The sequence below is a fragment of the Glycine soja genome, chromosome 12, assembly GCF_004193775.1.
Source record: "Glycine soja cultivar W05 chromosome 12, ASM419377v2, whole genome shotgun sequence".
Lineage (NCBI taxonomy): Eukaryota > Viridiplantae > Streptophyta > Magnoliopsida > Fabales > Fabaceae > Glycine > Glycine soja.
In genome coordinates this window covers 7,637,106-7,781,284 of record NC_041013.1, presented here as the reverse complement: position 1 = coordinate 7,781,284, position 144,179 = coordinate 7,637,106, and the positions used below count along the sequence as shown (strand labels likewise).

The 144,179-nt window shown below is 31.4% G+C and overlaps 12 protein-coding genes across 17 annotated transcripts; 6 read left to right on the top strand and 6 right to left on the bottom strand.

Moving 5' to 3' along the window:
- Positions 1–26,830: 26,830 nt before the first annotated feature.
- LOC114378019 (apoptosis-inducing factor homolog A-like) lies at positions 26,831–30,148 on the bottom strand. Its single transcript, XM_028336525.1, has 4 exons — positions 29,986–30,148; positions 29,115–29,371; positions 28,103–28,554; positions 26,831–27,268 (listed from the first exon to the last, which is right to left on the bottom strand). Exons 1-4 carry the CDS (start codon positions 30,081–30,083, stop codon positions 26,993–26,995), a joined length of 1,083 nt encoding a protein of 360 aa, XP_028192326.1. The 5' UTR covers positions 30,084–30,148; the 3' UTR covers positions 26,831–26,992.
- Positions 30,149–33,137: 2,989 nt separating this feature from the next.
- LOC114380245 (apoptosis-inducing factor homolog A-like) lies at positions 33,138–39,818 on the bottom strand. 2 transcript variants are annotated; one of them, XM_028339251.1, is made up of 4 exons: positions 39,709–39,818; positions 38,929–39,185; positions 37,902–38,353; positions 33,138–33,681 (listed from the first exon to the last, which is right to left on the bottom strand). In XM_028339251.1, coding segments are annotated over exons 1-4 (984 nt in total). In that variant the 5' UTR covers positions 39,711–39,818; the 3' UTR covers positions 33,138–33,408. The 2 variants fall into 2 exon arrangements, with proteins under 2 accessions (XP_028195052.1, XP_028195051.1); XM_028339250.1 differs by lacking the exon at positions 39,709–39,818 and adding an exon at positions 39,475–39,630.
- A 6,585-nt stretch (positions 39,819–46,403) lies between these two features.
- LOC114379585 (apoptosis-inducing factor homolog A-like) lies at positions 46,404–49,227 on the bottom strand. Its single transcript, XM_028338270.1, has 4 exons — positions 49,059–49,227; positions 48,247–48,503; positions 47,457–47,908; positions 46,404–46,844 (listed from the first exon to the last, which is right to left on the bottom strand). The coding sequence occupies exons 1-4, from the start codon at positions 49,166–49,168 to the stop codon at positions 46,563–46,565; spliced, it is 1,101 nt and encodes a 366-aa protein (XP_028194071.1). The 5' UTR covers positions 49,169–49,227; the 3' UTR covers positions 46,404–46,562.
- An 11,105-nt stretch (positions 49,228–60,332) lies between these two features.
- Positions 60,333–66,935, top strand: LOC114379915 (serine/threonine-protein kinase Nek5-like). The gene is made up of 14 exons (XM_028338736.1): positions 60,333–61,042; positions 61,162–61,228; positions 61,369–61,434; positions 61,589–61,635; positions 61,761–61,806; positions 61,915–61,995; positions 62,093–62,135; positions 62,229–62,278; positions 62,887–62,968; positions 63,046–63,095; positions 63,735–63,808; positions 63,975–64,026; positions 64,119–64,748; positions 64,858–66,935. Exons 1-14 carry the CDS (start codon positions 60,945–60,947, stop codon positions 66,691–66,693), a joined length of 3,222 nt encoding a protein of 1,073 aa, XP_028194537.1. The 5' UTR covers positions 60,333–60,944; the 3' UTR covers positions 66,694–66,935.
- On the top strand, positions 66,573–68,756 carry LOC114379916. The gene is made up of 2 exons (XM_028338737.1): positions 66,573–66,697; positions 67,368–68,756. Exon 2 carries the CDS (start codon positions 67,462–67,464, stop codon positions 68,104–68,106), a length of 645 nt encoding a protein of 214 aa, XP_028194538.1. The 5' UTR covers positions 66,573–66,697; positions 67,368–67,461; the 3' UTR covers positions 68,107–68,756.
- Positions 68,757–89,378: 20,622 nt separating this feature from the next.
- On the top strand, positions 89,379–90,795 carry LOC114379411 (NDR1/HIN1-like protein 1). Of its 2 annotated transcripts, none has more exons than XR_003659480.1 (2): positions 89,379–90,115; positions 90,637–90,795. XR_003659480.1 is itself a non-coding variant. In XM_028338061.1 (2 exons), the coding sequence occupies exon 1, from the start codon at positions 89,421–89,423 to the stop codon at positions 90,060–90,062; it is 642 nt and encodes a 213-aa protein (XP_028193862.1). In that variant the 5' UTR covers positions 89,379–89,420; the 3' UTR covers positions 90,063–90,072; positions 90,637–90,794. The 2 variants fall into 2 exon arrangements, 1 of the variants encoding a protein (XP_028193862.1); XM_028338061.1 differs by having other exon boundaries at positions 89,379–90,072; positions 90,637–90,794.
- Positions 90,796–98,607: 7,812 nt separating this feature from the next.
- LOC114379404 (5'-3' exoribonuclease 3-like) lies at positions 98,608–106,410 on the top strand. 3 transcript variants are annotated; one of them, XM_028338052.1, is made up of 23 exons: positions 98,608–99,313; positions 99,429–99,534; positions 100,670–100,746; positions 100,874–101,065; positions 101,216–101,335; positions 101,432–101,494; positions 101,675–101,725; positions 101,803–101,973; positions 102,063–102,140; positions 102,267–102,416; positions 102,502–102,642; positions 102,788–102,883; positions 103,244–103,339; positions 103,483–103,553; positions 103,653–103,781; positions 103,899–103,975; positions 104,064–104,104; positions 104,198–104,272; positions 104,378–104,508; positions 104,823–104,915; positions 105,015–105,090; positions 105,198–105,271; positions 105,496–106,410. In XM_028338052.1, the coding sequence occupies exons 1-23, from the start codon at positions 99,143–99,145 to the stop codon at positions 106,082–106,084; spliced, it is 2,868 nt and encodes a 955-aa protein (XP_028193853.1). In that variant the 5' UTR covers positions 98,608–99,142; the 3' UTR covers positions 106,085–106,410. The 3 variants fall into 3 exon arrangements, with proteins under 3 accessions (XP_028193853.1, XP_028193852.1, XP_028193854.1); XM_028338051.1 differs by having other exon boundaries at positions 98,609–99,313; positions 104,820–104,915; XM_028338053.1 differs by lacking the exon at positions 103,244–103,339 and having other exon boundaries at positions 98,609–99,313; positions 104,820–104,915.
- Positions 106,411–109,055: 2,645 nt separating this feature from the next.
- On the top strand, positions 109,056–115,050 carry LOC114379847 (transcription factor E2FB-like). Of its 2 annotated transcripts, XM_028338629.1 has the most exons (14): positions 109,057–109,427; positions 110,538–110,727; positions 110,914–110,973; positions 112,176–112,261; positions 112,334–112,422; positions 112,517–112,571; positions 112,917–112,969; positions 113,065–113,115; positions 113,222–113,270; positions 113,354–113,419; positions 113,512–113,588; positions 113,711–113,930; positions 114,213–114,279; positions 114,450–115,050. In XM_028338629.1, exons 1-14 carry the CDS (start codon positions 109,269–109,271, stop codon positions 114,578–114,580), a joined length of 1,353 nt encoding a protein of 450 aa, XP_028194430.1. In that variant the 5' UTR covers positions 109,057–109,268; the 3' UTR covers positions 114,581–115,050. The 2 variants fall into 2 exon arrangements, with proteins under 2 accessions (XP_028194431.1, XP_028194430.1); XM_028338630.1 differs by lacking the exon at positions 114,213–114,279 and having other exon boundaries at positions 109,056–109,427.
- Positions 115,051–115,187: 137 nt separating this feature from the next.
- On the bottom strand, positions 115,188–116,777 carry LOC114379849. Its single transcript, XM_028338631.1, has 3 exons — positions 116,427–116,777; positions 115,593–115,781; positions 115,188–115,500 (listed from the first exon to the last, which is right to left on the bottom strand). Exons 1-3 carry the CDS (start codon positions 116,652–116,654, stop codon positions 115,342–115,344), a joined length of 576 nt encoding a protein of 191 aa, XP_028194432.1. The 5' UTR covers positions 116,655–116,777; the 3' UTR covers positions 115,188–115,341.
- A 4,906-nt stretch (positions 116,778–121,683) lies between these two features.
- On the top strand, positions 121,684–122,691 carry LOC114379464 (transcription repressor OFP6-like). The gene has a single exon (XM_028338132.1). The coding sequence runs from the start codon at positions 121,941–121,943 to the stop codon at positions 122,523–122,525; it is 585 nt and encodes a 194-aa protein (XP_028193933.1). The 5' UTR covers positions 121,684–121,940; the 3' UTR covers positions 122,526–122,691.
- Positions 122,692–132,186: 9,495 nt separating this feature from the next.
- Positions 132,187–133,202, bottom strand: LOC114378554 (probable CCR4-associated factor 1 homolog 11). The gene has a single exon (XM_028337172.1). The coding sequence runs from the start codon at positions 133,079–133,081 to the stop codon at positions 132,245–132,247; it is 837 nt and encodes a 278-aa protein (XP_028192973.1). The 5' UTR covers positions 133,082–133,202; the 3' UTR covers positions 132,187–132,244.
- Positions 133,203–138,779: 5,577 nt separating this feature from the next.
- On the bottom strand, positions 138,780–139,609 carry LOC114379647. Its single transcript, XM_028338333.1, has one exon. The coding sequence runs from the start codon at positions 139,335–139,337 to the stop codon at positions 139,008–139,010; it is 330 nt and encodes a 109-aa protein (XP_028194134.1). The 5' UTR covers positions 139,338–139,609; the 3' UTR covers positions 138,780–139,007.
- Between the last annotated feature and the right edge of the window lie 4,570 nt (positions 139,610–144,179).

Sequence of the window (144,179 nt, the reverse complement as noted above, 5' to 3'; positions counted from 1 at the left end):
TGATATTATTTTTTATTGAACGTTTAAATATTACATATTTCAGAGTTCATTTTGTAATGATATTCATTATATCATCATTTGTCCTTGTTAATTTAGTTAGTCTCTTTAATTAATTTTTTTAACTCTTGCAATAGGCTAAATCATAAACTTATATGCGAGATTTTTTTTTTAATGGATGCATCTTTTCAGCTGCCAATAAAGGCCCTATAATTTAATACAGTAATATGTATAATTAATATTATCCAAGTTTTCAGCGTTAAAAATAGTTACTTCATTATCTGTTGGTTTATATTATTATTATTATTAGTAATGATTACCATTTTAATAACGGTAATTATGTGATATAATATTTTATGATTTTGACCCCAAAAATATTTCAGGTTTTGAAATATTTTAACGAAATTAATTTATAAAAATAATAAATTATTCAAGATTTTATTTTACTTGGACAAATTTTATAAGGCGGCTAAATGTAAATATACCCGGATGAATATTTGTTTGGTGAGATGCTATCATATGTTTATACTCATTTTTTACATGTGTAATCATATAAATCTATTTGGATGATTATTTTTTTTATAATTATTAATTTTTTTATATTGAGACATTTTTAGATAATTATATTTAAATTTAATTTATACAATATTTGATATAAATGATGTTTATTTTTTATATCAAAACATCTTTCATTTTTTAATTTAGAAATATAAAAATAAAAATAATATTTTTTAACTATTATATATTCTATTTATATTGTGTTACCTATATTTATATTCACTATCGCACATATGTTCATAATAGGAAAATATAATTTGTGTTTTTTTTAAATAATCATTGTTCTTTTTATGTCAAAACACTAATTTATAATTAATTTTAATATATACAACTTTTATATGAAGAATATTTAAATTTCTTTATATATTAAAACATCCTTATTTTGTTAGTTTGAAAGTATAAAAATTATATATTTTATTTATGTTGTACATATATATATAAATTTTTTTTAATAATCATTATTTTTTTATGTCAAGAGACTTTTTAATTTTTTTAAATATCTTTCATTTAAATTTAATATATACAATTTTGATATGAATGATGTTTATATTTTTTTCTAACAAAATATCCTTCAGTATTTTAATTTAAAAGTATAAAAATTATATTTTTTAAATTATTATATATTTTACTTACGCTATGCCAATCAATATTTGTATTCCTCTGTCATACAATTAATCATATTAAAAAAAATTCATTGTGATAATTACTTTTTTTTAATAAATATGGATTGTTTTTTAATCTTACAAAACTTTTAGATATTTATATTTAAATTTAATGTATACAAAATTTATATGAATCATGTTTAAATTTCCTTTTATATTAAGATATCCTTCATTTTTCATTTGAAAGTATAAAAATTATATTTTTTTAAATTATTATATAATCTTTTTATGTTATGCTAATACATATTTATATTCAGCATGGATATTCATAATAGAGAAAATTAATTTCGGTGATTTTTTTTATAATAATTGGTTTTATGATGTTAAGAGACTTTTATATATTTATATATAATTTTAATGTATACATTTTTATATGAATAGTGTTTAAATTCTATTTTATATCTCACTCATTTTTAATTTAAATATAAAAATTATATTTTTTTAAAAAAATTATATAATTTATTTTTATAATAAAACAACCTTTGGGTTTTTTTTTAATTTGGACGTATAAAAATTATATTTTTTATGTAATTATATATTTTATTTATGTTGTGCTAATCAATATTTATATGCATCTGTCATATAAGTAATCATATTAGAGAATTTTATTTGGGTGATTAATTTTTTTATGATTATTTATTTTTTATGTCATGAGACTCTTAGTTATTTATATTTAAATTAATGTAAATAATCTTTATATGAGTGATGTTTATATGTTTTTTTATATCAAAACATCCTTTATTTTTTATTTGAAAGTTGAAAAATTATATTTCTTAAATTATTATATATTCTATTTATGTTGTATTAATTTATATTTATATCCATCCGTCGATAGGTATCCATGCTAAGAAAAATTTATTTGAGTAATTTTTTTATAATCATTGGATTTTTCATGCCAAGAAACTTTTAGATATTTATATTTAAATTTATTGTATATAACTTTATACTAATGGTGTTTAAATTTTTTCTATTATTTTTTTTATTTTGAAACTAAAAAATATATTATTTTAACTATTTTATATTTTATTTATATCACTCTAATTCATATTTTTAGTTGTCCGTTGCTTGGGGTAACCTTAGTAGAACTAATCGATTTTGATAATCATTGTTTTTTACAATCATAAATTTTTAGGGATAATGTACGCAGCCTTACCCTTGCATATGCAAAGAGGCTGTTTCTGGATTCGAAATCATGACCAACAAGTCACCAAGGCACAACTTTACCGCTGCATTCAAACAGCATTCAAACATATTTTGAGTAAACTTGCTCATTAGTTCATTTTCATTAAATAAAAGCTATTGCATTTAAAGATAAAATTATGACGTTAATTGGGAAAAATATATTTCTATTTTATAAATAAATTGCACTTAAACTTAAATATATTACCTTTTTTTTAGAAAATTAAAAAATATTTTATTATACACTTTGACTCATTACAATTTTTTTAAATGTTTTACAAAATTTCTTATACTTTATAAATACATTACAAATATCTTTATGATAATAAAAAATTAAAATTAATAGGACAATGCTTGCAAAAGAAGGTCTCGACAGCAATCCTGTTTTGTTGGGCCACCTCCCATAGCAAAACCTGTGAAGGCAATTGTTTCCTGCACCACCATATTTGCTTCTTGCACTTTATTTTGAAATGTAATTTATATTGTAGACTGCCCATTCTGTAATGTAAAAATTTTCATTCCAAATTACATTACGTAAAGGCTAATCCGTAATATAAAAATACATTCTAGATTAAGTTTTCCAAAAAGGTTAAAAAAGTGCAGGACACAATTGCCCAATTCTAATCTCCAACCTTTTTCGTGTATTATTAGTCTGACGAGCATATCCTTTGTTATTAATCCATATATCCAATCCACCTAAAATTTGCTTGAAACTCATGTTAACTTCAATTTTTAATACTCTCTCTAATCCTTTTCATAAGAAACAAATGAGTATATTGTTTATTAAAGTAACAATAGAGATGTTTAAATAGATGATTTAAATATTTTTATAATTTTGATTTTTATAAGAAAACAAATAAATGAATATAAAGAGAGGTTTTGAGTTATAATAAGAGTGATCATGGATTAGAATTCATTAGTACCAATTTCTCCTCAATCCTAGTCCTAAAGAAATTCCTTCCCCCATTAATTATGGATTCCCAAAATCAACTAAAGTCTATGGTCAAGGTCAAACGATGCTCTTTGCCTTAAAATAACACCTCAATGATCATGAATATATCAATTTAAATCAAAAGATAAAACCAATTCTAGGAATGATTAATTAAAGATTAACTAATCTATCAAAGATTACCCAAACAATTTGATCATGTAATTTGGTGTAAAACATTCTCTACCTAGATCTACCAATTACATGCAAATGATCACTACTATCAAATCTATTAAGTATTAGAATGACCAGATCCAAAAAAACATTAAAATAAGGAAGATAATTAATTAACATAAAACAATGAGAAATTCTATTAAGAACAAGGATGAGAATACATTTGAACAATTACATCATAATCTCAGGATTAGAGGGACTAGTCACTCATGATCAAAACAAAACCTACAATCTTATAAAAAGTAAACATACACATACTAATAGGCAAGAATGATCATCATGATTCATCCCAGCAGTGTTGTCCGTGCTCTTCAGCTCCAAACCACCCTCAAGGTTCTCTCAAGTTCGTACAAAGATAATAATAAAACTAAAAATTTTCTTCCTTTAAAAGAGATACCTCATTCCTTACTTGTAACATTTTGTGGAGGTTCTATTTCCATCTTTCCTTAATTTCCTAAATTTACTAATCACACCTTTATATAAAAAAGATTTTCTCAATGGTTACATGGTCTAAGTTTACTCGTTTTACTCTTATATAAAAATGTTCATCTAAAAAAAATATGATGGGTGTGAAAGATGAAAGTGTGAAAAAGAACAGATATCAATAATATAATTAAAATTATTGACTAATATTATGTCTAAAATGATCTTATTCATGCATGAATATATAACTCAATAGTCAATTTTTTTTCATCTCTAACTAGATATGTCCTTTATAAACGTATTAAAGAAAAATGTTGTTTTTCCACATATAAGTATTACATAATTTTTTTAATTACATGGTTATATAAAATAGTCAAATCTAATTTCAAATTAAAATTACTCTTGACCAATTTTAAGTTAAAGTAGTCAAAGAATTGTGCATGGTTGATTGGATTAATTTTAAAGGAATAATTATTATAACTCCATAGGGATAGATAAGTAACCTTCTTCCTTACTGACGTCCTTTGGATATTCTTTCACCTTTTTCAAATAGTATCCAACCAATCAGAGGGGGGATGAGGTACTTACAAAACGACACTCTAACACTCAAGTAGGGCCTCGATCGAGAAAAATAAATGAGGGTAATAAATGAAAATTAACAATCCTTACCTCAATATTCACACGACTATTTATGCATACCTTGGTGAGCCATGAACCTATGAGTATTTTCCTAGGGTTGCCTCTTTAGTTAATGTCCCTATAATTATCATTAAAGAACTAATCTCTCCCTTAATGATTCTTTATTAGTTAATCCAGATAATCTTTTTTAAACAAGTTGCCAAAGATTGGATGATGTTTACTAGGTATCCTGTTAGATCAAATACTTAACAAGGGTATCAGGTATTCGACTGGGTCAACTGTCTGATACTATAAGGGTGTCAAGCATTCAACCAAGTCAATTACCTGATACCATGGGTGATGATGGTGCTTGACTAGGCTAAGTACCTACCACCTTAGATGATGATGGTACCCGACTATACCAAGTACCTAACAATACAAGGGGTAACATGTGTTTTGCTAGACCAAACACCTGTTATATGGATGGTGCTAGGTAATCGGCCTTTAGTAGGTCTTCGATTACCTGATACTTCCTACGAGTAAACTTTACGGGATAATAGAACTATAGTCTTTGGATATTTAGTAGGTCCAAATGCCAAGCCCTATCGTGGGGTATATTTTGGTGCCCCAAAGGTTTTAGTGGGTATAATGATATGATCCAGTATAGTTATCTTTGTAAAAACTCTCAATAATGTTTGTTTTAAAACCTATTTGCTGCATCCAGTGTCATATTCATATTCATAACCGACAACTTGGCTTGCTACGTCAACAAGGTTGGAAATATTAATAGATGAATATGTTCTCCCTTCCAAAGTAGAAGTCGCTGATTGTATAATCTCCTTTGGAGCTCCAAACTTTTGTTTTTATTCCTCCTCTAATATGTTGTTTCCTGAAAAGCTTATCAGGAGAGTTTTATTTTTATTTTTTCTTCGAAAGCAATATTTTTCCTAAGTATTAATCTAATCAAACACGCCCTGAAGTATATCAATCTAGAAGAATGACATGAAAAATGTTCTTATGTGTAAGTACCACGAGGTTTGAGCCTAAATTAACACTTTTTTTTTATGATTGAAAAGACTAAATAAAATTTGATTCTATATAATCGAATGACTTATTATAATTTTTGTTATTGAGATACTAAAGTAATAGTTTTTAAAGGACCAAATCAATGACGTGTTTTTTTTTCATTTAACTATTTTTTTATGCATGAGATCGCAAATATTTCTATTAAAAGTAATCTTGGTCGATCACTATATAGATGACAAATTTTTTCTTTGACCACTATAGGTGAATGATGACAAATTCTTTGTCTGAGTATTTTTTTTTTCTTATCCAAAAATTGTAATTTTTTTTTATAACTGAGAGGTTGAAGTAATGTTACAATTAGTACTTGAAAGTAGTGTTTTTTATAGCAGTGCACAATATATCAAACCAAAGAATTGGAAGCTGCATAAGATATGACCAACCAGAGCCAAGAGTCCAACAAAGAAAAGGGAAAATTTATAGAAAATAAAATACAAATTAGAACCATAACCAGTCCCCAACCATGACCGATCAAAGGAACCAACAACAAGACACATGATATAGGCCCATAAACATACAAAGATGTTGGTTAATTTTGAAAATCGAGATAATCCTGGATAAATCTGAAGTCGTGTATAAACACTTTCAGATTGAATCAAATTTCGGGGTTCAACCAAAATTGTTCAATCGGATAAAATCAGAAGATTATAATTCAAGAATTTTGTTTTGGTCTTGTATGTTTTTCACATGTTATGCTTTCTGAACCAGAATGATTATTTATAATCAAAGAATAGGTGGTTTTTGGCGGTTGATGGAAGTTATTTATTTTTAAAAAATTGCCGTTAATGGAAGTTTTAGTAACTTCCATGTAACTTCCAACCGTTGATGGAAGTTAGTAACTTCCATGTAACTTCCAACCTTTTGCCTAAACCGAACATCTCGTTATTACATTAAAATAAGCGTGCACTCTTATTTTAATATAATAAAGAGATCAATTACACTAAAATGTCCAACAAACCTCCCCCATTTTAGTGTAATTACCGATCAAATCACCAAAGTCATAACATACCACAAACTACTGCATAGATGAAATATCGTGACGATTGAATTCCATCTTAGCAAATTACACGTTTCAAATATTCGAATATCAGGGTGTCACTAAGGATTGAACCCTTTCTATTCATAATGAATACATGAAGATAATCTGCACAATAGTTTATAACATTACTCTTGCTCGACACTAGTTTTACTAGCCTGTGTCCCTATCCTTCATAAGCATATCAAAGCCAAGTCCCAGCTTCTTGAAGCGGCTAAACTTCATGCTTATATAGGTAGTCCTTTTTTTTTTTTTTTTTTTTTTTTTTTTTTTTTTTTTGCACCTGCAAATGCAATTTTTCAAAAGAACCATTGAGAAGTTATACTTCAACCTCCTTAACTTGCAGAACCGAACACATTCCTTTTGGGATACTTTCGATGATGTGTTCCAATCTCTACATGTTAAGCTTTCCACATTGAATTCAGCACCTAATGTCATATTAGATGGGAATTGGGTATCTTAACATAAGAGATTTCAGATGGACTTTAATCCTAATCCCACAGCCGACCTTTTCACGAGATCTCTACTTAACCCTTTGGTTAAATGATCGGCCAAATTATGCTGAGTTCTCACAAACTCCACTGATATCACACCATGCATGATTAACTCCCGAACCATGTTGTGTCTAACACCCAAGTGTCTAGACTTCCCATTATACACTTGACTATATGCCTTAGCCAAAGTTGCCTGACTATCACACCTGATAGACATGGGAGGTATAGGTTTGGGCCACAATGGAATCTCATAGATCAGATTTCTTAGCCACTCAGCTTCTTTACCAGCTGCTGCTAAAGTTACAAATTCAGATTCCATTGTTGAATTTGTAATGCAGGTCTGTTTCTTGGATGCCCAAGAGATAGCACCTCCTCCAAGGAGGAATACCCAACCACTTGTGGATGAATAATCCTCCATATTGGTTATCCAGCTTGCATCAGAGTAACCTTCAATAACCGAAGGAAATCCAGTATATGTCAAACCATAGTCAATGGTTCCCTTTAAGTACTTGAATACTCTATTCATAGCTTGCCAATGATGAGAACTAGGATTACTTGTAAACCTACTGAGTTTAGCAACAGCATAAGCTATATCAGGCCTAGTACTAATCATTGCATACATGAGTGATCCTATCGCCCTTGAGTATTCAAGTTGAGACACTGCTACACCTTTATTAGGTAATAGCTTCAGGTTAGGATCAATGGGAGTACTTACCGGAGAACAATCTTTAAAATTAAATTTCTCCAATATCTTCTCAATATAATGTGATTGAGAGATGGAAATACCATTGTTTCCACGTTTGATCTTTATTCCTAAGATCACATCCGCCTCCCCCATATCTTTCATATCAAACTTAGAAGACAAAAATGCCTTAGTTTCATCAACTTGATCTTGGTCGGTACCAAAGATCAACATGTCGTCTACATACAGACAAATGATAACTCCTTTGCCATGAGTATCAAACTTGCTGTATAGACATTTATCTGCTTGGTTTATAACAAAACCACTAGACAACACAACCTCATCAAATTTTTGATGCCATTGCTTAGGCGCTTGTTTCAAGCCATAAAGAGATTTCATCAGTTTACACACCTTATTTTCATTTCCTGGCATAACAAACCCTTCAGGTTGTTTCATGTATATCTCTTCATCCAATTCACCATTTAAGAATGCAGTTTTCACATCCATTTGGTGAATCATCAGATTGTGGATAGCAGCAAGTGCTAACAACAGTCTAATAGTGGATATCCTAGCAACAGGAGCATATGTATCGAAAAAATCAATACCCTCCTTTTGCCTAAAGCCTTGGATAACCAATCTGGCTTTGTACTTGTCAACAGTACCATCCACTTTCATCTTTCTCCTAAAGATCATCTTACATCCTAATGGCTTACATCCAGGAGGTAAGTCAACCAATTTCCATGTATTATTTTGCATGATGGAATCCATCTCACTTTGGATTGCTTCTTTCCAGAATACAGCATCCCTTGAAGCCATTGCTTCACTAAAAGTCTTTGGGTCTTCCTCAACATTAAGGCAATATTGATATTGAAATTCAATATCATTCCTTGACCCTTCAACCAAATAGAGTTGAAAGTCATCACCAAATGACTTAGCCTTTCTTATTCTCGTACTCTTTCTAGTTTCAATACTAGTTGAAGGTATATCCTCAATATTAACTGAGACTTTCGACATGGAATTCATGTCCTTTGGCCTAGGTATAGATGTAAACCTTTGTTCATCAAAGATAGCATCCCGTGACTCTATAACCGAGTTCACAGCAACAGAATCATTAGATTCTAGCACATAGAATCTATATGCTTTAGAATGTTCAGCATATCCAATAAATATGCAATCTATACCTCTTTCACCTATGGTTTTCCTTTTAGGTTCTGTAAGCCTGACTACAGCCCTACATCCCCAAATTTTGAGATAACTCAAATTTGGTGTCTTTTTGTGCCAAAGTTCATATGGGGTAACCTTATTCCTTTTGTTAGGAATTCGGTTCAACAAGTAACAGGCTGTCAACATAGCCTCACCCCAAAATCCTTCACTTAAACCCGAATAGGATAACATGGAATTCACCATTTCTTTCAAGGTTCTATTCTTCCTTTCGGCTACACCATTCTGTTGTGGTGTATAGGGAGCTGTAGTTTGATGTATTATTCCAGTAGATTGAAAATAAACCGGATCATAATACTCACCTCCCCTATCCGTACGAAGAGTTTTGATTAGCCCATTTTGATGAAGTTCTACCTCTTTCTTATAAATTTTAAATTTATCAAGAGCTTCATCTTTTGTATTTAATAAATATACATAACAATACCTTGATGCATCATCAATAAAAGTAACAAGATATTTTTTATGACCTAATGATGGAGTAGCATGCAAATCACACAAATCACTATGAATAAGGTATAAGACTTTAGTCTCACTTTTAACATCCTTAAAAGGTTTCCTAGTGATCTTGGTCAACATGCAAGTTTTGCATTTTTCAATGTTCATATCAAAAGGAGGAATCATACTTGTTTTTGACATATCTTTTAATCTTTTGTAATGAACATGTCCTAATCTAGCATGCAAAATTTCTGATTTTGTCATATTAGTTATAGAACTACACGAGGTCATACAAACAGATTCATGAACAAAAGGAACATCAATGTTTAATTTAAACATTCCATTACAACGATAACCAAATCCAACAAACGAACCATGTCTTGACAAGATGTACTTGTCACTTTCAAGTACTTGCTTGAAACCACAATTATTTAAAACCATACCAGACAATAAGTTCTTAGGAATACCAGGTACAAATAAGACATTATCCAAATACAAACTTTTTCCGGAAGTAAAAACTAAATTCACACAACCTAATCCTAGGATTGGTTCAGTTGCAACATTGCCCATCTTCACAATAGAGCCATCATCGATTGGTCTAAATTCCTTGAACCAACGACGATCTTTGCACACATGACTTGTTGCTCCCGAATCAAACCACCAAGCAACGTCATCATCCTGCACATAGAATGCATCAGATATTAGTGATACATAATTTGAATTCGTATTCGAATTAAAATTATTCACTACAATCTGACCTTGTTGCTTTTCAGGATCATTAGACCCACTTGGACCAGCCTTGTTCTTTCCTTTGAACACCCGGCAATCCCTCTTTAAATGACCAGGTTTCCCACACTTCCAACATGACAATTTTGTCTGTTTGTTTGGACCTTTGTTCTTATTTCCTTGAAATTTTCGTTTGTTACCTTTAGCATTGTAATTTTGCTTAACTGTTCCACTTTCCTCTACCATATTAACGGAAGAGGAACCTGCTACGGTTTTATTATTGACTTTGTCAATTTCCTGAGCCCTCAGCGACTCCTCAATCATGAAATGACTGCCGAGTTGAACCAGAGTCAACTCTTCCTTCATATGTTTCAAGGTATGCTTGAAGTCTTTCCAAGAAGAAGGCAGTTTATCAATTATAGATGAAACTGCAATGGATTCATCCATTTTCAAATCATGTTGAGTAAACTGACCCAAAATCCGCAGCAGTTCATTATATTGCTCCATAACAGGCCTCGAATCAATCATTTTGTAATTAAAGAAATTACTAACTAAGAATTTGTTACTTGAGGCATCTTCTGCCATATACTTGGATTCAAGAGAGTCCCATAATTCCTTAGCAGACTCAACATTTTGATAAATATCAAAGAGAGAGTCAGACATACCGTTCAGAATGTGTCCACGACAAATGTAATCGTCGTTCTCCCATTTCGAACGCTTCCTTGTTTGATCCAGAGTTTCGCCTTCCATATACACCGGCATCGGTGTACTCAGCACATACACCACATTCAATGTTGTCAAGAGAAAGTGCATCTTCTTCTGCCATCTTCTGAAATCCTGCCCTTCAAACTTGTCCAACTTTGCAAACTTGCTTGTCATCTTCGAACTATCGTTCGTCATCTCGAAAAATTTGATTCAATCTTTTGTTGGTTAATTTTGAAAATCGAGATAATCCTGGATAAATCTGAAGTCGTGTATAAACACTTTCAGATTGAATCAAATTTCGGGGTTCAACCAAAATTGTTCAATCGGATAAAATCAGAAGATTATAATTCAAGAATTTTGTTTTGGTCTTGTATGTTTTTCACATGTTATGCTTTCTGAACCAGAATGATTATTTATAATCAAAGAACAGGTGGTTTTTGGCGGTTGATGGAAGTTATTTATTTTTAAAAAATTGCCGTTAATGGAAGTTTTAGTAACTTCCATGTAACTTCCAACCGTTGATGGAAGTTAGTAACTTCCATGTAACTTCCAACCTTTTGCCTAAACCGAACATCTCGTTATTACATTAAAATAAGCGTGCACTCTTATTTTAATATAATAAAGAGATCAATTACACTAAAATGTCCAACAAAAGATAGGCATGTCCCTCCAACTAAGCACACTAGACCATAGTCAAGATATTCCCTTCAGCCACACGCTACACCTTTGCCATTATCCGACCCAACAATGAAGACCCCAAATATACAACCAAACCAATAGAAGAATTAAGCACATCCTTAAAGGTATATTATGATGACAACAGAGGCAAGATTGCAGCACGACCTCAACTCCTTCACCTATACACGTTTGTCAGATTTAGATGCCCCTTGCACCCACAAATAGTCAAGGCAGCCACGAAAAACAGATAATGGCATCAAATACAACCACTCACAAACTAAATTTCCCATCCGCTAACCTGATACCAACGCGACCACCCCAGCCCGCGATAACATACAATATAAACTACCACTACAGAGCTTATCTAGACAGGTCCTCATCAATATTAATTCGTAATACATAGCAATGTGGAATTAATCCACTCAAAGAAGGAGCGTTAAAGCCAACTACTTTGCTACACATCCATAGCCATGACCTCAAGCGAATATTATCCAAGATGGCTTCAAAAGACAACAAACCTCCATTGAACAACATATTATATTATTTCTCATATTCCACATGCCCTAGAGAATTGCTACCCTCACCAAACTCCAAGATTATTTTTTTAATCTTTTTTTACCTATGATAAGCAAGCATGAAGCCAAAAACGAGTTTGTATATTGTCCGAGATAACAACACAACCTCCCAACCAACAATAGCATAATTTCCACAATTTATTTGCCACATAACACAGTAAATGTGATGTTGTTTCATTCATGTTTCCTCCATGTGATGTGATGTTGTTAAGTGCTAAATGTGATGTTGTTAAGATAGTGAAAAATTCATTTGGAGTGAGGGAACTATGCTAATGTGGTCAAGCGCTCTAGAATTAGAGGTATAGGCTAAGAAAATTATGGTTTAAGCTTAGAAAAACCTTGGTCAACCCAAAAATCAACACAGTCAAAGTAAGAGTAAAGGTTCAACTCATTAATGATATTTTTGTAAAGGCTTAATTAAGTTTTTCATATCTGTAATAAGAGCAATTACATTACAAGAGTGTTGGCTGATAGGCTTCCAACAGAGGGGGTATTAGTCTCTCATAGTCATGAAAGACTTTACACTTTAGGGGTTAATGTGAATGAAAGAAGGGGTTGGATGACTAGAAGAAAATAAGGGAGGAATGACTAGAGAAGGAGGGTTTCCCCTATGAGATAGGCTCAGACTTTGGATATCTTCAATAGAGAGTTTTCAGACTCATTGTGTCTTTCTCTTTTACTTCCTACTCCTTTTATAGGTTTAAGGTAGCTTACTTTTCATGCTGACTACGCGCTGAGTGCACACTCCTGGGCTTAGCGAGAATGACAGTTTAATCACGCGCTTAGCGCGACCACTGTGGTTTAGTCACACGCTTAGCGCGGCCTTAAGCTTTCTCGTGGGCCTTCCTTGCGTTAAGTGTAAGCTGGTTGCTAGCGAGCACGTGCGCTGGGCTAGTATCGCGCACTAAGCGAGCTGTTCAATTCTTCCAACTTTTCTTCAAGGCTTTTTCTTCTAGTTTTTGTTTCAATTTTCCTCTAAAACACTTAAAATCTTCTTCTTTTGAATTATGCTAATAAAAAACTGCAAAGATATTAATTTCTTTATTATTTCATTAAAAACAACAGTAAAGTAAAGAAATTGCAATCATTCTTAGCCAAAATTGACTATTAAATTAACTCAATTTTCACAGTTATCACTGTCTAACATTCATTTTTTCCCTAGATACCTGAAAATTTTTTGCATTTTATTTTAGTACCTGCCGTCAGACTGCATCTGTTAAGTGATGACATGGCAGACAGAGTGTCACGTCATGATGCCTAATCATTAACCACGTAAGCACAAGCTTCTCTATGTCATTGATTTTTGTTATTTTTAATTTTAAGAAAAAAATGATCTTTTGTTAGTGCCACCAACATCGCTGCCATCCATCGGGATCTACTGAACTCCCAAATCTCAACCACAATACCACAACTACAGACTAGCGCCCTTGACCTAGATCCAGATCTATCGTGTCGGGGACGTGATGTTGTGGCGTGCTCGACATGCATTGGAGTTTGTATTTTAAAAACGTGTTATGTTTCTACTTCTTTGGCATTGGTTCTATTTTTGGATGTTGCGACTCTAGTTCTGGTTCAAGCGTTTTGTTTATGTTTTTTATGACAATTATTGATTGCAATTTGTGTGGTTCTCTTAGTTGGTTTGGGATTGGCGATTATTGATTTCAAGAGATTTTGCTTCTATTGAGAATGTGTTGGTTAAACAATGCCTTGCAGGTGTTTGAAAAAATGTGTACGAGAGCTTTTTCATAAATTGTATCTATTTTCTATCATGCTAAACACATTTTATGTTTAGTTTGATTTTTACTGAATTTTAGTTTAGCTTCACATTCATTCACAGTTTCACACCAAAAAAGGTGAATGTGAACACTGAACAACAAAGTAACTACACACACACACGCACACACACACTTCGAGTTTTGAACAATGAAGATGGGTGGCATGACCTCTTCAATGGCGACAAAGCTGGCATTCTTCCCTTCTTCGTCGGCATCGTACAAGGTGGTGAAGGAGGAGGCCATGAGGTTGCTACTGATGGAGCCATTCCCGCACCGCGAGAATATGGAGGTCTTGAGGTTCCTGAACCGTCGTGGCATGAAGATCGTGGCCATTTATGTGTGGCACCCCATAGATAAATCAACCCTGCTCTACTAGAATGGTAACACCGCCGACATTGGCCAGATGTACATGCTCTTTGTCAAGCTCAAACATCCACCTCCGCGTCAATCTTTGCTTTTTGTAGAAGAGATTAAAGCTCATGAGGAGAGTCTTGTAGAAGAGCATGATTCAAGAGAAAGAGATGAAGAAAAAGAAGAAAAAGGTGAGGAGAGAACACAACAACAGTGGGAGAAGTTCTCACAAGTAGAAATTCAACAAGAAAACATTCTCCAAGTCAATACCCCTCCTCATCAACTGATTGGCAAGGAAGAAAGACATATAGAATATGATAAATCTTTAAGTGTCATTCTCTCCTTGAACACCAACACTTCTCTTGCAATGGTATGGAAGGCATTTCCAGGATACATGAGTTTCATGGAGTCTCTAGCTAAGAGGTGAAAGTGCAAGAAAGATGTGTTCTATGTGACCTTCATGCCACCTTGGAGGCAACCCAAGATTTTTTACTTTATCTTTTTTTTTTAGTTAATTGCATTGTGTGTTTCTTTGTTATTTCTTAGGATAGTGTTGGATCGAGTGGCCTCAGAATAATTAAGAAGGGGGGTTGAATTAATTATTCCTAAACCTTTACCAATTAAAAATTACTCTTTTAAGGCTTTACTTATGTTGTTAAGAGAATATGGAGTAGAAGAGAAACTTAACAGAAAGTAAAAGCGGAAATTAAATGCACAGCGGAAAGTAAAAGAGTAGGGAAGAAGGAAACAAACACACAAGAGTTATTATACTGGTTCGGCAACAACCCGTGCCTACATCCAGTCCCCAAGCAACCTGCGGTCCTTGAGATTTCTTTCAACCTTGTAAAAATCATTTTACAAGCAAAGATCCACAAGGGATGTACCCTCCCTTGTTCTCTTTGAACCTAGTGGATGTACCCTCCACTAGAACTGATCCACAAGAGATGTACCCTCTCTTGTTCTCAGTCAAACCCAAGTAGATGTACCCTCTACTTGTACCACAAAGGATGTATCCTCCAATGTGTTAAGACAAAGATCTCAGGCTGTTAAACCTTTGATACTTTGTGAATGAGGATACAAAAGAATTCTCAGGCGGTTAGTCCTTTGAACACTTTTGTATTAGGGAATGGGAAGAATCAAAAGAATTCTCAGACTGTGTCGTTTTGAATTCTTTGACAAGGGAGAAGGGAGAAGGGAGACACAAAAGAATTCAGGCGGTTAGTCCTTTGTTCTTTTGGAAAAGGGAGAAGAGAGACACAAAAAGAATTCAGGCGGTTAGTCCTTGATGAATTCTTTTTGGCAAAGGGAGAAGAGAATGAAAAGATGAATAGCACAAGTTTTCAAGGTTTGGAAAACCAGAAAACTTCAGAAAGCTTTTGGTACAAAGAAGAAGAAGAAAAAGTTCAAAGAGATTTCAAGGCTTGTAAAGGATTGATTGGAAAAGCAAAAGTCTCTTGAAAAGCAAATCAAAGCCTTGCTTTTATAGACTCTTCATATATGGTCAAGAAGACCATTTAGAAGAGTTATAACTTTTAGAAAAACTTAAAACCAATTTGAAAAAGTCAAAACCCTTTTGAAGAGTTACATCTTTTGATTTTTTCAGAAACAGTCACTGATAATCGATTACTAAATTAGTGTAATCGATTACACAAAGCTTTTAAGTGAAAGGATGTGACTCTTCACCTTTGAATTTGAATTTCAACGTTCAAGGACACTGGTAATCGATTACCAAAACATTGTAATCGATTACAGCTTTTTGAAAATAATTGGAACGTTGTAAATTCAGTTTGAAAACTTTTTCAAACTCATTTTGCTACTGGTAATCGATTACAACAATATGGTAATCGATTACTAGAGAGTAAAAACTCTTTGGTAAAATTTTTTGTCAAAAACTCATGTGCTATTCAAAGTTTTGAAAAAACTTTTTAAGATTGAGTCTTCTCTTCATTCTTGAATCTTGATCTTGATTCTTGAGATCTTGAACCTTGAATCTTGATTCTTGTCTCTAGACTTTCTTCTTGAGTCTTGAATTCTTCTTGATTCTTGAACTCTTGAATTTGTTCTTGATTCACTTGAGTTGTTCTTTGATTGATCTTTGAGCTTTTTGTCATCACCTTTGTCATCATCATTGTTATCATCAAAACTCCTTTGAATCACCTTTGATTCACCATGAAGCTTTGCTTCTACAGATAGTTGTGTTCAATTTATTTCAATAATAATGTGTGCTTGCCTTAGCTCTAAGAGGTTAAGAAAACTATAGGAATGTCTTTCATGAAGCAACCAAATGTCTATACTAGTTACCTGACCAGGAGTCCAACTTCCTTCTATAGTGGGGGGGGGGTGATAGGTGATGATGATGCCATAGAGACTGGAGTTGATGATGATTACGTTGCGGACATCACTACTGCACAGGGCTTGGGATCCAGGGCCCACACAAAATTGAAGCCCATTTTGATCACGATTTTTAGTTTTAATTTATTTTCTTTTAGTTTATTTTATTTTCATTTTAATTTTTTCAATTTAATTTCAATAGTTTAAATTCAGTCATTTAATAGTTTCAATTTAGTTTGATGCATGATAGAGAAGTAGGAACTTATTAATTGGTTGCAACACATTTTGAGTGAATCAATTGCATGAGTGAGATGAACTGTGTACTAATGAGTATTTTTGTGAATTGTTGATTCTCGTGCAAGAAAGCCTCAATGTAATTGATGAAGTGTGAACTAACAGTACAAAAGTGAAAAAGTTAGTATTTCTGATAGAAAAGCATGGAATGAGAACCTTCATACTTCAATGAAAACCGGTAAGTTGTATGAACTTTCAACTGTGAGAGAATGACTGGTTATAATGTCTTGATTTTGCATGATTCTTGGATTGCTTGAAATGCATGTATGATGTGGAGATGATCAAGGCCTTGTTTGTTATTTTATTCAGCTACTTAGCCAAAAAGTCATCCTGTGAATGAATGCATCCCTTGCACCCTTTTTGAGCCTAATGTAAAATTTTTGTCATTGGAACCCAAGCCCAAAATGTGTTATTTACTAACTACCCTTTCTTAGGTTGTAGGAGAGTACTCATGGATCCAGACAAATCTATCCCCCAAATTATCCTAAATTTGGGGGAATGTTTTTGGGTGATTTTCTATTGCAGGATATACATCACAAGTTAAATTGAGTTACAAAATATGGTATTACTCCAGCCCAATATGAATGTTTTTACATTTGCAAAAACAAAAAAAGAAAAAAGTTCTGTTATTTTAAAGAATAAAAGCTGGGGTAAACCATCATCAAAGAAAATAAAGGTGCTGAAAAAAGTAGCAAAACAATAAGGTTGGTGTTGTGAAAAATTCTAAGTTATGGTTTGTAAAACCATGTTACAAGCCATGTTACAAGCCTAATAAAGTCCTTAGTGATTCACATTCTACATGTATGATAGCATTGACTGAGATGATGTGCAAAGTTGGGAATTTTACTATTCATTTGTTATAATTCAAACACTTTTACCGAGACACTTGTTAGATTGAGAGAAACATTAACCTTGTGAGGACTGGAGTTTGGTGTTATTCCTTGTGACCTATCATTCTTGCTAACCATTTCATTTGAAGTGCATCTTGTTTTGCTCCTTTCATGAACTTATGACAACTGTGAACTTGAGAATTTACCCATGAAGCTTTTTAGAATGTATGCAACTATCTCGTGAATTGTGATTGGTAAACTCTGAAATTTTTCCTTTTGCTTGAGGACAAACAAAGATTTAAATTTGGGAGAGTTTGATAATTGCTAATTATGAGTATATTTTGAGGGTTAAATTATAGAGGAATTTGTAATTTTTCTCTTCTAATTTTTTCTTTTTGAGCAAATAATTGTTAAATTAACATCATTTAAGTTTTTGTGCTGAGAATATTAAAAGTGATGGGTTTATGAAGCTTAGTAAGTAAAATAAAGCCCAGAAAAGCAGGAATAATTAAGGGAATCAGAGCTAATTAAGGAAAGCAAGCTAATTCAGGAAAAATGACTAATTAAGAAAAACAAGCTAATTGAGGAAAGCATGGCTAATTAAGGAAAGAAGATTAATTAAGGAAATCATGATTAATTAAGGAAAGTAAAGGCGAACTTAGTACAAGAAGCTCACTAATATGCACCTATAAAAGAAGAAGAAAGAAGAAGAAAAAGACACACAAAAATTCTAACAGAATACAATTCCTTATAAAAGACAAAGGCTAGAAGAAAGAGAAACAAACATTGTGAGTCATTCCTTCCCTTCATTCACTTTCTTATCTTTTTCCCCTTTACTAAATATTCCACTATTGCAATTGTAAAGTCTCCATGAGAGGCTAAACCCCCTTTGTTGGGAACTTGACAGTCAACTACTCTTGATGTAATTTCTCTTCCTATCTATTTATAATATTACATTTGCATTATCCTTTCTTGTGCTTAATATTATTGTTTGTGGCTTGATCACCCATTTGCATGGTAAATTTTAGGGGTAGCGTTGGGAAACATTATTTTCTAATAGAATTGAGGAAGTGTATCTAAATAAAGTCATCACTAGGAATAGGTTGATATTTGTTTACCCTATTATACATCTCTATTCTTAATGAAATTTACTATTTTAGTTTTGCAAAGGGATTTGGGAGAGAAAATAGATAAATTAGGCTCTTTCATGTAAGGATCAAAGTTAGAGTATATTAGTGGATGCAAGTGTAAATTGAAATAATTATAAATAGAGAAAAATCATTAACATTACATCAAGGAGTAGCTCTCGTAGGCTAAGTTCCCAACATTCTCATCTTCAGAGTTTCCTTCTACAATATTATTGAATTTTCTCATCTTTTCTGTCTTTAATTAATTAATTTAAATTCACGTTTAATTCTTTTCCTTGTTGGATTTAATTTTAGCAATTTAATTTATTGTTTTCTACAACCTTTCCAAATCTTTTTCTTAATTAAATATTCATCTAACTAAGTACAAAGTTCATGTGGATTCAACACTCGGACTTCCGTTTTAACTTTACTACTTGGGACGAATTGGTGCACTTTCCAATCCATCAACAAAAACCTAAGGTTCCATATAAAATTCATCACTTTTGGCCTTGTATATCATTTGGAACTTCATTTTTATGTTTTAGGGAAATTTAAGTGTTATTTTTACGAGAAGAGAGAAATAGAGAGAGTAGTAGCCATCAGTCTTCTTCCTCTTAATTGAGCGTTACCACTGATTTTGTAAACCAAAATCCTTCCCATTTTGTGCAAATGGTTTGGTTTAAAGACTTCCTCCTCACTATTCAACACCACCACCACCACCTTAGATCAGAGAAGAAAGATGAAACATTTCCCTATTTAAGGCAACTTCAGCTCTTGGCCCTATCAATGTTGCAACTGCTCCAACTACAAGGCCACCTTCACACTTTAAGTCTCATCATATTACCTCCATTAAGGGATTCGAACAAGCCATCATCCAAGATGCTGCCTCCCTCTCTCAAGTTCCTAGAGCCCTTGTAGGAGATAACGGGATTTGCTCATGTCTCTCTAAACTCTTTTTTTAAGATTGTACTGGGGATACTGAGTTCTATAATGATGTGTCATGGGTGACAAGGTGTAAGGTTGACTTACTATGTGGTTTTCACTTGTGTTGCGATTGGTGTACTAGCTACCGATGAAGTTTTGGTTGCCAAACTTTGTGGCAATGCCAATGGCGATGATGAAGATGAGCAACTGAACTAAGGTCTTGAACTTGAAGATTAAACAAGTAGTAGGCAGTTTTTCTTTTTAAGTTGTATTTTTTTTTGTGAGGGATGACTAAGTTGTTCTTTGTAGGAGACGAAGGCTAGCTGGGAAACAATATTTTTTTTTGTGAGGAATGACTAGTTCTTCTTATTAAATGAATCCTATTTTAGTTTTGCCTATAAAAAAGTGTCATTTCTTTGTTTTAGTGTGAAGTTGATGATGGGGATGAAATTTATAAAATTTGACTTTAAAAACGGGTTCATTAGGTATGAAAACATAAGGTTACATGTAAAATACATTACATTTAGGTTTGGGAATTTTTATTTTTATTTTTATTTTTTTTAAGTGCAAAAGAAAGATATATTACTATGTGTGGGCACAAAGGGTTGCCCAAACCCATTACAAAAGGCCCCTATACAATTAAGTATCGATATCAGTTAAAGTATATTAAAATGGAAATGACATTAATATACCGTAATCGCTGCTACCCACCAGTGCACCAACCAATAAATATCTTTCAATAACTATGCTATTGTCCCACCCACAAATTCCAAACAAAAACGGTTACACCTATCACAAAATAAAAGATCAAAGATAGGAAGGTGCTCCACCAACAACATAACACTAACAATATAATCCTACAACCATATCACTCACATAGGATACTATACCAATGGTTTGAGAATCTCTTGAATCTACAATTTTAAGTTTTGAGGTTTTTTCGATAATATAGAAACTGTTTGGAGTGAACTAAACACTTGGGTACAAAATTTGTTGTTTTTAACCTTTGAAATACATTACGTTTTTGGTAAAAAAATGCTTAGCATCATGACATATTAATAAAGGAAACTAAATTTACATGCTTTTCAAAAACAAGTAAAGGTTCTTGTCGAGTACAAGTAAACCCGTAAGATTAAGGTGTAACATTCCAAGCATTGTTGTGACCTCTATTTTGATTTTGTCACTCTGACTTGCCATCCCTTATGTTGAGGGAGAAATCATTGTTTTGATTTCAAAGCAAAATGATATACACGTATTTAATGGTATTTGTTAGTGATTTTTCATGTCAATCTAATGCATTTTAACATTTTTCGTTGACAAAACTTATGATATGGTGCAAGATTATGAAAAATAGGTGCCCAAGAGCTATCATGTGAAAAAAGCTACAAATAATGTATTTTTGAAGTTATTCAGGCACTACTGAGCAGATCATAATCATGGTAGATTTTGTATTGTCGTGGTGAGCTAATCACAACCTTCAAATTAGCATCAATTAACTCCAATCACGACCATGGTAGATTTTGTAACACCAAAGTGGATTTTTATGATCACGGTTGTGGTCAAATTGAAAAAATTGTATAAGGACCTAATTAAATACACTTTTCACTTTACTAATAATGATCCTCTTTCTTCCCTAATGCCATGGAAAATAACAAAGTCTTTGTTTGAGTTGTCCAATGGTGACGATTGGGGTGTATTCATTACACTAAGAGTTCCAAGTATTGTTGTGACTTTTGTTTAGATTTTTTCACTTCGACTTGTCATCTGTCATGTTGAGGGAGAGTTCACTTTGGGAGTTTTAGTGCCAAACGATAAATCCAAATTTGATGGTATTTTTTGAGTAAGTTTTCATGTCAATTTAATGCATTTTGACATATTTCATTGACAAAACTCACAGTCTTGTTCCATCCCTTGCATCTCCTCGTGTAAGTCATGTTCACTCTGTTGGAATTTTAGAGGATCCTTATAAAATACTAATATTACCACCAAGAACACATTACGTTAGATTATCAAGAAGAGTTTTAGGAATACCTGGATTCATAATGATTGATCAAACAAACGCAGCAGACTTTGAATCCGTAGGTGATTTTTGATCTATGTACTCTTTTTAGGATCTGTTACGGAACGAATAACTAGCTTACAGCGTAACTGCTGGCTTCATGGTTCTTCCTCAACCGGAACCTCTTTAATAGTCTTCTTATACCGTATTAACCTAATTGGGTTCCCATTATCTCTTAATAGGCCAACACTCACATCTGCTCATTTAAGTCCATATCCTCTGATTTAGTTGTCTAACGGACTCACTTAATTTGATCACATAAAATAAAATCCACTAATGATAAATAGCTAATATAGTTGTCTTATAATATTAGCCCACATTAAGTATTGAAATAGAAAATTCCAACAATCTTCCACTTGGGCTACATATTGTAACAATTATATAAAAAATCCTTAAGTGCGCATTTGTATGCTATTTATCTTTAGACTTCCACCTTAACAACTTGGTTCATCTCATATATCAATAATGGAATCATTGTGGCTTTCATCACTACAACAAATGTAACTAGACCCCAATGACCACCACATCAGTACACTCAATGAGATAGATCAATATGGATAAGCAGCATGAAAATTACATGCAATGTGATCTTAGTCATGCCTATTTCCAACTGGTCCAAACTTATTCTTTATAGAGATCTATCCTAACACAACATAAATATTGCAAATAAAACAAGCTAATAATGAAATAATAAACTTTAACTTTATTTCTGTAGAAAATCCAAACAACAAAATATTTGTAAACCGTAAGATATAGAACATAAGTAAGACCCATACTAAACTAAGGTACCATCAGGAATTACACCCAACAGTGTGCTCATGAAAAATTTTAAGTGTCATACCTTTAGTAAGTGGATCAGTTAGCATGGAATGAGTTCCTTAATGTTCTATACAAATCTGTATTTTTTGAATTCTTTATTTAACATCTAATACTTTATTTCAACAAACTTTTACTTGGTTGAATCTTTAATAATATTGTTAAGATATTATCCCAATAAACACCCGATAACTACTTAATGTTGGCGATAACAGGCAAGTCAGTTACAATAATTTAGCAATCATAAGTTCTAGTATGATGTCTCATAGCCAAATATTAACTTCACAAACACGGTTAAATGTGGATCCTTATGTGGAGTGATTGCTATTAAGACATTCCGAAAAAATCAAAGTCAGAATACCCAATGATCTTTAAACTTCTAGACTTTCGATATAAAAACATGTAGTTTCTTGTTCTCTTCAATTAACACATAATGCGTTTTACTAATTTGTAGTGTTGCATACCAAGATTACTCATATATCACCTTAGGACTCCCATAAAAAATTATTTTATACATGCATATTTGAAATTTAAATAATATGAGTAATTTAAACCATAGTAGTATCAGCAACAACAATTAAAGAAGAGAAAATAAACATACAATGTAAAAATAATCTTTATGGTAAATTTCAAGACCCAAACAAGATACCTAACGCACTATTAATCCTCAATCTTTGGATTGAAAAAGACTAATTGTAAGTGGTACTCTCAACGCATTGATCAAACATTGGTGATAAGTCTTGTCAAACAAAGTTTGTCTTTGGATACTCCATTGCTCACATGGAAAACTTATATGATGATTACTCTGGTCAAATAATGATTGTCTTTGAACATTTCATTATTCACATGGAAAATCACACTATTTGTAATCACCGTATGTTTACCATCGCAAGCATGTAATTATTCTGTCAAATTATGTCTTCCTTTGGGTCGAGCACAATTCGCATGAATAATTTCATGCAACATCCATGTAAATTCAATCAAATCAACTTACACAGCAGATGTTACTTTGACAACATGTTGTTTCAATCAATTTAACAAAAAAAAAAATACAAGACAATTTAATATAATAAATGGGAGGTCTTAAAATTACATAACTTTCACATATAATTTAGTTATATAAAAATATATATAACAGAACATGCAAATATTTTGCGGAACAAACCCATTATAAGATACCTAGCACAACATTAATTCTTGGAGAAATTAATTTGTAATTGGTACTTTCAACGCAATGATCAAATATTGACAATAAATTTTGTCAAATAATAGCCTTTCTTTGGACCGACTATTATTCACATGAAAACACCTTATAATCGTCATACATTTATCATAACAGGTATAAAATATTATTTGGTCAAATTGCGTCTTCCTTTGGGCTGAACACAATTTGCATAAATAATTTTATACAAAAATCTATGTAATTTTAATCAAATCAATTTTCATAATAGGAATTACTTTGAAAATATATCGTGTCAATCAATATAATTAAAAAAAGTCACTAGATATGCAAATAAATGGGAAACATCTATTACTGCTAAGTTAACTTCAATAATGATAGCAAAATAATATAAAACATTAATTACAACAAGTAAATATCATATCCTTAAATTATAATTAATGCTATCATTAATTTATACTTAAAATACCCTAAGTAAATATTGCATTCTTCCTCGCATGCGCAAAAACTTCCTTATAACCACATAAGAAAACTTGACACCACACTTTAACCCAAAACCTTAAGGCTCAGGTTTGTGGGTCTTCTCCTCACTTATATGGTACTCAACTTTTTCACTTCTACTTGATGTGGGACTTCACCTCACACTTGTACTACAACAATTTCCCCCTTAACTGTGAGTCTCTTCCACATGGTAGCCTCCCCCTCGAGCAGAAGTCATTACCATTCACGAGTATAACCATTAGAACCCACATGCTCTAGGTACTTGCGGTACTTGTGTTCGCTCTTTGGCAAACTAATCGAAAAGTGAACCAAGTCACACAAGTAATATAAAACGGTAAGAACCGAGTATCGAATCACAGGGAACTTGTTTCACTTAGAAAATATATGTTAAATGAACAAACATTTATATAAAGCACGTAAATATTAACTTGGATTTTTGTATAAATATCTAATTAAACACAAAGCAAAATATCTAGAGTTTGAGAAGTAAAAACAGTCAAGAAAAAGCGCATTGGGTCATCCTACTGAATTCCCTTTGATGTTGTTAAATATTTTTCTCTATTTAATGTTATCATAATGTTCTTATGCTGAGAAATTACCTAAACCAAGATCCCTCGAGTGAATGGGTCTAACTCTATTTAAACCTTGTCCTTGATTACAACATAAATATGACTAGATCGCTGCACTTCATTCCTAAACATACAGTTTTCTAACTTGCTCTATCAAGTTCTAAGGTTTTAAAGCACTTCCCAGTACTAAAAATCCTAACTATACATACAAATGGGTGATCAAGCCACAAGCATGCAAAAATAAGCATAGATAGAAGCAATGAACACATAAAAACAACATTAATTAGATAGTAAGAGAGTTTTACATCAAAGGTTCAACAAAACTCTCCAACAAGAGGTTTAGCTTTCCATTACAAGCAATGAACTTTCAGCACAAAGGATAGATTTTGAGAAAAGAAAGTGGCTAAGAATGGTTGAGGATGTCTCCTCCAACCTCTAGAAACCTAATCTCATTCCTCTAACCTAAACTCTCTTTGGAGGCTTGTTTTTATCGCTCTAACTTCTCCCTTGGCTCTGTTTTTTGACTCCCCTCTTTAGTTTCTGCCAACTTCAGTGTTTTAAAGGCACCTTGACGTTTCAGATTCTAAAGGCTCGCTTAGTGAGATTGGCTCGCTAAGTGCGAGTTAGTGAATTTTGGCTTAGCGAACTGAGCGCGAGAAGAGACAAACTACTCGCTGGGCGAGCTTGCGGCGCGCTGGGCGAGCACATCTCTGACTGATCATCTTCTAGGGTTTCCCTTCATACTAAGCGAGCTGAATGCCTCGCTTAGCGGATGTCACTCGCTAAGCGCATATGATCGCTTAGCGAGACACCAATTGCTTGACCTTCTCTTCTTTTGGTCTGAAACTGAAGTGGTTTCATCATTAATTCACAGAATGAGAGTATCTACTGTATAAAATCAAACTAAACATAAAAATATGTATAATTCCTACAAAAAGAACCATAAATTGGAGGAAAAATGCTAATTTCATGAAACTATTCAATACAAAAATTAGTTGTAAATAATGACTAACAACTTGCACCGCCACTCCATCCACAGGACACGCTGCCTGCACCCACTGCCAGGAAGACTTTGATACAAGGGATCCCCAAGGCTAAGGATCCATCGCCGTCATCTTACTCGTCTGAGCCGGTTACCAAGTCGAACCATCTGATGTAGCTCTAAATCATAATGAGCTACCAGTGCCCTTATTGTTCTAAAAGAATCCTTTGAAGATACTAGAGAAAAGGTTTCTTTATAGTCAATAATGGCACTGGTAGCTCATTATGATTTAGAGCTACATCAGATGGTTTGACTTGGTGAACAACTCAGACGAGTAAGATGGCGGCGATGGATCCTTAACCTTGGGGATCCCTTGTATCGAAAGTCTTCCTAGCGGTGGGTCCAGGCGGCGTGTCCCGTGGATGGAGCAGCGGTGCAAGTACCACAAGTACCTAGAGCATGTGGGCTCTAATGGCTATACTCGTGGATGATAATGACTTCCGCTTGGGGGGTGGCTATCATGTGAAAGAGACTCACACTTAAGGGGGAGATTGTTGGAGTACAAGTGTGAGGTGAAGCCCCACATCAAGTAGAAGTGAAAAAGTTGAACACCATATAAGTGAAGAGAAGATCCATAAACCCGAGCCTTAAGGTTTTAGGTTAAAGTGTGGTGTCAAGTTCCCTTATGTGGTTGCTCATGGCTCACTGGTGTAAATCTCCTTGGTGTTTACTCTGTTAGTCGGTTATCCATTCCCTAAAAAGAGTACATAGATTAGAAATCACCTACGAATTCATATTCCGTTGCGTTTGTTTCATCAAATCCCATATTTCTAGAGACAACACCGACAACATCAAAATCATTAAGAAATATTGCAAACATATTGTAACTCGTTGAATACTATAATAAAGTAAACACATACAATCAACTTACACATGCACAACAATGACAAGGAAGAAAAAGAGTTGAAGAAGTGTATATACACAATTGCACACCACAACACTCACTCACTACACCAAATTTAAGATTTTTTAACATTAGGTTCGACTCCTAATTCCTTTCTGGTTTTCCCTACAAACAAATCTCCTGACTTGATCATGCCAGGAAGCCTTCCAAGCACAGTCATGAATGGGAATTGTGCAACCGCTATTTTCCTTCCTAGTGAAACCATAGATATTGGTGGTTGTGCCTTGTATGTTCCCAACTTATGCTCTTTGCATCCTCCCTCTATCAATAGCTTCAGGTTCTTAGCAACCACTTGAGCATGAGCACTTGCATACATCCCTTGTTTGATTTCCTGTCACATTAAACAATCTTGCATCAATAAGGATTTCTAGCAAAGAACCAAGTTATTGACTCATCAAAGATCCTCATATTATTTCTTGGTGGAGATTAATCATCAGCTAACGAATACTCTGCACCAATGTCATAGTGACCTAAAAAGATCCTCATATTATTAGCAGACTAAGACAATTACAGAAACCAATAAACATTAAACACATGTTGTGATGCTTGAATCTATAGAGTTACGGATTTTGGATCCTTTTCCCTAACTTAATTGACAGGGAAGAACTAGGAGAACATTAAGGTTCATGGATTTTCTTAAATCATATAAACAAAGACTTTATAAGTAAATAGGTAAAATAATTTGTTATTTTCTTCAAAGCTCTCCTTTAAGTGCTAGTAAGTAAAACTTATAATCGCAGTTGAACAAACCAGAAAAAAAAAAAAAACATGATTTATACAGGGAATGGATCCTCTCCAGTAGGAAAAGAAAAAGAAATTGACATAACTAAGTGTCATGATTCTGGTGTTCATTTTTCAAACCTCAACTTCAAAATAGGAATATATTATATTGATAAAAATCATTAAAGGGTAAAGATTTCATCTAATGTTAAAGTCATTGCAGAGGATCCATTCTCCCTATTTCGTAACCAAATTGACAACAGCACACGAGGCATGTGTAAATGCATATGATAGGATGTGGAGGGAAAACTAAGAAAATAGAATATCTTGTTGAATTTGTTATAAATGGTTTTGATTAAGTTGAAATATCTAGTGGCAGGGGAAAAGGGGTTATAAACATCCTGCTAAAAGCCATAATGACTTGGTTTTGGTTAATAACACTTACTTGAACATCTGTAATATCTCCAATTGCAAAAATATTGCTCTTGCCCTTCACTCTCAAGTGTTTATCGACCTTGATCCTTCCATCAGCATCCAAGTCATTGTTTAGAAGAGTTTCCCTAATCCATGTTGAGCCAAGTGGTTTCCCTATGCATAGAAAATGAAGATCTGCTTCTATAGTCTCTCCATTTGAAGTTTGATATGTCTTACTTGCTTCCGAGGAGGAGCTCAAGTCTACTGATTGCTCTAGTTTCACATCAACTTTCTTTGATTTGAGCCACTTTAAAGCCTTACTTGAAGCTTTTGTCCCAATGTATTCAAGCAACCTTGTTCCTTTATGCACTATGGTGACCTTCTTATCAGGAAAATCAACAGCAATCTCTGCTGCAAGCTCAACACCAGTTGGACCTCCCCCAACAATCAAAACTGAACTTGCAGATTTGATCTTTGCATTTTCTGTCATGGAAAATCCTCCTCATAAGTCAAATGAATTGAAAATCACTAAACTCATAATCCAAAACAGGCCATAGAAAATTATTATATAATGGAACTTTGACTAGAAATACACAACCTAGGCGTTGTGCGGATGCATTTGTCTATAAACACTTATTGGAAAATAAAATAAGATAAAATGAATTGAGCTTCTTCCATATGTTAAAATCACTTTGTTTACTTAACTTTTGTAGATTGTCTTTCATCTAACTTCTCTAAAAGTTGAAGTGCATAAGTTGAGAAAATTCAATTTATTTTATCTTCTTATTTTCTTTTCCTCGAAATATTTATGAAAAAGTTCATCCAAACAGAGTCCTAATCCGTACAATCTAGCTTTGAACTACTATATTCAAACCTACAAAGGGCAATCATCTTCTTTTTTCTTTTTTTTATTGGCAAAGGGGCAATCATCTTAAATTCACAGTAGATGAATCATGAATCATGAAAAAACAAAAGTTATTGATATTTCATTAGTTTGAATTTAGATATTGCTTTCTTTGTTTTGATTCAACTTAAAGTCTTACCTCCTTTGTATTGGTCAAGTCTTTCTCTCCTGGTTTTGGGGATAGGTTCTGTGTGTCCAGTGGCAATAACAAGATAGTCATAGGCTATCTGCTGGCCATCTGCAGTCACCACTGCGGTTTCAGTTATGTTGACAGCACTGGATACAACAAGGTCACCCTTTTTGAAGTACTCTCTATGGTTGATCACTATCCTTTCAGCAAAAGTTGGCTCAACCAATCCCCTCAAACTTGCCCATGGAATCTCAAAATATTCTTTCCTGTGTTCAACAACTCTCAGCAAATGCAACCAGATAACAAGCTCGATGTGTACAGTGATTCATATTCATATATATCAGTAACAGAACATCAAATATTTCTCAAACAGATTTTCACTCTACATGAAACATGATAATACCTACTCCTCTCTCAAATTTTGGGTGTGTTTGAAAAATGCTATAAACTTTTTTTTTTGTTTCCCCACATGTATTATTCTTTGAAGACAATCTTGTTCGAGGAACTGTCATACACTAAACATGGGCGCTTCTCCCAAAGGAGCTTAAATCTTAGTTCATCACGTTGTGAATGACTAGTTCCTTCTGCTAGATTCAGTCCATATAGGTAAGGTTATAAACTTAGTTGAACTTACCAAAGTAGAATAAGTTTTTTGACTTCTAATAAACTTTTAAGAGGTAATAATTTTTCTTTTTAACTTATTTCAACAAACTTTTGAATTAACCTCTTAAGTAACAACTCACAAACACTTAAATATTGTTTGAAATGGATCATAAATACTTGTATGCAACATTGAAAATTCAATTAAACAGAAAATAACATGAATTGAACTACAAAGAGACCATGGTATAGCAGCTACAAATAGAAAGAGAGAACTCACGGATCAATAAGGGTGACGTTGGCTTGATGTTGTATAGTTTTTGCAAGGTTGGCTCCGGCAACACCACCTCCTAGGATGACCACTTTCTTCTCCGCCATTTTTTGTGCTTGAAATTTTCTCACCCTTGATTACAGTTGTAGTTTACGTTGTAATGATTGTTATGTTCTCAGGCATAAATAGATGTCGTTTCGTACGTCATTGCATGTATCATCAAAGTGGAAATGTCAAATTTTGAATTTGGAAATAAAAAAGACTAAAGCCAAATGGAAGCTGTAGCTTCTGTCAACTTAGGCAGTTCCCACCTTCCTAGAACACAACCAGAAAGCGGTATTGCAACTTATATAACAATTTTGTACAATTTGTTTTACAATTAAAAGAAATACTTATGAAACAAGATTATTGTTGATGTGGTAGAAATAAAAAGTTTTATTCCTAAGGGACAGATAACAAAAAGTTTATAATAACTTACATACATTATTCAACTAACTAAAACAGATTTCTTAAGCAAAGAAAGAAAGAAAAATTAACATAACAAAAATTATTATTAAAAATATTTTATGAATAGTATAAAATTTAATTAGAATGTAATAAATTTCAGTGTAATGATAATTTTTATATTTTAACTTAATCATGAATAATAAAATTATTGACTTTTATAAATTATTTAAAATTTACGTCCAAAATAATTTGTCTAATCAAAAGATTAAAACTCTCTACCGCACATAAAAATTTAAATTCATAATACAATTTATATGATATTTGTGAGTCATGATGATGGCTGCCAAGAAAAGTTCCTTAAAAAGGTCTAGGTGCCATCCTGCATATATAAGATGTAGCTTGCTAGTTCAGAATTCTTAGAGGAGATTCTGTTTTTGGTGAATAATATAATTAGAGGAGATTATTCAAATGTAACGGCTTAAAATGAAATCATAATAGAAGATTTATTTTATTTTATTTCATATATTTTTCTTTTCTTTTCGGTAATTGGTGTTAGGAGTTGGGGAGAATGAGTTGGAGTTCCAAGTGGGAACCGCAGATTAAGCGCGGTGTGATTGCATGTTGGCGTCAAGTTTCTAGGACTTTCTTAGCATAATAGATTAAGAACTAAGCGTCTAAGCGTTTGATTTAGTCTTGATTCGTTTAGTCTAAGATAAGGTTTTATCTGTTACTTACATCAGCTTTTGACTAATAGGGGGAGAATTGACTTTACTCTTTCATCCAGATGATTTGTGCATTAGATTCTTCTCTCTCTTTAAATTCTTATAATCTTATCTTTCAAATTATTATTCTTCTTTTTTTTTACCTAATTGTATGATACAATGTATATCTAACTAAAACATAAATAATTAATGTGTTGAAGTTAAAATTGAATCATTTAAATAATATGTAAGTTTGATTTTTGATAGAAATAATTCTTGATCAAATTTTATTTATTTTTCAACTGAATCTCAATTTAGTGAGAATCTCTCTATCCTGATGAACCTAAGGATCAAGAAAAATAAAAAAAATTACGTTATATACCTTTCATCCTGAACTTACACAGCATAAATACTCACGAAGAACTAATAGCTACAGGACCCAGGTTAGTTTGGCCCAAAAGGAATAGTTTTTTCTTTTTCTTTCTTTTCTTTCAAGATTTTAGTTTCTTTGCCGAATATTCTTATATCTTATTATTCACCCTTACAATTATTTTGGCAAATTTGTAGTCTTTAAGTTAATGATAGTTCAGTACTTGATAACAGGCAATCTTGATTGCAGGGTGAAAGCAAAAATGCTCTCTTGTTATAGCCTTTTTCTACCACCTTTCACTACATTTATTTTATATTACTGCTATCCCATGCAATAGGATTGATCAATTAGACAGAAGATTCGTTATGGTGGGTTGGATTGCTTCCACTCCAGACAAGACTTGGGTGTATGAAGTGAGGAATACTCTTTTCAAAGTAACATTTTTACTTTTCATGGCAAATGGGCCCTTGATCCTTCTTTCTGAGTTTCTTCTCCCACGTAGTTTGAAATGTAAGACCATTGATCGATCTCAAAACTGATGTCTTGGAAAATAGTGATGAAATTTAAAAGGGGTGAAATAGTGTGAAACAACCAGCCAGGACTATATTTTTGTACAAGATTTTGCCGGTGAAGCACCATCTTATCAAATTCAAAACACATTTTCAACTATATGCATAGTCTATTTCTCTTCTAATACTATGTACCAACAACCATTATACCTATATGGCAATACCTACTCAAGTGAGATATGTTATATGGATTAAACAACATTACTGTGTTCTGTCATGAAACAAGAAATCTGAAATCCGTTAACATCTAAGTATTTTTTAATAGTCTCACCTAAAGTTTTTCTTGTCCTATCTTGGCCAACATGTCAAAGAAAAAATCATCCCCGACTTGGAATGCACACTTAGAGAAGTAAACAGGGATAACTTTCAGGTAGTTAGTGGGTGATGGTGACACAAAATATGACTAGATAAAATGATTGGCAAATTTGGTTTTGGGTAGGATTTACTCATGGTTAAGATAAGTTTGCACCTTGCACTAAACGCACTTGCTTTAGCTACCAATAATAACAGAATATGAGATTTCGTGCATTACTTGTTTGTCAATTCACCTAGGCCTACTATTTGAGTTTTTTAAGTTTGAATATGTCAAAGCTCATACTTGAAGATACTATAACATCGTTTCCCTCCTATTTGTCTTTTGTATATTTTATGTTTCTGTCGTTAAACCAATTATTAATAGAAAATTATTCGTACTTTTAATATTACAACGTAGTATTAATGATTCTTTTTTCTAAAAATTTATAATTCAATACAGGTCACGCAATCCCCTAGGCCACGGAAGTCAACAGTCCAACATGCAGAACAAAAAACAGTTTTGTACCCATCTGAGTTTGGTTAGGTCAGCTGGTAACAGAACGGATGAGGGAAACATGGTTCAGTCTCCACCGAAATGGTGCAACAACAACAACAAAAATAACAATAGCAAAATCCCATTAGGCGAAATCAGCTATATGGATCGTATAATTTCATTTGACTCAGTTAAAGACCAAATCTTCAGATGCATTATCTGGTGCAGAAAAATTCAGAAAAGAAATGGTGCAGAAAAGAAATTTTCATATAGTATATCAAACATTCTGCAGACAAACCAACAAAGCATCCAATCAATTTTATCAAAACCATATATATATGTCAATGATACAATGGTTCCATGGTAAAATCAGCATCCTGCTTCTAACTCACAATTCCATTTCATGATTTCTAGAAACACCACTTAAGCATAAGGATATTTTACATATAGTACATATATGTTCTTTATAGGAATCAATTGAAAATACTGCAATAAACCACACAAACAATGAAACAGATCGGTTTTGTAATTTATATACACACCATGCACGATATCTAGTCAAGCTTGTACAATATCTGGATTGAGTCCCATTTGTTTTCTTGTTTTACCAACAAACAAATCTCCAGACTTGATGAATCCAGGAATTCTTCCACCGATTGTCAAGAATGGTAACTGTGCCACAGCATCTTTCCTCCCAAGTGAAACTATTGCTATTGCTGAATGTGGCTTGTAAGTTTCCATCCTACATTCTCTTCCTCCCTCTAATATCACCTTCAAGTTCTTCACAACCACTTCAGCCTGCTGCTGTGCCAAAAACCCTTGCTTGATTTCCTGTTGTATGGATTTCCATTAAAAAACCTCCTATTAGGTGGCTTGTAAAGAGATTTAAAGGCCACAGATGTATAGCATCTAACCAGTTTATATGGGACAAAATCAAAGAGACTCGTATATAACAAGCCAAAGCAATACAATCACATAAATCTATAGGAAATTATGCATATAGGTCAACTTTTAAAATTTGATATCACACGGACACACGCTAACTTTTGTTTTTGAATTCAAGGATTCAAACACTTTCCCCAACAAAGTCAATGAAAAGACCTAAAGAACAATAATGAAAGATATGGGCAGGTACTATAGCCTCTACTCAACTAAAGACCAATAGAGTTGGAGGAATACTAGTTTCACTAGCTTATGAGCAATACACTCATTCATTTTGCATCAATATGATAAGAAAAGATCAAAATGGAACGGATTTGAAAAGATGAAACATAAATTTTTATAGATAATTAGAGTTATTGTATTACACAGGTTTTCGAGAGCCTGTCTCTCCACAATTCAGATTTTTCCTAATTCCCGAGTGTCTTTCCCATTTTGGTTTACTTCTATTTATACTACATATAATGGACACAATTATTCTGAATGGTTGTGATTGTTCCCAAGGGTAATGTCCCCTTGATTGGTTGTGACTGTTCTCAACGGTCATGTTCCCTTGATTCACATCTTCTGACCTTGCACCCTTTGGGTGAATCGTAACTATTGGGTGATTTACACCCTTTGGATGGGTCGTAACTGTTGGGTGGTTTGCACCCCTTGGGTGTTGTGCGCCCTACTGTTGATGGTCCATGATTATTGCTTCTCTTGCTCGCTGTTTGCAGGTGTACACCTTGGTGATGTGTGGCTTATGCTTATCAATACTCCCGCCTAAAAGACTCACCTTGTCCTCAAGGTGATAAATCGAAAAAATCTCTTGTAATTTAGCCACAAATTCCCAACTATTTTCACTGGGAGGGAGATTTTTCCATTGAATTAAAACTTCCACGTTGTCAGGTTGTAATTCACGAATATCTAAAACAGAATTTGGATAAGCTTGTAATTCCTGATCCTCAGATAACATAGGTGGTAAAGGTTGGGACAGGAACAAATCATCAATGGCTTTCTGGAAAGGATCATAAAACTGAGGGGAAAGTTTTTCATTAATCCTTTTAGCCAAGAATCTTCTCTTGTAAGGTTGCATCTTCAAGAACACCTAATTACCAACTGCATATTCTATGTCCCGATGGCATTTGTTGGCATTTGCTCGCATGATATCTTGAGACTTCAACAAATTTTCTCTTAGAGTAGCCAATAATTCATTCCGAACAATTGTTAGTTTATTGGCTTCTTCAAGACGGGAAGGAATGGTGGATCCCTTGAGAATGTGAGGGGGATCATGTCCATACAAAGCTTGGAAAGGAGATATCTTGCTTGAAGCGTTATAATTGGTGTTAAACCAGAATTCTGCCCATGGAGGACAAGAGGCTCATTTCTTAGGCTTTGTCCCAATTAAGCACCGTAAATAAACTACCACGCAACGGTTGACAACTTCTGTTTGTCCGACAGTTTGGGGATGATATGCTGAACTGAACTTAAGCTGTGTTCCTGCTGCTTTAAAAAGGGCTTTCCAGAAGTTGCTTAAAAACAAAGGGACACGATCTGAAACAATGGAAGACGGAAATCCATGCAATCTTACAATTTCCTGTAGAAAAACTGCGGCTACTTCGGTAGCGGTGATGGTATGAAGTAGGCATATTTAGTGAGTCGGTCAACCACCACCAGGATTGTATCCTTCCCCTTGGATTTGGGTAGTCCTCCAATAAAATTCATAGAAATATTTGTCCATACTTGAGTAGGAATGGGTAATGGTTGTAGCAATCCTGCTGGAGACAAGTTGTCGCTTTTGTTTCTTTGACAGACTTCGCAAGTAGCAACAAAATTCTTGATATCGGTTTTCATCCCTTCCCAATACACTAAACTTGCTATTCTTTTGTAAGTTCTGAAGATACCTGAATGTCCTCCTACCAATGATGAATGAAATTCTTTTAAAATGATTGGAATCCGGAGGAAGATTTGGATAACACCAATTTCTCCTTGTAAAATAACTTTTGATCCCTCAAAGTATAGGCCATATGAGGTGCGGGATCAATAATCAGGTCTTGCATGATTTTCTGTGACTTGTCATCTTGTTTGATCTCTTCTATCCATTCCTCGAAATCATGAATTTGTAAGACTGTCATGGCACAATAGGAACTTCTCCTGGAAAGGGCATCGGCCGCAGAATTTTCCTTCCCTGGCTTGTACTATATTTCAAAATCATATTCTGCCAATTTGGAAATCCATTTGTATTGTTCCTCACCGAGCATCCTCTGTTCTGTCAAAAATTTCAAACTTTTTTTGTCAGTTTTGATAATAAAATGGTTTCCCAACAAGTAGTGTTGCCATTTTTGGACCGCTTTCACGACTACCAACAATTCTCGATCATACACCGATTTCCTTTGGTTTCTTTCGGATATGGTAGTGCTCCAAAAGGCTAGGGGTCTTCCTTCTTGCATTAGAACCGCTCCTAATCCAGTTCCACAAGCATCAGTTTCAACCACAAAAGGCTTTGAAAAGTCAGGTACTACTAATGTAGGCAAACTGGTCATGGCTTGCTTAAGTTGTTCGAAGGCAGTTTGCACCTCTGGACTCCATTGGAAGGCATTTTTCTTCAACAAGTTGGTCAATGGCCTTGCTATTTTTCCATAATTATGAACAAACCTCCTGTGATAGCCAGTAAGGTCTAAGAATCCCCTTAAGCCGGTGACATTCTTGGGCGTAGGCCATAATGTCATTGCTTCCAACTTCTGAGGATTTGCAGATACACCTCCAGCGGACCTTTCGAATTGCTCAACGTACTCTTCCACTGTTTCTTCTGGTTTAAGTGCAAGGAGGGCGGCAAAAGGGTTGAGAGTGGTTGAAGTTGGGAATCTTTCAAGAATGGCAACTTTGAAATCACCCCATCCAATATCAAAATTGCAAGTCTCCCACCATTGGAACCAAGATAGCGCCTTTCCATCTAGCGCCACCATAACTGCTTGAATTTTCTCTTCTTCCAATATATCTCTCATTTGAAAGAAGTGTTCCAATTTATTTATCCAACTATAAGCATCAGATTCCCCATCATATATGGGGATTTCCAATTTTCTCCATCGTTGTCTTTTTCCTTCGCCAGTGTGGTTTTTGGGTGTCTCTTCTTTATTGATGGAACCTTTGGGTGTGCCATCATCTGAATGCTTGAACAAATTTTTCATCATGGCTTCTAGGCGCGCAAAACGTGTTTCTAGTTGTTGTCATTCTGCATCTCAGTTTTGTCGGTCCTCCATTAGCATCTCCAAAATTCTCTCCATTGTGTCTGGATTTTCAGAATTAGATCGAGTTGTCACCATTGTTGGAAACAGGCACCGGATCGGTGCTCTAATACCAAATTGATAAGAAAAGATCAAAATGGAACAAATTTGAAAAGATGAAACAGAAATTTTTATAGATAATTAGAGATATTATATTACACAGGTTTTCAAGAGCCTGTCTCTCCACAATTCAGATTTTTCCTAATTCCCGAGTGCCTTTTCCATTCTGGTTTACTTCTATTTATACTACATCTAATGGACACAATTATTCTAAATGGTTGTGACTGTTCCCAAGGGTCATGCCCCCTTGATTCACATCTCCTAACCTTGCATCCCTTGGTCGGATCATAACAGTTAGTTGTGACTATTCCCAAGGGTCATATCCCCTTGATTGGTTGTGACTGTTCTCAATGGTCATGTCCCCTTGATTCACATCTTCTGACATTGCACTCTTTGAGTGAATCGTAAATATTGGGTGGTTTACACCCTTTGGGTGGGTCATAACTGTTGGGTGGTTTGCATCCCTTAGGTGTTGTGCGCCCTGCTGCTGGTGGTCCATAATTATTGCTTCTCTTGCTCGCTGTTTGCGGCTGTACACCTTGATGATGTGTGGTTTATGCTTATACTTATCACAATATTTCAATTTCCCAAAAGAAGAAACTAAATTCTGGCCAAAACCCAGGCAATAAAGCATGATCTTAGTCTAGCTCAAGAGAAAAATATAGAACATCATGTGAACAGAAAAAGACTTGGCAACTTATTGAGTTTGTTATAAAAGAAGGTAACTGCAAAAAAAGTTATATAAATGTGAAAGCTGAATAAAAGTTACAAATGAAAAGCACTTACTGGAATATCTGTAATATCTCCAATTGCAAAAATGTTGTCCCTGCCCTTGACTCTTAATTTTTCATCTACCTTGATCCTTCCTTGACCATCCAAGTCATTCTTCAACACAGTTTCCTTAAGCCATGCTGAAGCAAGTGGTTTCCCTATACATAAGAAATGACAATCTGCTTCAATGGTCTCTCCATTGGAAGTTTGATATATCTTCTGTCCATCTGTGAATGCATTCAAGTCAACTGATTGCTCTAGTTTCACCACGACATTCTTTGATTTCAACCAATTTAGAGTCTTATCCCCAGCTTTTGCCCCTATGAATTCCAGCAGCCTCGCTCCTTTGTGCACTAGTGTAAGTTTCTTATCTGGAAAATCAACAGCTATCTCTCCAGCAAGTTCCACACCAGTGGGACCTCCTCCAATAATCAGAATGGATTGAGCAGATTTTATCTTTTGATTGTCTGCCAGAGAAAATGATCTCCATAATTCCGGAATTTCAAATACTGTACTACGGCAATTCATTACACAGTTGAACCCATTCTTAAAAAACAAGTAATTCACAGAATTACAAAAACATTATGCTAAAATGAGCAATGTCAATGCATGATTCAATTGACTAAAAAACAACAATACAAAAGAATCCCTGACAGCTTTTAAACAAGTTCAATGATATAGATAACAACATACTCAGAATTTAATTATTATGCGTTCTAATATTTCTTCCATGGTTGTTCAAGAGCTCCAAGGTTCTTTTTATTTTAAGGAACACTTAAACCATATAATGCTTAATTTCATGACCTTGCAGCCACTAATCACTATGTATTATGTAATAACCAGGCCTACTTGAGTCCAATAGCAGTAACCTACTCTCCTCGAAGATTAACTTAGCAATTGTAATATCAAAAACACTAAAATCTGATTTACATTAGGCCCAACTTATTCTGCATCAGTTTAAAATTAAATTCATAATATTTTTGTTCCCCTTCTAAGTAATTTGAACTGATTATCATAGGCAAATATATATGTTCAAGCTCACCTTCTTTGAACTGATTAAGTCTTTCCCTCCTACTTTTGGGGAGAGGATCTGCATGGCCAGTGGCAATAACAAGATAGTCATAGCCAATTCGATGGCCATCTGCAGTCAACACTTCTGTTTCTGTAACATTGACGGCATTGGACGTAACGATGTCGCCATTGGTAAAGTAATCTCTGTGATTGATCACTGACCTCTCTGCAAAAGATGGCTCAACCATTGACCTCAAACTCGCCCATGTAATCTCAAAATATTCCTTCCTGCCTCAATCAGGAGAAAAAGCACACATTGACAAGTTGACAACAACAATATCAACCATGTGCATAAAAAGTTAAAGACTTCAAAATTGAGTGCGATAAGGGTTCCAAAAATTAGCAAGGGTATAAAATGCGCACTATGCATTAACCAAAAAACACAGTGCATAAACTTCAACCCATTAACCTTATGGATTAAATACAGAAAATGGGTAATTAGCTAAATTCAAACAAAAAAATTACTGCTTCAATAATTAAACATAAAAAAAAAAATTGCAGAGAATGTTTTGATTACGGATCAACGAGTGTGACATGGGCATGGAATTGAAGAGATTTAGCGACGACGGATCCCGCAACGCCACCTCCTAGGATTACCACTCTATTCCCGTCTATTTCCATTTCGATCCTTTACTTCGTTTCTTCCAAAAAAAAATACATTTTTCTACTGCAATTGCTATATATATGTCTGGTATTATTTATTAATAAATTCAAAAAGAATTAACAAATAAGTAAATAAATAGAATCTAACATAGTTGGGTATACGCATCGTTGGATTGGCTGGCAGGACAACGCTCGTGATGCTCTTCCTTTTCTCTGTTTGAATAAAAAAGAAGATAAAATGAGAGAAAAAAATTGTTTCTTTATAAACTTTTATTCGAAGTTTCGAACTATAAGTTTAGGATGCTTATTCTTATGAAATAATTATGGCTTTAATATTTTTTATATCTAGAAAATAATTTTTTTATTTAAGTATCTATCATTTTTTTATGTTTTATTATAGTATTTATTGTTAGTCGACATGACAAATGAAACGTCATATTATCACTTGTTTAAATTAAGTCATATTATTATTTATTATTTTAATTATTTAAAAAATTCAATTTTTATATTTTATTAACTAATATTTATAAAGAGAAAGTGAATTTCCTTTTGGAAAACGTTTCCTCTTCAAAAATATGAGTTCATCTTCTCAGTAGTGACTTTGTGTAATGGCTGATGGTAAGTGTTATTGAGGTTGAGTGTGATATCTACTAACTGAAAACAAAACAAGAGAGTCTTCTTCATGTGTATATATGTCACATTCAAGGGAGGAGGCCAGAGCTACTAACATTGTTGCATTCACATGTTTGCATTGTATCAGGTAATGTGATTTTTTCGTTTTATTTTTTGTTTTCCCTTTCTGAGTGGTCCCCTTGACTCCTATTACGTCATTCCAATGGTCCTTGTTTTGTGAAGTTCAAAAAAAAATTATTTGGGTTTTTTCAAGTTTTATTAAGGTTCGAGTAGGGTCTGATTAGGGTGGAACCAAGTTCGATTAGTTTATGATTTGAGTTTGACAATGGTTTGAGTAGGGTTCAATTATGGTTTAATTGGGTTTGATTAAGGTTGATAAGGGTTTGATTAGGGTCTGATTAATGGTGAACTGTAAATTGATAAAGATGGTTTCTATTTCTATTGCATGTATGACTTTCAAATTAAAATTGCATCATGGTTGTTTCTTTCAAAGAGACCCTATGATGCAATATGTTGGGACTAGCGATTCTGGAAGTGTGATTGATAAGATGTTGACAAGTGATCATTCTTTGAAGCAATTGGCATTTTAAAAGAAGACTTTGGATATGGTGATCAACCATTAAGGCTATGGTGGAAAGGTAGTGATGATGAGTATAAGGAGATTACTATAGACAGTCATGCATTGGAGCTGTCTAATTATGTCATTGCTAATAGTTGTGAGGTGGAGTTGTTTGTGGAATGTGGTGGTTGTAATGAGGGGTTATGGATGACATTTTTTTCTTGTAATTTTGAAGACAATAGTGATGAATTAGTGAAGGCTGTCCAATTAGATGACTCTAAGGAGGAAAATGCAATTGGATTGGATGATGATTTTGATTTACCTATTCCAGAAATTGGTAGACTGGAAAATAAACGAATAAAGAGGTCGACTATAAAAAAAAGGTGTGTAATCCGAGGGAGGAAGGTTCATAATGATGATGATCAAGCTAACAACCAACGTGCATGTGTTGAATTAATTTATATATCTAATGATTACTTCAGCCAGGAGGAAAACTTACCAAGTGAAGTGTAGAGTGATGCACATTTCAGGCCGGTGGACAAGGCTTGTGGTGGTAAGAAGGCTACTGGTGGAGGTAAGAAGGCTCCTGGTAGGGGTAAGAAGGTTGAACACAACTATGTGAATGTCAGTGGTAGTTTATTTGTAACACCTACTTTGCCTGAAGATGATATTGAAGATTGGTATGTTAGTGAACAGTTGTGCAGTGATGATTCAGATGAAGAGGTATTTAAGAAAAAATATGAAAGATTCAACAGCAAGTTTCTCTGTAAGGAATTTAAATAGAAGTTAGGATTGGAGTTTGGTTCTCTGAAAGAGTTTAAAGAAACCATATTGGAATACAATGTGTTAAATGGGAGAGAAATCAGGTTTAATTTCAATGATAAGAGGCAAGCAAGAGAAAAATGTAAGCATTACAATAACTATCTGGTATATGTGAGTAAGGTAAGTCAGAGTGACACATATAGGCTTAATACTTACATCCTAAACACACATGTGGGAGGGTCTTCGATAATACAAGTGCTAAGTCTACCTGGGTGGCCAAAGTATTAATCAACAAGATGAAGGCAACAAGTGCTAACATGTCTCTAAGGGACATAATTGGTGAAATAAGAGCTAACTATTCAACTGGAATTTCAATGTCCGGGGCATAGAGGACCAAACAACTAGCAAAACAAATAGTTGATGGTGACTATATCAAACAGTATTCCTAACTTTGGTCATATGTAGTTGAACTAAAGGATAGATACCTAAACAATTCATGCTTGATTCGAGTGGAGAGACCATCCATTGAAGTACTACCAAGATTTGGTAGTTTCTACATGTGCTTAGAAGGTCCAAAATCTACATTAAAAAAGGCATGTCAACCCCTAATTGGTGTAGATGGATGTCATCTCTAAACAAAGTTTGGAGGACAACTCTTGATTGTTATTGGCAGATATCCGAATAACTAGTACATACCTATTGCTTTTGCAGTTGTAGAAATAGAGACCAAGGAAAGATGGAGATGGTTTCTGAACTTGTTGTTGGAGGATATTGTTGATGTTGAAACCAACAGATGGGTGTTCATTAGTGATCAACAAAAGGTAAAAACTACTTGTTTGTATTGTATAGAAATATTTTGATGATATTCATTGGATTATTTTGATGAGTTGCTTTATGTGCAGGGATTGCAACAAGCATTTCTAGAATTTCCAAAACAGATAGAGCATAGATTCTTCTTGTGACATCTTTACAACAATTTTAAGAAAAATTTTGGAGGTGAGGTAATGCTCAGAGATCTAATGATGAGGGCTGCTAAAGCTATTTATGAAAGAGCCTAATTTATCTATTTTCTCTTCCAAATCCCTTTGCAAAGCTAAAATAGTAAATTGCATTAAGATGAGATGTATAACAGACTAAAAATATATCAACCTATCCCTAGCAATGACTTTATTTAGATACTCTTTCTCGGTTCTATTAGAAAATAACGTTTTCCAATGCTACCCCTAAAACTTATCATGCAAATGGATGATCAAGCCACAAGCAATAATATTAAGCACAAGAAAGGATAATACAAAAGTAATATTATTAAATAAATAGGAAGAGAAATTACATCAAGAGTATTTGACTGCCAAGTTTCCAGCAAAGGGGGTTTAGCCTCTCATTATCATGGAGACTTTACAATTGCAAGAGGAAAAAGATAAGAAAGGGAATGGAGGGAATGAATAACTCCCTATACTTGCTTTTCCTTCTTCTAGCCTTTGTCTTCTATAAGGAATTGTATTCTCTTGGAATTTTTGTGTCTTTTTTCATTCTTCTCTCTTCTTCTTTTATAGGTGCAGATTAGTGGGCTTTTAAATTAGTCTGATTTCCATAATTAGTCCTTATTTCCTTCATTAGTCTTCTTTCCTTAATTAGTCTTGCTTTTCGTAATTAGTCTCATTTCCTTAATTAACATGTTTTCCTTAATTAGTCTTCTTTTTTTAATTAGTCATGCTTTCCTGAATTATGATGTTTTTTTGGGCTTTATTTTACTCACTAAGTATCATAAATTCATCACTTTTATGATTCTCTGCACAAAAACTTAAATGATGTTAATTTAACAATTATTTGCTCAAAAAGGAAAAATTAAGAGAAAAATTACAAATTTCTATATAATTTAACTTCAAAATATACTTATAATTAGTAGTTATCAGTACCTCACATTTGCACTTCACCATACTAGACTCTGAGGACGACAATGACGACCCGCCCTTTCCATTCTTCCTCTCAACCATCAATAGAAACAACTTTAGGGTTCGAAATTCACAAATACCTCCCAAGAGTCTCCTTTAGGGTTTGAAATATGCAACAACACCCAAATGCCTCCCTTAGGGTTTGAAAAGGGAACTCATGTTCTATTTTTAATTTTATTAGTTAATAAAATATAAAAATTGTTTTTTTTAAATAATTTAATAATAAATAATGATATGGCTTAAATTTGGTTACATGTTTGTGATTAGACTTGATAATGTGACATTTCGTTTGTCACGTTATCACTTCACAGAATGAGACTAACGACAGGTACTACAGTGAAACAAAAAATGGATACTTAGATGAAAAAATGAATTTTAGGTAATAAAACAAAAATTACCTATTTTTCAACTATGAAAAACATATTTAAGCCAATAATTATTATAAAATGATATCTTTTGTATTCATTAAAATAGATGAATTGGGTAAAATTAGTTTAAATAACTGTTATGGTATTTAGACTTTTTTTATTAATTTAATGATCACGTGTCATAATAATTTTATATTATCATTTAATCATAAATTATTGTTAATATAACTTTTAAGGTAATAATTATAAAAAGTAACATATTTATCATACATGGTGATTTGTGATTGAATGACTATTTTATATTGTTACTACATAACCTATTTTTTCTTCTTTTTAATGATTTTAAATATTTTATTTTAATGTTTTTATATTTAAAAATAAAAAGCATTTCAAATTAAAATCAAATATTAATAATAATAATTAAAAAATGACATCATTTTACTATCAATATAATGATAAAATATGTAAAAATTAAAAAATATAATAACAAGATTAAAAAAAACATAGATGTTAAAATTTTAAAAATAATGATAGTTTGGTAATAAAATATACATTTATGCCTAAATATTTAATAATCACATGGTTTGCTACATATATTAATAGTTTCACGTAACAATCATGTCACATGATATATATGTATAATTTTAGAGATGTTAATCCTTACAAAACTTTCAATTTGTAGTTTTAGTCTTCAGAAAATTCAAACTTTGACTTTTTGTCCTTAATTATTTTTTTCATCTCTTATTTTAGATTATTTTTTCTTCTAAATCTTTAATCTCTTCTTTATTCTTTTTTACGCACATCTTACCAATTTGAATACATAATATCGTTGAAAACTATTGTTACGAATAAAGAGCAAAAACATTTTTTTTTTTTAAGATAGAAGTTAAATCACGTGTCTTGCTCAGATGACTAACAATTTACCCAAATCCAAATCATGATTCAACATCCTTAAGCAACAGAGTTTTAACATTTGAAATTATGATTCAACAACCTTTGCATATTGTACTAATATTAGGAGCAAGTTTTAGATTTCTTTGGTATTGAAGTTCACCCTGACTAGACTTTTTGGCACTCAACCTTCATAAAACCTCAACAATATAATGGCAAGATAAGAATTCTAGTCTCTAAGTCAAGCTTGAGATTTTTCATTATTGTACTACTTCCCTTTGTTGTAATTGATTGACATTGTGCAATAGAGGAAAAATACCATGCTTAAAGTACATCAATACCATCAACATTGTGATCATGCTACATTGTACTCATTACTATTATTTTCAAAATGTTGTTTTAGGTGCAATTTTAATTAGTTATAATATATTATAAGAGAATTGCAAAATTGTTCTGGTGATTTAATGTGTCAGCTAGTCATAATAATAATAATAATAACCAATAAGCTAGAAATATTTCTAAAGTTTTTTTAAAGATATTCCTAATGTTTTAAAACCATAGTAATAATTAATATTTTATATATTATTACAGTGAAACTATATTATAACTAATATGTTTTACCAATGAAAGATGTCTCGCAATGAAAGATGTGAATATTCCTGCAAAAGATGGCTCAACCATTGACCTCCATTGACCTCAAACTAAATTATAACTAATTAATATGTATGTTGCTATAGGGAAAGAGACGTTGAATGAAAGATGTGAGTTTAATTAGTTAGGGTTCATTTTTGGAGATAGATGTCTCGAAACAAAACAAAAGAACTTACACTCGGTGCTAAGGACATGCATTACTCAACATTCAGCGTTAAGATTGGTGTTTTTCTTATCTTTGGAATTTGAGTGAATAATTAATTTGGTTGTTCACTAATTGGATTAATAATTTATGCGCTCAAATATTAATATGTATGTTGCTATAGTGATATTTTATGAGAAATTTTTAAACCAAGCTCAATTTATATATATATATATATATATATATATATATATATATATATATATATATATATATATATATATATATATATACGTGTATCACATGCAATAGGCTTGACCAATTAGACAAGAGATTTATTATGGTGGTTTGAATATAAAAAATTATTATATGATTATGGACTATGTGATGTCATCTAATCTCCTTGTAATGCATTATTAATTTATTTATTTTAAATTGAAAAATATGATTACATGTTAAGAGACCATATGATAATTTATGAAGCACGGACATTTTAGTCTCTTGCCGTGTTCAGTGTTCGACACGCGTCCGTATCAGTGTTCGACATCAACACGGCATCCGTACTATGTTCTATATTTTGGACATTACATGTGTTCACGTATCCGTATTCGTATCGTGTCTAGTGTCTATGTTGATGCTTCATAGGTGATCATTTGTCTGTTGGATATTGCTTCCACTGTAGACAAGGATTCTGGTATTTGAAGTTACCAATACACTTTTGAAAGTAACATTTTCACTTTTTCATGGCAAATGCGTTTTTATCCTTCTTTCTTTTCCCACATAGTTTTGAATGTAAAACCATTGATTGATCTTCAAATTGATCATGTCTATGAAACTGGTGATTAAAATTAAAAGGGTTGAAATACTTGAAAAGCCTCTAATATATATGCTTAATCTATTTCTTTTCTGTCCTATATGTGTCAACAACAACCATTAACCTTTACCTTCGTGGAAAAAACCAATTGAAAATACACCAATATACCACACAAACTATGAACAGATTGTAATTTGTGTATAGTACATTCCATGCATGGTATCATCAAGTCAAGCTTGTGAAGTATCAGGGTTGAGTCCCATTTGTTTTCTTGTTCTACCAACAAACAAATCACCAGACTTAATGAGTCCAGGAATTCTTCCACTGATTGTCAAGAATGGTAACTGTGCTACCGCATCTTTCCTCCCAAGTGAAACTACTGCCATTGCTAACTGTGGCTTATAAGTGTCCATCCTACATTGACTACATTCTCTTCCTCCATCTATCATCGCCTTCAAGTTCTTCGAAACCACTATGGCGTGCTGCTGAGCTGCAAAACCTTGCTTGATTTCCTGTTTTATGGATTTCCGTTAAAAAAACCTTCTTTCAGATTGCTTGTTTAAGAGATTATTAAAGTGCCATAAATTTATAGCATTTAACTAACTTATATGGGACAAAATGAAAGACACTCGTATATAAAGAGCCTATGTAATACAATCACATAAATCTATAGGAAATTATGCATATAAGTCCCTGAATTTCTCAAGAATTTAGGACACTTCTCTGCCCCAATAAAGTCACAGGAAAGACCTAGAGAACAATAATGAAAGATATGGACAGGCAGTGAAAGCCTCAAGTATGCCCAAGAAAAATGAGATTGGAGTACAATAATGAAATGAGGCAGATGTCTCAAATAGAATTAAACGAATACTATAGTTTCATGAGCATATAAGCGATATACTCATTCACTTTGCTTCAATATTTTCATTACTAGTAAGAATAAACTAAATTCTAGCCAAAACCCAGGCAATAAAGCATGATCTCTTAGTCTAGCACAAGAAAAAAAAGACAGAACATCATGTTAATAGCAGAAAACTTGGTAACTTGTTGAGTTTGTTACAAAACATATAAAATTATATAATTGTGAAAAGCTGAACAAAAAGGTACCAATGACAAGTACTTACTGGAACATCTGTGATGTCTCCAATTGCAAAAATGTTTGTCCTACCAACGACTCTCAATTTTCCATCTACCTTAATCCTTCCAAGATCATCCAAATCATTCTTCAACACAGTTTCCTCAAGCCATGCTGATGCAAGCGGTTTCCCTAAGCATAAGAAATAACAATCTGCCTCAATGGTCTCTCCATTTGAAGTTCGATATGTCTTCTGTTCATATGTTAATTCGTTCAAGTCAATTGATTGCTCTAGTTTCACCACAACATTCCTTGATTCCAACCATTTAAGAGTCTTATCTGCGGCTTTTGTCCCTACGAAATCCAGCAGCCTCGGTCCTTTGTGCACTATTGTAACCTTCTTATCCGGAAAATCAACAGTTATCTCTCCAGCAAGTTCCACGCCAGTGGGACCTCCTCCAACAATCAGAATGGAATGAGCGGATTTTATTTTTTGATTGTCTGCCAGAGAAAATGAACTTCATAACTCAAATACTGACTACAACAATTCATTACACGATTGAACGGTTGAACCTATTCTACAAAACAACATTCACTAAATCATTATGCTAAAACGATCAATGTGAATGCATGATTCAATTGATTCAAAACCAATAATGCAAAATAATCCCCAATAACAACATAGTCAGAATTTAATCCGTTACTATGTGTTCTATTATTTCTTCCTTGGTTGTTCAACGTCGCCATGGTCCTTTTTTTATTAATGAACATTTAACCATATAATGCTTCATTTCATGTCATGTGACAAAGACCTTGCAGCCAATTTTGTTCAAACTTACCTTCTTTGAATTGATTAAGTCTTTCTCTCCTACTTTGGGGGACATCATCTGCATGGCCAGTGGCAATAACAAGATAGTCATAGTGAATTCGATCGCCATCTGAAGTCAACACTTCGGTTTCTGTTACATTGACTGCATTGGACGTAACGATATTGCCATTGGTAAGGTAATCTCTATGATTGATCACCGACCTCTCTGCAAAAGATGGCTCAACCATTGACCTCAAACTTGCCCATGTAATCTCAAAATATTCCTTCCTACATTCAACCACACTCAATCAGGAAATAAAACATATGATGACAAGTTGATAACATCAACAAAAACCACAATGCCGATCAACAACAATCACAACAACCATTATCTGCATGAAAAGTTAAGGGCCTATTATTTACTTGTGTTTTCATCTCTTGTTTTTATTTTCTGTTTTCACTTTTTAATTACAAAATTATCATTTTGTTTTCAATATGAGTGGAAATGGTAAACACTTTCAAAAAAACACTTCTCAATCCCAAAATTGAAACTTGGAAATCTGGGAAATTGCAAAAAGCGATGAACATTCCAAAAATTGACAATGGAATAAAATGCCCTCTATGCATTTGCATTTAACGTTCTCTTTACCAATCCACCAAGAAGGAGAGAACCATAGTAAAATTCCAAAACACACGGCATAAGCTAAAACCCATTAACCATTTGGATTAAATACAAAAAATGGGTGTCTCGATTAGCGACATTTGATTTTTTTTTTTAAAGCTTGAATAACTTAACATAATAAATTAAGAAAAAAAAGGTGTTGCAGAGGATGTTTTAATTACGGATCAACGAGGGTGACATGAGCATGGAATTGGAGAGATTTGGCGACGAGGGAGCCTGCAACACCACCTCCTATGATCACCACTCTCTTGTTCCCATCATGTTTTTCCATTTCAATTCTTTGCTTCGGTTCTTCTCATGTCACATTTTCTGTTGCAATTGTTACATGGTGTTATTTATATTTAAAAGTAATTAATAAATAATTAAGTAAATACACAAATAAATAGTAACTGACATAGTTGGATATGGTTAGATTTGTTGGATCGGTTGGCAGAACAACTCCGGTGATTCTTGTTGTTCTGTTTGGGAAAAAAAAAGGAAAGTTGAATAAAAATTTGCTTTTTTTATACTTTTCTTCAAATTATAATTTTAGGATGCTTTGAGTTGTTTCTTTATTCTTTGAGTAAGAGTTATTATAAAGATATGATTTTATTTTTTTTAGATTTTAATAATAACAGATGTATGGGGTAAAAAAAATTGTTTTAAATAACTTTTATCATTATAAGGTATTTTTAAGTTAATCTTCGAGGAGATTGGGCTATTGCCATTATTGGACTCAAGTAGGCCTGATTATTACAAAAAACCTGCAAGGTCTTTCTCACACGTAAAGAAATTAAGCATCTTATGGTTTACTTGTTGATTGAAGAACAAAAACTTAAATTCACTTTTTGGTTGATGTAGTTTTATGATTGTGTAATTTTGATTCTCAAAAAATTTTATTGCACATTTGGTATTCTTCACATTTTAAAACTGAACAATAATTTCTAGTAAAAGATTGAAGACAAACTAACTCTAGATCAAAATTGCTCAATTTAAAAATATAAATAAAATATGCAATGATTTTTCAAGAATCAAAATTGCACAATCATAAAATTATAGGTACCAAAATTGGATTTACGTAAAAAACAAAAGGACCATGGAGCTATTGATCACAATCATATATGGAAGAAATATTAGAACACATGCATGTTAACTAATTAAACTCTCGGTTGTTAAGAGTCATGTTAGGTTGTTAGGAATTGGGACAGTTAAGCGGTGTTTGATTTAACTGTTTTCTGTTTTCATTTTCACTTAAAATAAAAAATGGTGATAGGAATACGTTTGGTTGAATTTTTGAAAAACATTTTTAGCGAAAATATTTTCTCAAATGAACCAAAACTGAAAACAATAAAATCTCATTTTCAGTTAAAACCAGGAATCTCATCTTGGTAAAATGAAAACGCGGTTGTATTTTCAATGTTTTTATTTCTTGAAAGCAGAAAACAAGAAGTCAAACCAAACATATTTTCAAAATTGTAATCTTTTAAAAATGAAAACAAGAAATAAAAATACAAACCAAACACACCTTTATTTAAACTTATTTTTTAAAATAGGTATTTTTAAAATAAAATAAGTAATTTTATGATTTTTATGTGTTTATCTAAATTGTTTATACTTAAAATAAATAATTTTTTTATTTTTTTAAGAAGCAAATCATCTACTTCTTAAAAAAAAAGTACTTATATAAAAATGTTTATTTTAAAGTTATTTTTCTTAATTATAAATAAACTAACTCATTAGCTCTATAAATAAAGCACTAAGGTCCATTGTATCTTTTATTCAATCAAATAAAAAATGTTCTTTTATAGAACTCCTCTCCTCTACTTTGAACTCTATGATGTATGGCCACAATTTGTTGCTGTTACTTGCATTTCTCCTCAAACCAACATGAGTTTTCTGACATGAGTATGTTACGAGGTTGCTAAAACTCATGGGGGGGAAAAGCTGCGGATAAGACTTTAAATTGGTTGAAATCAAAGAATGTTGTCGTGAAACGAAAGCAATCGGTTGACTTGAATGCATTTACAGATGGAAAAAATTCAAATCTAGTTTTTCAATACTGGTTCATATGAAATCTAGTTTTTCAACCAGTTTTCAACTAAAACTAATTTTAAAATAAAGGAAAAAAAAGCATTATATCAGAAAAGAAAAATGAAAGGTGCATCTTAAAATGACAGGTATGATACGTGAAAGAAATACAACAAGCATGAACGTGAAGTAAAGAATGATGAGGTCACGATGGGCAGGGGGTATTATATATACAAGACAGAAACTTACCTCAGATATACAGGACAGAAAGTAATCTTGCTCCAATCAAATATATAAGATAAACTATATGAGTGATAAGATTTTTCTATTTAATAATGTAGGACTCAAATTCGACTGCTTATAAAGAGAATAACCACAGCAGACAGCAGTTGATATAGGTAAGGATATTGGGGTGAAATTTTGTAGTGTAGTTTGGAAGTCAATTACTATGTCAAAAGTATATCAATTTATTTTAAAGCATATTATATTTTTATGCGTTTTCTTGCAAACAAATTCTGTCCCTTCCAAGACATAGGGTGATATATACATGGTGATTGCAACTTATTGAAGTATCATATTCTCTTTAAAAAAAAACAAACAGATATATCATATCATGTAACCTCTTTGTGAAGTATATCCTAAAAAAAATAAAATTATTTACTGATATAAGGATAATTGTGTATTGTACTCACATCAACGAATTATATGAATGGTAATTTTTATCTATTAATTTGCTAAATTAATTATATATATTAATCTTGATTGTATCTTAATTTTGGTATGATAATTGTGTTGAAGTTGTGTAAAACCATTATAAGCACGTTTTCTTTTTGAGATTTTAAAAATATCATATACTCATGACTCAACCTTAATACTATTCGTTAAGTTGGAATAATTATATACGACTTTATTCAGCGTGCATGCTCAATGATGATTATAACTTATTTTGTTAAAATTGAATAACTATAAAAATATAATTAAAAGGTTTTTATTTTTATATTTTTAAAAATATGGTATGTTAATATTATATATATATATATATATATAATTATGAAGTAATATAAAATGTTATAAATATAATTTATAGAATTTAATTGACATGTACTATCTGCATAAAATTTTTTATGCTGTGAATTAATCAAAAAACTTTATTAACGATATATAGTTCTTATAATAAAATTTAACAAACTTATGTAATCTATTAATTATTTATTGTAATTTATATGATAAAAATTTTAACTTAATAATGAATTTTGAAATATTATCTGATAAAAAATTATTGTATAATTTAATTTAAATATGCTAACAACATTTAATAAATAAGCATGTATGGTATTGAATATATAATAATTATTTTAAAAATTATATTTATGGTAAATTTTATTGGTCATTTGTATAAAAAAAATTATATTTTTTAGAGAACATGAAAATTAGATTCTTCAATAAAAATAATATAACCTATTAGGATTTAACTCGTCTAAAATGAAACAAATTATTTTAGAGGGATAAAGTATAATAATAACAATTAATTAAGAAATTAGCTATTAAAATTATATTTAAGCTTATATTGTTATAATTCTTTGATTTTATCACTATTCATAACTGTTATTTTCTACAATAAACAATTATTAGACTTTATTACTATCTAAAGTGAACTTCCTCACTTTTTAACATACTAATAAATTATACAGTAGCTAGAATGAAAATGTAACGTGCCCGAATATTCAGCTAGCTTCATAATGGGAGTAAATACAACATGAGAATGTGCATGTACATCTTTTTTGGCTGCCAACTTGTCCTATGTATTAATTGTTTTATACTTTCATATTTTTCTCTCTCTCTCACCCTTCTCACGTGCTTTTATTTATTTATTTTTGGCTTCTCTTCAGTTTAGCCATCAATTTGTTCGACACTTGCAATATATCATGATATCAACAGCTCTGACAACCTAAAATAAGAAGAGGAAAAAAGAAAGAGTAGGCATTTTTAATTTGCTTCGTCTCGACGGTAAGGATTTGAAAGAAACCTATGTTAAAGCAAATCAAAACATTAATTTGAACCAAATTATATTTTTAAAATTAAATCTGATATTTAAATCAAAGTGATTATGTTTTAACAAATGGTTTGGTTAAAAAATTGTTTTAAAACTAATATTATGACTAAAAACCATTTCTAAATTCATTTTTCCATAAAAAATAAAATTTTAAATTGGTTCAAAACTGATTTTAAAATTAGTTTTACTTAAAAACTGGTTGTCTATGACTGAGTCTATTTTCAGTCAGATCAATGACACATTGGTCGTGAACTTGGTTTTGTTACAAGTTGGAAGAAATATAATCAACAAAGGGATAGATAAAGTATATTTTAAAGAGACTAAAGTTTATAAGGGCATATTATAAAATTTAAAAATTACGGATAATTTAAGATTCTGAAGAGTTATTTGATGAGGACATTGGATCACCTAGATAAACGTTCCACTCTTGGCATCCAAGAATATCTATCATAATAAACGTTCCACTCTTGGCATCCAAGAATATCTATCATAATGGAATTTTTGCTTGGGGGTTGTATGACTGTAAGACATACATGGATTTTTGTTACTCACTCAATTTTTTATATCCCCTTTCACATCTCATCATATTTCAATTTATTTTTTTCGTATGTTTTGGCTCCCCCTTCAAGTATAACACATTAAATACTAATGGATAACACTCAGTGTAAAAGCATAATTTCTCCACACACAAAGGATAGTCGTTTTAGGTGAAGATTGGTTGTTTGTCATTGTCTTAAGTTAAATAAAAATAATAAAACAAAAGCGTAGGCAAAGATTCAACAAGAGAATGTTAATTGTAGGCTTTAATAATCAAATAACACTATTTAGATGAAATTGGATTTGAGATAAGCCTAACTATCATATACTCCTCATTATGTGCCAACTGGATTTAGACTAGTTATCAATGCCAATTTTTTTGTGGAACATGATTGAGCAACAACAACTGTTCAAATTTTACACTTACCAGAGATTCGTTAGTTGCTATGGTGTTGTCAAATCACCACATTAATTAATAATGCTCACTAAATAAACCCAAATTAATTCTAAGCGACATGGAAAATAAAGCCACACCTTTTTCTCGCTACCCTTCTTATAGTATCAACTTGTGACCAACCTTGAATAGCTAAATAATCCAGAGATTTTTCACGTTTTCTTTGACTGTGTACTACTTTAATTTTGATTAATCAAGGAAAATTAGACAAAGGTCTCTCCATAACAAATAATAATAATATAGTTATCTTAATCATAACAAATGTAATTTTACGTATATTAATAAATAAAAAATTCTTTTCATTCCTTAACTACTACAGTAAGAAAAGTAATTGATATTTGCATGTATAAAAAAAGCAAATGATGGGTTATTATATGATTAAATAAATTTATATTTTTATATAATTATTAATATAATTAAATTTACAAATGATTTGTTTTCCATAAATTCAACTAATAATAGTATGATAATAATAATAATAATAATAATAAAGTATTAAAATTACCTTATGATTGTTTACATAAACATAACATAAATCAACTTACAATATGATTTTTAATAAATTACAATCAATAATAAAATATGTGTTCTAAAAAGTGTGTTAAAAATATATTATTAACTTTCTCTTATATCAGAAAAAATAAATAATATTATGCTATTATATAAATTGTAAAAATATCTATGTAAAATTAAAAAGGCAAAAAATATCAACCATGTCAGTATAACTTATTATAAATATTATTCCACCTTATATTTTGTTGTATAATTTTTTTGTGTGTGACAAAAATAGTAAAATAGAGGAAGAACACTATTGAAGTTAGTGAAGATGAAATGGTCCCTTTGGTGAGGGTGTATGTGTATGTAGTGGCACTAACTTTGAGCACGCATGATAATGGGAGAGGACCCCCTTTTTTTATCAGGTGTCTGCGTCGTTTATTTCCTTGTTGATATGATGATAATGTGCATGGCATGTGCTTGTCCAGAGAATGATGCTCTATCGACGTAGAGGAAGAAGCTAACACATGCACATGGTATTTCTACTTAATTACTAGTGAGACAAGGCACTGAAACCATGGCACTCTTACTCATCACCTCAGAGCTCTGTTTGGTTGCTTCTCTTTGACCCTATTCCACTGCTCCTTCCTATTGTAATTAAGTATCATTGTCAACTCATAGGGCTCCGTGTAAATCCTGGGTCCAACGTGGGCATCTCTCGTTAATTCCATTGTCTGCAACATCGGGTTTATCGTAAATAACTATAAATAATCACTCTATGGGTAAAAAGAGTTGCCTAGAACTTGGTGTGCTTTTCCTTTATTTTCTCTATTTTTAAGATAGTGGGTTTTTGGCGGCATCAATTGTTGATATTATTAATACATACAGAAAAGAAAATAAAGAATAAAGAAAACACTACTTATGAATTTTTTTTCCCATTGGTTAAAGATAAAATGAGAAAAAAATAAAAGGAAAAGTTAATTTTTAAAAATAAAATTGTATTTTTTTCTTTTCAATTTAAATTTTAGAATTTTATTTTCTTCTTTCCTTAATTTCCTTTTCTCCAACCAAACGGGCAATAGGACATGATTAAAGGTATTGGTTACAAAATTAAAATGAGAATTTTTTTTATTGAAATATAAAAAATTGTGCTGCATAAATTTTGTTCGTTCTCTTATGATTTCTGTTTTATCCTTTTAGTTCCTTCATTAATATTCTTAGACCATCAATTAGCATTTGTCATCCATATAATATAGCAAATGTTAACTAATGTGTTTAAGGTATTAATTAAGAAATTAAAAGAATAATTTTTTTTATTGAAGGTACAAAATTATGATGTTGGTAACTTTTTTATACATTTTTTATTTTTATAATAAATATTTTTTTTAATTTTTTAACTAATATCTCAAAAATACTTGTTAGTAAAACCGATACAGTAATTAGAGGAATCCTATATAAGATCCTAGATATCAATTGTAATTCCATCACTCAAACTCTTTCACGGGTGGATTAAGTTGGCTATAAATGGAGAAAAACCTAAATATCATAATTAAATATGATTTTGGATTGGATTTAAATGAAAAAAATTGATTAAGTTTAATAACAGTCTTTCATGATTGTCTAGATTCTAATAAATTTTAATAAGAAAATATGTATTGAAAGTAATGTGTTTGAAAATATGCTACTTATACTTATCTTTCTCTCATTTCCACTGCGTTTATGAAAATATGACTATTTGCCTTACCCTTAAACTTTTTTCGAGTGTTTTATGTACATAATTTGAATTACACTCTTTTTGTTTATAATTATTAAAATATAAGTTAATTATAATAATTGATTAATAAATTTTAAATTATATTTTTTTATTAAAATATAATTTAATCATTAATTTTTTATTTTTGAGTTCTTACGAATTATTTTTTATGTAACATTTATTTTAAAATATATATAAGTACATCAATGTAAGGTAGACACACAAGACTTTATCTCTTCATTTACTCTAATTAATGTTTTCATTACATTTTATGGCCAGTGGTTACTGACTCAAGTGTCTGAGTCTTTATAATTAAGTTTAAGTTTAGCTTAAAAGATTTCTTGAAGACTTTACTTGAATGTTCCAATTACTCCCACAAATATTCCACACTTTTAATTTTTAAACTACTTTAGAACAAAAACTATATTTACAAATTTACTTTAAAGATAGAAATAGAATATTGTTGTAGCTTAAATATATATGAGAGCATTCTTGTTTTTAGTTTAAAAAAAGAGTTTTGAATAACATTATTGTTTGGAACTTTGTTTTGATTAAAATTAATTATTTGATTTAAATTAGAGATAGAGAGAGATTTTTGTGGTGTTGTGTTTGAGGTAGAAGGTTTGTTAAAGTCCTTATAAGTAAAAAAAATTGATGAAGTGAAAAAATTTCAAATAATCACTTTGAGATTCAACATAAGTTAGTTAGAAGTTGGAAAATTAATTAGTAGCTAGAAGCTGACTAATTAAATTATGGCTATGTTCGATGAAATTAGCTAAAAAAAAATAGTTGGAAGCCAACTTGCTATTTGTTAGACGAAAGCTAAAAATTGATAGTTAAAAGTTGAAAAGTTAACTTATTAAATTATAAATGTTTAATAAAATTAACTGAAAAGTATAAAATGATAGAAAAATAATAAAATCATGATTTATTTTAAAAAAAATTTGAATAAATGTATTAAGGATAAAAATATAAAGAACTAGAAGTTAGAAGCTAGTGTTTTAAAATGCATTACTTTAAGTAACATTTTAAAAAAACACTAGAAGCTATTAAAAAAATTTGTCTACCGAATAATCAAACAAGTTTTTAAACTTAAAAAAACCAAAAGCTAGTTGAAATATAAAATGACAAAAATAATAAAATCATGATTTATTTAAAAAGGAGAATAAAAAAATTGGACAAATATATCAAGAATAAAAATGAAAGAAAATATAAAAAAAATTAAAAACTAATATTTTAAAAGATGTTAGTTCAAGTAATATTTTAAAAACACTAAAAGTTATTTAAAAAAAAACTTATTTACCCAACAATTATACAAAATTTTCAACTAATAAAAAAAACTAAAAACTAAAATATCTTGCTCAACTTCACTTATATCACACTCATCACCGAACTAGAACAAATCAATTGTTCACATATTTTCCTTCTTTATCCTTTATTAATTGATTTTCCATATTCATGCTATTCTCAGTTAATTGGTATTGCTTTTTATTTTATAGAAATATTCTCTTATTAATTGAACCTAAAGAACTAATTCATTCCCTTATATTTTTCAAATATAAAATATTAAAAATAGTTATTCAAAAACCATGATTAACTTTTGATTTATTTAATAATGTTTTGTTCTTTTTTGTGTTTGTTTGTTTTTGACAAAAGAATTTTATTCCTTATAATTCTGAATTCATGTTCTACCAAAACTTAAATAAAAAGCTAAACAATAGAAACATGTACTTTATACTATGCTAAAAGCCTAAAAGGGAGTTGCGATTTGGAATTTTTGTTTATTTAAGCTTAATTATAGGAAATGAAATAAATTGCAGAACATTATAGTAGTTTCTTTTATAGATATTTTAACTTCTCCAAATTTCTCAATCAAAATAATTTTTTTAATATTATTCTTCCATTTTTTATATGTTAACGAATATTCTAAAAATAATAATTTAAAATATTAAATACATCTTATTAATGAAAAGGGTTAAAATACTGATATACTGTAATAGTTATTTTTTTGGCATCTGATTTACTAATATTTAAACACCGTACCATAGGTGTCAACTAATTCAGTAGCTACTTATTGCAGACCTTAACTAATGTATATGACTCTCAATTTAAAATTACACTTCTATCATATACCAGTAATTACATAATTTGTACATTATATATATATATATATATATATATATATATATATATATATATATATATATATAAGCTGGCTTTTTAGAGAAAATACAATAAAAATAAGCAATGATAGCTATCGAAAAACCATGATAATTAATTTAATAAGTGTGCAACAGTAAATAATTTTAACTGTAATTTGATACACATTTTTGCTTTTAAAAATCTTCATTATAGTAAGAGAGAATTATTATGTATATTAACATAAATGCATCTGCTACTTTCTTTATTATTATTACCATCATTGTTATGGGTTGAAACTTATTTAACAAACTTCTAATAGTTAATATATAGTATTGACAACCCACAATGTCCAGCAAAACAAGTGACATTTTAAATTGCTTCGTACAGTTACTTTCACTCTAGACCATCATTATTTTTCATAATCTATATATGTTCTTTCTTTTTGTTTACTTTCATCTGTCTTTTGTTAAAAGGAAATGTTGAAAAGTACTAAATTCTTACAAAACATAATTTTTTTCGTGTCATGTTTTCTTTTTCTGTTAAATAAAGACATCAACCCATCCTGTGATATTATTGAAAATATACCCCCTTTCCAATAAAGATTATTAAAGCTGTGAAGGGATGGTTTTTTTTATCGTCAATAATCATATGTATGTTCAGTGATTCAAGTGTTTGTTCTCTTAAATTTTTTAATCTTTATAGTTTATATTTTGATTTTTTAATTTTTTTTTCCTGTAGTTTGAAATTGATTTTTCTAGTCTTTATAATTTATATTTTTTTAATTCCTATAATTTAAAGATAGTTTTTTAGTCTCTATATTTTATATTTTAATTTCTTTTTACTCCTTATCATTAATATATGAGTAATATTATTATCGTAACTAATTTATAATAAAATAATTTATAATTAATTTGTAACTAATTATTTTTATATTTATTTTTGTAATAAAGACTAAAAAATAATTAAAATACAAATTATAGGGACTAAAAATATCACTTTTAAATTATAAAGACTAAAAAAATCACTTTTAAACTATAGGGTCTAAAAAAAAATTAAAATATAAATTATAAAGACAAAAAAAATCAATTTAAAAAAATTAAAATACTAATCATGAAATTATAGGGAACAAATTACTAATTTAACCTATTATTTATTTATATGGATTTTGGAGATAAACGAAGCTTTCCCTATTAATCAAGACCAAGCAATTAATATTTTTTTTTAAAATGCATCAAACTTAGTTTGCATGGCTTGTGTTTCAATATTAGACTTATTGGGGTACATCCAACCAGATCAGAAAGGATTGAAGATGCAATCATAGCATTAATATAACAAGAATAACGCCAACCATCATGAAAATATAAATTATTTTTAGAGTTTAATTTTTATACAACTTGATGTATTGTATAATATGTCATTGATTCAAATAAAATTGAGCTCAAATTTTTTAAATAAAATTTAAACTTTCTCAATAAAGAATAATCCCTCAAGAAATCGACAATACTTGAGACTAATAGCATGAGTAAAAGAAACATATTATCAATTCATCAATTAGAAGTTATAATAAATAATTTTTAATATAATTATCAGTATGAAAATTTTAAAAAATATCATACATAATAATTTATAATTTACCGTGTAATATATATATATAATTTGTTTTTTCAAATAACAAACGTTTCCGTTTACAAATCACATTATCCTTTAAATATAGTTCCAAAATTACCTGGTTAACTTGATGGACTCCCAATACTAATTATGGCACAAACATTAGAACTTCAAACATCAAACCGTTGGTGATGTTTGAAGTGTGTCTCGTTATGGCAATGGATAACTGATGGCACTTCGCCCACGAAGGTGACACCCTTTGTATATCCATTAGTGGACACCGAGTCTTAAAGGAAGAAGAAGAAGAAAAAAAATGAAAAATAAATAAATAAATAAATTATTTTTCTTAAAAAAAACATCAATCTAAATAAACGAACAAAAATTGAAAGCTTGGAACCAGGTAGACCAGCTGTGTCTGTCGGCGAATAACCAAGCACACCCATAAGCACCCTCTTCTCTCTCTCTCTTCAAAGTCTTCAATTCAATTTGTGACATAGTTAGAAAGAGTGCGTGTGAGTGTGTCTTCAAACTCTTCAATTCAGTTGTGACGTTAGTTAGAGAGAGAGAGAGAGAGTGTATGTGTTTGTGTTGTACTTTGTTTTTCTTCCTTCAACTTGGGAACAAAGGTTGAGACTTTCAATCTTCTTCTTTGCAAATTCTGTGAAAAGCCATCATGGTTATGCTATTATTGCCCAGTGTTGTTGTCATGGGACTAATGAGGGTCAATGGAATGAAGCTATAGCAGAGTGGAGAGAAGGATAAGAAGAAACCCACATGGTGTTTGGGTTGCATATGATTCTAATCTATTGAGGAAACAATGTAGAACAAGGTTATTGCAACATTGGACGAAAAAGAACTATGGCTTGAACTATGGTTTCATTTTGAGACTTGGGAAGTGGGAAAATGGTGTGAGCTAGTTATTGGTTTTTGTTGGTTTTCTTGTTTTTGTTTGTTTTGTTTTGGGGGTTGAGGAATTGAGTGTTGGTGGATCGAGAGCAATGGAGTCTCGGATGGATCAGTATGAGATCATGGAGCAGATCGGTCGAGGAGCATTTGGAGCGGCTATTCTTGTTCACCACAAGGCTGAGAAGAAGAAGTAATAGTCACCACTTTTTGTATTTCATTGATGGGGCTACGTTTTTTTGTTCATGAGAAATTCGTTGATGGGTAGGTTTGTAAGTTTGATGACTGAAGCTTTGTTTTATTGGGTTGCAGATATGTGTTGAAAAAAATAAGGCTTGCAAGACAGACTGAACGGTGCAGAAGATCTGCTCATCAAGAAGTGAGTTTATTTTTTCCGTGTGTGTCTGCGTGCCTTGCGTGTGCTTTTTGGTTATCTCTGCTAGTAGATTTGGATCAAAATCCTGGAATCTGCTTGTTTGTGGAGGGGATTTAACTGTTGTTGTTTGTTGCTAATTGTAGATGGCTCTTATTGCTCGAATCCAGCACCCTTACATTGTGGAATTCAAGGAGGCATGGGTTGAGAAGGTGAAGACCCTTAAAATTTTTGTATAATGTAATCATAGACTTAGTTTCTTTCAGTTAATTGTTAATAGTTACAGTATTGCAATCTCTATTGTGAACTAGAAGTGTGAGAATAATGACTGTTTACTTTTCTGCTAAGCACATTCTACTGTTGCAGGGTTGCTATGTCTGCATTGTCACCGGATACTGTGAAGGTGGAGACATGTGAGTATATGATAAGACCTATGAACTAGCAGTGCCATGTGGAACTTCATAAATTTTATATGCTCAATCTGCAACAGGTTATTTATAATTTTGTTATACTTATTTTCTCTACAAATCTGCAACAGGGCTGAATTGATGAAAAAATTAAATGGTGCTTACTTTCCTGAGGAGGTATGTTTTTCTCAGGGTTGTGTGTGTATTCTTTTCCCACATGGCCACATCTTGAGTTAATTTTTGAAAAATTTTGTGACTTACATTGATATTGTTGAAATTGCTCAGAAACTCTGCAAATGGTTCACTCAATTACTGTTGGCAGTAGAGTACCTGCATTCGAATTTTGTTTTACATCGTGACCTAAAGGTATACTTGTATGAATTAAACTATATGTAATATGGTCTATGATTCTTGTCTTTCATTTGAAATTTATTAAGTCTGATTTTGTTGATTCTGTTGACAGTGTTCCAACATCTTTCTTACCAAAGATCGAGATGTTCGCCTAGGTGAGTTCACCTACTGTCTTTGATTATATTGGAGATTGGAGATAGATTTCTTAGTCTTCATTCTGAATTTGTCTGTATTTTTCTGACATATAGGGGATTTCGGGCTTGCTAAGACACTAAAAGCAGATGATTTGGCATCTTCGGTATGTGTAACTTTGGGAACATGTTGCTTTCTCCTTTGTCTTCTTTTTGCTTAAAAGACCTAACGATCCATGCTAAACTTTTTTCTATCAAGTTTCTAGCACTGATGCATTCTGCAGAGTTACAGATTAAGAGTTTTCATCTTTAAACCATAACTCTTTCTTTCTAGGTTTTGAGTGGACATGTAGAGATATAGTAAGAAGAAATCAATTCTAATTCACATATAGTCATAAATAGTGTTTTTGGACATTTCCTAGTTTTTGTTCCCTAAAACTTTATCTGTTCATGAGAACCATAAGCTTCAGCATTATTAGTTGCTAACTGAGTTTTTCCACTATTGGCCAAGCCAAGGACTAATAATATCATCCCAACTATGTTTAGTTAAAATTATCCTACTATTAAATTTATTTGTTCCTTCACGCCTTACAACTCATTTATTTTTTATATAGAAACTAGAAGCTCGCCATATTTTAATAATGTCTAGTTTCTAGAGGTTTGAAATATGATATTGCTTCCAATTTTTTAATCCATATGATTAGCGTAACATTCATAGACAAATACATAGTCACCACATATGGGATTAATAATTGCTGTAAATGTTTCTATGCAGGTGGTAGGAACTCCTAATTACATGTGCCCTGAACTGCTTGCTGATATTCCATATGGATTCAAATCTGATATTTGGTCACTAGGTATGTATGTTATAACCAAGTATCTAATACTTGCAGATTTGGTTTTGCTGCAGCTAAAATGAATTTTACTTGTTCAGGGTGCTGTATATACGAGATGGCTGCTCATCGCCCTGCTTTTAAAGCTTTTGTAAGATTTCTTCTGATTTTTTACTTTAAAATAGTTATAAATAGTATTCAATCTTTAGCAAATTCATTTAATGTAATACCCTCGTGTCAGATATGAACATAATATCTCATCTCTGCATCGAATATGCAAAGTTACATTTGCATTACAGGAAAAATAAGGTATAAGTTTGCACAAATGATCTAGAAATAATAAAACAGTAAATTTGTAAAATTGAAGTAGATTGGCAAGTAAACTTCTACCTGAGTTTGCAAAGCCACCACCTACCAGATCATCATTGTGTTTTATATTTTAGTTTTGTTATCCCCATATATGTGCTGGAGTTCTAAGTTTAAGCTTGTTTTGTAAACTATCTTAACTGCTGCTTGTTTTGCGGAATAATACTACCGAGACATATAGTTTCAGTTAGGACTTAAGCAAATGAGGAGAACCCAACCCAAAAGACTAGTCCACTAGGTGGGAGAGCCTCTTGGCTTAACTATATATAGTTTCTAGGTCATGTTTGCTTGTTAGTGGAATATGCTTCATGTGATTCTCTGCAGTAGATATAGATATTTATGTTATATGTATGTGGAGGTATTTCACCGTGGTTTATTTCTTGGGTTTTAACGATGAGATGGCATAATGAATCATATGTTTCAGGATATGGCAGGACTGATAAGCAAGATAAATCGTTCATCCATTGGCCCTTTGCCTCCATGTTATTCCCCTTCCTTGTAAGTTTCTATATGCTTCTGTTAAGATTAATATTCCTTTGTATACTACCCTTTCTGATGAAATCAGGTTTATGACAGTGAGATACCTGCTACTTGTTTAATTGTTCAACATCTTTTTTTTTTCCTCTCTGCTAAGTATCGAAGTTGTTGACTACTATAACTACAGGAAAACACTGATAAAGGGCATGCTAAGAAAAAATCCTGAGCATCGGCCAACAGTAAGCCACTGTTGAGAATAAATTTATTTCCAATGTGGAAATGGTTTACTATCATTGCTTTTCCTAAATATCCTCACTTTAAATTTTCACAGGCATCTGAGGTGTTAAAGCACCCTTATTTGCAGCCTTACTTGGATCAATATCGTCCATCTTTCAGTCCTCCAACCTCCTGTTCTCCTGAAAAACCAATTTCTGCTGTCAATAATCATCCAAAAAATATGGCTGAAAGTCAAAACAGTAATAGTTCAAGTAGTGACAAAGATAGTTTGATGTCAAATGAGAAAAAAATTGCACCAGCAGGACCGAAGTGTTATAACAAAGCCATTGAGACGGATCAAATATCAATTGATGATGATGGCTCAGAGGATGAAAGTGGCTCTAGTAATGCTAATGCCAAAACAGCTGAGCAAGAGGTGATGAAACCATCTAATAATGAACACCATTCTAATGTTGAATCTAAGCAGCCAAAAACAATTAGAAATATAATGATGGCATTGAAGGAAGGAAAAGTTAGAGAAGCAACTTCTCCAATGAGAGGCAACCGCATAAAGCCTGGAGGCATATCAACGCAAAAAATAAACACAGAGACATTGTCTAAATTGCCTAAGCCTACTTTTATTGCTCCTAGTATGAAGCCTAATTTAGAATCACCTGCTGCACTTGCAAGGGCAAGTCCTGACCCTGCAAAAAGAATGATGGGTTCACATTATCCAAAGCATCAGGTACATTATCATTTGAAATTATCTATGTCGCCATCTCTTTCTATAGATTTCCTCAAGACATTGAAATTTATTTCTGATTTTCTGGTATTTTATTCCTATATGCTGGCAGATTCTGATGACAGAAGCCTCACCAAAAGTTAAAGCTAGACATGATTTGACTCCACCATCTGCACTTGCCAAACAAGTAGAAGGAGATGGATTTTCTCCCAAGCCAAGGCAAAGGACTCCTCCAAGCTCACTTAGAAGACCTTCATTTTCTGGAAGAATGAGGCTGGCTGGAATTGATGTTCCAAATGCAGCAAATGATACTGGGAAGCTAGGCTCAAATAAAATAATCCAGGAACCTGAGATGAGCCCTTGTCAATTGGCCAATGGCAATGTACCACATATTTCAAGACAAGTTACTAGAGAGCCTCAGAAGGCTTTTGAAAGAAGTTCCAAAGGAATGCAAACAGACAGCAGCAATTCTGCCTCATCTTCAGTTTCTATCAAAGGATGTGAACTTGCTGATGATGCAAAAACTTTCATTGACATGAGAGAGCAGATGCTTCCTAATCATGAGAAAGTAAACCACATTGTAGGTGTTGAAACATGTCCTGATAGGAGCCCACCTACAACTTGTGCACATTGTAAGATGGCTGAAAAAGTGCCTAAAGAAACCTGTGAGGTTACCATGAATTTTCAGAATACCATAAGTAGTAATGAGAAATTGAGTTCCAGTTTAACTCAAGATCACCGTGTTGAGGATTCCAAGGTAACACTTGCTTCAGAATGTGATCTTGTCATAAACCAGACAACTATATCTACTACCACTAGCTGTGATAAGAGATCTGTAGACCCCTCTGCTGGAGCCACCAAAGAAATCAAAGAATTTCAAGATATAACCAAGGAAATTCTTTTAACCAAGTCTCCTAAAGAAATCAAAGATTTTCAATATATTTCCAAGGAAATGCCTATGATCAAGTCTCCCAAACAAGCACCTCCAAGTTCTGGAGAAAAGTCTGTTCATGTAGAAGTTAGTCCAGTAAGTGAACCAGATATAGTTAGCCAGCCAGCACTTGGATGTAAGTCCCCAGGTGATGACAAATTCACAGTGAGGGAGCGACTGTCACCGGCAGCTGAAACTGTTCCTGTGGTTGCCACTACTAAATTATCAAGCCAGAAACCGGCGGCTGAAACTGTTCCTGTGGTTACCACTAACAAATTATCAAGCCAGAAAGTTTTGCACGAGAAAGTAACTTTGCTGCAGAATCCAGCACAAGAAAGGCACGATACTGGCCATCTTCCTCCAGCCTTTGATGATGTTATCCATGTCATACGCCACAGTAGTTACCGTGTTGGAAGCGAGCAACCAGTTAAGGAATCTGTGGAGATGGGAGTTCAAAATGTAGATGTTGGTAAGTTCATCAATGTTGTGAGGGATGATTTGGAAATGAGGAACATAACCTCTCCTTTGACCACCCACAAATCTTCAACTTGCTCTGATGCTGCAAGCTTGAAATCAGACATTTCTGATCAGCTGCAAATGAAGAACTTGAACACTCCTCCAATCCTTAAATCTTCAAGTTTCTCTGATGCTTCGAGCATGAAATCAAGCATTTCTGATCATCCTGGTCTTAAGGAGCAAGATGTGAGTAACCCTTCTCCTATAGTTTCAGAACCTGATTCTGCAGAGCTCAGTAAATGCAACACTCCCATGAATGAAGAGAAACCACCGGCGGCAAAGGAAACATTGGATGTGAAATCTTTCAGGCAGAGAGCAGAGGCACTTGAAGAACTCTTGGAGTTGTCTGCAGAGTTGCTGCAGCAAAATAGATTGGAGGAACTTCAAGTTGTTCTGAAGCCCTTTGGGAAAGACAAGGTCTCCCCAAGGGAGACAGCCATTTGGTTAGCCAAGAGTCTCAAAGGAATGATGTCTGAGGAAAGTGGGGGACACTCTTCATGATGAGGTATCTCAATTCTTATGTGACAAGTTTCACTTGTATTTTATATATTTGAAAATTTGCTCTTAAATAGTTATTCAAGTACTACTTGAATTCATAAGAGAACATAATGGCTTTGTCCCTTCTTTCATTATTGTAATTCTTTCAGTGCTTTTATGCTGTTGTAAATAGTGACCATACAAAATAATAACATCAAATTACGATCAATTGTATGGACATTCCGTGCCCCGGCATAGTTGTTTAATTTGTTGTACCAAAGTGTTGCTATGATTAAATTGAGCAAAGCAAAAAACCATAAAAAGGGTTTACTTATCAACCAGAAATAGAAAGCATACTTCAATTAGCACTCAGATAAAGAATCTTCATATGCTGGATTGGAGACAAATTGGAATGTCATGTCATCATCAAAAACTACTTAATTAGTTATTAACAGAATTGTTGACCTTGCATAAATTAGGTTTATAGCTTTTATTCCCTCATTTCCGCGTAGTTTCCTAGATTCCCTCATTTCCTAGAAGCATCGTGGAACCTTCCTCTTCCTTATTGATTATACGTAGTATTTTGCTATATAAAGATCGCACGCGTTTTACTGTCCATATATGTTTTTTTTTTACGTTTTTTTCATTCCTCATATACTCCTTTTTTTTTTTTTTCTATTTCATGATCACAACAACAGCTTCACCTTCATTCACAACAGCACCGAGCCAAAACTGCACCTTCCAAAATTTCATCATTGATTAGACAAACCCTTCTACCAAAATCCAAATCAAATGACTCCAACTAACAACACCCCGACAACAAGGTGCTGTGGCAACTCCTTTTTCCGCAGACTAACATTGGTGTTGGTCTCCATCTTTGTTATCATCATGGCCATCATCAGCATAGCATGGCTTGCCATGCATCCGCATGACCCTGGTTTTCGGTTGACATCACTTTCCGTGACCAACTTCGCCCTCTCAGATTCGCAGGTACGAGGAAAGTACGAGGTTGGACTAACCATAACAAACCCAAACAAGATCAAAGCACAAGTGGTGCTTCACCGTGCCCACACGTTACGGCTTTATGGCGAGGAGTGGCACTCCATGGCTGCGGTGCAACAGCAACAACAAACCGTGTTCATGGAGAAGTTTACCAACAAGAGTGTGAAGGTTGACATGGAAGTGAGGGATTCACGCCAGAAGGTGGTTCCTGATGTTTTGTTTAAGAACTGGACCAAAGGGGTGGTTAACTTCAACATGGTGGTCTTGGGTGTTAAGGTTAGATTCCAATCTGGAATTTGGCCAAGTATGGATAAGTTATTTGATGTTCAGTGTATGAATCTGGATGTGGAGTTCCTCTCTCCAACAAAAGACACTGGCAAGCTTTTGGGTATAGGGAAGAACTGCCACACAGTGAATGCTAGAGGGACGGCATGATCCAGAAAGTAGTGCAATGCGAAGAGTTTAATTTATATACCCTGTTGTAACTGTAAGACATTTTTACATAGAACATTCAATAAGATTTAATTATGTTATCACGCCATTTTCTTAATATGACGTGATGATAAAATAATTTTTTATTGGATGTCGATGTAAAAAATATATTTTACACTAAATTAAACTCTTCTTTAAAGTATTTATTCTTTTGGTTCATAGTAAAATAGTATATTAGATATATAGATCAATTGTAGTGGTGGTGGGTGTAGCTAGTTTGAATATGATACGCAAAAAGTTAGTAAAAGATCTGGTGACTATGGACTACCATGTTTAAGATCGAAGTTTGAATAGGATGAAATGACAAGAAGAAGAAGAAAAGGCAATCTAATGCCTAGATACTTGTTATAAGAGAAAGGATATTGCATGTACATTATCATGTTAACTTTAAGGTGTTACAAGTTGGAAAAAAAGAAGAGTGTGGGGCCACAAATGAAGAAACGGCAGAAGTGGACGATCCTCATTTTATTTTCTTTACTTTGTTTTATTGAACTTAAACATCATGTATGTATGTTGCTATATGGTTGTTGAAATTGTATAGCTAGCTGCAAAATGTAATGTAGTTAACTTGAGAGAGAGGATTGCTATTTGTATCTAAAATCTATCTATTATGTTATCGGTTAATCGATCAGTTAACTATAGCACTCTTTTTTTTTAAAAAAAAAAAGTTAATTAACTATCACTCAGAAAAACATGATAACATTAATAAATGAATACAGTATTAACAAATAAGTACTTTTCATAGGTACAGTACAGGTGTTGTTCAGGTGGTGTTCAAATGAAACTCTGCTTTTGCTTAGTAGCAATAGCATAAAATTTGTGTGCTAAATTCTAATATATTGCTTTTTTATTCGGGTGTTATGGAATATGTGTAGTGGATCTTTGAAGTTTCCAGGTAATGAACTCAACATGACGCACCGGAGTTTGGAGAATCTAGATAGAATACAAGTTCTTTTGGAAACGTTGTTTTGTAAAAAGGCTAATAATTTAATATACCTGATCGTTGAGACTTAAACCTTATATATAGTGTAAGTATTTCATAATTCATACACTTGAAAAAACACGTTAAAGTTAAACTTTGGGTTTCATAATTCCTCCAATAAGTGAAAAAGAATTTTGCTGCAAACTACAATGTATACACCGGAGGGAACCCATAAAAAGTTAAACGTACATCATAAATATTAGCAATTCCCAAACATGAACAAGAATTTTTGCAGTTTCATTCTTTTAACAAAATTATATAAATGAAGAATCTATATATATGTTTATGTATAATGTTAAAGTGCTTTAATTGAAGTAGCCACTTGACATTTTTCTAAATTGTATCTTTTAAATTATTTAATTTATTTATATTTCATTTATTTCGTGTGCATTGTGTTGACTTTTTATGTTTCTACCTTTTTAAGTTTTAATATTTTTTTCAGAATTTTTAATTCTTAATGTTATAAATATTAATAAATTAACAAAAACTTAAAATTTGAAATGTTGAAAAATGAAAGTGACGAAACATATATATAATAAATAAAAATTACTAATAAAAGATTTAAAATTAAAGAGTTTTAAATAAATAAAAATTTAGAGAAAAAAATCACGGGACAGTTTTAGTAAGGACTTTTATATTATATACCTAACAGATAGAGAGATAAAAAATATTAAATTAAAAAATGATAGCTTATTGCAAAGATATAGGCTTTAGTTAACATAGAAACTTCATATTGAATCAGAAGTAAAACTTCACAAACAAAGACTAGGAAAAAAAAATACTAGTACATGGGCTAAGAACACAAAATAAACATCTTCTGGAAACAAATTAATTAGTCAACACTTATTTTATTCTAGTTAAGTAAAAAATGAAATAGAGGAGATAAAACAAGAAAATAAATAAATAAAATAGAAAGAAGTGTTATTTGGATAGGCAAGGATATGAAGGAACAAAAGATACAAAAAATACTCTACTTATTTAAATGAATAGAATAGAAAATAGAAGAAAGAAAGAAATTGTAAGAAAAAATATACAAATAAAAAATTATGTGACTCTAAAAAACTTGGGAAAAAAAAAACATAGCGATTTCCTCCCCATTTCATGTCTCTTGGGCGGAAAATGTTTTTGTGGAACCCACCAATCTTATTTCACCCCTTACGTTTTTTTTCCCTCTCTAATTTCATTTTCCTATTTAATATCACCCAAGCAGGCCTTGGTACCACACATACTTTAGAAACAACAAAGAAGCATAGTACTAGTATAATTTACAAAATACTAATAAAAAAAACCCTATTTGTCTTTCATACTATACTATTTACGCTGTGGTAATTCATAAACGCATTTGCATCGCTATTGTTGCTTTCCTTTTCACCTCAATTTCATCATTTGGCGTATATGATCTTATATGGTTTGCCCCACTAGTCTGTACGCTCCACAAAGTCTTTGATAACGCGTGGGATACTGAATTAGATTATGAGAAATCAACCTTCATTTTTTTTAGTTGATGAATTGAACGATTATACTGATCTTCTTTGAACTGAGATCCCTATATAAATAAATAAAAAAAGAAGCTAAAAACAATAGCTAATAAGTGACCAGATGAAATATTAATACAGTAAATAGTGATCAAGATACTAATAACAATTCAATTCTCAATCATAACTATAAAAAAGCTAAAATATAAGAATAATCCTTAACTTATTTTTTTTCTTTCTAAATGGAGCCCCTAATTTTTAAAAATTCTAAAATGCTCTCCTATAATTTTTCTTGGCTCATTAAATATTTGAATTGAAATGTTGAAGTTTTCACACAAGTCCCATATAAAGTGAGCATGGATTTGGTTGGATTTGTAACTTTCATAATGTGAGTCACCACGGAACGACGATAAAAAAAGATAAAAAGAGGTCTTTCAAAAAGAAAAATTGGAGGAGTCGTTACCAACGTTTATTTAAGGAAAATATCATAAAAACTGAAAAGGATAAGGAATGGTCTACAGTTTGAGAAAAAAGATTCGGGAGTCGTTTATGCACGATGAAAGTGTAAACACCCTACGCGTCCGTCATAAAGACGACAACCTTTAATTGAATGTGCTAAAAATAAAGTGACTTTTTAAATTATTTATTTTTCCTTGAGAGCATGAGTTATGTTTGTTATATTTTTTTGTTTATTTAGAAAAGGAAAGCAAATTTTTCTTTTTTTAGGACAATAGAGCCAAACCAGAAAAAAGGTGGTGTAAATAGCGAGTTCTACTTCATTTGGGCTATGCCCGAAGAAGTGGAGGTGTGTATGTAAATGGATGTATGACTAGTGATATTTATTTTATATATAATTATTTTTTGAAAGAAATGGGTCAGGCCCAAAATGAAAGAAAAAAATATATATGTGAAAAAGCTGGGGTCAATAGCGATTTTTTTTGTTTTTTTCTTCTTATTTTGCTTTTTAATATATAAAAAAAGATGGACAAAAAATATTTACAAAAAAAAAAAAATTCTAAGTCTCACTAGCAACCAAGGGTTCACCGACAAGTTAGAACGAATCAAGTAGGAAACCAAAAGAAAGAGGAGAAAGGAGTGGAGGAAGAGTGAAGGAAAGAGAAAGAAAGAAAGAGATAAGATGAAAGAAATAAGAGGATACCCGGAGGTCCCTCCCCCTTTCCTGACTATAATGTCAAACAACGCGATGTAGTGAGCTTCTTTCATCTCATCAAGATTTGTGTCCTTCTTATTTTCTGCGTGTTTTCTGTGTTTATGTGTAATTTTTTTCTCTTATGTAATTGTGTGTACTTCCTCTTTTTATAGTATTCCTTCTCCTTATTCTTTTCTTTTCATTATTATTTTTTTCTGTTTTATTTTTGTTCTTCCTTTCCTTTTTTGTTTTTTTTCTTATTTTCTTTCTTTCCTTTTCTCCATTTTCTTTTCCTGTTCTTTCTATCATTTGTTTTCTTTTCCGGTTGTCTTTTATTTCCTTTTATTTTTGTTTTTTTCTTTCCTTTTTTTGGTTTTCTTTTTTTTTCTTTTTCCCATTTCTTTTTATTCTTCCTTCCCCCCTTTTCTTGTTTTCTTTCTTTCCTTTTTTCTTTTTCTGTTTTTCTTCTTCTTTTTTTCATTTTTTATTTATTTTTTGTTTTTATTTTATTTGAATAACTTGTCCAGACATAATTAGGGTCTAGCAGCTACTTCTCTTTATTTGTCTTTTATTGAAAATAAAAGATAATTAAAGACAATGACATTAATTCTGTTCGGATGATCCTTTGAAAGGTCAAAACATGAGAACGAATAGTCTTTGGAAACATCACAACTGAGGACTTTGAATCTATGAAACATAAAGCAGATGACTTGAGTCTTATGAAACTAAAAAGAAGGACGTTGAGTCCTATGAAACATAAAGTACAAGACGTTGAGTCCTATAAAACTAAAAAGGAGAGGACGTTGGGTCCTATGAAACTAAAACGAAAGACATTGAGTCCTATGAAACTAAAAACAAATGACATTGAGTCCTATGAAACATAAATTCGATAAAAAGGACGTTAAGTCTTATGAAATATAAAGCAAAGGATGTTGAATCCTATGAAACTAAAAATGAGGATGTTGAGTCCTATGAAACTAAAAACGGAGGACGTTGAGTCCTATGAAACTAAAAAAGGAGGATGTTGAGTCCTATGAAACTAAAAACGGAGGACGTTGAGTCCTATGAAACTTAAAAGGAGGACGTTGAGTCCTATGAAAGTAAAAACGAAGGATGTTAAGTCCTATGAAATTAAAAATAGAGAACATTGAGTCTTATGAAACATAAAGTAGATGATGTTGAGTCCTATGAAATTAAAAATAGAGGATGTTGAGTCCTATGAAATTAAAAACAGAAGGCGTTGAGTCATATGAAACATAAAGCGAAGGACGTTGAGTCATATGAAACAGAAAGCAGAGGACGTTGAGTCCTATGAAACTAAAGACATAGGACATTGAGTCTTATGAACATGCCAACAGATACTGGTACACAGAGGCTTAAACTCGTAAGAAGGTGAGAGGTTGACTCTCTAAAAGTGTCATTCATCCCAAACTCAAATAGGAAAACCCTGGATCTCAGAAGCTGGCATATGTAGAGAAGACTATGCTCTTAAAGCCTGACATGCAACATATGAGTTTTGGAATGCATTATGATGAATGAAAAAAGGCATGCAAACTTCACGATCAATGTAGGCTTTGTACCCAGTAATGCAATGCAAAAGGTTTTTATTCATGAAAATTGTGCAATGTTGCATGGCATTCTTTTTTTTTTCTTTTTAAAAAACACATATTGACTATCTCTTTTAAAAAGTTGTGATGATTCATGCAACCTCATCGTGTCTTTTGTTTGATTCAACTACTTGGCAATTTTGGATGACGACAATAGACCCATTTGACACTTAATCAATCAACTAAAATATTGATTCCAGGGTTCATGTGACACCCTCTACCCCACACATATATGTACTAATCATAAAAAGGAATAAGAAATCAGAATTAATTAAAAGTTTTTAAAACACATTTAAATAAAAGCATTTCGTAAGGGTAAAAGGATCGCATTTACTTCACTATTACCAAATAAAACTTGTTAGAAACATTTTTGGCTTAAAACATCATGTAATTAAACAAAACTCATGCTCTAATGTCACATTCTATCAGAGCATTATATCTCGACATCCTTTAGCACAAGGTTCCTTAAAGCAATTCACCTAGTCATCTGCTCCCAAGAACACAAAGTTTGAGATCATCACAGGATCCAAACACAAACAACACACGGAGAGTGAATTATCACATTCCTAACTAATAGAAAGAAATAAGACAACATTTAGATATACATATCATATAAACGAAATAAAACTTACTTAAATATAGCTCACGTCATTCCACCACTTTGTCGCATAACATCATATCACAGCACAACACGTTTCATTCATTTTCAAATTATTCATGTACTCGAGGATCAAAACACAATATCACTAAATCAATCAATATCGACCAATTCACAAGTGTTATGCAATAGATATACTAAGACTCAATCCTATATGCAATGTGGTATCATGTCAGTGAAAAACCTCGTTGGACGCCTAGAAGTACATGAAAAGACAAATCACACACTAGTAAGTCAGGTCACTTTCACTAGGTAAAATCATAGGGAGACCAGTCAGGGTCACGCTGTTTTACGAGAATGCTCCAACTATGTGGGATCGACACAGGCTTAAAGGAGCACTCAAATCGGGTGTGTTTACCCCCAAGGCCTAGACTCCGAAGAGTCCGTTAGGGTCTCTCCCTCCTAATTCAGGTCCAACCCAAAAAAACATTTTAGCACACAAATTCTATCTATGAACTGTACAAAACACATGACTCCTCAATTGTTCTCAAAATAATTTTATCTCATCACGCTTGTGATTAAACTCGTCGGGTCCCCACAGTGGTTCTCATCACAATACTCATCGCCCTTAAAGGGTCTTATAGTTGTGTGATTATACGATTCATAGCTCACGACTTAATGCACATAACATCTCGATGCACATATATAGTACAAGTCAATACATACTCAATTTATCACATACATTTGGTCTCAATCACAATGGTACAATCCCAATTTAACATGTTATCACACCTTATGAATCACATACATTTTACCTATGAACTATGCAATACACACAACTACTCAATTGTTTTCAAAATAATTTTAATTCGTGGAGTCTCAAAGTGATTCAACTCGTCAGGTTCCCACAATGGATCCCATCAAAGTACTCGTCGCGCAAAAACTTGTCACCCTTAAAAGGTCTTACAATTGTGTGATTGCACAGTTCATAGCTCATAACTCAATACATACAATATCTCAATACACATGTATCTCACCATTCATCATAGGTTCAATTTGTCACTTACTCACAATTTGAATCACCATTTCATAATCTCAATATAACAATTTATACAAAAATTTTCTCACAACATGGGGAGTAAAACCTCTCAAATAATTTCACACAATCATATTAAAATCAATGAATCAAAATCATAGGTCAAAAACATGAAAACATCAAGAGCACTCAAGTTTATCAACCAATTCACATCAATTGGTCCATCAAACACAACAATATTGTATTTATAATTGTAAAGGCAAATTATAATTCAATAAACATCCCAAATTTCAAGATCCTTTTTGATAACCTCTCTTATAGTCTTTTTGGGTCTTCCTCTGCCTCAAATTGTTTGTCTTCTCTCCATCTGGTCTACTCTCCTCACTACAGAGTCTACCGGTCTTCTCTCTACATGCCCAAACCACCTAAGTCTATTTTCCACCATCTTCTCTACAATAGGCGCTACTCCAACCCTCTCTCTGATAGCTTCGTTTCTAATTTTATCCTGTCGAGTCTTACCACACATCCACCGCAACATCCTCATCTCCGCTACACCTACTTTATTCTCATGTTGGCTCTTGACCGCCCAACATTCTGTTCCGTACAAAATCGTCGGTCTTACCGCAGTCCGATAAAACTTTCCCTTTAGCTTGATCGGTACCTTTGCATCACATAACACCCCCGATGCTTTTCTCCATGTAGCCGACCCCACCTAGTGGGATAAGGCGTTGTTGTTGTTGTTGTTGTAAACATCCCAAATTTAATCCTCTAAGGATCCCTACACATGTTCTTCTAACCCCAATTGCGATAAACTCACCTCTTACCTCTAAGAGGGCTCAAGTGTGTATTCCGGTAGCAATAGCAGCATCTCGAGTGGTTTCCTCAGGTTTCTCAAGCTTTTTCTCTGGTTTCTTTGCTAGGGTTTCCAAGCGTTAGAGAGAAGGAGAAGAAATTGAAGCCTACATTTTACTGTCTCCGTGTGAGGGACATTTATTTCTCTATGGACATTATGTTTCAAATTCCAACGGTGAAGCTATGCTAAAATGGGTACAAAAGGTGGTTTCCAAATTTCAAACCAATCCAACGGTTAATGAGTCTGAGATCATAGTTTTATTGAGACAATTTTTGGGTCTCTGCAAGAAAAGAGAAAGCTAGGATGCGAAGGTCATTTATCTCACCCCATACATGTTTTTAAAAATTCCAATGGTGCGAATGTTAAAATATGAGTTTTGAACGTGGTGTTCAAATTTCACGACGATCCAACGGTTAGAAAGTCCAAGATCGTCATTTTACTAAGATAGGTTTGAGTGTATGTGGAAAAAAAGAGAAGGTTTCGAGGAGAGGAAGAAGGGAAAAGAAAGCGTAGAGACGTATCGTCAGTCTAAAAAATGACCTAGCATGCCTCTCTATTTATAGCTAGGCTACTTTCAGCCTATTATTTACTCTATTTTTTTATTATTTTATAAATAAAAATTCTATTTTATTTCTTATCAAATGAATAAATAAAATATTCTTTTTATTTTCTTTCAAACCATTATTTTAATAAAATTATTTATCCTTATTTATTTAATTATAAAAATCTCATCATTTTTTCTAAAAATCTATTTATTTTTGAATGAAAATCATTTTTAATTTATTTTACGAAAAATGGAATGTTACAATTTGCCCTTTTCTTTAGTGATAAACCTAAGTCTTCAAGTGACAACGATAACCTTGCTAGACCTATTGAATCTTAGCACCAACCATCTTCGGGGGCCAAGGGAAGCGAGACTCATCCTCCTTCAACAAAGGGGACCCAAGAGACTAGCACGATGGAGGTCCTGGTGGATCAAGTTCAGAATGTGGACATGGTGAATTCTGATGATAGAGTTAATGCTGATGTAGAGCCTAGGCCAACGAAAGCCACCCCTTCTCAAATGACTTTATGAATTTTATGAGTTGGAACTGTAGAGGGAATGCAAGTAAAGGTTTCGTAGCCTTACCGTGATATTAAAAGGGAGTATAAAGTTTTGCTCATGTGCCTTTTGGAGACACATTCTGGTGGTTCTATTGCTTGGAGAAATGCAAATAAATGTGATTTTTTATAAAATTTTTGTCAAAGATGCCCAGGGTCAGGCAGGGGGAATCTAAATCTTGTGGGACTGCAGTTGCCGGAAAATTGACTTTGTCTGCCATAATAGTCAATTTGTGCATATGCGTATTTCGGATGGCAATTCTAGAGTATTGTTGTTAACTGTGGTGTATGGTAGTCCCCATTATCAGGCTAGCCAAACACTTTAGGAGGCTTTGATTGATTGTGAGGACTTATATGAATCGTGGGTCGTCATTGGCGGTTTTAACACTCTTTTGAATCCTCATGACAGAAGTTTGGCCTTGACTAAATCAGACACTCGTGGGATGAATAATTTTGGTAATGTTGTGGACCAATGCATGCTTATTAATGTTGGGTTTCAAGGGAACCCTTACACATGGAGACGCGAAAATCTTCATCAAAGGTTGGACAAATGCGTCATCAATATTCAATGGAGAATTAAATTCAACGAAGCTTTTATATTTCACCTCCTGAATTTCAAATCTGACCACAACCCTTTGTTGGTTAAGCTCTCGCGGAATGGTCTTCCCAATAGGCAAAGGCATCCCTTCTAGTTTCTCACATACTAGATCACTCATGAGGACTTCGAAAGATTTATGAAGGACACCTAGAGGAGGGACATCCCTTGGGACCAACAGATGACTTCTCTTAAGAGGGAACTCCAAAAATGGAATAAAGTTGTCTTTGGTCACATTTTCAGCAAAAATAGGGAGTTAATTAGGAAGCTCTAAGGCATTTCTAATACTATGCAATTTCATTCCTCCCCTTCCTTTTGGATCAGCAACAAGATACTTGGAATCAGTATCAGAAAGTGTTGATTGTTGATGGATTAATAAGTGAACCAATTCGTCCCAAGTAATAAAATTAAAACAGAAGTCTGAGTATCGTATCCACATAAACTTTGTTTGTACTTAGATAGATGAATATTTGATTAGTAAAAGAAGTAAAAGAAAATTGACTTCAAAAGGTTATGAGAAAAATAGTAATTTAAATTGGTAGAAAATTAAATCAAACAAGAGGAGAAATTAAACAAGAATTTAAACTAATTAAAGACAAAAAAGATGAGAAAATTCAATATTATTGTAGAAGAAATTTCAGAAGATGAGAATATTGAGAATTTAGCCTACCGGGATTACTCTTTGATGTAATGTTAATGATTTTTCTCTATTTATAATTATTTCAATTTACACTTACATCTACTAGTATACTCTAACTTTGGTCCCCCGCATGAAAAAATCTAATTTATCTATTTTTTCTCCCAAATTCTTTTGTAGAGCTAAAATAATAAAATGGATTAAGAATAGAGATGTATAACAGACCAAACAAATATCAATATATCTCTAGTGATGACTTTATTTAGATATCATTTCCCAGTTCTATTAAAAAATAGTGTTTTCCAATGCTACCCCTAAAACTTACTATGCAAATGGGTGATCAACTCACAAGCAATAATATTAAGCACAGAAAAAGATAATGCAAATATAATATTCATAAATACAACAAAAGGGTTCAGTCTCTCATTGTCATAGAAATTTTACAATCACAAGAGGGGAATATTTAGTAAATGGGAAAAAAATAAGAAAGGAAATGAAGGAATTGTCCTTCTTATAGTTTTTGCCTTTATAAGGAATTATATTCTATTGAAATTTCTATGTGTATTTTCCTTTTTCTCTATGCTTCTTTTATAGGTATAGATTAACGGACTTTTTATACTAAACTCGCCTTTACTTTCCCAAATTAGATTATTTTTCTTAATTAGTATGATTTCCTTAATTATTCTGGTTTTCTTAATTAGCATGTTTTTCTTAATTAGTTCTATTTTTCTTAATTAACTTGTTTTGCTTAATTATTCTTGTTTTCCTGAACTATCTTGCTTCTTTGGGCTTTATTTTATTCACTAAGCATCATAAATTCATCACTTTAAATATTTTTTGTAAAAAAAAATTAAATGATGCTAATTTAACAGTTATTTGCTCAAAAAAAGATTATGAGAAAAAAATTACAAATTCCTATATAATTTAACCCCAAAATATATGCATAATTAACTGTTATCATTGATGGAAGAATAACGCCATGAAATTTCATGCCTCCCCATCCCTTTTGGACCAGTAGCAAGATACTTGGATCAATATCAGAAAGTGTTAATTAAAGAAATTATGTGGTACAAAAAGTCCCGCTCGAAGTGGTTGATGGTTAGCGAGTGCAACATGAAATATTTCCATGACATTGCTGCCATCCAGAGAAAATGAAACAAAGTCAACATTATTTAGGATGAGACGAGTGACTGGATTACTCAACCGGATCAGTTGGAACAATATGTGACTTCGTACTTTCAGAGGCTCTTTGATGATAATACTCCCTCTACCACTTTTTGCTTATCCAATTCCTTTCCTCCTTTGGTAGTTAAAGATGTTAATCTACTTAGGAAAGAGGTTTCCAGAGTTTATATCTTCAATGTTCTTCATTCTATGGAGGGGTATTCTACCAATCCCAATGGCCCATTGTGGGGGATGACCTTTGTCAACTTGTTAAACAGGTTTTTAGAAATTCGGATTTGGTTGAAACCCTTAATGAGACCTATATTACTCTGATACCCAAGCTTGATAATGTATCCCGACTTAAGGACTTCAAACCTATTGGGTTGTGTAATGTATCCTACAAGATCATTACTAAAATTCTTGCTCAACGTCTTCGTCCCTTGATGGAAAAACTAGTGAGCCCGTGCCAAGCTAGTTTTATCCCTAACAGGCAAAGTGGGGGCAATACCAGTGTTGCACAAGAAGTTTTCCATTCGATGAGGAGCAAAAAGGGGAAAACTGGATGGATGACTATCAAAGTTGACCTCGAGAAGGCCTATGATTGCCTTAAATTGGATTTTGTCAGAGATACTCTTGTGGAGATAAGATGCCCTTCCAATTTTTTTAATCTTATCTGGTGTTGCATATCTTATGTCAAAATGCGTATGCTCTAGAATGGTGAAGCCTTGGATGAATTCTCCCCTAAGCGAGGAGTTCGACAAGGAGATCCTATTTCTCCTTATTTATTCGTTCTATGTTTGGAGAGATTCATTCATCTCATAAACTTAGCCATTAGATAGAAAGTCTGGAAGCCTATTCAGCTCAACAGAGGTGGCCCTTTTATCTCTCATCTTGCCTTTGCTAATGATTTATTTCTTTTTGCAGATTCATTCTCTTTGATAAAGTGAATACTGATAAAACTAGAATATACTTCTCCAAGAATGTGAATTGGAGAATCTAGGAGGACATCACTAATGAATTTGGCTTCGAAGCTACGAATAATCTTGGCAAGTATTTAGGTGTCTCTACTTGCACAACAGAGTTACCACTCAGACCTTTGGCTTTGTGTTGGATAAGGTAAACAAGAGGCTTAGCAACTGGAAAGCTAAAACGTTGTCCATGGCTGGACGTGTTACTCTGGCTAAGTCTGTCATTCAAGCCCTAACTACCTACATTATGAATCATGCACTTTCTACTTGTTTTAATTTAAAATTTATAAATATATATTAATTCTATTTTATAAAATAAAATATTTATTTTAGATTTTCTTAAGATTTTGTTTTAATGAGTCAACTAGTTTGTTAGATTTGTTTTGACAATTTTAGATTAGTTTCCAACGGTCATATTTTGTTTGTTGCTTAAGGTGATTTGTGCCTATATATTCTCTTTCCTCCTTTCTAAAAACATGACAGAGGTACAGTCTCATCTCTTTCTCCCAAAATTTTCTATTTCTTTTCTTATAAAATAATTTATTTCTTGAGAGTAAGAGCATTGTTCATAAGGTTTGGGGATCCTTTCGCTGCACACGATCGAAACCAACGGGTTGTTGTATCTTGGGAGAGGAGCGCAATCAGAATTTCTTACCCGTGCAGTGGGGGCGTTTTCTCTCTAAGGATAGCGTTTACGCGCTTCAACCCAGGCTATATCTTTCTTCCCCTAATTTATTTTTCCTTGTGCTTATTGTATGTTATAATGCATTATTCATGTGTTGTCAATTAAATTTATTTTGCTACTGTTATTTTGTTATTTAATTCAAGACTGTGCATCTTCTTCGTATTTATTTTCTTTCATTTTTTTTATTTTATTTTCCAACAGTCTTAGAGAGAAAAAGGTTTTAGAGAGAAAAATTTTATACTTTCTTCTTGCATAGTCCTTTTTGCGATAACATCCTGTTTTTATCAAAATGTGTATAATGGATACATTGAGTCTTTATGCTGCATTAAAAATGCTTTTTTATATTATTTCATTTCTTTAAATTTTTAAATTAGTGTGAGAATGTTGAAAAATATTTTCTTATAATTTGAAATTTATTATTAAAATGTATTTTATTTATTAATGATGGTTTTAAAGATAAAATGCTTTTAGAATTAGTTTGTGTGAAAAAAAAACTAAAAGCATCTCACTACTTTCATTCCTGCCTTAGGAAGTTATCTTTTACTTGGTCAAATGATCATGTAAACACAAGTCTTTAAAATCAGGACGTTTGTTGTTTGGTTTTTTAATTTCTATTTTTTAATGTTACCATTATTACTGCAAGTATTTTGTTGCTACATGTTGACTGATTATCTCTTTATATATAACTCATTGATAAAAGATAAGCCTGTGAAAATATAACACACAAAAACAATAAAATAAACACTTTGGTGAAACTTTATATTTTGCATGTTGTATTCTTAATAGAGTACCTTATAAAAAAATCTTTATGAGCTATGGAGAAAAAGAGAACCAAATCTGAAATATCTTAAAGTGTGGGGGTGTCTAGTAAAGGTTAGCATCCTTATTAATAAGAAAAGGAAAATTAAAAAAAAATGTTAATTGTATTTTGTTGGATATTTTTTACATAATACTACTTATAGATTCTTATTTGTTAATTCAAAAGTGACTGAAATTTCTAATGTTACTATTATGCAATCTAGAGATGTCACTTTCTTTGAAAATCTTTTTCCTTAAAAAATAAATTGTTAAATCTTTGTATGGTTTGAAACAAGCTCCAAAGCATTGACACAAAAGTTTGATTAAGTTATTCTTTTGTATGATTTTCAAATTAATGTTAGTGATAAATGTGTGTATGTGAAACAATTAGATGATAATGAACATGTCATTTTATGTTTGTATCTGGATGACATATTGATATTTGGTAATAATATGCATTTCATAAATGATGTGAAGTTTTTCTTGTTTAGAAATTTTGATATGAAAGACCTTGGTTATGTAGATGTGATTTTGGGTATTAAGCCTATAAAGAAAAATGATGACATGACTTTTACCCAATCTTAGTATGTTGAAAAGCTATTGAAGAAGTTTAATTATTTTGATGCAAAATATGCTTTTACTCCTTATGACTCATCCATCAAGTTAAAAAAAAATTGAGTAAAGGAATTTCTTCACATAAATATTCTCAAAGTATCAGTTCTTTGTTGCATTTGACAAACTTCTCTAGGCCTGTTGATATTGCACATGCAGTTGGTAGATTGGAAAGTAATTGAGGGATTTAGTGATACAAAATTGAAGTTCTGATTTTGATGAAATAAAATTGACAAGTGGTCATGTCTTTGCTTTAGCTGGTTGTGCAGTATCATGAAAATCTATTAGACAAATTATTATTTTACATGAAAGCAAAAATTATTGCTTTAAATACTGCTAGTAGTGAGGCTGAATTTCTTAAAATGTATTATGTGATTTGTCATTGTTAAATAAGCGTATACCTCTAATTTCAATGCATTGTGTTAGTCAAATTGCTATATCTAAAGTGACAAGCAAAATTTTAATGAAAAAAGAAGACACTTAAGAGTGAGACATAAGTCTATAAGAAATTTGATTTTTCATGGTGTCATTTCTCTTGACTTTGTCAGGTCAGAAAATAATATTACGGATCCGCTTACAAAAAGGTTGACATGTCAACAAGTATTTGAGTCGTCGAGGGGAATGAGATTAAAGCCCATTATTTAGTTACAACAATGGGCACCCGTCTCCGTGTGATTGGTGATCCCATGAATGGAGTTCAACGGGTAACAACGAAATTGTTTGTTGACTAAAGTACACCAAAATGAAATTTGGCAGAGTTGTTCCGTTTCTCATTCCTATGACGAGGTGTATTATAAATTGTGGCAATATTAAGGTTGAGGTATTTATATATGTGTATTTTTGGTTTAAAAAATACCTTTTAATGAGTCCGATGACAATTATTGTAGGGGTGGGGGTCACAACTCACTCTTTGAGGATTCACCTAGTGAGTGTAGTGGTGGGGCCGCCACTGTGAGATATGGGCTAATCTCTAAGGGACACTCACGAAACAAGATACAAGCGCAAGGCTGTGTAACGCGTTATCACTGATTAGAACCTAATTGAACGTCAATATTGTAGGGGTTGTGTACTAAAGTCCGGTTAAAGAATATGTAGTTCAAGACAATCAAGTCACTACATTTTTCTCGGATGGAAGTTCATAAACACTAGGTATAAGGCTCAAACCCGGAAGGTTCCTTATACCGAAATACAATATCACATGTTCTTTCTCTTATGTTTTTATACAAATTATCTTTCAGAAAATATATTTTAAAATTTTAAATTATGTGGGGGAATGTTGATAAATATTTGTGTTTTAATTTAAAATTTATAAATATATATTAATTCTATTTTATAAAATAAAATATTTATTTTAGATTTTCTTAAGATTTTGTTTTAATGAGTCAACTAGTTTGTTAGATTTGTTTTGACAACTTTAGGTTAGTTTCCAACGGTCATATTTTGTTTGTTGCTTAAGGTGACCTGTGCCTATATATTCTCCTTTCTCCTTTCTAAAAACATGACAGAGCTACAGTCTCATCCCTTTCTCCCAAAATTTTCTATTTCTTTTCTTATAAAATAATTTATTTCTTGAGAGTAAGAGCATTGGTGTTCATAAGGTTTGGGGATCCTTTCGCTGCACACGATCGAAACCAATGGATTGTCATATCTTGGGAGAGGAGCGCAATCAGAATTTCTTACCCGTGCAGTGGGGGCGTTTTCTCTCTAAGAATAGCGTTTACGCGCTTCAACCCAAGCTATATCTTTCTTCCCCTAATTTATTTTTCCTTGTGCTTATTGTATGTTATAATGCATTATTCATGTGTTGTCAATTAAATTTATTTTGCTATTGTTATTTTGTTATTTAATTCAAGACTGTGCATCTTCTTCGTATTTATTTTGTTTCATTTTTTTATTTTATTTTCCAACACATTATGAATCATGCACTTTCTACTCGTGAAGAGATTGACAACAGGTGCAGAGCTTTTGTTTGAGGTGATGGAGAGGAGTCTGGGAAGGTGCAAACTGTGACTTGGAATGAGCAAAAGATGTGGGTCGCCTTAGTTTGGGATCTGCTAGAACCACCAATAAAGCCTTTCTTATGAAGTTAGGCTGGAGACTTTCCACTAAAAAAACATTTGTTTTGGACTAAAGTGGTTAAATCTAAATGTAAGTGTGGTGTTGAGACATGCTGAAAGTGGTGAAGAAGAAGGACAAGTCTAGCTTCTGGAAAGGAGTGTGCTAAAATTGGGATTCTATGAGAGAAAGTGTTTCTTGGCGCATTGGTAATGGTATAGTGTTGAAGGACAAGACCATTATCCAGTTGGAAGAGACTGATTTGCAAGGTCGGGTCTTTGAGTTTGTTCTTCATCTATTGGGAAGCTCCTCCAGAGAACAATTTTAAGTTGAACTGCGATTCCTCTGTTTGGCACAATGGTCTTGCAGGAGGAAGAGGAGTCATTCGTAATCATCTTGGGGATGTCATGTTAGCTTTCTCGGTCAATCTTGGGTTGTGCTTCATCAATCTCGCGGAACTTGAGGCCATTGCTATTGGAATCAAGCTTGCCAATGATAACAAAATAGAATGAATAATAATAAAATATAATCGGTTAACATAATACAATAAAATAATATTTATTTGAATGATTAATTAAATTGATATATGACATTTAATTATAAATTTGGAGAGAATGAATACGAGATTATCATTTAATCATCATGATTATATATATATATATATATATATATATATATATATATATATATATATATATATGGAATGATGTTACGTGAATGTTTTATATTTATTTTCATTAAAAATATTAAACAAAATTATTTTATTTTTAATTTTTAAAAATTTATAGTATATGAAAATTACATATAAAATCAAATTATTTCATAAAAATCTATACTACAAGGAAATAAAATTGTTTTATTTTTAATGATATAAATTTTAGGAAACAAATCAAATTAAAATGTCAAAATAAAATTAAATACAGAATCATATATATAATCTTCATTTAATAATGTAAATAATTTAAATCAATATTTCATATGACAATTATTTATTTTAACAATTAATAGAAAATTAGAAAAACACCCTTGGACGTATTTTAAATTTAAATGAAAATATTTTTCAAAACATAATTAAAAAGAAAATTATTTTAAAAATAATTAAATTTAAATAAGAAAAATCCAGAATGCACAAAGGAAGTATAAAACATTCATATCAATTTTTTTTAATGCCTGTATCAATTTTTATTATGACTTAACAAAAATCTGAATTTGGAAATGTAATATGTAACAATAAAAATATTTAAAAATTAGGATAAATTTGGAAACTCTCTTTAATGAGTTCTATTTTCTATTTCAAATTCATGCTTTTCATTTCTTTTTATATGCTTCCTCTCCCTTTTCTATTAAATATCTGACTTTTTTCCCTTTTTTTTGTCTCTTTCCTTTATATTTGCTTAACTTTGCATAAAATATTTATAATGTTATCTTTGACGAAGATTTTACCACATTGATAAATGCCATATTTGATAAAAATTAATATTAACAAAATTATTAGATAGATTCTACCAAATACCAATACCAATAACACTAGTTAAAAAAATAAACTAAATTAATTTTTTAAAAAGAAAGTAGAAAATGAAGCACGTAAGATTTCAATAAAGAAGGACAACAATTCTAATAATAATAATTTTCTAGAACATGTATATATAAAACCATATTTTAATATTTATTGACATATTTACTAACATACATTTATTAAAATTTAAACTAAATAATTAATAATTAATAATATATTCAATATTTAAAATAATATAAAAATTATTCATATAAATTATAAAAAATAAATTTAATATCATGAAACACTAATAGTTAGGTATGAAAACAAATTTGTTGTGTTCTTTTGCAAAATAATGTTATTCCCCTTCGGGTGACTTATGTAAGACTAACTAGCTAATAATATATGTGATGATTATGTTGTAAAATTAGAATACATGCATTAGGCGAAACTAATTAGCTTGAGGCCTCTGATAATATTTTCGTTAACAATTTATTTACTCATAATTTTTAATAATGCAAAAAATTCTCATATGTAATGTGTTCTTCAATAATGAAATTAGGTGATATAAAGTAGTATGTTAACTTGATCAGAAAAAAGTAAGAGTAATGACACATAAAAACATTCATTTATTTTTGTTCTTCTAACTAGATCGTACCTCCAGACTTAATCCAAGAGTTACTATTCTATAATGTTAAAGTTTATATAGGATTGCATTATAATTGACTGATCTGGTATTCCCGTAAGGATCTATTATATTTGATGGACATGTTATTTAAGATCCTTAGGCATGTATATCGCTAGCGGTTGAGGTTGCAAGATCCTTAGGCACGTATCACAAGCCATTAAGGTTGCTTATCATCTAAGGTTTTGGCTACATGCGTAATGGGATGCTTAACAAACAACATGAGAATGCTGGTCACTGAAAGGATACACAATCCCACAATCTTAAAAGTATGTAAATATGAAGAAATTAAATGTCTTTCTATTTCTAATTATAATATAAACCTTACCATGCTTATATTTTTTCTTTCTCTCCCTAAATGTTGAATAACATTTTCTAAAAGTAAAAGAGACTAGGTGACAGAATAATAGCTCAGTCTCCTCGTGAACATATGCCCTCTCTCTGTATATATATTCAACAATCAGCGTAAGTCCATTTTCAAAACCACATTGAATCAAGTTTTAATTTGAAGGAGGTGACTAGAGAGAAGAAACACCCAAACTGAATAACTAAACAAAAATAATATCCTGCAGTAGTCATGGAAAATTCAGCCATTTTCTTAAATGTTATAAATTTTGGTTTCCAATATGAACGAATGACAGTTTGCATTTGCATTATTGCAGTCTTGTCGAGTATAAAGTACAGATTAAGTAATATCATGAAGATAACAAAAGGTTAAAAAAAACATAACTATTATCAAGCAGGCCTTAATTTCCATTATAGTAAATTGCAAGTTTAGAACAAAATATTGGCTTCTTACAAATTACAGGATCCACCGACTGAATAGTTGATATCAAGCCCGCAAGACCCGTCTTTTCCAACTCGAAATTTCTAACTATAGTACTTGTAGTATTAATGAACATCAACATATGGTATAATAATTAATGAAACCATCTAACTGGCTTAAATCATATGCCACTGACATGGTCGACTGACAACTATTTACTCATAAATGTTCCAACAGTAAATGACTATGCAACTCTTTAGTTATATCAACTTCATAACAATTGAATCACAGTTTTGCGAATCTTGAGGCTTCTAGCATAGGCAATAGCTACATTAATAATTGTCGTAGCGATTAGTTTATGCCTTTGAAATCATGATCATATTACCTACTCAATTCAAACTGCTAATATGGAAATTAAAATAATACTAAACGAATAAATCAAACATGAATAGATAGGCAAATAATAAAATAAAAAGTGTATATTATAAAAATCAACCTAACATATATTGAACCTTTACTAACGGATGTAGATGTATTATAACATTTATTTTATTTTATTTGAGAATCAAAAACAAATAACATAAATTCACAATAATTTATTCTATTCTGCTAAATCAATTGAATTAAATTCTTTAATTATTAATGTATTATAACTTTAAAAAGACAAAAGGCCTTACAATATTAGTTGCTAGCTTTTCTAAGAAACAAACAACTTTAAAAATTACACATCCTAAGTTGTTGTTTTTTTCTTAAAAAACCTCTTTTTTGTTCTTTAACTTTTTCACCTATATTGCTGGAATATATTGCAAACTTTCTACTGAAAACTATAAACAATCTTCAAAGAGTTATACAAATAACATTTTTTATAACAACTTTTAATTATTTTTCTTTTTATCTCTATCAAATCAATAGCCTATTTTAATTATTTCATATTTTGTTTTTTATTCTTATTTTTACAATAAAAATGATAAAGGACACAAAATTTACACCTTCACATTTGCACACTCACTCGTGTTACAATTTTATTTGATAAAAATGACTTATAATTTCTATCTTTCCCATGCATTCTGTCTTTTGTTAAGTTTTATTTCTTCTTCATTATTTTTGTACCATATATAACATAACTCTCTTTAAAATGACAGGAAAAGAAAGAATAATTATACTCTCACATCCACTCTTCTTTTTTTCATATTATTTTTCTTCACATTTTTCTTAATTTTCTTTTAATATTGCATCAGTGAATTATGTGATAAAATTTATCATTTAAGACTTGCATGGATATACTAATTCTACTTACTCAGAAGTAGTAAGAAATTATTGTATAAATTAAAATGTAATTATTAGAGTATACTTCTCCACTCTAAATATTTTATTAGTATTTATATTTTTTTATCTCACATTTTCATCACGATTAGTCGTTGGCTCCTCACAAGAGATACACTGTTCACCTCCAAAAAATATAGACAATACAATTATCTGGTTCTTGCTCTTTTTTCTCTCAAGGGCAAGTATCCACGAATTATTTTTCTATCAAAATATGTTTTCTTTTTTTTCTAAATGGGTACAATAGGGTAGGCAGTTTACAATAATTTTTTTTATTAATAAATATTAATTATTAGAATACTAATTTTGTTAACTAAGAAGATTAAATCCACATCTTTTCTCTCTCTTTTTTTCTTTTTTAACCATTGAACTTATTTTATATCTCCTAAACAATGTACAATAATGATCATTGACAATCTAAACCAATTAAATTTAACTAAATATCTTGAATTTAAGTTTTAATTAAATATATAACTGTGTTAAACATTAAAAAAAAATCTCATTCATAATAATATCGCTAGGTGTACAACATAAGTAACACGTACTACATTTCCATTATTACTGGCACTTTTGAAATTCTTACTTGTCCCAAATATTGTTATATATGAATATCATTACTTCCCTTGCATATATAGACACAGACCCCATTTAGCTCATTCACCAATAACCACCATGTCCGTCAAAGAGTGCGGCCACCACTCATCCCAACGCCGCAACCTCCTCCGCCTCATCCTCGGCGCCATCGCAGCCTTCGTCGTCCTCATCCTCCTCGTCATCTTCCTCATCTGGGTCATCCTCCGCCCCACAAAGCCCCACTTCACCCTCCAAGACGCCACCCTCTACGCCTTCAACCTCTCCACCCCCACACCCAACACCCTCACCCTCACCATGCAGGTCACCCTCTCCTCCCACAACCCCAACGCGCGCATCGGCGTATACTACCACGCGCTCCGCGTCTACGCCTCCTACCGGAGCCAGCAGATCTCCCTCGCCACCGCGCTCCCCGACACCTACCAGGGCCACCGCGACTTCGCCGTCTGGTCGCCGTTTCTCTTCGGCAATGTCGTCCCCGTCGCGCCGTTTGTGCTGACCTCGCTGCAGCAGGACCAGAGCGCCGCCGGCGCCGTAATGGTCAACGTTAAGGTCAACGGGAGGGTCAAGTGGAAGGTCGGGTCTTGGGTCTCTGGGAGGTACCATATCTACGTGAACTGTCCCGCGTATATTAGCTTCGCCGGAGATCGGAGCAATGTCGCCGGAGTCGTGGCTTCTCCGGTGAAGTTTCGCCTCTTGCAGAGTTGCAGTGTTGATGTGTAGAAGTGATCAGGTTTTTGTTCTGCCGCTAGCTGCTTCAAGCATCTTGTTCGCTAGTGCGTGTATTGTCCTTTTTTATTTCTCTTCTCGTTGCTCTGTATTTAAATTTTTTTAGGAGTGATTACTTGGATAAAGTCAACTTAAAGTTTTATTTATATGAAATAGCTATTCCACGTGAAATTTCATCATTTTTTTTTTGTTTTCATATTTAGTGTCACAAACTCATAAAATAATTTTTAAAAATAATTGTATTTTTTCTATTTTTATGGTGATCAATTTGGTCATTAAACTTTTAAGAAAATGTAAATTTATTCTTAATTTTAGAAAAAAATGGTGAATTCTTAATTAGAGAGTAGGGACCAAATTTCATGTTTTTAAATTTTGAAAAAGACCAAATTCATCTAAAGGAAAATAGATACCTTGACCACATTTGATCAAAAGTTAAAAAAAAAACTTTTTTTAAAATTACTACAATATATAGTTTTAGACACCTATTCATGTTTCAGTCAATTTTTACATTACACATGCATATTAGAGCGTTTCTATTTACAACGGTTAATAAAAATCAATTATGCAGCCCGTGGAGATTAACCAACATCATCGACGTGTAGTCGTCCTGCACCATAAACTTGGTTATATGTAATGGTTTCTCTTGGAGGTTAGTCTTTGATGGAAGAAGATCTAATAACCTATAGTTTTGTATTAATCACGATCGAGATTTAATCAATTAATATTTTTCGATTTAAAATAAAATAGTATGTATAATTATGTGACAAATAAGATCGATTGACTTGAAATCCATGGAAATTTGGTATAGATCGATTGTCTATATATATATATATATATATATATATATATATATATATATATATATATATATATATATGCTTGACCATGGTTCACTTTGTCTTGGAGATCACATCTTGACCCTAGTTTTCTATTTTTTAATTGGCCAAGAACTAGAGAACCTTGAGACTAATCATGTTGTGCGTAAGTGTCAGGATTATAATTTCATTGAAATAAAAACAAGGGGTGTACCCATTTTTCTGACATTTAATTATAGTTTGATTTTATTTCATCAATGCTTCCATAGCTTTAGGATCATGTCCTCTGTTTACGCAACACACATAAAAAAATGATCACCTTTCATAACCTCGTATTTAATTTTAGAGCGACAACACATGCCTTACCGGTAAGTTTCTATTTTTTTTTTATGCGCTTGCTATTGTTATCGTTTCCATTCATTTAAAGGAAATTACTATTTTTTTTAAATAAGCCGTAAAAGCAAAATATCTTGAATCAAATCCAGGGATGACTTAACGCCCAAGCAGTTTAAGCAAGAGCTTTAGATAAAAAAAAGGGTTTTAAATTTTTTTTAATACTAATATATCTCAAAAAAATATTATAAAATTATATTTAAAAATAAATTTTAATTAAAATATTATAAATAACTGTTAATCTTTTTATTAGTATCGTAAGTAATAATTAATGAGTAACAACTCTTCATCAATATCATAGCTTTGTTTAGAAAAAAAGAGATTTAATAGTTAATAGTTAAAGAAATCTAAAAAAATTTCTTTTATTTCTATTCTCTTTATTCTCTTCCTATTCAATTCTGATTTTGTTTTTTTTTCCTCACGTCTCTCACCTGCTTCTTCGATTTACTTGATTATTATTTCACTTTGACACATTAGTCAATAGTTTCTCAATACCTATTTATTTATTATCATCTCTTATGTACATGTGTCTCTATTTGGAGGGTAGAGGAAACAAAAATTGACATTTCTTCCTTTTGAGTGTGTCAATATCAGGTAAAAGTAAAAAATAGAACTTATTATACTCTTATTTACTCAAATTTTCTTTTGTTGATAATTATTGCATACTTACATGTTCCTTTATCAAATTATATTTGTCTTTTCTATTGAAAACTGTTAATTTAATAATCTAAAATCTTATACATATAATAATAGTCTCATTATTGTATTGACAAATGACAAGTTTTATATATATGATATATTATTAAGCTTCTACCCCAAATCCTGATGAATTGCGAGATTGATCTTAAAATAAGTTTATTTTTTATTGTTTTATTAATGAATAATGATTAATCTCAAAATAATTTATGCAGATTTAACAAAAATGTTGAAATTTGGAAATTAAGTTTAAGCACTTACCAAAGAAGAGAAAGAGACTTGAGACTTCAAGATACTACAATCAAGTTCATTTTCTTGACAACCAGAATCAGGTTTTATTGTTTGAGCTCATTCTTATTTTATATACTCATCTTTGTAGTGTTTTATATATTATAATTGTTAATTTCATACAAAAATATATATAATAAGTATGTCAACCAGAAAATATGAATTAGACTATTCAAAACTTCAGAAAAAAAAAAAAAGAAGAGTCGAGGCTTTAATTACATCACAAAAAGGAGCTATGGATAAATTTATAAAAATAGATGAGAAAAATGAATAAGATAACAATTTAGATATAGGTGAAAGCAACAATAGAGAAGTAGTTAGTGATGAGGATAATTATAATTCTGATTTTCAAACCGATGATAACGAGGAGGAGATTGAGAGACTAGATGATTCTACTTTTGAAAATATATATGATCCAAGCCAATGAAAGAATATTAATATGACTTTGAGATATTTATTAGTAGAAAATGGCTCTATTAAAGTTACTTATATGGATTTCCCAAAGGATAAATATTTTAGGCACTTTTCTTCATCAAATTACATTCAAAAATTACCTAATGGAGAGAAACATGAAAGAAAATGGCTAATTTATTCTAAAGATTTGGATAGAGTCTTTTGTTTTTGTTGCAAATTATTTAATGTTGTTTCTTGTACAAGTAAACTAGCTAACAAAGGTGGTAAAGATTGGAGAAATCTTAGTGCTAAGTTGAAGAGTCATGAAATAACGAATGAACATATTACTAACATGAATGCATGGATTGATTTGGAAATGAGATTGGTAAAAAATAAAACAATAGACAAACATGTTCAAGAACAAATAAATAGAGATAGAGAACATTGGAGAAATGTGTTGTTAAGAATTATTGCCGTTGTTAAAATCCTTGGTAAAAATAACTTAGCATTATGTGAAAAAAAATGAAAAAAAGATCTACCAAGAAGCTAATGGAAATTTTTTAAGTCTAATTGAAATGATTGCATAATTTGATCCAATCATGCAAGAACATATTCGTCGAATTAAAGATGATGAAATTCACAACCATTACCTTGGGAAAAATATACAAAATGAGTTGATAAATTTATTAGCAGGTGAAATCAAAACAAAAATTATAAAAAAAATTAAGGATGCAAAATATTATGCAATCATACTTGACTGTACTCCAGATATAAGTTTAAAGAGTAAATGTTTTTTGTATTAAGGTGTGTGGATATTTCATCAACTCCAATACAAGTTAATGAGTATTTTTTAGAATTTTTAAAAGTAGATGATACAAGTGGAAAATGTCTTTTTGATGCTATTGTAGATGAATTAAAAATTGTTGGACTTGATATTAATGACCTTAGGGGACAAGGATATGATAATGGATCTAATATGAAAGGAAAACATCAGGTGTGCAGAAAAGATTCCTTAATATTAATCCTAGATCATTTTATACTTCTTGTGGTTGTCATAGTTTAAACTTAGTACTTTGTTATATGGTTAACTCTTGTCCTAAAGTTATATCTTTCTTTAGTGTGCTACAACGTGTATACACTTTATTTTCTTCTTCTACAAAAAGGTAAATTTTTTTACAAAACCATATACATATCTTAACTCTTAAATCATTGTCACAAACATGCTGGGAAAGCCGTATTGAAAGTGTGAAAGCGGTAAGATTTCAAACTTTACAAATAAGAGATGTTTTATTTGAATTAGCTAAAGCTAATGATGATCCTAAAATAAAAAGTGAAGCTGATTGTTTAGCAAATTATGAGCTTGAAAACTTCGAATTTTTGTTAGGCATGACTATTTGGTATGACATTTTATTTGCAGTTAACTTAGTTAGTAAAGATTTACAATCAAAAGATATGTGCATTGATGAAGCTATTGAATAATTAAAAGGTCTTCTTTCATTTTTTGAAAAGTATAGGAAAAATGGATTTGAAAATGTGTTGATTTCTACCAAGGAAATTGCTTTTGAAATGGATATAGAGCCTAAGTTTTGTGAAAAACGTATTAGTCGTAGAAAGAAATAATTTGATGAAAATGTTGAGGATAAAATTGTAAAATCTCTTCAAGAATCATTTAGAATTGATTATTTTTTGTACGTTGTAGATAAAACAATTACCACACTTCAAAGTAGATTTGAACAATTTAAAATATATGAAGATATTTTTGGTTTTTTATTTAGTGTTAAAAAATTAAAGTTACTAGATTGTACACTTTTGAAAGAGAAATGTCTAAACCTTGAAAAATCTTTAAAACATGATAATTTGTTGGATGTTGATGGATTAGATTTATTGTTAGAATTAAATATCTTAAAGAAAATGATAGGATTGAAAAATGATAAACCAATTGGCATTCTTAATTATATAAAAAGAAAAAATTCTTTTCCAAATTCATATATAGCTTATAAAATAATGTTAACGATACGAGTATCAGTTGCTTCAGCTGAAATGAGTTTTTTAAAGCTAAAAATAATAAAAACTTACTTAAGATCAACAATATCTCAATAAAGATTGAACAGATTTTCGTTATTGTCTATTGAAAAAGAAATATTAAATGAAATTAATTAGGACAATTTAATCGATAATTTTGCATCACAAAAAGTCTGAAAAATTAATTTTAAATAAAACAATAATAATTTTAATGAACTATTTTATGAATAAATAAAATGTCTCATTCTTAAATTTGTTTTAGGATTCTCAAGTCCTTGAGTCACCTTTATCATAAAGTATATTAAACATTTGTATTAATTGTTTTTTTTAGGCCTAACACGTATTAATTGTTGTTTTAGACGTGAGATGAAAAATCATAAGATGCGATTAGAGAAACTTTATATCTATAATTAAATATAATCCGCATCTAAGAATACATTTCGTTATCTTAATTTTTCGGAAAACAAAATTGCACATGAAACTTTTTTTTTCCCCTTTGGCAGGACCACATGACATGTGAAAAAATAATGGCAGGGGTGACTGTTGAAAGACTTAATTAAGTGTCATTCGTTAAAATAGATATGATTAAATGCATATGAGATGGAGTAAGGAAAAAAATATTCATGGTGGTTCCTTTTGTATACCTGCAACTTTATGAAAGGTAACTTGAGAAGATTCTAAAAGGAAAGATGAATTAACTCGTTCCACCAACCTCAAGGTCTGGTGGGTCTTTGTTGCTAAGGTGGAGGTTGGAAAATTGAAGCATTCTCCACTTTAAATGCATCACCTGCCATGCCTCGTTTCATCTTTACTACTTGTTTCCATGTTTCATCAAACAATCTATCCAATCCAGGTCTTTTCAATAGTAAACATTCATAGAATGAATAATATGTATATGTACTTTGAAGATATATATATATATATATATATATATATATATATATATATATATATATATATATATATATATAACTGCTCTCAAAACAAACCTAAAATGAGGGGAAAAAAACATTCTGATACCCAAAAAGGTAACGGTTAATACTTAAATCACAACTAACAGAAAAACCAGAAAATAACCATTCACTTAGTTACAAGTTAGGATAAAACCCATAACACCCACACATAAAATCAATCACCAAATCAAATTGTCGGGTAATCACTTAAAAAAATCAACATTAACCAATAATAATAAACTAATTAGTTATAAATTATTGATTAGGATTTCACGTGAGCAGTAAAAGTACACGATGATCCCCACTCAAAGACACGAAAATGCATATCTTTACACATTCGTCCCATGCAACCATGCACATCCATGCTCGCAAACAACCACACACAACGACCTTCAAGCATCCACAAACATACACGAACAACAAAGATCGTGAACTAATATTCCACAGCCATGACATGAGACACTTCAGTAAAGGGAAGAGGAGAAAAAGACAAGCCACATACAGTAAAACCCTAATGTAATTCGACTCCCTTTTAGGTTTGTGTTCTAATTTTAAATTTTAAATTCTATTTCATTTTTATAACAAAATGGGAAGTTTTGTTATTTCTTCCAAAAATTATAATTATTCTAAAATAATTGATAAATTTGTTGCAAATGGCATGGCATCACATAAATAAATATTTTCCAATATGTTGGGAATCAATCTAGTCTCTTATTCGGTCCATTAGTAAGGACATGTGACATCCAAATGCCACCAAACAAATTTACTTTTCATTTTTTCATATTTTTTTTTTCATTCCAATCAACCAAACTTAGTGTAAGTGTTTCTCATTGTGAAGATCAACCTACTTACTCAAATAATCCATTTTTTTATCTAGTCATCAATTTTTGTTTTTACAATTTTGAACAACCCATGCGATAGATTATTTATTCATTTATATGAAACATAAATAAATAATACATTTCACTGCTTTAAATTTCACTTTACTTTAATAGTTATTTTATCTCACTAAATATAATACCATTGATTAACATTGATGAGCTAAAATCTAAAATATACTAATAAATATTTTATTGTACGAAACATAAATAAACAATACATTTCACTGCTATAATTATGATTTATATAAACTAATAAATTTTTTATTGTACGAAACATCCCACGATTTTATTAAGCCCAGGAGGCTACGAGAGGATATCATCCGCACGGTTCACGCAATCATGATGACAACGCTTCGGTTTTCTATGTTACTTCTCTTTTCTTTTTCTTTTTTCTTTTTTCTTTTTACTTCTTCCACGTCTTCTTCAGCTTACTTGATTTCTATCGTTCACCTCCCGATTAATTTTACAATTTTCATTCTGGAATGTTGCAATGAAAATGTTAACGGATTGAAAATTATTAGTTCATAAAAAAATGATTAGAAATTACGAAAAAAGGAAGAAATAAAAAAGAGAAGATAGAGAAAAATAGAGGAGAAATAAAAAACAAATTGTGTTTAATAGAGAGGAAAAGTAGGTGAAGAGACACTCACACCTTTTTATTTCTCTAAAATAATGAGGAGAGCTTTCTCTTTTTCTTAATGGAGATGAAACAAGTAATTAATTTGTTAAAATTAAATTATTTGAATATTAGTTAAGTTTGAATTTTAGCGAAAATAATTTTTTGTTAAATTTTTTTTATTTCCGATCTAACTTTGGATTAGTTAATATTTCTTTTTTCTAATATTTTTTAGTCTTAATCTTCTATTCATCGAGAGAAAGAAAGATTGAGTAATTTGCAATTTGATAAAATAATAAGTAAGATTTAAGATTTTTAATTTAAGGATCAAACTTAAATATTATATAACTAATTTAACTTTAATTTTAATATACTTATAAATTATGTTCAATCACTTGATTAAAATAAAAAATTACAAACAATTGTAGAGAAATTACTAAATTAATACTCTTTCTCTAATTTTTATTTCTTCTCCTCTCTCTATATTTTAATTTATTTCTTATTTCTTTTAAATATATCTATTTTTATGTTATTTAGCACTTATTTTTCTTTACTCTAATTTCATTTTTACTATTTTAAATTTCTATCCAGCTTATTTATAACATATTTCTTTTTTTTTTTTTGTTAATACATTGTTGACGAGTCACTTTCATAATTTTATTATATTTAATAAATTTTAACTAATAATAAAAAGCATATTAAAAATAATATGTTCATGGCCCTCTTTCATATTTATATTTTTATTTAATAATTTTTTGAATAAATATCAGTGAGATCATTAAGCAAATATTGTATAACATTATTTTGTTAACATATTATTTTAATGTACTACTTCTATATATGTTTTGTTTTATCAGTAAATAAGTTCATTTTAGTTTTGAAACAAAAATTTATATTAGTTCCATTCTTAATAAATTTTATATAAATTTAATGTTTAAATACATTCTTAGTGCTTATAAAATTAGTGTGTTTTAATTTTAGTTTTTATTAAAATTTTCTTCTATTTTAATCCCTCAAAAAAGTTAAAATTTTATTTTTGGTCCCACTATTACATGAAACTTATTAATTATTTATGTTTTAATGAAAGGTCATGTGACCATCATAGGTAATATAGTTATCAGCATATGATACCTCCAGTTTGTTTTCTTCTAAATTTTTAAAATAAATGTTACTTATCTATCTTAAAATGAACTATGGACCAAAAATAATAATTTCAATTTTTTAGGAATAATAATCAAAGAAAAATATTTTGTAGGAAAGAAAACAAAAATTCACCATAAGGACTTAAACAATAATTTTAAATTTTAGAGAGATTAAAATTCTAAGCACACTTAGCTTAGACCAAACATATATTTAGGCTTAAGCTTAAATTTAATTTAAGAAAAAACATATTACTTTTAATTTTAATTTTTTTTGAGAAAACGTTTTTTATTTTTATTTTCTATTTTTTTTAAAGCACTGATAAAACTGTATTTTTACTTCTTGTAAAACAAAGCGATCCTTAATTATTTGTTTTCTCGAAGATAGTATATCTATTGGTGGTCACAACTGATGATTACTTTTAATCTGAGTTTTGAAAAGACCTTCTAAGTTGTAACCCGTCCCCACCTGTCTCTTCGTTTTCTCACTTAACTTCTTAGAGAAGCCACTGCTTCTTACTTTCCCTCTCACTGCAGCAACTCAGGTATGTTACTATCTACATAGTTACATACGATTAATCTTCTTGTTCAACAAAAAATATCTGTTTTTCTTTTGCTTTTGCTTTTTTGTTGCTTTTCTTATACTAATTTACCAAGGCACCGAACGTTGCCTTTGAATCAAACACACTAACATATGAATGCAATAATTAACATATTTAGAAAGTGTAGTGTGTAACACTGATCACTCGTCAGAAAAGGATGTCATAGCCATTTGAAACATACCAGTCATAACTAAATTCTTTCTCTCTATGATCTCTAGTTAAGCCGAATTGTATCATCAGAAACTGAGAAATTAATTCACCCAGATCGTAGTAGCTATGGGTGTGCCATCGTTCTATAGATGGCTGGTTAACAAATATCCCAAGGTGGTGCAAGACGTGGTGGACCCCACCATGCAAGAAGACCCAAATGGAGTGAAGTTTGATAACTTGTATCTTGACATGAATGCCATCATCCACCCATGTTTTCACCCTGATGATCATGACAAAGTTGGTTACTCACTCTTTCTTTCTCACTTATTTTCCATGCTTCCTTTTATTCTTCTGTTATTTTTCTTTTAGGCTTAAGCTGTGATTTATTTGTGAAGTGTGTTATCTCATTCAGATTCCATTTCCTACCACATTTGAAGATGTGTTCAGGAATGTGTTTGACTACATTGATCGGCTTGTTGAAACTGTTAGACCTGGGAAGCTCCTTTACATGGCTATTGGTGAGACACGAGACTTGACACTTTTATTTATCAACTCATCATTAACCCCACTTGATCTTGTTTTCATTTTCTTGCCTTAGCAATTGCATTTTGCCTCAAATATTGGTTTGGGCTTATCAAGCACTAACACCTCTCTCTGTTTTAAGCATCAAGTTGACCCATTTATACAATTCGGACACTTGGGTCGATGCTTTCTTATGAATGGAAATGCAGTAGTGTTATTAAGAAAATCTTTATTTTTTAATTGTTAGAAAATTCAGCTTAAAATATTAAAAAAATGTTTCTCTCCTCTTTTTTGTGAGGTATGTTATCTTGACAAAAAAAGTGTTTTTAAGAAGATGAATGGACATTTTTGGTTTTGGTAAAGTGATCAAGTTTTTTTTAATAATGTGTTTTGGTATTCTTATCTAAGGCTCATTATCATAAGAAAAAAAAAGGTGAATACAGAAGAATATGCAAATATTATTTTGTTATGTTTATCTTATTTCATTAGTCTCTTTACATGTCATGTAAAATGTTCTTTATGTCTTATATATTTTAGAAACCGATCATGTTAGTGTCAGAAAAAAAAAAAATAGAAGACGTAAAGCCTTAAATTAAATAAAAGAATAAAAGTATCAATACAACTTTAGAATATCATGGGTTAACAATGTAATATAACATACAATAAACATAAAGAAAAATAAATTTAGAGAAAAAGTTTTAAATAGTCTCGGCTGAAGCGTGCAAATGCTAATTTTAAAGAGAAAACACTCTCATTGTATTGGTAGGAGAATTTGATTGGGCTTCTCTCCAAAGATATGACAACCAGTTATGTTTATCTTGTTTCATTTCATTAGTCTCTTTACATGCCTATGTGCCATGTTCTGATGTCCTATATTTTAGACACTGATCATGTTAGAGTATCTGAGTCTGTCTGGAATCTTCGTCAGAGTATGTGCTTCGTAAGTTTTGGGTGCTTTGTAGTATGTGCTTCGTATGTGTCACCACTTGTAGTAGTTGCATGAAGTGAATACACATTGATTGGCTTGAAAAACTTGCTCCAACCATGCAGAACTAGTTAGTGCTTCAGAATCTTTGCTTGTCTTTTAATGAATAGTTCAACTAAAGAGAACTCTGTGTTTCTCATGCATAGACGGGGTTGCACCACGTGCCAAAATGAATCAACAACGATCAAGGCGCTTTCGAGCTGCAAAGGACAATGAAATTCAAGTGGGTTATTCATCCTTTTCTTTAATCTTTCTTTTCTCATTTATTAAAAATGTTTGCCCTCATCATTACCACAGTATAAGAAGGTCTTTAATTTTTTTATTTTATTTTCCTCTTGTATATTTTGTAGGAAGCTGAGGAAGAGAGGCTGAGGAAACAATTCGAAACGGAAGGGAAACAAGTTCTTCCTAAACAAGAATCTGATGTGTCAGATTCAAATATCATAACACCTGGCACTGAATTCATGCATGAACTCTCTAAGGCCCTTAAAAGCTATATCTCTGCAAGGATAACCTCTAACCCATTATGGAAGGATATTATGGTATGACATGCATATTGCATAGTCCACAATGCCTGATGTGCTATCTCGCACTAAGAATGCTTCACTCACTCCATCCTTAATATTGTAAATCATTTTTATTGTTTTGTATCAAGCTAAATATTTTTCTTTACTTTGTTAATTTGAACTTAGGTAATTCTCTCTGATGCTAATGTTCCCGGAGAAGGTGAACATAAGATTATGTCATACATAAGAAAACAGCGTAGTCTTGAGGGATATGATCCAAACACCAGTCACTGCTTATATGGCTCGGTAAGTAAATCATAGTTCAAACAAAGTTGTTTTTACATGGTGCTTGTTTCTTCTGATGTTTCAATATTAATATGAGCTTTTGAATTTGGAATGCAGGATGCTGATCTCATTATGCTGGCAATGGCAACTCATGAGCCCCATTTTTCAATATTAAGAGAGGTGATTTTGACAAGATATTAATAGATATAATCTTGTGTAGTTTAATTTGAAAAATCAAATATCCTGAACCGTGTAATAAAGTGATTTTAATTTTTAACACATGTAACAATTGCTACCAATTTGAAATATACTATTTTACTTTTGTATACAATCAATTCCTCACATTCTAGTCATGTACAGGATATCCTTATTCAGCATCAGCACCCAAAAATTGATGCTAAGCCTTTCAAGGTATAATAATTTACATTATACAACTATAACTTTGCTGTTGATATCATAATGAATGTAATAAATTTAACTGTCTGCAGTTTTTGCACATTTGGTTATTGAGGGAGTATCTAGGGACAGACATGAAGATAGAAGATCCTCCTAAGAATTGCAGCATTGAGTTTGAGAGGATAATTGATGATTTCATCTTCATTTGCTTTTTCGCTGGAAATGATTTTCTGCCCCACATGCCAACTTTGGAAATTCACGAGGTTATTAGGAAATTCTTTGTTAGATATGGTGAATATAAAATATAAATGCGTGTTAAGCTTTTGTTATTTGTTTGGCTCAATTTTGTCAGGGGGCTATTGATTTGCTAATGAATGTTTACAAGAAAGAATTCAATAAACTTGGAGGATATCTTGTGGACATGAGCAGGGTAACACTGTTACTGTCTAATTCCTTTTTCCTTTTTTTTTTATATTCTTTTCTTTTTCCTCTCCTATATTCCATTAGTTTGAAATCTATTTTATGAGCAATGCTTGTGTCTATGATATGAAAGCAGATTGGGGAGGAACATGCTGCTTTTTTGAAGTTATCTAGAGTTGAAAAATTTATACTTGCTGTTGGTGCATATGAAGAGAAAATCTTTAAGAAAAGATCTGAAACACGAGAAAGATATCTGCGAAGGCTTATTAGAGATAATGAGGATGCTGTAAGTAGAATTATATTTGAAAAATGTACATATGCATTCAAATTTTAAAGTATTGGATTCATTGGTTTCCCTGATTTCCATCCAGAAGCGGGAAGAAGTGAATGCAGCATGTTACTCCGATCTTGATGATGAAAATACTTCTGATTGTACTCTTCTGATTAAGAAGGCACCAGATTCAAAAACTTTGTCTGTTTTGGTCAACAATGTTTCAGCTACACATGCTGAAGTAAGTTGATGTTTTGTCAATCAGGAGTTGGTCTTCATTTATTTATTTTTGTTGACACCTTTGATTGATGAGTTTTTACACAAACATGTATTGATGGTGTTTAATGTTGCTGAATTGTTGATAATCTTCTGTTCCTCATTATCAGATTGAGCAGAACACAAAGGATTTAAAAAATGAATTGAAGAGATGTATTAGAGAGAAATGTGACTTGTTTAAGAGCGGGGATTTCCTAATAGACAAGGTATATTCTACGAATTTAATTATACTATACTCACAGTATATAAGCTTTTTTGCTTTCCAAAAAAAAAAAACAGTATATAAGTTTTTTATATTATCATCTAATTACATATTGTTATGTATAGAAAGTTAACTTTTATAATAATTACTTTAAAAGTCACATCTAAGATGATTTATTATTGATTTCACCAGAACTCCACATGAAGATGATTAAACTCTCGTATATTTTTGTCCCAAAGGATTTTTATAATTCTTGGTTGATTTTTTTTTTTAATTTGACTTTTCCCTCTGATCATTGGATATGAGGCGTGCTTATTTTTAAATTTGATACAAGATTAGTAAGTGCTGTTGTCATTCATTTCAGATAAAATTGGGAACACCTGGTTTCAAAGAAAGATATTTTAAAGCAAAGTTTTCTGTAGAGGGACCTACTGACATTGAGTGCAAAAGAAAAGAAATAGTATATGTTTCTTCACACTACTTTGCCTGCTGCTGTCTTGTTTGGTTTTGTTTTTTTCCCTTCTCATTAGGCATGCACTAGCAGAGTATCTTTTGCTAGTCAACTTTCAATGGTGGTGGTGTTAGATTGCAATTTAATTGTAGGTCCAGAAGTACACGGAAGGTTTGGTGTGGGTTCTCCAATACTATTTTTCATCAGTTGCTTCGTGGACATGGTAAGCCAATATGGTTTAATATCTAACTTGATTTCATGTGTATTTCATTATATAAGTATGGAAAATCCGAAAATGATAAATGAATACTGCAATGTACAGGTTTTATCCATTTCACTATGGTCCATTTGCTTCGGACTTAAAGGGCATGGGTCAGGTGAGAGTAAAATTTGAAAAAGGTGTCCCATTTTTACCACTTGATCAACTTTTAAGTGTTCTCCCCCCGGCAAGGTAACTTTCTTATGTTCTCCTCTTTTTAAATGCCAAACTCATTCTATACCATAAATTTTGAATTTAATTTAGATTTCTTTTACCGTGATAAAATTAACTGATTTTACTCCTGTGTAGTTCTCATGCACTTCCAAAAGCCTATTCGCAATTGATGCTAGATGAGCAGTCTAGAATATTTGACTTTTATCCTCAAGGTAAGCTGGCTTATCTTGTTTGAAGTCTTTTATTCCATTTTTTGTTCTCTGTTTCTTTTCTAGTTCTTATTCTATTTTTGTTTTGTAGATTTTGAAGTTGACACGGAAGGAAAGCGCTTCATGTGGCAGGTTATCTCACTCTACACCCTTGTAGTAATTTTTTTTTGTTCATGCAAAATACTATATATTGATGGTAACAAATGCTGTGTGTCTTTCATCTAGGGAATCTGCATACTTTCATGGATTGATGATAAACGGCTTGTGGCTGAAACCAGAGAACTCAAAAATGAATTATCTGTATGAATTACTAGCATTGTACCACGGCAAAACACACAAATGTTTTTAATACTAAATTGGCAATGCTTTCTTAATGTCCTCTAAATCTCCTATTGCGTTTTACAGGAAAATGAGGCCATAAGAAATTCAGTCAAAGCTGATAGCTTGTTTGTTAGAAGCGCTAGCAAATTAGCAGAGAAATTTGGCTCTCTTTCTCTAGACACAAACCTGCCTTGCAAATTAGAAACAAGAATGAGGTTGGTGTATAGTGATTGATTGTTGTGGTTAACAATACACTCTCTAACATGTTTTTCATTAAGATTCTTTATTATTAGTTTAAAATTTATTGAAAATTATAAAATCATTGGTGGTTAAAAAGTGGGACTTACAGAATTATCATTTTCAATAAATTTCATCCATTTCAATGATAAATTTTAAAAGAATGTGTTAGAAAATTTGTTGTTAGTATTTTTGAATAATAAATTTTGATGGCAGCCTTGCTTGTACTTTTGTGTTGGAAATAACACAGTTCAATCTTTCCTTTGTTTTGTGTTCTTATACTTTTTAGCAGTGACGGCATTGGGGGTATCCTAAGTCTTTGTGACGAGTTCGTTGAGAAGCCTTGCTTGGACATTTGTGACAACAAAAAAAAAGATAGTGTCTTGTATGCTATTAGAAAATAGAAATATACCTTTGATTTTCATTATTAGCATTCAGCTTCAAACAACTTCCTATAATTTTGATATTGGGGTTAATGTTTCAGATGTGTCTATTACGAGCTTCCTGCTGGTAGTAATCATATTCCTGGTTTACTATCGGATGTGAAGCTTCCAGAGAAGGTAAAAAAACTCAATTGCTTCTTTAAACAACTTTATGATCAAGAACACTATATAATAACTTTATGTAACATAGTTCGTTCCTGAAAATCATTCCAAAATTTTTGTAGACAATCTTTGAAAGTGACATTATGGAAACAGAACTCTGGCATGAATGTCAGAAATATTATAGTCGTTTTGAGAGGTACTCTTCCTAATCCTTCCTTTTAATTTAGGGGATGTTGTTGGAAGCTTCTTTCAGTTTCCTATAAAACCTTATAGCATGTTTGGTTCTACTTCCCAAATGTGTTTTTTCATGTTTCACTATCACTGAAAAGCTAATAGTTATAACTTCCTAGTCCGTGACATGATTTCTTACTTCTCAATGGTTTCCAAACATGCATTTAATTGACCAACTTGATAATTCAGGGTGCAAAATCAAGACAATTGGAGGAGTGAAAACACAAGCAATACTTCAAGGTTTGCCTCAAATGCAATTAGCCAACGTACAAGAATCTTTTCATCAAACACACCTTTATTCACTTTCCAAGGTGCTGGTGTCGGATGGGGTTCGGGTAGAGGGAAAAGAATTGATGCAATGGCAAGTGAGAGTGTGCCAAACAACACAAAACCACAGCACTTTGTGGACAACTTTAGACAACTCAGAATATCAGAGTCTAATAATCATTTTCTGAGGCCTGGTGGTGGCAGTTCTCTGTTTCGACCACATAACAAGGGTCACACGAATCAGTCAAGAAATGCTCCTTATCATCAAGGCTCACCATCTAATAATGGTTACATTAATCAGCCAAGAAATGCTCCTTATCATCAAGGCTCACAGTATAATAATGGTTACATGAATCAGTCCAAAACTGCTCCTAATCATCAAGGGTCACAATATGTGACTGTGCCTAATTTTGGTCGAGGACAAGGTAGGGGTGCATCTAGTAACAGTTCATTGCGGCCTCAATGGAGTGGTGGAAAAGCTTATCAAGTGAAAGATCAAGATCGTTGGTAAAATGTTATCTACTAAATGGAGCTTGATGTTGTAGTGGCTGAAGAATATTCTTTTTGGTTTGGAAAATATTTAATGGTTAACGGTATATTGGTATACTTTGGTTTTTGCTAAATGAAATAGAGGAAAGGAAATGAGAGATGTTGATTTTTTACCTAATAGCATTGTGTATTAGTTTTGGGTTTGGTATAGTATAGTTGCAGATGACTATTTCATGGTACAACATAATAGGATATGTACTAATTTTTGTATGTCATGTTCATGAGCTCTTTTAACATCAGTAAGCCTGTGCATGGTGATAAGGTCAACTTGTGCTGCTTTTATGCCTACTTCATGTTGTTTATGGGTGTAATTATGCTTTCTTCATTTTGTCCTAAGCCACGCTAGCATCTTGACTATTTCTCAATATTACATTATTAGGTGGATTTGCTATTTTGATTTATCTTTTTGTTATGGGAAAGAAAAGTTGGGTATTGCAACTTTTTCCAAAAAACAAATAGTTGGACCAGGGCTTGTACTACGCTGCTATTTAGTAGTATTATTTCCATCTTTATTTATAATAACATTTTTAAAAAAATTTGTTTGCCCTTTTAATAACATTCTTTTTAATCATCTCTTGTATAAATTATTATTTTTATTAAAATATCCTTAATTGTTTTTCAATTTTTGTAATTAAAAAATAATGTCATAAATCAATGACATAAATTCATTCATTCGCTTGTGAGAATTGGAAAAAATAACTAGCACACTAATATACATGTGCATTTATGAATTTACAGAAAATTATCATATTATATATTCAATTTTATTGCATAGAATCCAAAACCACAATGGCTAAAATCAAGAAAATTTAAAAAGAACTAGCCAAAATTAAAAATTCAATTACTCCTTCTATATCATTATAATTGTCGTATAAAAAATATTTTTTTTCCAAAATAATTGTTATTTTAATTTTTCAATATAACAATTTTTTCTATTTATATCTCTTAATGATGAATTATAAAATCAAAATCTAAAAATGAATTAATAGTGATGTAAAGTAAATTTTATAAAATTATTTTTTATATATATTTATTACTTTTTCTTAATTTAATACAATACAATCCGATAATTATTTTGAGAAGGAAGGGAGTACTTATAAAAAAGAAAGTGTAGTAGTTTTGGCCATTGGTGTGAATCAAATGAATGATAAGAGGAAAAGCCCAGTCCAAGAGGATTAACAGAACTAATTAAAATGGTAAGCATCACTGCATTGGTAGTGGTCAAGGCTTGCGTGGCCAGAACAATTAAACAAGTTTAGGAAAGAAAATGGGATTTATCACTAATTTAATGGAAGATAAGACCATTTCTTCTTTAATAAAAAGGACCATTTCTTAATGATTTGTGCCAACGTAAACCAAACTGTAAATTAATACAAGGCGTGCAATTGCCAATTTTAACCGTCTTTATTTTCTTTTTAATTAATAGAATAAAACAAATAATCATACATAAATTAACTTCCTTGAAATAAGCCTCTTCTGCATAGTAATAGTGATCTTTAAGTTTAAAGAACTAATTCTCATCTAATATAAAAAAAAACTAATTCTCACAATGTGTCCACTATATGAAATAAGATTAGATAGAATGCAATCCTTAATCATTCTTTACTTAATTGAAAAAGTCAACACAACAATTCAATTAAGTCTATCACTTAATCATCACTTAAATTATTCGTCATCTAACACAAGCTTCGTATTTAAAATTGCCTCCTTAATAAAGAATTAATCTAGTTCAATTAGAGTAAGTGGTGGTTACGTTGGGAAGTGGAAGCGAAGTTTGAAGGAGTATTGCACATGTGATTCGCGCCGAACCCTAACCGGCTAGAAGCGGTTTAAGGAAAAGCCTTTTTTTTTTTTTTTCTAATTCAGAAAATCAAGACAAAAAAAATACAATTTATTTAAAATAGGCTCATAGTGTTAATGTTTTTTATGCTCCTTTTAGTCATAGAATGTTATCTATATTAAGATTATTGATTTTTTTTTGTAAATATTTATTTCTAGAGTAAATTTTAATTAATTAACTATGTAAATTTTACATTAACTTTACATAAAAATTTAACTCCGAAAAAATAACACTCATAAATGATAATAATAGGTAAAAAATAATATCCATTTGTACTGTACACATTTCTGACTCATTTTATCTTTTAAACTATATATAACGGGACACATTCTCTCTCCTTTGTTCTTATACAATAAAAATATATAATTTTTAATTTTAATTTATTTTTAAAATAAGATTATGTTACAACTTAATTTGCCGATAAAAAATGTTACAGATTATTTTTTCTGATTCTATTTCATTTCACTGAAAGAAATGCAATCAGGCAGGCACAATAATAATGACAATATCCATTCCAGTATCTATTTTTTTACTCATTTTATTTCTTTTAACTCCATTTCATAATTTCATTTTTCCATAATGTAAATGATTTTTTAATTTAATCTATATTCTTTTTTCAACTTTCCATTTATCAAAACTGATTATTGTAATTAATAATATATTTTTTATTTTTTATTTATTCTTTTTCTTTTCTTTTACTTTAAACTCGTGAAAATATAAACTCATAGAATTGACAAGTAATATAAAATTATTTTATATTCACAAGTGAAGATGATTTATTTAATAAAAAAATTATATTTGATTCATCGGACTAAAGACAACCATATGAGGATTTCTATATATATATATATATCATGTTTTGTATCTTTAGATTTTTATCGTGTTAAAAATATAACTATATTATAATAATTTTTATTATTAGTTTATTTTGCATTGATATATATGCTAACTTTAATTTAATAATATATCTATATTTATTTATTAAAATGAAAACTCGTGCATGTAGTGTCTTGCACTTGTGTTGTGAGTTGTAACAGACAAATGGTCCATTTTTTCTTTTCTTGTTGTGAGAGTATATAAATTTATTTATTTGGGAATTATTGTAAGTGCTTCCCTCCACATCTATATCCGAACCAAATTCCCTCCTTCTTCTGCCTCTTCTCTGCTCTCTCTCGTTTTCTGCTCTCTTTCTCTCCCGCTTTTTTCATTTTCTCACTCGCCAAACGCTCAGATCTCTCTCATTCCCTCTTCCGATTCCCCCTAATTCCTGCCCCCTAACCCCTCCGCCGCCGATCGCCGCCCGGGGATGTCGGCCTCGCGCGCTCCCCCCGCCGCTAACCCGCCGGACCAGATCATGCACTCCATGAAACGCCAACTCCCCTTCTCCTCCATGAAGCCTCCCTTCGTCGCCGCCGGAGACTATCACCGCCATGACGCCGCCGAAGCCATCGTCGTCAAGACTCCCGTTAGTTTCGTTTTTATTCTCTGAAAATTTTCGGTCTTTTTGTTTTTGTTTTTTTGTGTTTTTTTGGTCGCTGTTGAGTTGTTGGAGTGGGTTTTGTGGTTTAGTGTTCGTTGCTCGAGTAGGTTGTGGAGAACTAGAGATCTACTCAATTGAAGGGTTTAATTAGTTGCTGAGTTGTTAATTTGTTTGAATTAGTTGATAAATTAGTTTATTGGAGCTAAATTGTAACTTGGGGTTTAATAACTGGTACTGGAGATTGTATATATATATATATATATATATATATATACATATATATGCGTGTGTGTGTAGGGAATGAAATTAATTGTTTCTTCTGCTTAGTCTCTTTAGTAATATGAACTTTTTTGGGTTTGGTACTAGAGCAATGAGGAACTTGAGAGGATGTGCTTGTTGGTTATCCAGAAGTTGAGTTCATGTTGTGATTGTAAATTGGTCAGTTTCAGGAGGAAAGGAGCAAGTGGGAGGGTTGTATTAGCTGCTTTGAAGTGCTTATGGAAGGCCCCATTGAGTTTATATGCACATTTTTTCTTTTGGCCTGGTTATTTTTGAGTTGAATCATTTTACTCAACCTAAGATTAAAGCAGAGACCTGCAAATGTTATTGGGTATTTGACCACTAATGAGTTGCTCCATCCATATGTTCATCGGTTAGGAATTCTGAATTTGGCCATGATGCATTTCTTTGGGGTGCCTTTCATACTGTCAGATGAAAGCAGTTGACCATATTTCTGCATGTGTCATGCCTACCCTTTTGTGTTTGGGGCTTCCGAGGGTTTCACAATAAGTGATCCTGTGAAAAAATTAATTATGCATAGTCTTGTGATGGATTGACCTGCCAATTGTTATAAATACAGTGATATACTTCCTTTTTTATACTTTCTCTTTTAAAAACTATATTGGTATCTTTACAGAGTAAATAATGCTTTACAATTATCTTCTTGCAATGCTTTGGACCTAAATATAGATTGTACATTATGGTCAGATGATTATGGTATGTGATTTATTTGTGAAAATGTATTTCTTACCATTCTAATTTCTTTTGTTTATTATCATTTCTATGGATAGCAATGATTATATTTTCACATTTCAGCTACTGAAGCGGAAGAGTGAAGTGGCTGATTTTGAAGCTGATTCTGGTGATAGGATGACTGCTGGATTCACTGAAGCAGCTAATAGTCCTTTTCAGACACCTGTATCAGGAAAGAAGGGAAAGGGAGGCAAATCCTCTAGGCTGACAAAAGGCAACAGAGTTGGAACTCAGACCCCAGGCTCAAACATTGGTTAATATCATCTTCCAAACTTTGTATAATAAGTTTATATATTTTTATTTTTTGTAAATATCTGAAGAAATTTCTGGTAAAATAATATTTTGGTTGGCTGTCAACTAACATACTCAATCATTTCTTTACCTGTCAATTTTAGTGTGCAAAATATTCAGATACTTATTTTTTCTGTAAACTTGGCAGGTTCTCCTGCAGGAAGTAATCTCACTCCTGCTGGTCCATGTCGTTATGACAGCTCTTTAGGTATTATAACTTTTGATAGTTCATTGTCAATCACCAGGGTTTTATTGTTATTCAATTCTTTATGGTGTAAATTACACTTTGACCCCTTCTGGTTTCATCCCTTTTCAATTAACAGCCCCAACCTTTTTGTGCATGCTAACCCCTCTTAACTTGTAGTTTATATATATACGAGTAGAAAACTTTGGTTTAAGTTGAAAATATTAACTTTTCAAATAACATTTATATGGGTTGTTTATGTTACACACTATCTTGTCGTGGTATAATATTTTCACAACCTACCCCTCTAAAGTTATTGTTAATTCATTATCCTCCAAAAAAAACTAACTTTTGGAGGTGCATAAGGGTGGGCATAGAACCACTAAACACCAAACTGAATTGCAGACTTAACCGAACCAGACCAAGACTAACCAAATTGTAATAGCATTCTAGTAACTACTAAACTGGTTTCTATCTTAAAAGCAGTTTGTACAACCACTCTCAAGTTCGATTCCGTTAACTGTATTTAACTAGCAAATCAAATTTCTAATACTCTACTTTGCCGAAACCTCCTAAAGCACATTATTCCTCTGCCACTACCACGGAGATACAACCTGCTCTACTACCATCTGTCACTTCTATCCTCCGTATTGAAGGGCATCCTAAATTGTTCAACTTGTGGCTAATCTAAAGAAGAACTGGTGCTGTTAGTGTCAAGGATCTGATGTCTGAGGCAGATCCAGTGCTGCCAGCCCACTCTTTTATTATGTTTTTCACTGCCAATGGTGGATGCACAGGTCCGAACAGTCACCACTATCCGTTTTTTGTGTAGAAAGGTAGCACAATTGATACCCTGCACACCCGTCAACATGCATCTGCGCAGCATCAATGGTTATGTTGATGAACTGGTTAACCAAATGAAAAAGTTAGTTTTAATTACAGTTTGGCTCAGGTTTTTTAATCAAACCAACCAATCATTCCCTAGACGTATAGGTTGAGCAAATGTTAAATTGCCATTGAAGTTAACTGTAGCTAATGATTTCAAGTTAAACTAAAGTTGAGGAGGGTTCAGGTACAAAATAGTCAGGTGGGTTTATCTGAAAATGGTGAAACTAATGGTGGATAAAGTGTAATTTGCCTTTTGTTTTATGTTTTAGTTTTACTGACAAAATGAAGCTTCTATATGTTTTTTAATTATTGTACTTATCATTTTCATAAAAAAATAGGGCTGTTGACAAAGAAGTTCATCAATTTGATCAAACAAGCTGAGGATGGTATCCTTGATCTGAATAAAGCTGCTGACACATTAGAGGTTAATATAATTTCATCTGCTCAAATGATTCCATGCTGTAAAGTTTTATTATTTTCTTTTCGGTATCCGCAGGTGCAAAAGAGGAGGATATATGATATAACAAATGTTCTTGAAGGGATTGGCCTTATAGAAAAGAAACTTAAAAATCGAATTCAATGGAAGTAGGAATTTCTATACATCTGTCCTTGTCATATTTGTTTTCCGAGGTATTGATAGTTTGAAACTCTTTTACTGACTCCTTTGATGATTGGTCAGGGGACTAGATGTTTCAAGACCGGGTGAGGCTGATGATAGTTTTGCTAGTTTACAGGTTAGGAATGATTCGGTTTTCTGGTTGGAATTAACATGGAAATGGTTTCTTTGGAAGATATGAAGCCTGATGTTATATTCAATTTATGATTTCCTGTCTAGAAACTTCCTATTTTCATGCTGAGGCTTGTTGTCAAATCATTTTTATGTGAGACAGCTTGTAAAGCATTTTATTGATTGAAATAAACTACAGACCTTCTGACTTGAATTTCAGTAATTTGCTTTGCAATGGGTATTGGGATTGAATTTATGTTTATATAATTTATCTTATATATTATACTTCCATGATAATATTAATTCCTGAAATTTCGTTGGCATTTGATTTCTTTTTGTTTCTCATCTACAGGCAGAAGTTGAAAATTTAACGATGAAGGAGCGCCAGTTAGACGAACAAATAAGGTTTGGTTGCCATGCCTTAGGTTATTCATCTTTATTGAATTATTTCATCTTTTTTTATTTTTATCTAAACTACTTAAGTTTTTTAATTATTGCAGGGAGATGCAAGAAAGACTGCGGGATCTTAGTGAAGATGAAAATAATGACAAGTAACATTTATTTTGCCTTTCTCCATCTTTGTGTTATTTGGCGTCTTTTTTTTTTTGCATAACTATATTTGATGTGTTTTTCTTTAATCTATCTCCACCTTCATAGGTTGCTTTTTGTTACTGAGGAAGATATAAAGAATTTGCCCTGCTTCCAGGTGAGTTTCTTCGTCTATGTTCTTTGCATCACTATATTTTTTTTTTGGGATGTTTACTGAACCCATTGTCTTTACCCTGCCAGAATGAAACCTTGATAGCCATTAAAGCTCCTCATGGAACCACTTTGGAGGTCCCTGATCCCGACGAGGTAATTTGAGAGGGCATGAAAAGTTAAGTAGAAGTTAAATAGTAAATATCATGTGCATCTATGTAAATGAAAATCCCCCCTTTTTCTATTAGGCCGTTGATTATCTGCAGAGGAGATACAGGATAGTCCTCAGAAGCACAATGGGCCCAATAGATCTTTACCTTGTTAGGTATTTTTTTATGGTTCTAAAATCATTTACCTCAAGGGTTTATAATTGCAATGGCTTCACAATTGCAGCATGTCATAAATTCAGGATTCCTGACCTCTCCTTTTCTCTCTCTGCCATTTTAGTCAATTTGAAGAAAAGTTTGAAGAGATTAATGGTGCTGATGTTGCACCCAAACTTCCATCAAGTCCAGATGTTACCAAACAACAATCAACAGTGGTCCCAGAGGATAGAGGGAAGCACATAGAAGTGCAGGGACAAGCAGCTCCTGGACCTAGTTCAGATTTTACTCCCTCCCAGGATTTCGTGAGTGGGATCATGAAGATTGTTCCTTCAGATGTTGCTGTAAGTATCATCTCAGTCTGTGAGACATTTGTTTTATGTATTATGATTCTAATGCGATAATTCATCTATTATAAATTGTGAGGGAAGAGTGTATCTTATGGACTATGCCAACAAAGTCTCAAGCTGTAGGGGGTTATCTTTCAAATTTGTACCACAGATCAATATAAATTTTTGCATTTTTTTGTTGTTGTAACTTGTAAGCATAAATCAGTATAGTTTCTGATCAACGAACTAAAAGTGCCAGTGTTGGAGCTTATGTGAAACATTTCTTTCTCTTCCCAGAGTGAAGCTGATTACTGGCTTTTATCAGATGCTGATGTTAGCATAACTGACATGTGGAGAACAGAACGTATTCTCTCTAAACTCCTTGACATCCATTTCATTCTTTAAATATATCATGCACTCTATCTCACACACACAAGGAGGGAGGGGTTTGGGAGTGTCATTTTTTTTTTAATTTTTAAAAAAAAAATAGGAATCTAGGCTTGATGTTCTTAAACTTCCTTGTTACATTTACAGCTGGAGTTGAATGGAATGAACTGGAACCACTTCAAGAAGATTATTGTATGACTGACGAGAACACTACAACGCCAAGTCATCCTTCAAATGTAGGTGAAGTGTCTTCTGCATCTAAACCTACTGGAGGTTGAAGCTTCCAAAGGATGCATTGTGAATATAATAGTGAACGTGGTGTTCCTCTTCCTTCTGAGAACCTATGACATCTAGCCATCTCCCTTTTGTATCCTCTCTACATAGTCCTGGAGGTTGGATTGAAGGTTCCATGAAGATGCTTTCTCATGTTTCTCCAAGAAGTTCGATCTAGGAGCTAACTGAGTGGCCAATCAACTGGCTCATTGTACAGTAAATATTACATAACCTAAGCGACCTTAGTTCAAGAAAAAAATCTCGCTGCTTTGCTGAACCATCTTTGTATATTACATAACCCTAGTTTTGGCTTTCTAGTGTACTTAGCTCGATGTCTTATGTTTACCAAGCAATAAAAAACACTTCGGAATGCTCCCAGGCAATGTTATCACCTGTAACTGTTCGTCCATTTCAATAAGCTTGCAATTAAGCACACAGTTGGTGAAATGACATTTCATCTGTGACTAGTTAATTACCTTCTCGCGTCTCTGTTCCTGCCTCGATATTCCAATCTAAGTGACTTACTAGTGAGCCCTATTGCAATGCTGGTAAAATGGAGGATGCAATCATGCAAGCGAATTATAGCAATGTTTGTGGCGTACACTTGGCGAATAGACTGTTCATTATTAAACATCACTTTCATTATGGTAAAGTAATAATAAGGATGTACATGACCAAAAGTGTGGAAAATAAATGTTGATTTGAAAATACTATATAGAGAAGCATATTAGAAGGGGACAGTGTTATTTGAAGGTACCACTACAAGCTACTTATCTTTCTCAACTTTTTTTCCAATCCAACCAGCTACTATTGGGGTAAGAGCTACTGTGGGTGGAAACCTAATTGGAGATGCAGCTTTATGTGCAGCATATGCCAAAGCAAAGGTACCAACTTTTTCGCCAGTCGCATCAGTTGAGATTCCAACCTGAAGATAAACACGCAATTTATTAACCCGAAGCAATTGCTTTGTTTTAAATTAAATTGCAATCTACATTAGGTTTAGTTTTAGTGTTGCACCTTCTGCAGTAAAGCTTGGACATCAATTCCAGCGCTAATTAATGCATAACACAGTGCGAAAGAGATTAATGACAGAGTAATGGAGGTGGCTAAGTATGCTCCACCATATTTTGCTAGCAATTCCTTGGCTTGATCACCCTTTGATTTCTGTTGAGAATTATCCTTTCCTTCCTCTTTTGAGCTGAAAATCTGCAAAAGACCATAATTTTCATTTTAGATACAAAAAAGAGGTACTGAATATTGATTCATTAGTCATTACTTAACATTCCTTAAAGACAAAATTTCACCCACAACCCATCATTTGGTTTTGCTCCCCAAAAGTAGGAAAAAAAAACGAGGCCAAAGTAAGGAATGGAAAGAAAATCTACAATTCAGGTATAAACACATAAGCAGAAGCTTAGTAGGCTATGACTTAAAAAACAAAACTTCGATCAAGTGGCACATCTATTGTAGTAAACGCGACATTATCTGCATCAAGGAAGCGACTCGAATTCAATTTGACAAGCAAAACTAGTCATTTTGCTTTCTTTATTGGAAAATTTCAGCAACAAAATCATATCTTGGCATATCCTTCGATTATACTTTTGACTTTCACTAAGGTCAATCCAAATTGTGCTTCTTTTTCGCAACATATTTATCAGAGTGGGAACAGGGAACCAATACACACTTTGCATTCAAGCCAAGAAAAACGAGGTAGCGGTAGCTTATCAACAATTACACACAAAAATGAAACACCCCAAAAGCAAGAAACCTTTGATTTATAAAATCGGAATCTTTGAACAACCTTATTCTCTAGTTAAGCCAAACATAGACGAGAAAAAAAGAAATGGGCACCTGCCAAAGACCAGCTTCAAGGCCATACTTCTTTGTAACTTCCTCAGGTGAAGATGGCTGTGAAGGACTTTCAATTTCCTCTGTTTTTTCTTTAAGAGCTCTCACTCTGAATCCCTTCTTCACATGGGATTTAAGTGAGTGAAATGAAGCACGAGTGCAAATTCTATTAGTCCCTTTGCTCAGTATAGCAGCACAAGAAGGAGATGGGAGTAGAAGAGATGTGGTCATTGCTGGCCCCTCACGAATCTTGTACCGAACACTAAAGAATTTGTTGTGTGATGATCAAAATTGAAAGCAGAACAAAGTGGAAAATCTGAGACACAAAAAAGTGTTATATGGGAAAGAAGATAGTAAACGATAATGATAGGACAAAATATCAGTTTATAATTACTTGTTTTGTCCACACTACACGTCTACACGGTTGTCTGCTGAGGATGTCACGAACTCAGTGCCCAAACTATTCTCTCTGTTCATTGTTCATTCATTGCAATGGGCTTTCCAAAAAAAGCCCAACAAGAGAGTTATGGTCATTGGAAGTGAAGGACACGTAGCAAGCAATACTAGCACAATTACTTCACTCGTCTCATCTTTCTCCAATCTGTGCACCTTATTTTTTTTCATGGATTTAAATAAGTTCTTAATATTTATAAACGGGATTTATTGATGTATATTTTCTTTTTGTTAAAGTATCTTTTTTTTTATCTGGTTTTAAAAGGTATCTTAGCAAACTATGATTTGATTCTTTTAAATATAATTGAAGTGTAGCTTATTAACATATTTTTAATAAATGGGATTTTTTTTATGTACACACTCATTATCTTAACAAGTTATAATCCCATTTTTTTTTAAATATAGTTAAAGTGTAACTTGTTGGAATTCTCATTTAAAAAAATGAGTGAAATTTAACAAATTTCTTTATACCTATAATAAATTTTAATTTTATATTTTGACTTAAATATTTTTTTAATTTTTGTATTTTTTTTATTTTTTATCCTTATAAAATTATAATTTTTATTTTTAGTCCTTATAAATTATATTTATTTTATTTTTTTTCTTTATAATGTTATTTAAAACGTTATAAGGACAAAAAAACAAACATAATTTGGAAATAATAAAAATAAAAGAATAATTCTGTAAGGATAAAAAATAAAAAAAACATTAAATTACAATGTAAAAATATATTTAAATCTTATTTTTTTAACATTTTATCAATTACAAATTTTTAAAATCTAACCTTTTTATAATTTTTACTATCATTTATATCTAAAAAAATTGTTTTTATTTTAGGAAATATGATTATAAGAAAAATTAGTATTTTAGTATTTTATTTTTATGTTTTTGGCCATGATGGTCTAACGTTTTTTATTTTATTTTAGTCATCTATCTTTTTATTTGCTTTAATTTAGCACAATTTATCATTTGTGACCATTAATCTATCTATTATGATGGAAAGAAACAACCATAGTAGACGTTTTTTTACACTAAAAATTGTCATAATTGATAACTAGACTAAATTGAAAATAAAACAGAAATATAGATAACCAAAGGAAACAAAAAAAAAGGTTAGAAGAATAAATAGAAAAAATAAGGCCACACACAATTTTTTGAGTGTTTATTTTCTGTTTTTATTTTTTATTTTTATTTTCTGAAAATATTATTATTTTTAAGATTTATAAAACATGTATTGAGAAGAAATTACTTTAATGTCATCGTGTTTTTAATTCTTCAAAAAAAAATTGCAAATGTTGATGTGTTATTTTTAATTTTGGACTTATTTTTGAAAATTTTTAAATAAAATGTTTTCTAAATTTGAAATGAACGTATTTTCACTTTTATTTTCTATTTTCTTTGAAGAAGAAAATAGAAAACAATATGTCACCTAAGTTAAATAACCAAAATACTAATTTTTCCATAAATATATTGAGAGAATTTTTAGGATTAGGAAAAAAGTAATTATTGATGCATTAAAATAATATTTCTGAAATTATGAACATCAATTATTTTAGTTTTTCAAATTATGCACTAAATTTTAGATTAAAACGTACACTTTTTCCCTTGAGAGATTCAAATATATATCATTTAATTTACTCCATTTTTAAATTTTTCGTTAGAGTTCCCGTTAACTTTTGTTAAAATAAAACCGTATTATCAAAATATCATTTACTTTTTCATTCCTTGAGAGATGCAAATATTACATCACTCTCCTCTCGTGTTAAATATACATTCCCATTTCCTGACATATGCAAATATATTACACTTTACTCTGATTTTAATTATTTTTGTTAAAAATAATTTAATGACTAAAATATTCTCTTGACTTTGCTACTACGAGATTCTACTATCAACAATTTTGACTAGATATGTGACCCCCAAAACATTTACTAGAGAAGCAATAACTATTGATGCGTAAACAAGAGCAATGCTAGAACACTAAATTAGTAATGATAACTTCGCAAGTTAAAATTATTTTAGTATATATTTTGATATCTTTTAAAAGAATATTCTTTAGCAGTGCTATACTAAATAAACTAAATTGTTTATTTTAACACATAAGAAGGAAGAGAAATGTAATACTCAAATCTCAAAGGAGAGGAAAGTGTAATTTAATTTAACAGTGTCATGTTAAATAGACTAAGGAGTGTATTTTGAATTAAGAAGTGATGATAGTGTAATACTTATACTTCTCATGAGAGAGGAGTATTGTACTATACTAAATTTGTAATGATAACTTCTCTCTTTTTTTGTTCTCTTGTTCTCGTGCTCTTATAGTGATCATGAGAAACTAAAGTATCTTTTCTACTTCAGGATTAATCAAGACCCATTTCTCCAAAGATTGTAGGATCTAACTATTCTTCTACGCTTTGCTTTTTTTATCTTTGCATTTATATTTTATTGTTTATATTATCAAATTGCTACCTCGTTAATTTTGCAAAAGAACAACTTGCTCAATTAATAGGATAGTATAAAACAAATTAGGAATTGACTGAGATAGATAAGGGCTCAAACTAAAATATGTTTATCACTTGATGTCATCATTAGAATTTCCAAACGTGGGATTATTGATCTAGAGAAATTTATCTTAAATTAGACTTCATAGGAGATCTAATTTGTGATAAAAATGAGTTGAGAGGCTATTTCAAATCAAATCTGAATACTATACTAAACTTTCTTTCATTCAGAATGAGATAATTAATTAATGGAAATCTCCTGCTAAAAAGTTGTTTCAAATTCCTCATTGTGTTTGTTCTGAAATTTGAATTGCAAATGATGCCATATTATAAGGTTGTGTTTGCTAGGATTAAATGTAAAGCTTAAAATGCAACAGAAAGTTGGTGTCATAATTGCGTTAGAGCTTCGTTTTATAAAGTTCCTTGTACTACTGCTACAGCTTAAGATGGTTCAAATTGATCTTCCAACAAGCACAATGCGCTCCTTGTATCAAATCAATTAATTTATTGGCCTACAATTAGAAATTCAGTTTCCATCCACGTGGTAAATCTTCCATACACATGAACATCATATAAACGCGTGATGGAATATTTTTAGCCCTGATGGCATAATCAATTAACAAAATGTTCATGCATCTAATAAAGAAGCAAGTTAGTGGGACTTCAATGTCAAAACTCAAAGTGAGTTATGGACAAGACGGCAAGACCTATTATTTCTCCACTAAAAAAAAAAGAGCAAATGATGAAAGGAGGTCCACGTGAAAACTCACGGATTATTTTTTCCAGTCTTACTATATATTGTTGAAGAAATAGTTTCTATATTATAGTTGTTGAAGAACATGTAATCATCTTGTAAATTTAATATCCAACTCAAGTCTTTAGCAATATAAAACGACCTGAAGGAGCACTTAGTTATTTCAGTGTGTTGTAATATCTTAATTATACCCGGCACAAAATAATATAGCGTCTAATTAGTATGCTAACATTTATAGCACCAAGTGGCAAATGGCTGAATAAATGACACAAAAAGGCATTTTATTCTGTTTTACCGTGCTACAACTTCAAGCTATTGTAAGATAGAATGTGTCATTGAACAAAAAAGGTTTAATTAATCATCCTATCAATGCGGCTGATATTATTAATTAATACCAAATCATTTATTTGAATGAAACTTCTGGTGCCATAGTCGGTTATGGCAATTTTGAATAACAGTTTGTTGTGAAATAAAGCAGCAGATTTTTGTCTAAATAAATACATAAAACTATCTTTTACATATATTTGGTTGAAATGATTTAAACTATTTATTAGAATATTTTCATGCTCCACAATGTTAGACAAGAGATAGAGACAAAACTTGAGCGGCAAAAAAACTACATATTGGGAGAAGCAAGTCGATGGAGGAAAAAGCAATTTAAGATTCAAACAAGTCTATAAAATAGTAGTAGTAGTTTGTTTCCTTGTAAGCTAACTTTATTAACAAAAGAGGCTTCCTTTTCAGTTTAAGGTAATTTCCGTATTTTTATTACTCATGAAGTTTATTGTAAATTCAATAACATAAGGACGGCATTACTACTATTTGAAAATTAAGAGTTCTGTGTTTTATTGAACTATCCTAGTATTTTTTGGTACAAGAACTATGTAGTATAGCCATTATTGGAAATATTAGAGAATTTTATTGAAAATTTCATTTATTGTATTTGAAAATATTAATTCTTTTATAATTACTTTAAGAATTATGTCTACCATAACTCCTAATTAGTTGATATAGTAAAAATCTTTGCATTAATAATATATCAAAATTTAATTGAACATTTAAAAGTTTAATTTTTATGTATTTTTAGTGTAAAAGGATTAACATTATTAATAAATCAAAAAACATGAAAGATATAAAATGAGTTGGATGATTAAGAAAAAATGTAAAAAAGGCAGATTCAATTTCCTCTTCTAACAAAATTAACATTTTAATAAATTTATATTTATCAATAAAAAATAAATAAATAAAAAAACATGATAGATATGACTATAAAAATGAATAAATTTACTATAAATAATAATTTATAATTAGATAATAGTATAAAATAATAACTAATTTTTCAATACTTAATCATTTGAAATTTATCTTGAAAACAAACCCAAAAGAAGAATGTGGTCATGATAGACTAATTTAAGTATTTTTTTTTCTCCCGTAAGATTAATCACTTTTACTCCTACGTCAAGTCAAATAGCTTCATAAAACCCCTTTTAAACTCCAACCCATTTTTTCACCAAACATTTCCGAAAGAGACTCCCATATATCCCCAATCCCACCTTCCTCTCCAAGCACACTAATTTAATTGACCATTTTATCCGCTTTGTATCTCTCAGTTTATCAAAACTCAGCACAAAGTTAGTTTGAAAAGAAATCCTACCAACACCCCCCATTTACCTTAGCCTATCGAACTTACTTCTACTTTGGTCCATTCTCATACCTCAAGAAAAGCAAAAACAGAGTCCTCTGTTTACTCTGTTTTTCCCACTCTATATATTCCTACACCTATTTGTGTATGTCAACTAATTTATAAGGTTAATGTCTTCCAATAAGAAAAGTCTTCTCAGAACCGTGTTCACAGCAAACGGAAGCTGTGGTTGCAGCAAAACAAAATCCTCTAAAGTGCACGAGCCAACACCAAAGTCGAAAACAACACACATTCACCAAAAGGAAAACAACAACCTTAGTAGCATGGCTTCTTCCACCACTTCCCCGGAGCAAGTTGATGAAGAAGAGTTCACTTCCACCACAATCTCCGAATCCGAGACATTTCACGATCACAACAACAACAACAACAACAACGACAACAACAATATTGTACTCAAACGAAGCCCCCTGGTGAATAGCGTGGCGATTGAGAAGGACTCTTCGAATCCGTATCATGATTTCAGGCACTCCATGCTCCAAATGATCTTTGAGAAGGAGATCGAGTCAGAGAACGACCTTCAAGACCTTCTGCAATGCTTTCTTCAGCTGAATGCGCAGTGTCATCACCACGTGATCGTTAAGGCCTTCAAGGAGATTTGCAAAGAAGCGTTTCCTCACAAGGTTATTACCACTTCTGTCGTGTCTGAACCATCTCCCTCTCACAAGAGCCCCCTCATTGTTCCAAAGAACCAATGAAGGCCGTGGCAATATCATTATGCACACAAGGCGTGCTTGTAGTACTTTAAAAAGTTACATGACTCTGATTTAATTCCAATATTTTCATGATTCACTCTTTTCACTTAAAAAAGCATATATATACTAAGATCCATGCTGGAGTTAAGTTGATGTTTTCTTCTTTTAATTGATTGTGTCTATATAGATTGTTTGTGTTTACACAAAGTATTGTTCCATGGCAAGGGATTCTTTGCTAGCTAGCTAAGATAGGCCACGCATATGTCTAGCTAGGCCATGTGCAGGCATTGAATTCAGACGTTGGAGGAGGATGCATGTAAACATCATGGTTTAAAATTGGCTCCTTATTCATTCTTTGATAAGTAATGCATGATATATATGTGTGTGTGTGTGGGGTTGAAGTTGGGGTTTAGTTGAAAAGTATAAAAGCTGAGTGAGCTTGAGAATGGCAAGTGGCTGTTTTGTGTAAGTTTAAAGAGATAATGGTTTGATTGATCTTTTCTTCAGTTTTTTTGTATGGTACTTTTTTAATGTTAATGATTAATTAGATGGAAACTAAAGATTTTTTCAAACAATAACTTTTAGGAGTAATTGTTCATTCAATATATTCCTTACTAGCTGCTAGATGCTCACTTTTGATGAATGGGTTTTCTTGGCGCTGAATCTAACCTTTTAATTTATCAGTTGTGCCATGGTTTAGAGAAAAAAAGTTTTTATATATATATATATATATATTTATGATTCCAACTATTTTATATGTGATATACAATTGAAAATTTCAATTTAAAAAAGAGTTAATAAATAATAAACTTGATTATGTATTACGTAGAAATTGTTTATAGTTAATACTGGTCCAAAACCATAAAATAATTTCTCATTTTATTGACGCTTGATTTATATTTGATGGTCATAAAATTCCTTAATTAGCTTCTTTCTTCTAATTGCTCCTCGCTAGCTTAGCAGATAGGGGATTCGGATTGCTAGAAGTAGACTTTAAGTTGCAATTACTACTAATTTATCGTATGTAAGGTTTAATTAATTTTGACATATTATTAATTTCTTATTTTTATAATATATATATATATATATATATATATATATATATAGAGAGAGAGAGAGAGAGAGAGAGAGAGGAATGTTTTGTTTTAAGGTATTTTATTAGGAATCCCATTTTTAAGAATAATATGACTTATTTTTGGATATATTTAAAATGTATTTAGTTACATTTTAATATTATATTTCTGGAAAAACCTTTAAAATTTAAAATAATTTAAATAAAAAATAAGTAAAAATAGTATTTATTGGTATGTTAGAAAAAAAATTCTCTTTTTCACAAAAGAATATTATTTTTTATCCCTCATCCCGAAAATAAAAGTGTAGAAAAAGTATAATAAAAATAAAAATTATAACTTTTCTAATAATCTACTACCTGAGAATAATTTTTTAAAACTTGTAACTTTTTTATATCTTGAGGAATCAACTTTTAATCTATAAAACAAACAAACTCAAATTTATACCGTATACAAGCTGTCACTTTATTATAAGAATTTGATTATAATAGTGGCTTAAAATATCTTAAGTCATAACATTATTATTGATGATATATATAGGAAGAATATAAAACAAGATTACGTGAGAAATGAGAACTATAAATCAGACTTATATTTAAATGATTAGGATTAAAAGTTTTTGTAAAAAAATTAAGATTAAGAGTAAATGATGATATAATCACTTAAATATGATTTAACGATTTATATTCATAATTTTAATTTTTTTGGCATGAGAAGAATTATTATTTAATATGTTTCATGAATGTATGTGTAACTAATAATTACTCACATGTTTTAAAAAAATATTTAATAAACTATAATTTTAATTTCTTAAAACATATTTAAAGTGCATCTAACTAAAATACTCTTTATACATGTTCGGACCTCAAATTTACCACATTGTTAGGGTCACCATATTTAAAGTATTATTTTCGTTAAAGTTGATTTAAGTCTCACAATTTTTTTAAAGGGAAATTTTATATATATATATATATATATATATATATATATATATATATATATATATATATATATATATATATATATATATATATATATATAAATTACTTCTATCCTTGATGCTTAAGCAAGACTATTTTGATATATTTGGAATACTAACTTTGTGTAGTTTAGATTATTCTTTTAGTCAATATTTTAATTTTAAGTCTGTTACATCAATAGAGTCATTGACTAATCTTATATGAAATATTGTGCATTTTGATATTAGCATGAGACTCACAATTTTATCCTTAAAAATTGTCTCCATGAATTAAAGAATGAAGATATTTATAAATTATCTTAGTTCTTAATTATTGTGGTGTATTTTCATATACCGAAATAATATATACACACAAATTCACACAAATTGAAACTTGATACTTGCATATATTATGCTCGAGACAGTAAATAAGCCTTATTCTTATATAAAAGTTACTTAAATTTAAACGTCTCAATTTTCAAACAGTTTTTTTTTTTTTTTACATGAACAAGTGACATTACTACCGACACAGTTGTACAATGCGATATTTATAATAAAACTTGTTTCATAGATTAGAATTGTTGCATTTATTTTTTAAGGTAATTAATAGTTAGCTAAAGCATCTAATAGCGTAAGAGGATGGATATGGGGCCTTAGAATTGAAAGCATATTAGATGGAAAGTATTATAGTTTCTTACCCACAACTACAAGTACCAAAACTTATTAAACAAACACAGTACCTTTAATTTTCTCTTTTCAGTGAAGAAAGCTTTATTAGTAGATGAGCTAATTTGATTAGGACAACATTTCGCAACCAACAAGGACCCTCATAATTTAAGGGTGCGAAGTTTCGCGTCTTCCCCCATAGGACTTTTGGGAAACTTGCATTCTGAAATCTGGTGTATTTAGATTATCTTATTTATATTTAAAATAGTTTATAAATAAATTTTTATTATAAAACTAAGAATTTCTCTAAAAATGAGATATAAAGTTGAGTATTACATCAAGGACCAAAATAAAAAAAATAAGAATATAAACAAAGAAATAAAATATTAAAGGATCAAAACAAAAAAAAAGATACAAATTTTTAGAGATTAAAAATATATTAAAACATATATACTAATGATAGACCGCATTGTTAGTATATTATTTCATACTGTAATTATATACTCATAATGTCTATTCTAATATCGTTTAATTTTTCTTAAACATAAATTATATTAATAAACGAAATTTTATAATACCTATTACCTAACATTTTTCATTAATATATGACTTTTTTTAGTGTCTGACTAAGCTCTGATGGAAATGCCTAATTTCTCATTGTTTCTGTGAAGATCAGTCTGCAATCAGAAGAATTAAAACAATGGAAAATATTTTTTCTTCTACACTAGCCATAAACCAAAAAGACAAAGAATTAAAGTGAAAATACTACAGATTATGAATCTTCCATTTAATCATGAATTATATTATCAATACCATATTTTCTACAATGTTATTTTTATATTTACCTTTCTTGGTTGCATCAATTAATTTGTGAAAATAAACAACATGATTTTTTAAAATACTACAGATTAAAAATTGCGACACTTAAGATTAAGAATACCATAAATTTCTGGTATTTTATATTTTAAAATACTACAGATTAAAAATCTGTCATTTTATTTTATACTTTTGTTATCGATCTGATCTCTTTATTATACAATTATAAGTTCTCTTGTGTTAACTATGTGCGAATTAACATGCGAGACGTGATGGTTCCTTCATTGGGCAAAATTAATCTTCCACTTCAATCCAAGATAATGCTGAATAGAGAAAGAGGGGTTAGACGTACGACTTTGGATACCTCTCCTTTGCTTGTAAAAGTGTTCTCAACAGGTACCGGTCAAAATCAAGAACCGTAACATCCATAAGACATGTAATTGATATTTGTACACATCATAAGGTATCACATAATTTTATCAGTTTATACTCTTGTTTGATGAGTGTCACTCATAATTTTTGTTGTGGTTAAAGTGTGAAAGATTAACTTGACTAAGGTCCAAAGTGAACAAACAATTACTCTCTTCTGTATTATGGTTGACACAGGCTACAGATTATAAGACTTAAAATCAATTTACTTTAAATTTTAATTTAATATACTTTGTTAATATTTTTAACAATAAATTGTGATTTCATATTTTAAATATTATTCAAATTTCAAATTGACTTTCAAATTAATTTATGTGTGATCTTATCATTAATATTTTTGGTCAAAATATCTTTTTTATATATATCAATCATAGACTCACTTGTTAAGTTTAAATTGTGTACTAATTTCAATAGATTTTTTTATAGGTAAAGGAGAGGCTGAATCTAAAATAGATATAAAATAATTTTTTTAACTTTTTAAAATAAAATCAAAATTTTACTTAAAATGATTTACGATAATCATCATATTCATAACTTATGATTATATAGTCATATTAATCAAAAAATAATTATAAATAATAGATCATATCTTAACAAAATTTACCACTTAATTTAAATTGACAAAAAAATATTAAAAATATATATATAAAAAAAAAAGAAATCCTTAGGGTCGAAGGCAAAGGCCTCATTGGCCTTATGGCCTCCATGGCCTTGGGTTGACATACCCTAGATAGAAATTGAATACTTATAAAAGATACTTTGATACTTAAGTTAATAGCGATTTTATCATAGTAAAAATGTGTAGTGAATGTGTACTTAACAATGTTGTTGATTCCTTACCACGAGACCCATGACCTTTTAGTACATTATGAATAGGGGTGGGTAAGCGGGTCGACTTGTCCTACGTAAGGTCCACCTGTGTAAGTTCGCATTGGCAGTGGACCAAGCTAGCCCGCCCCGCACTCTTACACGGATTTAAAATATTAGTCCGTTCCCGTCCCATGGATTCCGTGAGTCAAACGAGTTGGTCTATGAACCTATTTTTTTTTTAAATACAATTTCAAAATAAATATATTTTTTCACTTAAAAAATAATAAATTACACTCAATTATCTATATATATATATATATATATATATATATATATATATATATTAAAAAGTTTTAATAAATCTCTAACAAAAACTCAATTACAAAAGTTTTTACCACAACCAAATAAATTTTCAACATAACTACAAAGAAATTTTGGATTTAACTTTTAAGATTAATTGGATTTGGGTTAAACTTAATTGGTAGTTACTGGTTTGCGGGCTAATCCGCGTGCCAAACCCGCATAACCACAGATTATGCGGGACAGGCCTACAATCCTATATAGTTATGGATTTTTAAAAAAATTTGGTCCATAGTTTGTGCGGACCGGAGGCTAATCCGTGGACCTGAACCTGTTTATCCGCCCCTAATTATGGAGCAGTGACATGATAATTTTACTCCAAATCAAGGCACGCTTCCATATTCTTAAGTGTCTTGTAGTGCTCTTGAGCCTAAGTGATGACATTGTGAATTTGGTTGGTATTCTCTGTTAGGTTGAAGTACGCTGTTAAGAGGATCGAACCTCAAGCCCAATACATAATAATTGTCCCTAGCTCATCATTCTCCTTATTTGATCATATCGAGTTTGTGCTTTTGAAGTTGAGTTCTTTGACTATTTGAAGGTTAAGGAACATCTTAGTTGGAAATATATCACCATCGTCATGTCTCTTTATTTCTGTTTGAGTTGTAAACTCACTAGTTAGTGAAACACATAACTCTGTTGGGTCGAGGTATCTATTAAGAAGATAAAGTCTCAATTAGTATGAAATAATTGCCCCTAGCTTCACATGCTTCTTTTTTGAGCATGCGTCTGAGTTACAACTCGCTAGTTAATGGAACACGTTACATCTTTTATATTTGGTCAATCCTTGAACCTTATAATTATTATGATAATTGTCATAAGGTTTGCACACCAAATAATTTAAAGTTTTGGCCAATGTACCTTTTTTTTATCTATGATTCTGAGGTAAAAAAATGGTTTTATTTTAGCTCTCAAACCTTGAAACAATCATGTAAAAAAAAACTTAGAGGTTGAATTTTGTTATTATATATTAGAAATCTTTGGATGATTTTGTCTTAAGACAAACTATCCAGTCTCTCTTTGATAGACCACTAATCTTATGCTTTATTTATTATCGTGAAAACATATGACTTAAGCCAATATTTAGAAATTATTTTAAATTTTGATAAATTTGAATTGATTTTCATTGAGCAAATATTTTTTTTCAATGTTCATTTTTTCGATTTACAAATTTTGAATCATATATTTTATTTTAAAAAATTCACTAAATCATAAGCCAAAACCGTACCACTTTTAACATTAACGACAATACTGTCATGAATAATGTTACTTATATTTTATATGTAAAAAACTTACAATATGTTTTATAACAAATGAAAAAGATAGGAAGAGATAAAAAATGTGAGATAAAATTTATGAAGTAATAAAAATTGACAGACAAAAATGAATTACAAAACAATATTGTAAATGTAGAACTTTTCTACTTTAATAATTGGAAAGTAGTGGGACTACTGAAGCGTATGACCCATTTTGATATGCAAGTATGTTCAACCTACGAAAGGCCAAAAGCTGTGACTGATTCAACGAGGCATTTGATCATGGTTGGGTAACCTTGACCTTCATACAAATGATTACCTGGTTTGAATGTTCAAACAAGCCATAAGAAGCACATGAAATGAAACTTGCACATCTTGGATAATATATATTTAGGAATGTCTACTTCTTCACTAGAAAAAGGTAGAATTGTCTGGCCGCCAATAAATATTAGGATAAATATCTATTTTGATCGTTAACAAATTGATTCCTAAAAAATAAAAAAATTTAAATTTAATTTTTAAATATATAAAAAATAGAACAGATTGATTTTGTCATTAAAATGCTACAGATTATTTTATCCTCTCCACACATACAAGGAATAACGGTATATCAATCATAGATCCTTCATTTTGTAATTTTATCTAACATGTAATAACTGATATAAAAAAACACAACTAGCTTTCAAGCCTACGATAGCAAAACCTGAGTAAAAGACAAATATAACCATAAAGACAAGTTGTAAGTCAAACAAACAAAAAAATCCCAATATGCCAATCAAACATACTATGCATTTCTGCAAAGCTGGAGTTTCAGCCTGCATTTTATCCTAAGCAGACAATTGAGATAAAATAAAAGTCTTCAGATCAGTCAAATGCAGATTAGACGTTTATTCACTTCTTCTAAATGTTTGCTGCAGGTAAGCAGCAACTTCAAAACTAATTATGCAATATGCAACAATAGTCATAAGTCACCTTTCTGTTAGTATTGAAGACTGCTTCCAAATTCCAATACAATTTCAAACACAATTCCTTATTTCATGAGACTAACATTGCACTTGCATCAATTAATAACACCTACTAGTATATTACTAAAAGTGCTGATACAGAATTCAAAACTAATAGTGCATTTTAAATACTGCAAGTGTAAGGCATCTCTTAAAGTTAGCTGAATATGTTTTTCATACTAAGAAGCCAGAATTTGATCAAAGCTTTTTAACTCCTAAAGCACCCCTCTCATAATCACTGACACCTAATCAGTCTGACCAACCAAAACTGGAGCCATCGATAATAGTATCAAAAGTCATGGCCTGAATGGGAAACTATGATTCAATTCCCCCCTGTCATAAACAGCAAGTAAAAACATCAAAAGCTAATAACAAATGGAGGAGAAATCCCACTTCGCACTATTCTTTTAATTATATCTCTTGTTTGTTTATTCAGCTAAACTATTAAAGAGAAATACTATCTTGAGAATGATCGCGGAAATCAGACTATGCAGTAACTAATTTTCCAAACATATGCAATATAACTCTGCAGCCAAATCATTAGATAGAAGAATAATGAATCCATTTCATGGATATAAAAAAAAGAAGCAACTTAGCCATTTTTTTTTGCGTGTGAACCCTCCTGTTCATCAAGGAAAAGGGATCTAACTAATCCGGAGTTCGGTTAGGAGGTAAGTAAAGTTTGACCAAAAATTATTTCTGCCAAGGATCAAATTCGAGTACTACCCGAACAATTAAACCTTAACTTTAATACATTAATCACTTGTATTCAATCTCTTGACCAAGCTTTTGTTCAGTCATCCCTTAACTTTAACACATTAATCGCTTGTGTCCAATCTCTTGACCAAACCTTTATTCAGTCATCATTGCAACATCTTCAAGAAAAACCGATAGTACTAATTTAGAAAAATGGGAGAGAAATGAAATCCAATTAAAAATGAACCAAAGTTACAAGTTGCAAGAATCAAGGAAGTGGTCATACATGAGCATCACACAAAAGCACATACATTTGCCCAACTTGTCCCATATCTGTTGTCCATGAAACTAAGCAATCATTAAAGGATCCTTAAAAGTAACTTACTTGGGAGCCTGCCGTTACACTCAGCAGATTCTATGGCTCGTATGCATAAATATCCTCGAGTTCATAAAAAAAATCATATATGTATATTTGCTTTGTAAGTCTTATGCCACGATCATTTTGACATGAGATAATCAGATACACCAGTAAAAAGCTGCAGGTATGAAATTATGCAATCCTATACATATAACATTCCTTAAAAAATAGTTGGAGATAATAACCTTAATCTATGTTAACCAATAATTAAATATCATACCAGTTTGAAAATTTGGCATACTACAAAGTTGCAATAACATTTATGTCATATATACAAACAAATTACCTTGCCAGTTAATTAAGTGTAAAATGGCATGTTGGGGGGAAAATGATTTTACAAGAACTTCATCCACAATTTAGCGTAAAAAACAATGAATCAGTATAACTAAAATGGAGTCTACCACTAACATTTTACATTGAGATGAATTATATCTAAGTCGAGAGATGAATTTCATTAAAAAAGTAAAATGCTACTTACAGCCTCACCCACCTTTAGATTCTTTGAACTCTACACAGGCAAACACCAACTCACAATTGAATCTCCGGCTATTGTATGCTGAAAACAATCAACGAAGTAACAACAATAAATCCATCAGCAGAAATTAGGAAGAGGGAGCTCTCATTCCGGCACGGACTAGTTTCTTGACCTATTATTGACAATACGATCATATAGGTCAAGAGAAAATATGCTAAGGATACAAATAAAATTTGAAATTTGGCATAAACTCACATTCAATCACAATGCTTTTGTGCTCATGCATCTAATATATAATATGATAAACAAGTGAGAATCTTTTATGGCTGATCAATGAAAATCAACCTATTAGAGAATAATATTCACCACTTTGCTTAACATTGTAATTCACTCGATTCTCAAGTTTTCATTAATTGACGACTACTCATAATATGCCAATTACAATACCTTGCTTCACACTGTAATTTACTTAATTTTAAAAGCCACATTTTAGAGCTTGAACAACAAAGGTATTTCTATGCAACGATCATCAGATGAAAATTCCACTCCAATAAACATAATTAGAGACACCAAAGTTATAATAATAATCATCATTTCCACGCACCATATGTAAACTAGTAATTTTGCCCTTGATTCGCGCAATCTCCTACCAAAAGGAGAAATCACATCAACATAAAATAAAACAAAAATAAGATAATCCAACAAATAAATAATCAATCAATTGAATTTTTATTATTTTTAGGTTTTTATAATTAACAGAATGCCTATAGTCCAAACAATACACCGGCATGTTTTCGGTGCTCTTCCTTTACAAAATAAATGTCAACAATCTTCTGGAAGGCGTGCCACGTCAGCAAGCTGTCTGACCCGGCCTGGTGGCACTTCCCTACGGCGCGGTCCACGTTAAGCGTCCGTGCAACGCGGTCCAATCCGCCGTAGAGCGTGTCACAGAACCTCATCATGTGCTTCACGTCGTAAACGTTATCTCCGAAGAACACCTTCACGGTTTTCAAGAATTCCTCCAACCTCGTCGGTAGGTTACGGCGCGTCAAGATCTTCACCAAGTAACCGAAATCGTACGCGCTATGGAACGTGACCCAACTCACGGCGTCGTTGCACACGAGCCCCGAAGACATCATCAGCTCCGCGAAGCACGTGGAATCCACGCCGTCGGCGGTGTTACGCGCGAAATCGATGCCCTGACGACGGAGAAGATCGATGGAGTCGGGAGCGTAGGCGTCACGCGCCACGTCGAAGTCACGGAAGTTGAATTCCCAGATGGAGCGGTTTCCGGCGAGGTCGGGGAGGTTGCCGGCGGCGTCGGTGAGGGTGAGGCCGACCTGGATGAGGTTGAGAGCGTCAACGTTGGACTTGAGGAGGCGGTAGTGGTCGGAGGGACGGTTGCGGTGGTTGAAGGGTTTGGTGGGGTCCACATGTGGTCGGAAAATAACACCGGGAAATTCTGTGTCCATTGAGATAAAAGGGTAGCGATCGATGAGTTCGCGGATGAGTTCGAATTCGGATTCGAGATTGGAGGCCCAAACCTCTCGGATCACGATCGGGTTCGGGTTGGGATTCGGATCTTCGCTGAACACGCCCATTAGTTAGAGAAGTGGATTCGGTTTTGGATATGAGTGTGGGAAAGAGGTGAGGATGGGAGAGGTTTATATACGAGGAGTGGGAGAAGAATTATAAGATGTTGCGTGGAAACTGGTCAAGTTCAGTGTAGGGGTGAATAGGGCATGAATGTGCCATAAAAGTGTCAAAGTTCAACGCGTCACAAACCTTGACTGAACAAGGTAACTGATGCTGAGTTAATGCCAGACTTGGTCAAATTAGGCACCTAAATTATTATTATTTTTCCCACAATTCTCCTCTTTCAAAACTATTTTTTTCACATGAACTTATTTGTGTGTTTTGGATAATCATAATCAAATATCTATTAAATAGGTTAAATTACTCGTCTTAAGGGATTTTTTTAGTCTAATAGTTTAAAAGTATTTTTTTAATCTTTATAATTTATATTTTAATTTTTTTAGTTCTTATAATTTAAAAAATAAAAATCATAAAATTATAAAAATTAAAAAGACCATTTTCAAAATTACATAAATTAAAAAATAATTAAAATATAAAGATTAAAAAAATCATTTTTAAACTAAATTATAAGAACTAAAAAACAAAAATTATAAACTATAAACAAATAAGTATTTAACCTATTAAATATAAATATCTGCCGAAAGAAATTCAAATCTTAGATTTATTATATTGCTGGAGATTAGTCCCTTAAAAGTTAGACCCAATCCATTGATTTTTTTAAAAATTATTATCACATGCTTCGGATTGCGGAAAAGTCATTGCGGTGTCAAGCACTACTAAAGTTATCGTGTGTGTAGACTGTATAGACTCAAATTGTAGCATTCAAATCGTGCGTATAGATTTTATTATATTGTTTTTCAAACAATAGAATAAATACTCCTATTTGAGCACGTTACTTTGTAACGGATTCCTTATTTATTAGATTTTGACATACATTCTACGTTTGAGACAATACTCCTACTACTACTTCCACTAAAATCCAAAAGCATGAATCTTTCTAGGCGCGGAGTGACGGCCATTAAAATCTATGATTAATCCTTACTTTAAAATCTGTAAATTAATGCTTACTTTATTGAAAAGTTGAATATGTTTAATGCTTTGTTGTTATCAGTTTGAGGCCAAGGCCCAACTTGGAGGATTTGCCATCACTGCTGCCATGCCCATGGGTTGGATCAGTGGTCTATTTCTAGAACAGCTCCAATCTGATTGGGATCCAGTTACTCATGTTGCAAAATTATACAGGTGGATAGGATTCTATTTGCATCCCTTGTCTATCCTATCTTTGTACTCTCTTTTGCGATTATTTTTAAAACAAATATTATTTTGGAAAAAATTAATTTTTAGAACGTATTTCTTCTTAAATTTCATTGCTAATATATATATATAAACATAATTTTGTAAATATATTAGAATTTTAATAAATATATTAAATATATGTTGGAAATTAATTTCCCAAAATCTTAAAATTTTAACACTACATCGTTTCCAACGCTGTATCTATTGCTGGATTCAGCTAGCGTACTGCATCAGTACTCCTCTACTAAAAATATATTTTTAATAACAAATATACCGCGTATCAATTGCTGGAGTATAAAGATAAGAATTCTTATTATTAATAATAAATGAATAGTGCCAAAAAAAATTATATTAAAAAACAATTTTATTATCTTCTACTGAAATCCCATTTAGAAGAGCTAAAAAAATAGCGTATTTGAATTTATCTATTAAGTCAAGTTAGGAGCTTATTAGTTAGTTTTACTTGACTGGCTTAAAAGATAGGCTATAATTAAATTAGAGCATTACTTAAATGAGTTGTTTATCTTAAATTTGAGTTTTATAATGTCATATAAATTTAAAATTTTATGTAAAATTTTACTCAAATGTTAAAGTTGTTAAAATGAGTGTTTAACTTAAGTTACATTAAATTTTATAATTGAAAAATAATTTTTTAATTGATGATAACAATTAATTATGATTATATTTTGGGGGTTAAATTATATAAGAATTTATAATTTTTCTCTCCTAATTTTTCCTTTTTGAGTAAATAATTGTTAAATTAATATCATTTAAGTTTTTGTGCACAAAATATAAGTGGTGAATTTATGATGCTTAATGAGTAAAATAAAGCCCAAAAAAGTAGGAAAATTTCAGGACTAATTAAGGAAAGAAGCATATGTATGCTATTTACCTTTAGACTTTCACCTTAACAACCTAGTCCATCTCATATATCAATAATGAAATCATTACAGCTTTCGTCACTACAACAAATGTAACTAGACCCAAATGACCACCACATCAGTACACTCAATGACATAGGTCAATATGGATAAGCAACATGGAAATTATATGCAATGTGGTCTTAGTCATGCCTATTTCCAACTGGTCTAAACTTTATTCTTTATAGAGATCTATCCAAACACAACATAAATATTGCAAACAAAACAAGCTGATAATGAAATGATAAACTTTAACTTTATTTCTGCAGAAAATCCAAACAACTAAATATTTGTAAACCATAAGATATAGAACATAAGTAAGACTCCCACTAAACTAAGGTACTATTAACAATTACACTCATATGAATAGTGTGCTCATGAAAAACTTTAAGTGTCTTACCTTTAGTAAGTGGATCAACTAGCATGCAATGAGTAACTGTATGTTCTATACAAATCTGTATTTTTTGGATTCATTATTTAACAACCAAATACTTTATGTCAACAAACTTTTACTTTGTTGAATCCTTAATAAGACCATTAAGATATTGTCCCAATAAACAATCGATGACTACTTAATGTTGGCGACAACAAGCAAGCCGGTTATAATAATTTAGCAATCATAAATTCTAGTATGATGTCTCATAGCAAAATATTAACTCCACCAACATGGTTAAATGTGGATCCTAATGTGGAGTGATTGCTAATAAGACATTCCGAAAAATCAAAGTCAGAATACCCATTGATCTCTTAACTTCTAGACTTTCGATATGAAAACATGTAGTTTCTTGTTCTCTTCAATTAACGCATAATGCGTTTTACTACTTCTAGTGTTGCATACCAAGATCACTCATATATCACCTTAGGACTCCCTTTTCAAACTCTAAATTTTATACATGCAAATTTGAGATTCACATAATATGAGTAATTTAAACCATAGTAATAACAACAACAACAATTAAAGAAGAGAACAATAAACATGCAATGCACAAATAATCTTTATGATAAATTTCAAGACCCAAACAAGATATCTAGCGCACTATTAATCCTCAATCTTTGGATTGAAAAAGACTAACTGCAATTGGTACTCTCAACGTATTAATCAAACATTGATGATAAGTCTTGTCAAACAAAAATTGTCTTTGGACACTCTATTACTCACATGAAAAACTTATATGATGATTATTCCGGTCAAATAATGATTATCTTTGAACATTTCATTATTCACATGGAAAATTACACTATTTATAATCGCCACATGTTTATCATCGCAAGTATGTAATTATTCTGCCAAATTATGTCTTTCTTTGGGCCAATCACAATTTGCATGAATAATTCCATGCAACATTCATGTAAATTCAATCAAATCAACTTACGCAACAGATGTTATTTTGGCAACATGTTGTTTTAATCAATTTAACCAAAAAATACAAGACAATTTAATATAATAAATGTGAGGTCTTAAAATTACATAACTTTCACATATAATTTAGTTATATAAAAATATATATAGCATAACATGCAAATATTTTGCAGAACAGACCCATCACAAGATACCCAGAACAACATTAATTCATAGTCTTTGGATAGAGAAATTAATTTGTAATTAGTACTCTCAACACAATGATCAAATATTGACGATAAATTTTGTCAAATCATAGTCTTTCTTTGGACCGACTATAATTCACATGAAAAATATGTTATAATTGTCACACATTTATCACCACAGACACCAAATTATTTGGGCAAATTGTGTCTTCCTTTGGACTTAGCACAATTCGCATAAATAATTTTATACAAATATCTATGCAATTCTAATTAAATTAATTTACGCAATAAAAATTGCTTTGACAATATATCATGTCAATCAATTTAATTAAAAATCACTAGATATGTAAATAAATGGGAAAGATCTGGTATTGCTAAATTAACTTCAATCGTGATAGCAAAAAATATAAAACATTAATTACGGCAAGTAAATATCACATCCTTAAATTATATTTAATACTATCATTGATTTATACTTAAAATACCACAAGCATCTTTCTTTTGTTTGTTTTGCTTAGAGCAGCCTTAATTTTCCTTTTTTTTATTCTCATAGGTTAAGCTTAAATGAACACTTTTAAATGTGTCTTTCTATAGCCTCTCTTCCTCTTGCATTAATGGACCATTTGTCCTTCTGAGTGTTATAGCTCATTTTGAATTGCTCAAAGTGTACCGTAAGTGTGATCAAAACTAGATGCACGAGCAGTTCTTCACCAAGCTCTATCTTAAATGCTTTAAGTTTTGATGCCAAATTAGACATTTTCATTATGTACTCCCTTATATAACTTTCCACCTCCTTTTCTTTTAACAAAAAAAAACTAAATAACAAATAAAAAAAACAAAAACTACATGCACACAAAACTTCCTTATATATATTATGAACAATAGCCATGAAGAGAAGTCGTTCACAAATCCAAACAACGATGTTAAAAAAAAACAAACCACCCGAATTTAAATCAAATATCCAATTTACCAACAAATAATAAGTGTTGTTTCAAAAAAAAAACTTGGGTTCATATAACCAAAGCAATCTAGGTATAATTGAAATCAAATAACTTTAAATCCTAACAATCTAATAGTAATGATGGTTCTGATACCACGTGTTGAAATTTTTTTAATAAACCTTATAAAATACCAATAACCACCAAGAACACATTACGTTAGATTATCAGAAAAAATTTTAGGAATACCTGGATCCATAATGATTTATCAACAAACACACTGAATCCGTAAGTAACTGGTGGCTTTATGGTTCTTCCTCAACCGGAACCTCTTTATTCCTTAATAGGACCTTCCTAACTCCTCAAATAGGAAGAAGAGAAACTGTATATATGTGACGACTCGATATATTGGGGACCATAGCGTTCTTATAGTGTGTTAACCTAATATGATTTTCATTATTCCCTAACATGACAACACTTACATCTGCTCATTTACGTTCATATCATCTAGTTTGGTTGTTTAACAGACTCACTTAATTTGATAACATAAAATAAAACTCACTAATGATAAAAAAAACTAATATAATTGTCTTATAATATTAACCTACATTAATTTAAAATAGAAAATTCCAACATAAACTCCCTTATGTTATGTACGATTTTCCAGACCAAAAGAACTATATTTGTTTGAATAAAATTCTCAATATAAATATTTATAAAAAGAGAAAGCAAGATGATAAAACGAAAAAAGGTTCTTGTGTAACTTAAAGTTGTTTATAATACATAAATTAAAATAATCTTTTAGAAGTAAAGTGAGAGAACTTTTATAAAAAGTTAAAGTGCATAAGTTAATTAAACTTATAGAAAAGTTTAATTTAAATTACTCTCTTAATTATTTCCTTCTCTTTTATTAATTAAAAATTATTCAAACAAGAGCTCAAATATATAATAGTAAGAAGGATAAAACTGAAAAAGAAAAATAAAAAAAATCCTCCCTGCATATATAAAACTCAAATTTAAAATCTCTTCCCTTAACTTGCAATTGTCTTGTACAGGTACAGTAAGTAACAGCAAAATTTCACAGAAAAAACTTGAGAGAGGAAAATGCCAATTCTACTCTAATAATTAACTAAAAAGGGAAATCCAACAATAACAAAAAACAACATTTTCTTGGTACTAGGTGGAGTGGTTAATCTTCGACGGTAATGCATGTGGTGTTCACAACATATCTCTCACTCGCTGCTACTCTTCTTGGTATTGTTTTCCTCGTTGTTGAGGAAGTCAAGCAACACAGTACTCTTGCACTTGGGGCATTTAGGGTCAACCTCCGACAACATAACATACAAGAGGCACCGAGGACACCCCACGAGAAGCATTGCCCTTGTCTCTTCAGCCTCGGAAGACACGCAGGAGCTCTCCAGCGATTGCACCGACACCGGCGACAACGTCGAAGACTCCGTCGATGACAGCTCCGAAGAAGATATAATTGAGGTTGCTGCTGCCCTTGGTGGGGACAAGTTCAGCCTCAGTTCCAACCTTGGACTCCTTGCCCTCTTGCTCATCTTTCTTTCACAATATTAGCCTAAAACTAAAGTGGTGTGACTGTGACTCTTCTTCACTTTGAGCATATAGGGTATTTAGTCGTATATATATAGAGAGAGAGAAGTTATTAAAGTGATAGGAACGAATTGAAGAGAGGTAAAGCATACAGAGGGAGGAGATTGATTGAAAATAAATGCCAAATTAATTTAATGGCGAGTAGATCGAAGTGGAGGAGCACAGAAGAGAACATGCAAGAGGAGACATGAGACAGAGTGTTATACATAGCAAATGCACATATAGACAACTCCAATGTGAGATGTGCATGGCAACCTGCTCATGCACTTGTATAACTTCCAAAATTGTATTATCTTTAAAATCATATATAATAAAAAATAACTAATTTTATATTAATTAAAAAAAATATTTGATATTATTTAATTTTACTGATATCAAGTAAAAAATAAAATAATTTTCATTAGAATTTATCATCTTGAATAGAAAAAATTATTAAAAATAAAAATAAAATTAAATAAATTATATTTTTGGAATGATATAATATTAAATAAGATAAAATTAACTAAATTTACTTATATTTAAGTTTAACATATAAGATTATTATCTTTTACTTATATATATATATATAAATGAGTCGAGAGTACGGTTTTACAAATAGACACTACTTTTCTTTTAAAAAAACATAAATTAGTAAAGATTCAATTATTGAATTTCGAATGCGGAAGCTCAACAAAAAAACGTAATTTACCATATCTAAACCAAAGAGAGGTATTAATTCAATATGAAGTGGAATACTAAACCAAACAGAGATAATAATTCAACATGAAGTGGAATAGTGACCATATCTAAACCAAACAGAGATAATTAATTCAACAGGAACTGGATGGGGCCCTAAGAGCAGTCAAACTCTTTGTAATAAAGACAGTACACCTAACAATTAACATCAACTCAATGGGAGAAAGAATATTAAAACTAGGGAGGAAACGAGATAATACTTAACTATCTCCACCAGATTCAGAGAACAGCGTGATCGAGGTGTGGTAAGCAAACCAAACTTTACCCAACCAATAAGACCAAATCGTGAATAGTCCACCTTCATGTTTTATTTAGCTGACAATTTTCAAAGTCAGTTGGTCTTCGTCATATTTATTGAGATATGAATAAGATTGATTTGCATAACAAATTCGGCCAAGCGCATAAATAAGTACTAGTACGTACTTTATTTACGTTGTACAATTTATAGTAACGTGAAAATTAGCCTATCAATCCAACCTAACGGCAGTTTTTATATATCATCAAAATGTCCGCCATCTAAGGATCGAAGTGCAGCCATAGAAATAATGTGAAAGTAATTACCGTAGTTACATGTATATTAATTGATCATAAACAGTGGCCACTTCAAATTTCAGGCCCTCTCAATTTGTTTATCTATATATCACACAGGCCGCCTAACGTATTTAGATGCCAAAAAGTAAATTTTAAAAATAAGACTTTTTTAGTTTAATAATTTTTTTAACAAAAATTAATATTTATTTTTTTAATGAAAATTTATTTTTTGAGTTTTTAAGGATGCAAAGTTATTTATTAATTTATTATAATTGATTTCCTTTAACATTTCTTTTTCTACTGATAAAGCTCTCAAACTTGTATTAATATTTGTCCATTGACTTGGATCTTATATATTTTTAATAGTTATTTCTTTTAATTTATTAATTTCTTTTTCTTTTTCATTTTGAGTTTGAGAATCAACGTCATCTTGTTCATTAACTAATACTTCTTTTTCAGTTTCATTTTTATCAATTTTTATATTGTTAACTTGCTCATTGAACAATCAATTACCTATTTTTATATTTATTTTTATTTGTTTTCATAAATCTATTTAGAGTCTTTTTTTGTGATTCAATTAAAGCATCAACTCTTTTTTTTTTAAAAAAGTTTTGAATAACCAAATTCAAATTTTTGAGTTGACATTTTGAAATAAAGCAACTAATGTATAAAAAATAAATAAAAATCATAAATCAAGATTATAAAAAAAATATTAGAACAATAAAACCTGATTGCCAACGTGCAAATGAATTATTTTATATACTTCTTTGAGTTGAGATACTTCACCACAATACTTTTTAAACTTCGAAACTAATAAATGTAAAACAAATATATTTTAGAATTTCAAGAAATTATACAAAAATAATACAATTATAAAAATATTATAAAATTTACAATCATATTTCAAAAAGCAAAAAAAGCATAAAGGATTCAAATGATTTAGTCCAATGGATAGAATAATTATTAAAATAACATGTGTAATAGATTACATTTGAATCGGAACATGAGTAGCAAAGCCAAGCCACAACTTAAAAGCAAAACAAGGAATATTGAGAAAAAAAAATCAATAAATATAAATGATCTGCATGAAGAAAAAGCCACATAGAGTAAATACGAATGAGAGTGGTATTTCAACTAATTTGGGAGATAATAGAGAATAACTTTTAGATTATTTTCGATAACTAAAGAAAATAAAAAAAATAAGATTTCAGATTAATTTTAATAAAAATTAATATATTCAAATTGAGAGACTTTTAATATAGCCAAAAGACAAATTAATTAATAGAAATTAGTGAGTAATTAATTTTAAGTGAAAACTAAACAATAAAATTATGGGTCTTATTGGAAATTAAAAATATATTTCTTCTGTATTTAATTTTATGGGTATTATAAGAAAATAAGTTTTATAATTATTAATATATTTTTTTGGTTTTTTTTAAGTCTAAAACAAAGACTTTATTTTACTCTTGGGCTGGTCCTGCTACCACATATTAAAGCACTAAGAGAAAAGGGTGAGGTTTCTCATCAACCACAACTGCTACTTTTGACGGTAGCTATCATTGAAGAAAGTAGATCCAACGGCTGTTGTAGATGATAGAAATGCACTTTAATTATATGGATATTGTGTCGTTGGTCTAAATCCTTCATGATAATAAAATTTAGTTAATAATAGCACAACCATAGAATCCATCTACTATAACTGCAAGTTTAAGATTTCGATACAAGAAAGTTGGTGTACGGATCTAGGTTTTCATGACCCTTTCTTTTTCGTTTGATGGGTACACTTAAGTCTTATTGTCTTAGCATACCCGTGACAAATAAATTTAGTTATTGTTATCTATTTGTTGTTGTCTAGATATAAAACTTCTGACAGTTTTTTTTAACTTGTCTGTGACAGTACGACTATCTTGTGTGAAATTGATGAAAAGAATAATGTAATAGAAGATAAACAAGGCCTTAGGGGCCTCCATGTATTAAAAAAAAAGATGAACGATTATCTTGCGTAAATTTGATGAAAAGGATAATGTAATAGAAAGGATGAAGATTATTAGTTTCATTGTTTAAGCATAAAAAGTTAACATTATATGTGCTATCATATGAAATTGTATATTTCTATCTTTTACAAACTTTTTATTATTTTTGTGTACAGTTGTCTTATTTTTGTATAATCAAATAAATTTTTTCCAAGAGAGAAGCATGAAACATTATTTTGTGTTAAACAATTTTTCTAAGAAATTAACCCTGATGTTTTTTTTTTGGTAGTGACACTGAGAATCACACTTAAAATCTCATGCATACTATCAAACCTTCCACTATTAAGCTGACCCTAACAGGTTTATCACTTAAGGGGTAGTCACACACATATATAGTACCTTGAATAATTACTAATTAATACATTAATTAAGTTTCATTTCATTTTATGTTTTATTTTTCTTTTCCAAGTTTTAATTAATGCATCAGGATGGGAAATCAATTTAATTTGTCATAATCTAAAGTTAATATGTACTAATTTAACTCTTAATCACTTGAGAGGGGCCATACAAGTAATCATATTTAGCTTAGCATACACGATGAAACATTTTATCTATTTTCTTATTATACTATTAATTAAAATTATTGACAGTGAGTTGAGTATCACGCTTATTGATAATGTTTCAGGAGTTTCTTGACTTTAATTATTGCTTAGTTATTTTCGTGTTTTTTTAAAACTAGTTCAACTTTTAGGAATAATAATAATAATAATAATAATAATAATAATAATAATAATAATAATAAGATTTTCAAAGTAATTTATAGAGAATATAATCCAATGGTTTAATTAACATTGTCAATTATAATGCATGAAAGAAATTGCCGAGGGAAAAAATTATAAAAATATGTCCTGAACTTTCACAGATTTCTCCCTAACTGATCAGTTGAAGTATTATGCTTCTTGATAATATTTCGGGAGTTTATTGACTTAATCGTTTCTAAGTTTATTTCATGTTTTTGAGCCTGGTTCCACTTTTGAATAATGATAAAAAGCAAATAAGTATATGCATATAAAACATATAGAATATATGCAATTTCAAGTAAAATAGTCATTTGTTTCATTTTTCTTTTTTAAATATTTTTATCTACACTCAACTTTAATTCAAATATTTCATCTCTTTTCATCTCAATTTACTTTCACACTTCTTTCATTCCCTTAAACTAAACGGATCCTTAACAAAAAAAAGCAAGTCCTCCAACCAAGCAACACCTAACATGATCTATCACTGATTTAGGGCGTGTCACTTTTGTTTAAAGTTAGGTTAAATGGACACACATTCTCTTGCATGTTTTATGAAAAGTAAGAATTCAAAATTTTTGATTCAATAACTGTTTGAAGATCTTCTAAGATAAAACACACATTTACATGCTTCCACCAATGCTAATTTTCTATAAAAGAAATGTTAACAATCCATTCTTTAATATATTTTTTATTATCATTCATTAAAATTCATTGAAAATTATAAAATTATGAGTGAAATTAATTAAAT

What these genes read in the sequence shown, in the direction of transcription:
- LOC114378554 (XM_028337172.1), bottom strand. Translation starts at nt 133,081, where the DNA reads ATGGGCGTGTTCAGCGAAGATCCGAATCCCAACCCGAACCCGATCGTG.
- LOC114379411 (XM_028338061.1), top strand. Translation starts at nt 89,421, where the DNA reads ATGTCCGTCAAAGAGTGCGGCCACCACTCATCCCAACGCCGCAACCTC.
- LOC114379849 (XM_028338631.1), bottom strand. Translation starts at nt 116,654, where the DNA reads ATGACCACATCTCTTCTACTCCCATCTCCTTCTTGTGCTGCTATACTG. An exon ending in TTGAAGCTGGTCTTTGGCAG is followed by an intron (nt 115,782 to 116,426) that starts GTGCCCATTTCT and finishes GGTCTTTTGCAG; the next exon opens with ATTTTCAGCTCAAAAGAGGA. An exon ending in TCCAAGCTTTACTGCAGAAG is followed by an intron (nt 115,501 to 115,592) that starts GTGCAACACTAA and finishes GTTTATCTTCAG; the next exon opens with GTTGGAATCTCAACTGATGC.
- LOC114379404 (XM_028338051.1), top strand. Translation starts at nt 99,143, where the DNA reads ATGGGTGTGCCATCGTTCTATAGATGGCTGGTTAACAAATATCCCAAG. An exon ending in TTAGAGATAATGAGGATGCT is followed by an intron (nt 102,417 to 102,501) that starts GTAAGTAGAATT and finishes ATTTCCATCCAG; the next exon opens with AAGCGGGAAGAAGTGAATGC. An exon ending in GGGATTTCCTAATAGACAAG is followed by an intron (nt 102,884 to 103,243) that starts GTATATTCTACG and finishes CATTCATTTCAG; the next exon opens with ATAAAATTGGGAACACCTGG.
- LOC114379847 (XM_028338629.1), top strand. Translation starts at nt 109,269, where the DNA reads ATGTCGGCCTCGCGCGCTCCCCCCGCCGCTAACCCGCCGGACCAGATC. An exon ending in TTGTTCCTTCAGATGTTGCT is followed by an intron (nt 113,931 to 114,212) that starts GTAAGTATCATC and finishes TTCTCTTCCCAG; the next exon opens with AGTGAAGCTGATTACTGGCT. An exon ending in TGACATGTGGAGAACAGAAC is followed by an intron (nt 114,280 to 114,449) that starts GTATTCTCTCTA and finishes TTACATTTACAG; the next exon opens with CTGGAGTTGAATGGAATGAA.
- LOC114379915 (XM_028338736.1), top strand. Translation starts at nt 60,945, where the DNA reads ATGGAGTCTCGGATGGATCAGTATGAGATCATGGAGCAGATCGGTCGA. An exon ending in GTGCTTACTTTCCTGAGGAG is followed by an intron (nt 61,807 to 61,914) that starts GTATGTTTTTCT and finishes GAAATTGCTCAG; the next exon opens with AAACTCTGCAAATGGTTCAC. An exon ending in CAGATGATTTGGCATCTTCG is followed by an intron (nt 62,279 to 62,886) that starts GTATGTGTAACT and finishes GTTTCTATGCAG; the next exon opens with GTGGTAGGAACTCCTAATTA.
- LOC114378019 (XM_028336525.1), bottom strand. Translation starts at nt 30,083, where the DNA reads ATGGCGGAGAAGAAAGTGGTCATCCTAGGAGGTGGTGTTGCCGGAGCC. An exon ending in AACGTCACCCTTATTGATCC is followed by an intron (nt 29,372 to 29,985) that starts GTGAGTTCTCTC and finishes TGTTGAACACAG; the next exon opens with GAAAGAATATTTTGAGATTC. An exon ending in GAGATATTACAGATGTTCAA is followed by an intron (nt 27,269 to 28,102) that starts GTAAGTGTTATT and finishes TTAATGTGACAG; the next exon opens with GAAATCAAACAAGGGATGTA.
- LOC114380245 (XM_028339250.1), bottom strand. Translation starts at nt 39,578, where the DNA reads ATGGAAATAGACGGGAATAGAGTGGTAATCCTAGGAGGTGGCGTTGCG. An exon ending in CATGTCACACTCGTTGATCC is followed by an intron (nt 39,186 to 39,474) that starts GTAATCAAAACA and finishes TGATTGAGGCAG; the next exon opens with GAAGGAATATTTTGAGATTA. An exon ending in ACTTAATCAGTTCAAAGAAG is followed by an intron (nt 38,354 to 38,928) that starts GTGAGCTTGAAC and finishes TTTCTCTGGCAG; the next exon opens with ACAATCAAAAGATAAAATCT.
- LOC114379916 (XM_028338737.1), top strand. Translation starts at nt 67,462, where the DNA reads ATGACTCCAACTAACAACACCCCGACAACAAGGTGCTGTGGCAACTCC.
- LOC114379585 (XM_028338270.1), bottom strand. Translation starts at nt 49,168, where the DNA reads ATGGAAAAACATGATGGGAACAAGAGAGTGGTGATCATAGGAGGTGGT. An exon ending in ACTTAATCAATTCAAAGAAG is followed by an intron (nt 47,909 to 48,246) that starts GTAAGTTTGAAC and finishes TTTCTCTGGCAG; the next exon opens with ACAATCAAAAAATAAAATCC. An exon ending in GAGACATCACAGATGTTCCA is followed by an intron (nt 46,845 to 47,456) that starts GTAAGTACTTGT and finishes TCCATAAAACAG; the next exon opens with GAAATCAAGCAAGGTTTTGC.
- LOC114379647 (XM_028338333.1), bottom strand. Translation starts at nt 139,337, where the DNA reads ATGAGCAAGAGGGCAAGGAGTCCAAGGTTGGAACTGAGGCTGAACTTG.
- LOC114379464 (XM_028338132.1), top strand. Translation starts at nt 121,941, where the DNA reads ATGTCTTCCAATAAGAAAAGTCTTCTCAGAACCGTGTTCACAGCAAAC.